Below are 144,179 nucleotides of genomic sequence, written 5' to 3'. Positions count from 1 at the left end.
AAAAATTAACTAATGAAAAAATATTTGGATAATATTAAGGGAATAAAAAAACTTGTGCTGAGCATCGGACAAAAAATTCCTGGGGTGTGAAGTGCATTAGACCAGGAAGACTCTGAATAGGCCAAATGCTGCATGTTCACATGCTTGGATCCCAAACAAACAGGCTTTGCATGGGGAAGCTGGGGGGCTGGGGAGGCAGCAGAGTGTCAGAGCTGCCCTCCTACCACGCATGACATGTCTGGAGGCAGTCCGTGTGCAGCAGCATGCAGGGGTGACACCATGCAGGGCTGAGCTTTTCAGCAGAAAGAATGGCACCTAAGCGTCCTGAAGGTGCTGGGCCCTTGATATGCCTATTGGGCAGGATTGTCAAGAGAGCCTGAGATGGATTTGTAGCAAGCAAGCTCCTGAACTGGAAGCTGCAGTGCTTTGCCGAGGTGCAGGGTGCATCGCCCGACCTGGCTGCATGTGTGGGGTCTCACTGCTGCCTGCCTGCCTGCTGACACCAGGGAGAGAAGGCAGCCCCACAAAGCAATCCGTGACCCCTTGTGAGTGATTGATGTGAAGAGCGGTACGGCAAAGCGGTGCACACGGCCAGGAACAATCCTGAGTGGCAGGAGTGTGGGCAAGATGGTTTCTCATAATTGCCCTATTCGCCTTCCAGCGCCTTCAGCCTGTTGTGAGAGGTTTCACTGACTGATCACCATCACTCAAAGGAAACCCATTTCCTCAGAACTCTGGTCCCACTTGCATTGAAAAAAATCTCAGACCTGTTTTTCCGCACAAAATGCAAGAGTAAATATCACCCACTAGGAGCGACTCTCTGCCATTAGAAACGTCCTTGTTTTGTTCCTACCACCAAAGACACCGTGTTTTGCCTAGCTAAAGGTCACAAAAGCAGAAATTTGAATGCTTCTCTCAGCAACCCCAGAGATTTCATACAAAGCCAGTAGCCCGCCCAAAACACATATACATACAGATAAGTATTTACACGCGTGTGTACATAATGAAGGGGAAAATGCTTCCCTGAGCAAAGTGACCTCGTTGTGTGGTGCCGCTGTTTAGGAAAGGGGCTGTTAATGAAGTCAGCAGAAGTGAAGCAATGTTTGTTAAGGCGGTGAAAACACTCTTCCCTCTTCTTTTTCAGCTGAACTGAAGCCCTCACATGCGATCCACACTCTTGCAGTGTTTAGGTGTAAATAACACTCGGTGTGTACAAAGTTCCCCCTTTCATATTCATTACTGTCATAGCTTTGAAAGGAAAAAAGCAGAGGTCATTTATTAGAGGTTACTTTTCATGCAAAACACCCTGTGGTTGCTGTCATTCAGAACTACTTAGTCTACGCCCTCAGTCATCTATTAGCAGGGCTTCAGGTCATAACCTTTAGTGGCATTTGGAATTCCAGAACCTCTGATTAGTGCAGGATTTACATATCCTTCAGTAAAAAATGCTCTGCTATAGAAATGCATGAAGTGTTGTAAATTTGTTTGGCCTTTTGTCTGGAATACATATGAACTCTGCATTCAAAGTAGGGTGCATTAAACTATATTTGTTTGGCTCCTCTATTAGCATGGCATCAGTTAACCCATTACAGACGAACTGCCCTTTCAAAATGGACTCAAAATTAAGCACAAAGAGGAGGTGGTCACTGGCAAAATTAAAAGATTCAGGTTACATGAGCAACCATAGCACTTCTTCAGGCCTGTTATCTTTTTCTTGGAGAAGTAACCATGTCAGTACCAAGTTTGATTTAATGGTCTCTGCTGGGATTCGTATAATGAAATTTTACAGGAAGGTGGGAGAATACTACTGAGTTGTTGCCTCAAATGTTGGTAGTAAGGTGTAACCAATCATGAACATTTTGGGTTTCAGTAGCACCGAATCATCATTCATTTGCAGGATCAATGCAGCTTTTTTTTTTTCTTTTTTCCTGGAATTTGGAAATAAAGCCAAATTACACTGATCTAATAGAAACATCATTAACAAGCATTAGCATGACTAACTGGTTGATTTAGTTCAGCAGCAAGGATTTGTCAAACAATGCTAAGTTGGTTTCCCAGATATTCAAGTACTTGAGGTGTTATTCTGTATTTTCATGTATTTCAAGGAAAACATTTTTAAAGGGGAATAACATTCATGGTGCATGATGAGAATCAGTCATTTGTGCATCTGAGAGTACCCTAACTGGACTAAGTTCTCTAACTCATACACAATGAGATCCACTGATGTTCTTTCTCTTTTTTATTATTATTAATTTATTAATATATTATTTTATTAATTATTATGATTCCCTTAGCTGGATGTGAATCCTAATAGAAGTCTGCTGCAATGGAGGGGGCTCCTCTATATCATGACAAAGCTTCACCAAGCCTTTGAGTTGAATTAAATGACACCCAGAAGGCCTGGGTCTTCCTGGTGAGATGGTTAATTTTGATAACAGCAAGTGCTAATACACAGCATCCACAATACCTGACAGAAGTCTTTCCAAACATAACATTTAGACTTTTAGTAAAAGTAAGGACTTTTAGTGTCCCCTCTAGCTGAAACTTGAGATACTTTTGCCTTAAATTTTCAAAAAAATATGTATTTAGGATCTACCTCTTACACAGGATGAGTACACGACCATGTTTGTAGGCTTGGTGGACAACTTTGGAAATCAGTTTATTTTAACATAAAATCCAGTTAAGAGGTGACATGCTGAACTAAGCAGCAGAAGGTGAAAGAAGACAAGAAACCAAAAGACAGGCAATCTCAACACATAACAAGGCAGAGGTTAAAGGGTAGAAGCATTACTTTTCACCTAGAATCAGTCTCAAAGTCCTGTGTTCAAACAGCAATCTCAGCCACCTTCCTGCAAAATTCAGCATTGTTTCCAGATAACTCAGTTTTTCATTACTTTAGGTGCAAGTTGAACTCCTTGATGTCCTGAAAATATCAATGAGAGACAGAATCTGGAATGGTGCTCTCTGCATGGACTGAGCTTTGGCAGACTGATCTGTAGTCAACAAAGAGGACTTCAGCTCCACAGGAGATGATGTCATAACATACTGCCAGTTGTTCAGTTCTGTAGGTACTCTGGTCTTCTGGCAACAAGTTGATAACGCCTGAACTGGTTTTCTGAGTATAAAACTTGACTTTTGATGTCAAGGTTGCACGTTGTTTCATGTGAAAGCTGCAGTCCTGGAGAAGAAACATCAAATATTTAAATATCTCTCCTGGTTTTAATTATACGCAATTGTAAAGGGCAGAAAGACTACCCACTTGAGTGACTGGCAGCAGTGACTTGGAATCTGCTCACCTTCCAGCAGAGCTGATCACATCTCTCCTTTAAATTGGCATTGATGGGAAAAGACTGGTGAAATGTGTCTGAGGTGACAGTGAACTTGAGTTTTTCGCCTCAATAAAGTATTTCAAGGCACCAGAGATGAGCTGAGGGCACAGATGGAGACATACTTCAGTAAGAAACCTTTACTTTTTACAGAATCACAGTCGCAGAATGGTCGAGATTGAAAAGGCTGTCTGGGTCCATCTGGTCCTACCCCTGCTCCAGCACCCAGAGCAGGGTGTCCAGGCGCATGGCCAAGTGTCTCTGGGAGATCTCTGAGGAGGAGACCCACAGCTTCTCTTTGTCTCTGTCTTTCTTACCAGAGGAGCAATACCTTTTCATTCATAACAGATTTTAGGATTTTAGGATTAAGGAAAAAGCCCTTAATAGCTATGTTGGAAATGTTGTTTTCCTACAACATATGTCTAACACTGGTGTCTTCGTTGTTGTTCTTTCCTAAATTCTTAGGACACTCAGCTGATGGAAGCACATCTGCCCCATCTTATTTACTTTTTTAAGTTCAGCTGAACAGCAGAACCTAAGGAAAAGCAGATACCAATTTTTTTCATTCAGCAGAGTCAGGAAAAAGTATGGTAAAACCAACAAACACATGCACTCAGGATCAACGATGAAAACATTTCCTATGGGAAACAGAGTTGGAGAATGGTCAAGTACAGGGCATCACCAGACTGAAAACAGCATCAGGGGTCTAGCCAAACCTCGTATTCACCTTTTGAAATCTCAACATGCTTCAGGTTCTCCAACAATGTAGTCAGAATTCATAGGAGGCAGGACACTGCCGGATGAACATGGTATCTGGTGCGTCTTACACAGGAAGAGCTTCAAACACACAATCTCTGCACTCTAATCCAGATTTGGCATTGCCCCACCACACATGAATTCCCCAGAGTAAACAGCACGTCAAAAATGCATCAGTATATGTTAAGTCTGTTCTGCAGGGACACAGATGAGATCTGGTTTTCTGTGCTTTCATGGGATTTTGGGGGGAAAAAAAAGATCAACCACCAATGAAAAGAGAAGCTTCATGCTTGGGGCAGTGCTCATCACCCACAGAATAAGAGCCCCAGGGGACATATCAAGGGTAGGGAAGGATTAATAATGGGAAACAATGAATAGAGAATAGAAAGTAAGAAGCAGTAAAAGACATGGAGGCATGGGATTAAAGCAGTAAAACCACATTGAAAGCAAACTCTTTCTCACATGGCTGGTTGAAAAGAACAGATGGCATACAGACACTCCTTGACTTACATAGCTGTTTGTCAACATAAGTTGAAGGCCAGCCTACAGATACCCCCGAGCCTGATGATTTCTTGCTGCCTGTGACATGTGCTTTTATTCAAAGTTCACATGGACAAAGGGAGCAGCACTCCAAAACAGGGATTTTTTTGGAGATATGAAGAAAGAGGACTGGAAAACACTACAAAGTCTGTCCCACAGGGGTTAGTGGTGAAAAAGATGGCTAGCTCCAGCAATTTGTAAGGGAACTTGTTTTCTCGTATTTGTTCAGCAGCAGACCCTCATCCATCAAAGCTTTTGCACTAACTTCATACCACTGGACACTAACATTTCTACAGAGCATCTTCAGTTAATTTGGATCAAAAATATCTTGCTCAAATGAGACTCGAGAAAACCATTTGTTTATGGAAACTTCAGGGATTGCTTTGTCATCAACTTCAGCATGGGAAGACTTAATCCAGTGTTGCACAGTTTGCACAACTTGTATAACAGATGGGAACTTAATGTAGAAATACTGCTATTAGGTAAACACAGTATTTGTGGTCTCTTCCTCAAATAGATCTTCTACCCTTTAACTATTTTCCTCAAAACCTAGTTATATAAAACTACAATTTTCAGGAAAATATTTTATACAATTTTCAAGTTTAATCTGAAAATGATAAATGCAAGCACTAATTGGTTCCTGCTTTCCTACTACTGAACACAGAGTGCAACTATGGAGTTTAGTGCTGAGAAGAGTTGTCACCAGATCCCTACCATGTCCTAGCAGTTGTGATATAGCAGACACACACTGAATTATTTGGATGAGATGGTTTAACTTCTTGTGGAACTTTCAGGTGAATCAAATATTCTAAACTAAATAAATAGAAATGAATAGAATTAAATATAGGTTAAGTCAACTTTCTACCGTAAGTGAAAGTGCTGTGTTTATATGCACTTATATATCCACACACGCCTGCAGATTTTGTTGAATTACTCTGATTGCCTGCCTTACAGCTGCAGCATTTTCACTCTGTTTAAGAATGCTGTGACCTTCCCCTGTATGGGAGACTGAAAGCAAGAGCAGAAGAGGAATCCGTATGTTCTCCCCTGTGCTTTTCCCTCCTCTGCTTCAGTCCTCCCCCTCATCTTGACACTCACTCAGAAACAAAGGTCTGATTTTTTCCTTCTTCACAGGTTAGTCCAGTTTATTACACCACCATTCTTCAAAACTCACCACCCCCATCTACGTTTGCACTACCTATGCTCTACAGCGCCTTCAAATACAACTCTGCTCTGTCTTAAGTGGTTGTGCACTGACCTTATCAACTTCCCTCGGCACGATAATTATAAACAGCACTTTAAACACCAGATTTATTTAAAAATGAAGTGATCAAGTGAGCACAGCGTGACCAGGGCTCAGGAAACATGCTTTTCATGCCTGACTCTCTTGCTGACTGAGTGTTAAGACTTCAGGCAAGTTACTGGGTTTCTCTTCAGTGCTCAGACACGTCTCTCTAAACCTCACAGTCTCAGAGACAAGGACTGTCTTTTATTCCACATTTGTAAAGTGAATGACACAGCAAGGCCTTGTTAGCAGCTGAGATCTGTAGCTATTATGGCAATACCTCAAGCACTGTTAAAATTCTATAATCAGATATTGTATTGCAAATATATTTAGCACCGCGTCGTCAATTAACATAACAGGTCCCTGCCACGTAATCAAGGTTAGATTTCACTTAAAACAGTAACACTACAGAAAGCATTCAACTATGGAAGCTGGAGCAGAGGTGGAGTTCATCTTCCGTGATAGTTTGCAGGCTTACCAAACCTTTTAGGGGTCTAAACAATTCACGTGTGCTAACTCTTGTACTTGTGTGAAGCTATTGAGTTCATCTCTGACATATGGTAGCCAAAATTTGTAAAAAACTACCATGTGACATAAAGTAAAAAATCCCTGATGAGCTTTCTCTGTCACAAGAGTCTTCAGCCCTCTGAACTTTCATAGTAAAACATCCGTGAGAAGCACAATATTGACATTTTTAGTCATTGTCTCATTTTCCAGCTGTTGGTAATGGACATGCTGTTCTTTAGCTTATAACGATAAAGCTGAAGCCACACTCTCCATGTTTATAGGTCTCTGCTCTTTCCAAGTGGTGACATGCATGCTAAAGTACGGCTTTTTTTTTCCTACAGCTGGAAAAAAATACACCAATAAGACAGTTGGGTGAAACTTATTTTATTTTAAAGAGGTGAGAAGGATTATTACAAAAATCCCCATAAACATAATGGTGCCTTTTAATGATTTTTAAATACTGAAGAAGTACTTGATTCATAAGGAAAAGCAAAAAGCCTGTTCTATACTGGGTTTGGTCTTTCTGTATCTGAGTGAAAATTCCTATAGACTCTTTTAGCTGTAGATATGGTCTTAGCAGGGAGGAAGCCCAGCAAATCCAGCCAGAACAATCTGTTTACGTACTGTGTATGAGCAAATCAGTGCTGTGGGGACTGAGATTGCCTGGTAAAGACTAAGGAAAAGCCTCTTGTCAAACATTTTGCCATAAATGACCATCTGAAGGTTTTTCCAGAAGGACAATCCTCTATCAACAGCAAGCAAAGACAGCAAGTGTCATTTCCAAACTAGGAGACATTATGGTCCTATCTTGATGGACTCCAGCAAAACATGATTGATAGGATGCCTTGCTGGGCATGTTACAGGGTCACACACATGACTGTTTGAAATTATACCAGTAATTAATCGTCTGTTGGAGATGCAAGATCTAGGAAACCTCAAAAGATGCTGTTTCTGCTGTGCCCCTCTCTGCCCCAGGCTTCATGCTAAATGCTCCTTGGCTGGAAGCTCTGAAAGATGTTACCCACCACCTCCTTTTTTACATAATGGCAATGCACATACTCACCATATTTTGCAAACATGCAGAGTCTGGGTTGTGTTTACGCCTCCACATTTCACATGTATTCTCAAAAGCAAATGGAAAGCAAACTGAGAAAAAAATTCAATCCTTATTCAAAAGAAAGCAGTGACAGTGCCCAGGAATTGCTCCTTTTAGTTCACCCGTTACACCCGTCACAATCTGGGTGACTGGAAGGTGAGGAGGGGAGAAGAGGGAGCAACATATGTTTCAAAAGCTCCCGGCCAAGCAGCCTGGAAGATGTTTCACATTTAGGAGGGCAAACATTCATGTGTGAAAACAGTAGTCACTTAACTCCTACATTCATAGAAAATTTGAGAAGACAGTAAAGACTGAGGCCTTTCTGTTTGTTCCTATTGAAACCCCCTGTTTTGGCAACCAAACCAATTCCTTTTTACCTTGCCCCTCTGTCTACTCTCACCACCAATTTAATCTGGAAACTAGTTTAGATGTTTTTCTTAGGTCTGTAAGTCTAATTCTTTGTAGTTGGGTAAGGTTTGGGGTTGGGTTTTTTTTTATTTGAAAATGCCTAGTTATATGTAACATATGGACTTTATAAAGGTGTCTGTATACTAAAGGTAAAATAGAAAAAAAAAAAAGTGAAGTTTATTATTTTATACAGTGAAATGGACAGTCTATATGGCTGATTCTTGAGTTAAATGAGTTTTCCAAGAAAATGTTTAGTCTTTCATTGAACAATTATTTTAAATACTTTGCCACCAAGAAAGTAAGGCAGTGTAAGTTATATGAATCTTTTTTTTTTTTTTTTTTTTTTCCTTCCATGGAAACATTTGCTTGACTGATCCCTTATAGTTCCAGAAACAAATATGAGTGCATTTGCTTAAAATAACAAAACCACACACAATACTTAACTCATTAGGATGATTTAGCAATGGTTCAGTATTTCTTTTGGCTGAGTGCACTGGATAAAATCCCATATATACAGTCTTGTATTTTATACCCCTACATTTTCTTCAGGTTATACAGTAATCTCTGTCAGACATCATGCCCCAACTTGTACAAAAAGATATCTGCTTATGGAGTGTCCCTGTCAAAAGGGCATATGCAAAAGAGATTTTAAAAATTAAACACGTTTAATGCTTTACACTTTATGGGTGCTAGAGCAGGGAATTAACTGAGATAGTAAACCCATATTCTCCACCACTAAGAATATAAACACAATTGTTGAGCAAAGGCTGTATTCACAATGATGAGGCAAAAATTCACCTCATTTCTAGAAAACCTAAATCAAACTGCCCTCTCTCCTCTTCATGTCTTATGCATGTAGAAATAAAACCTCTGAAATTGTAAATTTAATTAAAAGAAACATTGTTAAATATATTATAACAATCTCTATGAGTGCTCCTCTATACAGAACTTTTTACTGGCTTCCCTTTTTATATGCCAGAATAATCATTTATGAGATTTCTCCTTTAATTCATGCCTCTCTGGTAGTGGTACTCATACTATGCATTCCTGCAGTATTGAAGCAGTTGATTTTAGCCTAAGAATCATGTAACAAGTGTTGCTGCACAAACTTTCCCATCTAAAACTCACCTGATGCCATACTGCAACCCCATGCTCTGCTACCTACTGCTTGAGACCACTTAGGTACTACAATGTGACTTTGCCTTGGGAAGGGTGACAAAAAATACTCCTAAAGAGGGACATGTATTTATGGGTCCCATTCCTCCATCTTTCCCCAGATATGTTTTCTGCTGGTTTTGTTAGAACTGAAGGGGACCTTCTAACTTTTCTGGTCACATTTTATTATCCTTTGATTTTTAGCCGTTGTTCTTCATCTTTCTCTGCCTTTTCTTTGTTTCTTTGTTTGGTTTGGTGGATTTTTGTTTTCTTGTGTTTATTTTTTTTTTTCTTTCTATTTCCATACACGAAATTAAAAAAAAAAAAAAAAAGTCCAGAAATGAGCAATATATTGAAAATCAATTTATTCTTTTGTCAAAGTAATTGCTAGCTGAGGGTGATAATTTCTTTGTTCAGAGCAGATACAGGACTATTGTCTTGGCCTTCTAAATTGGTACGCCATACCCCATGCTGCCTGCAAGTATCAGTATGGAGCCATGCACAGTGGATGCTGAATATATTGTGTAAGAGAGGTGTCCCTGTCTAACAAAAACTTTTTTTTTTTTAATGGAAGAGAAATAATGAGACAACCGCACAGCATTTTAGTCCACATTTCTCTATTTCCTTCCCATAAAAGGTCTCAAAGAAATGCAAAGCACCATTGAAGAGTTCAAAGACGTACCTCAGAATGTGACTGCACATTCAAGGCACACTGACATATTCAAGACTGGATAGCTCTATTGCAGAAAAAAGGAGAAGGAGAGAGAAGAAAGAAAAAAGCTCAGCATACAAAATACAATACACAATATCTAGTTCTACTGTGTGAAACTCACTGCATTCATTTTGCTCACTGAGCAAACTGGGTCCCAGAGTATAACACACACAATAAATCCACCCCATTTTTTCCATAGGAGTTGATTTCTAGAGAAGCTAAAAATCATTTGGTGTAAATGATGCAGAGGCTGATGCAGCTGAATTTATAAATTGGGTTGAAAAGTTTGACGTGTTGAATTAGATTATACCATAGAATGCATCACTAAGTAATTGATATGTACATTATGTGCAAGAGAGAGCTCCGCTAACTCAAGTGTAACTTTTTTTTTTTTGCATTATTGTGTAACTCGGCCATCAGTTCATTGTCAGTTGAACAGATTTTCAAAAGGAGATTTAGTCCTTTATTAGCTGAATAAAAATATCATTATGTTATATTCTGGTATTCAAAAAATAAAGTAAGGAATAAAGGTTTTAAAAAATAGAAAATAATAGAAAAATGTGAAAGACCTGTTGGGGGAATCTCCCCATCTTTAGGAAGTTTTCTCTGTGTTTGTTCAAGGAATGCAAAAGTCCTGATGAAAGATGTGCAATATCAGCACCAATTGGAAAGGTGATGGGGAATGGACAAGAATGAGGAACAGACGGCATCCTCAGCTAATAAAAAACAACATAGCATTGAGTTCACAAGGAGGTTCTAGGAGAGAAGAGGAATTTAAAAAATCCTACCAAAAAGACATCTCTGTTTTATAGCTGCTTGGTATGTTTCAAGACTTCTACTGACAATCTGCATTTATTTCTAAGAGATGAGAGCATTTCCCTCTGCAATTACTGGAATATCTGCCTTGATCCACTGCTGATTACAGCACAAGGCCCTAAATCTCTGTAATCTGTCTGAAACGTTATTAAATATTAGATTTCAGTGTGATTTGTTTTCTTATCACTTTACTTGTAACTTTACTGCCATTCACCGCCAAGAGACCTTGAACTGGAGGCTGCTGCTTTAATCTCAATTTGTTATACTAAAATGCAAAATTAAAGAAAAGTGAAGAAAGTTGAATATTACCAAGGAATGTGATTGATCACATTGTGTCATTTCTGAGTTTTAATATTATAAACTGAATTTTATGATACTCTACCCTAATAGTGACGTATTTAACATTTTAAGACTGGATATAATAATTTTATGGGGCAAAATGGGTATTGTTAGAAGATTATACAGTAGTACTTTGTCAAATCCTTGTATATTAAATACCAAAACACTATGATAAAATAACGGTAAGAGACTGACTTCTCAGAGAAGTGAGATAATCCATCCTTATGCCTCATCTCTGCTTAAAGATCTCCTAGAGGTCTCTGGTCAGCAAGAACTGCAGCGTGCAGCTTGTGCCACCATACTGCAGAGCACGGCAGTAATGGACAGTTAGCATTTATGACATCCTGGCTGTTTTAATTTGAAAATGCAAAGTAGGGCCATTTTTATATCCTGACAAATTCTGCTTAGCTTCCAGGCAATTCCAGTTTGATATATACCAAAGGGAACAGGCATGAGCATGCTTTCAAACAGCACAAGAACAGGCAGGAATGGATCCCTTTGTTTTCCTTGAAGTATTTGACCATTTCCCAAAAAAGGCATCCTTTCTTTCATATCAACTTTCTCTACATCCAAGTTCCTCTAACACATTTCTGGCATGCTGCTGATACTAAAGCTTGTTGGTTTGTATCGTATTTTCTTGTGGTGTCCTCCTTCCCTGATCACCTCTACCTTCCTCTGAACCCCACCTTAAACTCTGGAGATCTTGAAATGTAAAAATAATAAAAAAATAAAAACCCTAGACATCCAAATCTGTGTTTGAATGAATGGCCTTGCTGGAGCGCAGTAGGAAATCACATCAGTTGTAACATTGGTATGGGTCTGTCATGGTAGAGGCTGATGGACTTAGGCTGAGAACAAGGAATTTTTCTCTGTTGTCAGGAGTCTGAAACTCAGATGATTTCCAAACGCAAAACAAACACAGATTAATAATAATTAATCAATAGCAATGTCAGATGTTGTATATATGTAACTGCAGTATGCAATATACAATTGGTAGTAACATACTGCCTTATGAGGGATATGGTTGGTAGGCATGGTGGTGGTGGGTTGATGGTTGGACTTGATGGTCTTAGTGGTCTTTTCCAATCTTAATCATTCTATGATTCTATGATCATATGTGCAGGATATGGACTTACCAAGAAAGCAGATAGCTCAGGATTTGCAGCCGTGGAATCTGTAGATCAGGAAACAACATGAGCCATTCTGCTGTGCTATGTCTGTCTGAATCACTGTGAGCTATCATACAAGCAATGTTCCTCCTTAACAGTCTATTCTTAAAGTGCATATTATAAAACGAGGCCTCTGAGACTTGCACATGTCGGCTGTCTCTACTGATTTTAATTCACTAAGTAGCAATGCTGCACAAGGTCAGTTTATGTGGAAAAATCTATATCAGTGGGGGCACACATTGACCCTCCTTTAGACAGAAAATGATAGGATTTCAAATTAGGTTTTCCATATGGATGTGTAAGGTCTCATAACGAGAAAAATGTCTATTGAAAAGAATCGCAACAGATTTTTATAAATACATTGAGTGAAGCAATGAGTAGCAGTGTCACAGATTTTTAATTTAATAGGTTTCTCTGTAAAGACTGGATTCACAAAAATTCAACATGTCAGACAGTGAGGTCTGCTGAAATTTTCAATCTATTCTAATTAAAAAAAAACACCCTAAATAAGAAAATACAATGTTACCTATCTACAATTAATGCTCAAAAAAGGGTTAATTTTAGAGTTGACTGTTCTAGAATGCGTTACAATTCTGCTTGAGAAGCTCTGGAGCAGTGATGTAAATCTCCAAGCATGATAATTTATTGCTTAAATATGTCATCTCATACTGGTGAGATCCAGGGACTGAACTCTTTCCCTAATCCCTCACCACCAAACAGAGGTTGACAAAGTTCTTCCTAGATGGGTGTTTTCCTGGCTCACTCTCAGATTCCCATTGGTGATGAATACCCTACACCTCCACCATCTATCTTCTGTTCCCTGGTTTTTCTGCACTTCTTCATTTTGGTCTGTCAGAGAGATTAATTTTTTACTGTATTGTTTAGTTTAGAGAATCACAGTGCAGGAAAACACTGGAGTAAAATTTTGGGAAACTCAGAGGTGCCTATCTATAGGGAGAGGAATAAAGCTGAGATTAGTTCATCTGTTGTATTCAGTTTAAGCCTACTAAAAAAATGATAGAAAATATGATGGACAAACTTCATACGGAACTGTTGGAGCTCCGAGGAAGCTAAACAGATTCTCTCTCCATCCATGGAGAGTCCTGGGAAGAGAGAGAGTCACAACTGTCTCCCACGTTCTACCGCCAAATAATTCCCGAGACAATAGTGTAAAAAAGAAATCAATTTTTCTGCCCTCCGCCACTATTCAGAGGCTCAGAACAGAATAGAAAAAAATTATTTAAAGATGCCAGTTTTGCTCATGGTGAAAGAAAAAACCCTTAAGAATTCTTTCAAAACAGAAATGAACAGCTATTCCCTGATCAAAATAAAATAAGAAATCAGCATTTATGGAATGAGAAATGAGTCCTATCTGATCATACTGGAGGTATATGTGCACTTTTGTAATACACAATAAGGAAATGACGGTGGTGATTTTTCTCTCCATATTGCTTTTTTTAGGGAAAGGGAAAGGGAAAAGGAAAGGGAAAGGGAAAGGGAAAGGGAAAGAGAAAGGGAAATGAAAAGGGAAAGGGAAAGGGAGAGGGAAAGGGAAAGGAAAAGGGAAAAGGAAAGGGAAAGGGGAGGGGAAAGGGAAGGGGAAGGGGAAGGGGAAAGGAAAGAGAAAAATTAGGTGGAAACATGATAGAGAAAGGAAGCAGTGGGAGCTGCGCTCTCATTAATTCCACCCTGGGATATGTCAGCAAACATAAGGAGATGCAGTGGCAATGGAGAAAATGGTTGTGGCAATCTGGAGCTGCATGTTTCATGCCAGGGTCATCCCAACAGAGATGCACACCCACATGGAGCAGTTCTTGGTGGCAAGGCTAGGATTTGCTTTGCTGATGCTATAGAGCTGCTACACAGAGCAGCAGTGGGGATTTGGGGCCTGGGGAGCACCATTCTGTGTAAGGGCCCTGCAGTGAGAGGAGAGGACTCTGTGCCTGCACATAGCAAGGTGCTGAGCTAAAAATGACTCTTCCTGACACAGAGCACTGCTGGAACTTGGCACATGTCTCTATAAAAATTATAAAAATCAAAATCAAAATCCACCTAATAGATGAGCTAGACTTCTAAAAACAGTCTGATTGTGTTTCAGATGTATTTAAGCAAAAAGCCTGAACAGCCAAGAGCCTGTCCCAAAGCTCTAACATCCCAGAAATCATTTCAGGGAACATTTTTATGCTATGAGACAGCTGTGGCACAATACAGTCATGGTGTTTGGGCTTGTCAAAACAAACAAACGCTGCTAGGTGAAATCTGCTGCACAAAAGAGCAATACAAATTATGGGGTAGAGGCAAAATCGGCCACACCATCAGCATTCAAGACCTGAAGGAAAGAGTGGAAAGTTTCAGGGTCTGAATGCAAGAGTGGGAAAACTAATTGAGCACAAATGAAAGGATCTATTACGGCTGAAAGAATAAGGGTGAGTATACGCAGGACAATCCTCTCATTTATGGTTCAAATATCCAAAGATAGCATGGAGCGCAGCTTTAAATACAATTTACAGCCTTGATTACGAATGACTATGTGCATCAACTTGGAAGGAATGCAAAGACCATGAGCAAGAGAAACAAGCTGCCTTGTCTAAAAGGAAAGAGAAGGCGATAAGTGAAGGCGGAACTCGGCTGGACAGTCAGAAGCAATTGGAATGTTTGGAATTATGAAATAGCGCTTTTAGAAACCTGAAGATGAACTGATTAGTGGCCAAGAAGGCTCACATTTAAAATAACCGAATTGCCCAGTGATAAGATTATAAAGGGAGATTTATGCCAGATAATAGCAGCGAGATCAGAGGAAAGGGAGCATCGTTCTGTCCCTGTGTCTTCCAAAAGCAAGATATAAAAATATGAATGCGGTAAAAATAATAAGTGCTGGAAATGAAGAGCAAGGATGGGATCCTGCTTTTATGGGAAACAGCAGCAGCTTTATTCCCCAGCTTACAGAAGACCCAAAACCACTCTCAAACCACCCCGCTTGTGAATTGCTCTCTACCCAGAAGCTGCCCTATCCTCACTGTTTTGACATTATTTCTTTAATTTTTACATTTATTCATTCAAATAGTTTGAAAATTCTAAAAACCTCACAAAATCTCTGGCATCATTTGGGCTGTGCAGCAAGCATGTCAGCCACAGCCCCATGGATCTGTGCATGCCCAAAAAGCAGTGCAACCTTCAGATTGCACGAGATGTGTCTTCTCATGCTTTCTTTCCCACATCCACTTCAGGCTCCCAGGGGCATTACGTACCACTATGGCTAGCAATAGTCAGAAAAAAAAAAAAAAAACCATCAGCTTGCCACAAGTCACAAGTTCTCAATTCTCCCAGAGCCTGCCTGAAACCAGAAACTTATTGAAAGCAACTGATGGGAGTAATAGCTCGGTTACAGGGTGGGTTATGCACAAGCAGGAGCAAGCAGTTGGCTGAATGTATGATCAGCAGACATCAGTGGCTGAGCATTCAGCCCTGGTACTCACTAAGGGATAAGGGTAAGAATGCACAAATCTCTAGACAGCCCTAAACGTGGCTCACTCAACTGTGCCTCCATGACTGTTGGGCTGAATTATCAGCAGTGCTCCACATGCTCATGGGTAAACCCCAAATTTAAGAAGCCTCCACTCCTAGTGCACCACGGAGCATCCCCTCAACTAAACAACATTAAGGAACTGTGCATGTGTCACTGCAACATCACAATCAGCTCCTGCTGGAGCTGTCAGAATTGGTTTCTGAAATTCACAGGCATTGAGAATGATGGAATGGCAGCACCTACTTCTCCCACAACCAAGAGCCACATTCTTCATGACTGTGGGAGTCTATATGTCTGTGCAACAAGGAGGAAGAAAAGGAGAGGCATCTTGATGGCTAATTCAAGTCTGTGGGGACTGCAACTGTGAGCCCCAAAAGTAACCACATAAAGGACAAAACCAACATCTCGTCTGTTTTCCTCATCATAACCACTCATTGTGGAGCTCAATAGTGCAGGGGTGAGTGTGTGCATTTTTATTTCTTTTGTAAGGGTACTTTTCTTAGGCAAGGCAGTTAACATGAATAGCCAAGCATAGCACCATTTCCCCACAATTACTCATTTTCAAGAACATTGTTTTTAAAAAGAAAAGAGAACCAAAATATATGGCATGAGCTCCCAGTTTCAGACTGGGTGTGGAAGAAAATGATGGCCACACACTGCTATACAATTAAGTCTGTCTTGGAAAGGAATTATAGTGATGTTTTTCTAAGCAATGCCAGGTGGTTTATTCACCAAATAATGAGACACTAAATGGATCTAAAGATTCTTGGCAACTGGTAAATGCTTACCTTGGACTCCCTATTCCTCTTCAAGAAATGGTTTGCTTTTCCCAAGAGTTTTCCTAAGCAGTTCCTCAGCTGTAATCAAAAACAAATAACAGTGGTCTGAAGGCTGGTTAACTTGCACTTGTTTAATGATACAGCTCAGGGAACCACAAATGCACATGAGATGTCTCACTGATTTAATAAACAGCTTCAGCTGTCAGACAACCTTACTTTCAAAGTCCATAATTCCCTTAAAAAACAAACAAACAAACAAACAAAAACAACAAAGCAGCGCCTCTTGTTGTGGTTAGTTTCATGTCTGTCCATAATCCGATTTAAAAAATCGACATTTTTAGCAAGACAACAAAGGTGTACATTTTTAACTATGCTACAGAAGAAGAAAGACAGCCTCAAAAGCAGGAGAGCCTTTAGGAGTAGTGGCTACCGCAAAGACTTGTAGCAGCCAGAGCACAGCATTGAGCACTACAGTGGCCAATTGCTCCCAATTGCTCTGAAGGTGAGCAAGGCATGGAAAGTCTGTACTCAGCAGGCTTATAGCAGGCTTCTCACTCCACATAGACATTGAAACAAATCTGTTCCACAGAGCAAGAGGGACTTGAGTGTCCCACTTCCAATATCTACCCAAACCAAAGTGCCAGCCAAAGACAAAGTTGGGCCAGGAGGTCCATGGACATTCTTGGGGCTGTGCCATGCCCACAGCAAGAGACCCAGCCCAGTGAAATACATATGAATCTCCCCATTAATCACTGGGAAACTCTGTATACCCAGCCTGGCTGTACCCTTGTACACTCTATTGCTCTGCGTTGCTCTGTCTTCAAAAACTGGGAAGAAAGTGCTCTAGCACCAAACAAAACTAGCCCAGAAATGGTGCACCTCATATATATGTATCCATAAAGCAACGTAATGAATAAAACTGGGGTTACCATGGACTGCTGATGTCAGAAGAGTGGGCTTCTCTGTTTTCCTCATTGCTGCAAGTTGGCTCCCATATCAGACCCTCATGGACCAGGACTGAAGCGAAGGTGCAGAGAAGCACAAGCACCTAGTGGGTAACAGCAACTGAACATAATACAGAGGAAAGGCCTTGCAGAAATACACCAATTTGTAAATGTCAGCAGTTGGCAAATCAATTAGCCCATGTTAGAGGGCAAAGCACACAATAAAAGAAAGTAATGGTGTAAAAAAAAAAAAAAAAAAAAAGCTTTGAATCATGTTTTACTTATGATTTCTTTTCCAAATATTTGGTATTTAAAATTAAAAATCTCTGTCCAAGACCTCTCCCAGTCACTTCAAGAGATGGCTAGTCGCAGAGAGCAATTCAAAATATCATTTATGTGAATATAAGTGGATATCTATGTAAAATCCTAATATGTCTACTTAAGAGTAATTTTCTAGAATATTCTACAGAATGCTAAACATGTTGAGCATTGCAGACCTTCTCAAGAAGAGCTAATTGCAATGCCCAAATTAATATTTGAAGAAAATCTTGAAGTAATGACTCTGTTGTCATTTAAATATGTGACTATTGTCTTTATAATGCGCTAAGCATAATAACCATTTATATATGCTCCAAGTGATACATTACCAAGTTGAACCTAGAGTTTCCCCTTCTTTTGTTATGGGTTCATAACCCTGCTGTATTATCTTCCATTACTCTATAGCTTGCTAATGCATAATTCAAGCCTCTGTTATTGACAAAAAGTGGCAGAAAGAAAGAATATTTCAATGACACTTTCCCACATAGATAGCATTGCTTTCACTTCAACTGGCATCATTTCCATACTAAAGCCAAATCCCTTAAAGTATATTAAGTATCATTTTCCTTGCTTCTTTGCAGTTGATTCACTGGGACAACTACACCTGTTTACCTCCAGCCTCTGAGAACACATTATGGCAAGGCTGTTTTTTCTTTTTAAGATGGGTTTCTTGCTAAAAGAACAAAGACGAGGAGCTAATGTATGACATCAGCTGCACGCTAATCTCTTGGTTTAACTAGAGCTTGGCTTCAGAACTGGTGTCACTCTTTCCTCAGATGTGTGTAGGCAGTAGGATCATTTTGTGATCATTCTGCATTCTTGGTAAGAATTCCTTCCCTTCACAAAATAACTATGGAAATAAGCATACTTAGAGTTTCCGTGTATCACTGACCAAAGGCCAAATTTGTCCTGTATTTGTTATGCAATACTTATAAATCCCACTCATGTTAATGCTGTTGCTTCGAATTCCCACAGGCGGGAAGCAGTTTGAACTTTTCCCATGTTGGAGAAGCATGGTGAGAACTCCAAGCACTTTTAATCTTTACCTTGCATCCTTCCAACGGTACAAAGTGGCACAGAATCGTGGATAAGCAGAATAATTAGAAACAATAATTAAATTAACTGTAGAAAGAGGGAAGCATCAAACTGAACAGGTTGAGACTGGCAAGTTCTTGCGCCTCCAGAGACCCTAAGCGCAACGTCCCCCTTGTTGGAGCACCTTTTGGACACACAGAAAGGACACCGTGCCTTTCTTTACAGATTGCTATAGGGCAGTGGGCTTCTGTTCTCCTTTTGGACTGGCCCAGTGGAGAGGTTGCCATCATATCCTCTTTATGCTCTCTACTGTTTGCAGCTGGGCATACCACACGAGGGCATGCGTAGGGTAAGGCTCATCCGCAGATCTCCTACATGGTCACGCATTTGTCTGACCTGTGAAATCCTGCTCTTACATCTAAACTGTGGGGAGCCTGGACTCAAGTCTGAAGCCAGACTGCCTGGAGATCCCACCTGCCCTTGTGACAAGCAATGTCCACAATCCAGACAGCATTATTTGTTAGGTATCCCGGTTGCAGTAAGGGCAGATTGACTGAAACCAAGTATGCCAGGGCTCATCTAAAGGGCAAGCAATGCCTTCAGAGAACTGCACGAGTGGCCCCTGCACCACACTTTGCTTCTCAAAGCTGCAAGTGATTTGCCTTACAGGCAGCTGGAAGGCACTCAAGCACGTAAGCAAGGTGGGCAGAGGGTGAATTTCCCCTCAAGCCCAGCTGAAAGTCACTTCTACATGCTGCTACACAGTGCTTAGCACAGACACCAACCTAAGGACTTTTCTATAACAATGGAAACAGCAATATTACAAAGGAAGTTGTTCCACCAAAATCAGTAAGAAATATGATCTGAGGAGTCCCTCCAAAACACACGGTATTCCCCAGAGTCACATTTACCAAAACACAGTGGCCAAGTCAACATTTAGCCAGGTTTACAGCCACGATGCTTCTTCTCATGCCACCTAAGCACTCACTTCCTTCTTGCAAGTTCAAATTCCTGAAGCGCTGCAGCTCTGGCTACTACCAAAATGATTTCTCTAAACTTATGTGCTTGTCTTCTAAAAGCTCACACAATCATAATAAAGACTCACTTCCTGCAAAATACTCAGAAAATAAAATTCAAGCAGCAAAATTCAAGTGGGTTTAATGGTGTCTCCAGCTGTGCCTCATTTTAAAGACACCATTTATTTAACAGAACCAATGCAAAGAAGAAAGAACTCAGTTACCAAATAATTTAGTGTCATGCTCAGAAAAAAATAGCAGTTTAGGACAGCAATGCTGCTGCTGCTTGAACTATTCCCCTTTTACTTGCCTCAACCTAAAAGCCACGTAATTTCTCACGTCTTGTGCTTGCAGAGGAGAAAAAATAGAAATGATTTAAGTAGCTTTGCAGGGAATTCCTTCGATGTTTCTAACCCTGAACACACTAAAAATTCCAGGAAAATTATAGGAAATGGAGTAGCCCATAAACAGTGTGCTAGGAGGTAAATCATCGACCTCTCCAGCAGCAAGTGAAAAACCTGTGTCATTTCTGATGCTTGCTTGATGCCTCTCCTTCCTGCTACCTCGAACACAGTGCTTTGTCAAACATCATGTACAATGCTGAGCAAATAAACTGATCTATAAAATCATGTAATTTTATATATCTTCGAGAATAACAAACGGTGAATTTGCTGGAATTTCCCTTAGGTCAGATTGGATTTAACCCCAGTGCTGTGGACAGCCTAGCTCAGGAAGTTCCCACAGGCTTCCTGCATGTCTCTCCTGCCTACGAAGGACCTCTGGCTAAATGCTAGAGAGCCTTACACATGCAGAGGATGAAAGCAGCCTTGCCAAGAACCTCTCCAGAAATCACCGTCCAGAATTACTCATCACACATAGGGTCCCCCAGGGATTGCTGGCACAGGTCCCCAGCTCAGGAGCTCGAGGCTGCTGGCTCCTCTCAAGGGATGGTGAGCAACCAGAAACCAAGCACGTAATCAAATTTCCACATAATCCCACCTTCTAATTTGCAAATTTCCACAATTCTTTCACTGCAAAGAGTTCCAGAGCCTGCCAGTAGACTTAGAATTTCAACATACATACATACAATGTGTGTAATACTGTATCTGCAACAGGCTTCCTTCTGACTTGCTTTGGAGTAATATAGTCCAGGTATGCTATCAATTTGTAAAGGAAAAAAGAAAGAGCTAAGAAACAATCATTCCTATCTTGACAGCAGGTTTTTGTGCCTTATCTGGAGCTCAGCCACACAACTGATCTGCCATTTATTGGCAGGGAGTAAGAGAACTCATCAAGACCCTGGCAAGGTTTTCTTGTTGACAGAAACTTTTCCCACCACTACTCTGGAGGTGCCACCTCCTCCATGATGCAAGAAACCTCTTAATGGCTATGCTCTCTGAGGGGAAAGGAGAGGAATGTGTAAAAGTTGGGAAGACAGCAGCCAGCAAACCAAGCATCATCTGCAGCTCTATCAGGACAGACCTCCATAGGTGAGCCAGCTGAAGTGACCTCCCATTGCTGGTCCCTTCTGCAAGGGCAGACCCTGTGTCCCCACAGAACAGGGACTGCTTTCTAAAGCCTCGTGATAAGAGCAGGAAACGGTGAGTTTGTGACCTCCCATCACTAAGGAAGGTCCCTAGCAGAAGCGTTTTTGGAGTACCACCTTAGTACTCTATGGAAAGCCACAAGTCTCAGCAACCACCAGTGGCTTGGTCATTGTCCCAGGTATGGCACAGCATGGCTATGTCCCAGAAAAGTAACCAGGATCCTGGGAGTAAAATGAACCGGAACACCAGTGCCCCTTATCTTTTATATCACACTAGAACAAAGAATACTAAGATGAGTAAGTCATTTTCTCTCTTCTTAGAAAAGTCTCCTAAGACCCCTATGATACTCAGGTTGACGATGATGAAATATGACATAGAGATTTTTACTTACAGAAAGGAAACAGGGTGTGTCACATCTTCTATACTCTTGACAAGTAACTTACCTCTGTAGATAACACTGATGACATAGGAACAAACAAGTCAAGCCATCCAGTATATCCACCAGAACTGGTTTGCAATAGAAAGCAGTTCATAGAGAGTCAAGTGGATGGAGCCATCCCAGTGTCACTTATTTTTTTAACAGCTTAGAGCATTCCTAGCTCTTTCCATCTAACATACTATGAGGCATCTTAAAATATTCTGGGTTAGAATACTATCTGAATGTACCCTCGAGCATCCTCAAAGGATTGCTGCGGTTCAGTATCTGCTTAAAACACTATGCCTTCTTGACTTTTTTTTTTCTCTCCTGCTTGGGGCTAGACAGAGTCTGCTTGTTTCTTGAAAAGAGCAATGTGCTTTTCAAAACCCCTTGGGTATTGGATCCTTCAGTCCAGCCTTGACTACTCATAATTATGGTCCTATCTGCAGCTCATGTCCCTTGCAATGGGCAAGACCTCTTCTAGTTAAGTTTCAGAGTTTCTGCTCCATATCCACAATCTTCTGATCCTTCATGCTGTGGACTCTGCCTTTTTTTGGCAAGCTTTTCACTCAGAAAGTTTTGGTGATTCTCTATGAACCTCTTGTTGGCTGCTACATTCACCTTAGTCCCATCCTCAGATAACACATTCCATCTACTTATGTGAACTTCAGAGGGTCAAAACTTAGCCTCTCTTTTTTTCATATAGCCCTTTAGCAATATCCACCTCGGTATTCAAACCCACACAGCTGGGTCATGTTCATGCTCTTGACTTCTTAACCCAAGCTATAACCAAACTATCTCGCTTTGTGCCTGCTTCCTACTCCCAATATGGTATCTTTTTCCCTATCTTTCAATAGCAGAAATGTCCTTCACATTGACTAGTAACAGGTGATCAGTCGAGATTGATTATAGTACAATACAGAATTTTTTTCCATCCATGCTTTGCCCTTTGTCCAACAACCTTGAGCTAAAGGCAATTCTTTGGCACAACTATTGTTTTTTTTATTTTTTCCCCCTGAAATAGTACGAATGGAGCTCAAAACAGGTTATATATAAATTTAAATACATATATATATATAAGTTTCTCTCTAAGCACCAGGACCATGCAGGCACTTCGCTACCTCTTTTCATAGAACGGCTCAACATGGTACACATACTCTGAAGTGTCAGGCATGATGAATGTCCGTGTGCACTCCAAGACACTGCACCACATGGCACCAGGGGAACACAACATGTTTAGGGGATTATCACAAAATGTGCATGACGTCAAAGATTGGGAATCATTGAAGATCTAACAGTTAATAGCAGATTTTTTTTTTTGCACAAATGGAAGATGCTGTCATCCAAAGGATGATTTTAACTAGTTAGCACATAAGCAGTCTTCTATAGGACAGACAGGGGTGCCAATTTAAACTTAGTCTTTTCACTAAGGACTTTATGTAGTTTCCAAATACAAAACTAAAAGCTGTTTTGGCTAATCTGCTTTCCACTCTGCACTATGTAATGAGTTACTCATAACATATTAACAGAAAGAATTTCAAGAATGCAAACAGAATTGTGACAGTGCTGTGGCTGACTGTCACCATGGAAAATGTTTCTCCAAGTTCAACTTTCAGTCAGTGCAGGACGTTCAGGACACAACACCGTTGAGGCGAAGAGAGGTCTTTCTTTCACCTGCACTTCAGCTATAATGAAACACACAACAACAGAGAGAGGAGCGAGAGAGAGAGATGGCAGATACACTGAGAACCTGCAGTGTAGATAATCAAACCCTTTATTGTCTAAGTTACATTAGACTTGCAACACCATAAAAACCTGTTAAGAAGAAGAAACAGTAGATTGGTAGAGGTAGTAGAAAGTCCCTGTAACAGTCATAAAAGGGCTTTTACAGGAGTGTGTCATGCCAAAGAACTTATCACGTCGTTTAAAGGAGCTGATCAAAGACCACTGACTAAATAAATAAAGAACACAACTCAATTTTAAATACTACGGCCTAGCTAAAATAACAAATCAATATAATATAACGATAAAGAAAAAAGAAGAAATCATGGGAGTCATTTCAGAAAACAGATGGTCTTCAGGGTTGGCTTTCTCCCACCCACTCTTATTTGTGGTTTAATTAAGTGAAAATCTCATTTCTGTGCTATACACAGCATATAATTATTTAAACTGATTTCCCCTACTGTAGTTCTTCATGTAGCTAAATCATGATTGTAAACTTTGCTGATTAGTACCCTGGTAATGGCAATGACAGCACTAGCTTCTCTGTCAGATATTTGGAAGGAAAGCTCCAGAGAAAAAGCTTTTGGCTCTAAATGTTAACTAAGATTTTCTGTATCAGCTTGAAAAAAAAATTAAAATAAAAAAGAAAGAAATTACAAATGTACGCTACACTTTTGTGCCATTTTGGGTACACAAGAGTTTTTAATAACTAAAACACAAACAAATAGGCTAAGCAACTAGCTTCTGTGCATTCCTGAACCATCACCATTATTTCCATTCATGGAAAACATGAGTCAGAAAAGCAACAAAACAAAGAACAAAACCGAAAAAGAAACTAATAATAATAATAAAAACAAATGAGAAAGCTAGTGCAAACCCAAAATGATAATCATTAAGCAACACAGCAAAATATTTCTCTTTTTTCTTTTTTTTTTTTTTTTGGTGTACAATGGAATGTGTCTATGCGACCTCCCTCAGAATAACTTCACAGAACAGTTAATTACAGTCACTTGTAAGCATTTGCACAGACATTCCTAACTACACCAAGACTTACAGAGAATTCTGGTATACATCTGGTGTAATGGTATAAGGAAAAACTAATAAAAAAATACACAACAGAGTTAATTTGCATTGTTGCAAGTGTTGCAATGTAACAAAAACTGTCAAGTAATTTAAAACAAGTAGTAGGAAGTATCCAGAACCAATTACCAACTAGATTTTCTCTTTAAAAAAACAAACCCTCCCCCCCACCCACCAGAACTGTTAGAACAGAAAGATCTTGCTTTAAAGGGTATTTTTTTTGTATTTTTGTTTGCTTTTTTTTTTTAAACAAATCTTTGTGTCAGAAGCTCTACAAAAACAGCACTATTCCATTATTGTATTAAGTAAACTGTTGCTCTCACCTGTAGTAAAGGTTAGCATCATTTCTGTACATGTAAAATTATTGCTTTTTTGAAAAATATATTTAGCATGCTAAGTTCTTTTTAATTTCCTGCCTTTACAAAATGTTACAATTAAAAAAAAAAACAAAAAAAAAAAACAAACCTAGTAAAGCTTTTGCAAAAAATTTTCACAGAACGTTTTCTTTCAAGGCAGCAGTAACTTTTGATAATGCATAAAATTATATGTGCAAAATCTGAAAGTCTCAGAACTATTACCATCACACATAGTGTCACAGCAATAAGGAAAGAAAATATTTATATCTGTGGAATACATTTTAATTGCTTACACTGCATGGTTAACAACCTGTTATGTGCCACAACCCCACCTTGGAAACTTGCAGTTAAAAAGTTACTGTAGAAGAGGTATATAAAGCTTTTTTTTTTTTCTTTTTCCCCCTCGTAACACCACCAGTGATCACTGCGTACAAGACATGACACATCATATGAACATTAACCTGCCACCACAACAGAAGGACCTCATCTTCTCAGAGTGTGGCCGGGCCCAGAGAGGAGCAGAACAGCTTCGGGCTGAGGCACTCCGTGACGCCTTCTCCACTAGCAACATATGGATGGGTGGCGTTAGACAGCTGAGCAGGTCTATTTATTTAATTGTTTGAATCGTGAAGACTTCCTTTGTGATCAGGTTGAAGAAAGTAGCCCTGTTACAAAAAAAGGTCCTGAGAGTAAAACACAGAAGCCTGTTTTTCTTAGTGTTCAACGAGCTTTTCTTTTCCCAAACAGAATAGAAGCTTTTCTGTGGAAGTGTTTCCATTTCCATATTCACATACTATTAATGGTGCGCAGTCAAGAACAAGAGCACTAGAAATGCAAGTGGTCCCCAAACTGTAATGAAACAAACCATTGCAGAGTGACGGTCTTTCTCTTTAGTCCCTTTAATCCTTCATCAAGCATTGCTTTCTCAGCACCGAATGCCACCTTCTTCCCACACCCCCCTTCTTCCTCTCTCTCTCTTTTTTTTAATTTGCTTTTCAGCATGACAGGCAGTGGCAGTTTCATTAATTAATACTTCTCCAGCCCTCGAATCCACTGCTGTTTTTCAAATGTATCAAATAGTCACTGTGAGCATCGGGGAGGTTTTTGTTACAGTGCTTAACTTCTTCATGCTGTCCAAATCACATAAAGTTTAATTTTTCCAGTGTCTCAAACTTCTCTTGATTAATATAGATGCCTTGTGCTGCCACGGCGCTTGCCAACTCCACTGTTTATTATAAAGGAAATAAGGAACCATGGGACTGATTAGTACGTCAATTTATATATATCTCGTGTAGCATCTTCATTTATTTCCCAACGACGAGCGGCGCGGCGGCACCCCCTGCTAGCAGAGCGCGGTGCCGCTCTCAACGCCGCGCAGCGCTGCCGGCCAAGGCGATGATCCGTGCTCTGCAGGGACGCCAGGATGCCGGCGGGGCGGGGGCTGCGGGGGGCTCCCGGGTTGAGTCTCTAGGTGCCCTTGTGGACAGGCAGCGTGTGGGCAACGTCGGCGCCAGTGTGGTCTCTGCCCTGTAGGAAGGAAAGAGGGAAAAGCTCATTCTCGCTTCCTCGCCTTCCCTATTGCACCTGCATCAAGCGTCCGGAGAGCCCTTCTGGTGCTCGTTCCTCTGACTAGCGTCACGCATTTGTCAGCCCTTATAAGGTCTTGGACAGACTAGAAGAACAAGGAATGGAGCCGCTCAGAAACGTTAAGAACATGGAGGGATGCTCCTCCAAAGAGAGCCAAGAGGGGTTCATACCCCTATGAGAGCTTCACGGAGGCTGAAGTTGGAGGTCACAGAGGCAGCTCAAAGAAGAACAACTGAATTATTGTGCGGGTCTGTCAAAAGCTAAGAAGGCTCTTTCCTTCCCCTTGTCATCCTCCTTTCAGTTTTTGAGCCAATTTTCATGAATAATTACCACGTGGAAAAAATAGAAGGGATATTCTGAAAATCAAGTGAAATTAAAGATAACATCATGAATAAGTGGGAGCCTGCAGCTCCTGAGAAAGGCTTTAAAATGACATTTAGAACATCACTGTCGGAACAATGCAGTTTACAATCTTGATCCTAAAACAACATGGCAAGATTAATCTTACATAAATGCGCTATCCTTAAGCTAAAGTCTTGATGAAGCGAAACAGACCATTTTAAATTAATGCAACATAAAATACGGCACCCATGTAAAATCCAAGTGTGTTTCAAGCTGTGCCTATGGCAGCCCTAGAAATAGCTGAAGAAAGCCCAGCTCTGGTTGACATAATGTATTAAGTGCATCTCTTTTGTTAATAGATTTAGAAAATTCCTAATTAAACCTGGCCTGAGATTCATGACATTTACCAGTCAAAGTTTGGTTTAAGTCGGAAAGATTTGCAACAAAATTAAAGAAAAAAAAAGCCGCTGTACAGACCGCAGTATATTTGAAATGTAGGAAACAGTAACTGAATGAGAGATGTGATAAAACTTCCTTAGTTGGATGCTGAATTTCCTGCAGTAAACTAAGAAAGATGCTTTACATTTTTGCACGGCTACATCATGCCTGAGAGACAGAGCCACAATTCCGAGTGGAGGCATTCATCATTAAAACCTCTTGCACAGAACCAGACCCACGGACATGGGGGAGCATGGCAGGCTTCCTCCCAGCTGTAAGAGGGGGAGGAAGGGGGAACGGGCACCATATCCAGGTTTCCCTGGGCAAGAGCTGACGAAGAGGGTGATAGGGGCTGCTGCTCTGGGACAGCCATCCTGTGGGCAGCACACACCCACAGAGCATCAAGGATATGTGAAAGGGAAGATTTATCACTTTTCCACCTGGCAGGGATGCACAGAGGGTCAGGGATGTTTCCCCATTGTCTTTCTTTGCATTGGAGAAGTCCTCCTCCTCGATGGGGAGGAAGGCTTTCCTGCAGCAGCACAAGCAAGAGGGAGAGCTGAAGGCTTCAGAGCTCAGCTGAAAAACCGTGCCAGCAAAAGGGAGCTCCTGGAGAATACCAGCAAAAGGAGGGCAAAGAAAGCCTTCCAGAAATCACCTCTCCATAGCGGAGGAGGCTGAAGGCTGGCAGAGGTGAAGACAATGGCCCTGGGCAGGAGCCTACCTTGGGGCACTGTTGTGCTCTCCATTCCACCAGGAAAAGGTACCTGAGCTTTCTGAGGGCAAAAGTGGCTCCCTCCTTCGCATCCATACCCACTCCTGGAAAAACAGGGATGTCCCTCAGTTTCAACCATTCAAAGTGGGACCGAGAACTGATTTTCCAGCAGATTGAAAGCTATCTCTAAGCCTTTGGGTTTGCGATTGTTAGCAAGGCAGTCAAGTTCTGAATCAAGTTTTGAGCTTTTCTGTAAAGGAAATCTTCAGCTTCCATGACAAAAGCTGTTTCTGTACTGAGTTTTAGAGCATTACACCAGTTAACTAGAAAAGGAAAAAATTAGTCTGTGTGCATTTTAATGTGTTGGAGATAGATGATCGCATGACATAGAAATAAATTACAATAATCATTTTGGACTGTGGGCACCTTTTCAGTTTGTTGGCAAGGAGAAAAGACTTACAGCAGCTAATCTTGTCTACTGCATTCCTAACCTGGCGGGTTCTTGGAGCATGCATATTACTCAGATTCCAGTACAGCAGCCTCCATGATTCCTTGATTGTTTGCATTATAATCTCCATATGTATGAACGAGACAAATTAGGTTGCCATTTATTTGTTCATTATCTATTATTTTGATTAATGGAATTCTTGTTCTCAGAATAACTATTTAAAAATAACATTTGCAATAATGAAGACTGAACTATTAATCATGATCTTTAGAAGAAATTCAGCAAGGAACTGGGGCAAGACATTTCGTATGAACAAATGTCATAAATAGGACTTCTAACATACAGTGCTAAAACTTCAAATGAAAAAAAAAAAAACAACAAACACAACGCTAACAGTTTAAAAACTTTTAAAAATATATATTTTATTTTATTTTGCTCCTCCCCCTCTCCCTCCAGTTGGTTAAGGACAAGCAGGGCTGTGCTATAGTTGGCCTACAAGCCCGTTAGAGGTAACAAAGGTCCCCAAGTTTCTTTGCAACACGTATATTGTTTTCTTGCCGATGGTTTCTTCCAATCTGTCACTCAAATTCTAGCTTTTCACATCATTATCTTATGTGGGTATTGAGCACTACAAACAATTTTTTTTAAATAGTCATAGTGGAAAAAGTTAAAGCTCACGGGCTCCCTAATGAAGGTGTTGTGCTCCTGTCACAGAGGCTCTGCTGTATCGCCAGTTCTTTCCCAGAAAAGGAGTGCCTTCTGGCATGTGGAAAGCTTCAGCCACAGATATCCATGACACCAACCGTTAACTTTCTTTCCTGGCCTGTAGCTTTTCCTTGATCTTCTGTGAGTAAAAGAATGCTTTTCTGGAGAGGGCAGAGGTTAGAATTTTGGGGGTTCTGCTTGCTTCATTTGAGCAAAAAGCAAATCGGCAGAGAGAGATCCAGCGTCTTTGGCTCCAGCACTGTAAATATGCTTCACACACATGTATATTCTCAATCAGAGAGAATGCTGCTAACCAGCAAGCTATGCCTTTTGAAATTACTTGTCTTTTAAAAAAAATTAGATCATATTGTTTAACACAGCAGTGATAAACTATATTGCTAAAGTAGGACATGTTTTTATATGTTTTTAAAAATGATTAAGATAAACATGAGGCATATGCATTAAAAACTGCCACCGCTGATGTTAGCATTTTGCAAAAGCAGACTATGGAACCGATCCTTGTGCTACTGAATGCACTTGGGAGCTGGGCTTCTGGCTGCAGTGCTGCAGCATCACGCTGTTCCTCTGCAATAATCCCATGCTTTAGGAGAGCTTTCCTTCAAGAACTGCAGTGGTTTTGAGATTCGTGCTGTAACAGGAGCCCTTCCGAAAGGGAACCAGCTTTTGTCATGCTATGTATAAGCAACTGGAGTAGGTTTTCTCAGAATTCATGCTTTCTAAATCAGGTCTTTTGATGCTGCATAGTGTATTACAAATTAAGATACATATTCATAGTGGATAAGTAAGCTTAATTATGGATATATTGGGATATTTAGCATTTATAAAAATATTCAGAATATTCAGTATGTTTAATATGGCAGCATTTCAAGAGAATCTGCAAGACTTTGCACAGATTGTATTGACTTGGGGTATAAAATAACCATTTTTTGTCCTTTAGAAAAAGAAGACTAGGAAGTATTCTGGAGTTCAAGAGAAATTCATTTGGTGAAAATTTTTGTTAAGCATTTGAGTAGAAGAGAACACAGAAATTAATGTTACGAGACACAAACAAAATGTAGGAAATAAGGTATATATTTCACTGGTGCTAATGCCAAAACCATGAGATGTAAACTAATGCTGACATTACCAACATTAGGTGTGCATGGCCCTCTTTACACACCCCTATTGGTGGCCTACTTTTCAGTGCTGCCGAACACCTACATCTCCTCTGGGTGGTTCGTTACCCTAAAGTAGGCTTCCTATTCAAACACCTAAATATAGACCTAACTGCCTCACCTTTGAAAAAGCTGTAGACTCTATTTTTAACACGTGGAATTAAAATTATTTCATGAGAAAACTGCTATATAATGCAGCACTGTTGTAACCTACTGTGTTGGGGAATTTTAAAAGCCCTATGTAACTTTCTTTTATAAGGGAAACCTTTAGAGATGATCTTCTCTGACTACTGAAGGGAATGGGGGAACTGTGAAATACTAATATTAATATTTTTACTCTTTAGCTGACTACTCAAGGGAAGATATTTCACCTGTGAGGAGGAAACATTATGTAAAGTGAATCATTTCCACTTAACATTAAAAAAAAAGATTCATTCTAAAGCTACTGAATGTGCTAACTATTGTTTCTTGCTTGAAGCATGTGCGTGGCACTCCTGTAACTCGAACTGACTTTACACTGTAAACTCTCAAGAATAGATCTGTCCCCAATTAAGAAATGAAATGAAGACACGGAGTGACAATTTTTAAAGTGGGAAATTGTAATGTTACCAGAGTGCTGCAGGCATTGTTCCTGGTGCAAACTACTTCCCGTGCTTCTAAAGGTCCCTGCAGCTATGGGTAGAGACAAATGTATTCCCTTGCTGAAGCCCAGGGACTGTGCAGGTGGAGGCTTCTGGGGGAGTGCAAAGCCTGCTTGCAATGAGAACAAGGAAAACAGCAGACAACCGAATAATCCTAACTGACACCGACACTGACAAACTGAGACAAAGGCTGATACTGAAGAGCAAACAAGACAAAAGAAAGGAAATTATCTCACAGAAAAGTGATCATACTGCTGCTTCTGTGGAAGAAATACCGATGGGGAAGAAACAAAGTGGTTCACGAGCCCAACCTCTACCCGGTATTCCAGTGCGTCGAAAGATGCTGTAATTTAATCAAATGTTTTGAAAAGAGATTGATGTGGACTGAGTCTGGAACAGCAAACTACATTTGCTGTGGAAGAAGTCAGTCAATAAATTCTGGTGTAACAAGTTACTAAGACAGGGTCATGAGTAAATTTGTTGTTCCTAAATAAGTACAACACAATTTTTAAGAAGAGTCCAATTTAGCTTCCACATCTCTTTTTGGTAGATATGGCCATTAAGTTTTTGGAAATATATTTCCAACTGTGATCTTACATAGTCTTTTAAAGCAAGATGTGCAAAAACTATAACACTGATTTCAGAAATTGATTTCAACTCTATAAGAGATAATCAATCAGCATGAAAAGATAGAAGAGTATTTTCAAGATGTTTAGGTTTACTAAATCTACATCACTAAACTGATGAGAACCAAAGAATGGCTAGTTTGCAGAACTGCAGTGTTCTGCCCCAGCATATTCTTCTACTAAGAGGAATGTCCTAGCACAGTTTGATGCATCATAAAAACAGCATTTTCATCTAATTCTCAACTAGAACAGAACTTAGCTGCTACTATCCCATAAAACCTAAATGAGCACTGCTCAGAACAACAAGTACTTGAAAACTTCATGAGGAGAGCTGCTGGCCACTCGTAAGACAGGCCAGACATTCCAGTAGCAGAGGCTGAGTTCCCAGAGTAGCCTCCAGGGCAGAAAGAAGGAAACAGAACAGAGAAGACATGAAGGATTTCCACAAAGGGTGCAGCACATGACCTAAGCAACGTGGTGGTGCCTGTTGAGGATGTTTATTGAATAGATAATAGATTAAAACAGCTCCTCATCTTCATGAAGGTAGGAATAGTATTGAGCTCCATTCTCTAAGCATTGCCATAATTATCTGTAATTGCTTACTAAGAGATAAGAGGAAAGTTATACAAAATTGTTTGTAGTTAAATAATATTAAAAACATAGACGGAGTAAGTGATGTTGAAGGCAGTTCCATATGAAAGAAAACTGCCCATGAGAAGGTACGCCCTGAGACCCACCTGTCAAGCTTGAAGATGGAGTGGGAAGGTTCACATTATGACAGTGATATCCAAAGATACGGGATATACAAAATAAATTCAGTTTAGTGGTTTTCTAAGTAATAGATCCCTTATGCATAATTCAGAGTGCTGAGAAGTGTTTGTTCAGACAGGAAATATATTCTGAAAACAGGAAAGCAACACCACCTCAAAAAGTCTACATAAAGTGGGAGATAAGCCTTTGAGAGACTAGATATTGGCTGTTACAGTAGAAGCGCTAATTGCATTGTTGCAGCAGAAAGCATGTTAGTTGTAAAAGCAAATTATTCCTAGAAATTCTTTAAATACCATCTCACTATTTTATATCAGAGTGCATTACAGAGCTAGCTATCCCACCCACTCTCCAGTAAGCCAGTAACATGTTTATTTAAACACTAACTACTTGATCTACAATTAACTGACTCTCTATATAACAGACATTGACAAAACACTTAAAAAATTTAAGAGCTAAATATCAAGCAACACCATTATTATTTATACATGCTATAAAACAGTCAGTGCTTTACTGATGAGTATCACCATGCAACTTTTTCCCAGCTACCACATTAAAAACCAAACATCCAATTAATTGTAAAACATACTTGTTTTGGGGCATCTGTGGAGGTGGTGTGAACTTCAGTACCTCGGAGTCCATTAGACTCAAACACCACTGTGGGAACAAGGGGGGTTGTTAACAGATGAACATTCAAGCTTCGTTAGTGTGTGTACATTATTTGAGACCATTACAGATTAACCACGTTCAAAAAAAGACACCAGCTACTAGCCTGTGGCCGGAAAATACCAATTTACCGTAACACTTACTGTAAGAGAGTGTGCTAATGGCAGCCTAGGGCCACTGCCCTTTTTAATTCAGACTTCAGCACTGAAGAAAGCAATCACTGACAACATTAATTATCGGTGTATGTGTAAAGGGACCCTCTTCTTGCATTACTTACCATTTGGCCTCTGTCATTTTGCATCAGACTGGCTTATGTATGCATCATTCACACTTCTCAGAGAGAACCCGCTAGTCTCACTGTCTCGTGCGATGCTCAGGAGGCAACAATCCGGCTGGCTCTGGCCTCCCCCAGCTCAGCAGCAGGCTGTGCCAGGTTAAAAACCCGCTGCTGAGGCTGCAGATTTTGGGACTGACCCGTCTGAGGGAAATCTCATTTCCCACAAAAATGGTCCTGTCAACAGCAATGATGAGGCAAAACAAAGCCTTATGTTCTGCTGAAAGGAGTACTTTGATTTCAATTTGTGCTGGTGGCAACAGAATTCATTAGCATATTCATTTCTCAGTACCCTACTCTCTAATTAAAATAAAACATTTGCAAACAGACTTATCTTAAATGCATTGCAATTTTATGGAGTTCGGGTGGGGATCAGGTAAGCAATATCCAGAGAACAAGAGCAATAGTCGTAAAAATAAAAACCTGTATACTAGATTTAGGTATTGGAATTACTGAGGTTAACATAGTATGGGAAACGTAATTCTTGGCATTTTGTCAGATGAATCTGAAAGAAGGCAAGCGAGAAAGGGAGAAAGCAAGAGCAAGTGTGAAAATGTACCTGTGTGGGACCTCTGATGAGTTCTGAGGTGACTGGGTTGGTTAAAGCATTTTCCACATTCCCTGCAGACGCAGTCTCCTTGGAGTGTTTGTGTCCTAAGCATCCCTGTAGTTGATAGGGAGGAGGGAAGGGAGGGAGACAGGGAGGGGGCGGGGGGAGAGGAGAGAGGAAAGTTGAGAAGAAAACATTATGCCAGAAGAAAACATCATTAGTATGTCTAATGTGTCATTATGTGAGACTACCTTCAGGCCCTGGATGACAACTGTCAGCCTTCATCTAGGCACCGGCTGACAGGCCAGGCACACACAGGACTGCAAGAATGCATAAATTACATTGAATTAAAAAATGCTCCCCATGATGTGCCCGCACCAGGACTGGCATGTCAGGTGTGCGCTTTTCAGAGCAGCTGGATCCACTTTTCAGCTATCACCCAGCTTTGTCAAGCAGTACATCAGGCAAATCAAAGTGACTCCAGCGTGGCGGAGACAAGTCACATGGATAATAGGAAGTGAGTAGGACCAGAGCCCGACTGTCCCCCCGGGCAGCAATACCTCAGAGACAAATGCAGAGTGAGTGGAGCCATCACAAACTGATCAAACCTTTAGCCCCTGCCTACCTGCCTGCCGGTGCTGCTTTGACCCCGGAGCTCCGAGGCACAGACGAAAGACATCTGTGAATGAAAGTGTCATTCCGGACATTTTGAGCTAGTCGGGCACAGCAGCCTTCCTCCGGCCCTCGGTAAACATGTTTTCTAGGCCATTAGCATTTGTGGAAAACTGCTCAAACCTCTCCTTTTTCTCCAAAGGTCAGTTTACAGTATCTGACTTAAAGGGCTGGTCTTTGTCTTTTTGCTGCTGATCAAAAAAGACACATTTGACTTTTATTGGGCTTTTTAAAAAAAAAAAAAAATGGCTGAACATCATCTTTTCTATTTTGGTAAAGCGCCCTCCTCAGAAGGGAAGGGTTGATGTTCTCATTTGCCACTGGAATACTTTGGCTTTTAAAGACATTCTCAGGGGGTTGTCAGCAGAAATGAAGTTTGAGCTTTTCCTTTGTTTTGCTTTGCGTTTTTTTTTTCCCCCTCCTGTTAAGGCATTTTAAAAGAGTAAAACTGTGAACAGAAACAGTGCCGGTGAAGAAAAAAAACAAATACTGAAATCAACTGCAAGATGTCAGAGGGGCCATCCAAAATACAGACTGCTGTACCTCAAAGTGAATGCAAAAGGAGAATGCAAAAGCTCACTGTGCTTGTAAAACACCAAGCACCCTATGATGGCTTTTACAGTAACATAGATTATGAAGAAACTGTCCTAGCTAAGGAAAGAAACAAAACAAAACAAAACTGACCAAACCAAACAAAAAGTCCTATGGCTGTTTTCTACTTCTATAACAGCACCTCCTGTAGATGGCAGTACAGTCTCTATAATGTAACTGAACAGATACATCTCCAAAAAATTCCTGGCAGACAAAAATCAGCTCGTGACTGAGATACAAATCCAGACTTGTCACACAAGCAACACAGCTCTCTGAAGCCCAGGAGACTTGGGTTTCTCAGGTGGCTTTCTGAGACCTCTGTGAATCACAGATTCATTTGAATTGGAAGGGACCATTAACGATCATCTAGCCCAACTCCCCTGCAATGAAGGGACACGTACAGCTATATCAGGGTGCTCAGAGCCCCCTCCAGCCTGACCTTGACTGCCTCCAGGGATGGAGTTTCCACCATCTCTCTGGGCAACCTGTTCTAGTGAAAGACAAATATGCTCTTCTCCAACTTTTTATATTACCACACACTCTGAAGCAGAAAATGTTTTTTTCTGCTATCAAGTAACAGCAAAATCTGTCCTGTCTTCTTGTTTCCACCACCACAGTAACCCAGTTGCATTCAGAAACAGTGAGGCTCATTTCCTCCTCCATCCACACACACAACATGTGCACTCTGGTGAACACAGCTTCCCACCCAGGAACCAGGGCAGATGAGGCATTAGTAACAGGCTCTGAAGTAGCCCAAATGTTGTCAGCAGTATTCATGGAAGCACACTTCCATCTCATGTTTTCAGGAGGGAAGGCTTAGAATTGCTGTTGTAAGCCAAAGTGCCTAAATGCAGAGGTGAATGGATTAGCCCTTTTTTCAAACTACTCCCTGGCAGTTACTTAATGGCAGTTATCTTAAAACACAGGTGGAAAAAAGGGAGATAGCACCGAGGTTGCCATTGTTGTATAACCTAAGGACACCATAAGGTTTTTGATACTCCAGAGCTTTGTGCTCTGGGCATCACTGCTGCAAGTGATGGTCCCATGACTCACCACTCGGGACACACTCCCTAAAAGTGAACAAAGGATGCTGGATGGCTGCTGGTGGATGAGGGTGACCATGTGAATGGGAGCTCCTGTGAAAACACCTTTCAAAGCTGCCTTCAGATGAGCCCCAAGAAAAGAGCACACCTGCTGCCATAACCCCTCCTTTCCAAGGACCATAAATGACATAAATACTGCAAACAAAATAAATAACTGCTGTTTATGTGTAACAATAAGATTTTCTCTATGAGTGTTCAGGAAGTTTGGGCAGCACAAAACAAACCTATTCCAAGCACAGAAGCTTTGCGATTGCAGCTGCATCACTACAGAAAACACAATTTTCCAAGGACGTGTTGGAATAAACACAAATGTAAAAGGAAGGGTCCCAGAAATAAACCAAGGCTCCACAGAGGAAGTTAAACCCCGCACAACCACACAATAAAATATTCCAGTATGTTCCAAGATGAGGACATACTAATGCACAACACCCAAGTAAAGTCTATCAAGAACATTCAAAGAGGAAAAAACATGTGACAAACAGTGTATCTAAGTAGGATTTTTCACTGTCCCTTATGTTACAATTCACACTGCCATATGAAGATTTAATTGCATGCTGAATACTGACAGAAACTCAAAGCCTAGGACTATGTGTTAGTTCACGACAGAAACTCAAAGCCTAGGACTATTTGTTTAGCCTCCACTATTTGCAACTGAGAGGCTCTTGTTCTTTTTGTCTGCAACAGCTTTTTACAAGGACTGCTCTGAAATAAATGCCTCCTATTTTATTATGTTGGCTTACAACATCAGAAGTGGATGTTGGTGGTATGGCAGTAGAGGTTGAACCTTTCCACCAATATCCTGTTATATGTTGTTACAAGATGTCACATGGCAGCAGAGGGGCAGTCTGACAAAAGGACATCTGACATGGAAGTGAAGATGGAGCAAAGGTGTGACACTGAATTCCTTGACAAAGATAAAAATGCTAACCACTGACATTCAGTGATGTTTGCTGAACATTTTATAAAGACCAAACAGTGGATATGAGCACAGTGAGGCAGACGGTGGTGCATTTCAGCAGTGGTGACAGCAACAGTGGGTCACCTCTGCTGGTGCAGATGTTTAAAGTGCAGCGTGCAGCCTCTTGTTCATCGCTGGTGAAAATGCATAACTAATGGTGGCAACCATGTTGAAAAACAGTGTTTCATAGCTGAGAAAACTTGACTGCTGTAAAACACTTGAAATGAAAGAAGAAATTTCAAAGCAGAGATAGGCACTAAATTACTTCCAGCTAAAGTGTTCTTGGAAATCAGTGCCCAGCTAAAACATAAAATAAATGTAATAAAATCCCTCTCTTCGAAAGCAGGTAGACGGAGACCTCCTTGGAAACCTTGCCCTTATTTTTACTTTGCTCCAGTGTTCCTCATGGGTTTTCTGGTGCCTGCATTCACTCAAGTCAGTTTCAGTTCATGTCTTTTATTGTTTCTCCCCACCTTTCTTAACATGGCTGGGAGCTCTGTGGATCAATAAGATTTCTCTGAGCAGGTTGACAGGATGTAGTCTTAGATAACATCAGCAAGCTGACCCACACTAAGGTACCTCAAGGTGCTGGTGGAACAATTAACTGGTACGCAGAGCAGGAAGAAACTTCAGACAACATTCCCAGCCACTGTGGTGCTGAAAGGGGACTCAGCTAAGATTTGTACATGAATACTGGCCCTGCATTTGTAGAAACTGATAAAATCCTTCTCCTCTTTTCCTTAACAAAAACCATGACCTTGATGCTCCTTACAGTAATTACACAGCCTCTAAGCACCGGCTAAATGATTTACTCAGTGGTGATAACAGTCAACCCTTATGCAACATTACTTTTTATCTGATCGAGTAAAACCAACAGAGTGGCTTAAAGGTGCAGCTCATTCACTATTTGGCCTCCCTGTCTTCTCCAAAAGGCTTGCACAAAGACCTGACCGAACATTATAGGTCTTTCCCTGCCTCATGGCTGCCAGAGCAGTCAACGTGCATACAATTTCTGGGAACTAGGCCACAGCTGGCCCTAGACTACCAGCTTTTCAATGTCCTATATTTCAGCCCTCATTGTAAAATGGGCTCATAAGCTCATACTCCTTTGTCAAAAACAGAGAGCATCACGTCATGCAAAGATACTAGGCACTACCAGTTGTAGGAATAAAGGTGTGAAACAAGTGCTTTTTGTATGTGTAAGTCAGTTCTTGCACAGCTTCTGGTAAGAGAAGAAATGTTTAAGAAATCTGGACAGCTTACAAATGGCAAAAGCTGGGACTCTAGTCCACTCTCCAATCCCATATGCCCATCTCAATAGTAATAAATGACTGTGACTTTAAGTTTCCAGTGAGGCAAACTAATTTTGGCAGATAGTCAGAAGTGTATGGTTTCAAATGCAAATGCACAGGTTTCTTTTTTAATATATATGTATATATATTTGTTTTGTTTTGTTTTGTTTTTACATGGCAGTTGACTGGCAAGGGACAGAAGGAGAGCTGTGGTACTTACTTTTTTATTCCCTGAACTTTAAACTGATTATTTGAACAGCAGTCTTTCCTGCTTATGTGAATTAGCAGCTAACGTATTCAGCTCCACCTCTTTTTAATTATAAACATACAAACAGATCAAAAGAATCATCTGAAAAATACCATAGCCGTCTTTGATACGGACAAGGAAGATCTTAACACTTTTGTCAAGAAAGACAAAGGACACTGACAAGTGATTATCTCTTTCTGTTGTTGGAAGACAAAATTGAACAAAATCTCCAAAATAACATCACAGATAAGCCCCAGAGGATGTTTATTTTGCCCGAAGCAAAAAGATTATGATGTTTGCCAGCCCCAGCATATCGCTAGAATCATAGTGTGACAGCACATCTGTGTAACTCTAGCCTGCTTGAAGCAAGGGGACAAAGGAACGGTAACACTCCAGGTGGAACCAAATACATTTAACCTGCGACAGAAATGTCACACAGTGCACAAGGGGAGATGCTACAATGTTAGAGATCAGTAAACAAATCTATTCAAGCCTATCCAGAAACGATAGAACACTGAATTTATAATCCCAACAGCTAAAAGGAGAGGAGGAAACTGCTAAACAACATGTCGTGGCTCAGACTGAAGAAGGAGCAAGTAAGCCATGTCCCCAGCTCTGGAAGGGCTTTGAAATCTTACCTGCGTGATCCAAGACTGGGCTGTTGGCACCGCAGGTTTGGTACAACGAAGCAAGGTCCTTTGGAATGTATGTTTTAAAGATATTTAAAATGTCCAAACGTTTCTCATGCCCATCTGATCCCAGATCCTGTTTGTTGGAGTGTAAAACTGAGGAGACTCCTGCTGCACCAGGCTGGGGCTGCATCAGTGGACTTGCACGTGTCACGGCTGTGCAGTTTGCCAATGTCCTCATCTCATTCCCAGCCTTTATGTGAGACTCCCTCTGAGGCACCGATGGCTCTTCATGTTTAGTGTACTGCTCACTTTTGCAAAGGGGATGATACTGCAGCGGTGGGTTGTATTTGGCCTTCACGGAATCAGATGCACAGTGCTTACCTGAAGGGAGAAAACCAGAACTTCCCTGGGGAACCACGTACTTTTCCACTTGTTTACTGTTGCTAGGCTGCATGCTAGGCCTGGATATGACTGTCTGAGCAGGCGTTATGCTTCCACTATAGGTTCCTATTTGCATAAGTTTGGAATTTGCTTCATATTTATTTTTCAGCGGAGGCTGTTGTGCTGCTGTGCTATATTGCTCCTGTGAATGGTTTACTTTGGGCTGTCTGTACCCATCCAGACCTGATAAGCAGGGACCACACTGGCCAAATGCATGAGTGTCCTTTGATTGATGCATACTCCCAGACTTAGCAGTCATCCCAACAGGAAGAGAACTGTTTTTGGAGCCTGGTAATGCACTTGGCACTTGAGTACGTGTAAATCTGGCAACGGGCAAAGGCTGGCATTCCTTACCACCAAGAACAGGAGGGGGACCAGTACGCCCACTCCTTGCCAGAAAAACCAGGTTGTTTTTAATACTCTTGAATCCATTCTGTTGAACCCAAGGGGGTACCATTGAGTTACAGCTGATTTTGTGCAAAATTCTTTTGTGCATCCACAGGACCTCAGGGTAGTAGGTCTTGTGACTGCAGAAAGGACATGGGTAGATAATTAAAGCAGCCTGCAAGGATATATTCAAATTTTTATTGCATGAATTATCCCTCGTTGATTTTTCACTCAAATCAAGTGGAGCTGCCTCTTCAGCTTCAGCACCTTTTTCTATCAGAGGATGCTCCCTGTGTAAGTCTAGCAAATTTTCTCTGGAGTGATTAGCTTGCATTTCAAGTGATGTTTTCAAGTCCATGACCATGTTTGAAGATGTCTGGCCCACACCTGAAACAAAGCCAGCAAAGTGACTGGAGCAAGGAAGCGCTTGGCTGTGGTGAAATGCTGGCATCTTTGTATCTGCAGAACCTTTCAGATCCTGGTATTTCGAAAAGGGCTCCTTGATGACACTCTCCACTGCGGACACCAACGCTGGAATCTCTGGTTTAGATTCACTGGCTTCATTTTCTCTGGCGTTGTGGCTTCCCAGCTTCGTAGTTTCCTCCAACTGAGATGTTACCATGGAGGTTTCCTCTTCAGAAAAACTGCAGTGGTATGGCTTTTCATCTGAATGGAACAAACAAAAAACATAATTGTCACTTAATGGAAAAAGGAGTACAACAGACAAAGCAAAAATAAAAAATAAAGTAAGGTAGAAGGATAAAAGAACAACTTTGGAATTAGTATTATAATGACATATTACAAACTAAATGTACTGCATAAGCAAGAAAACTGTGAAATAAGACACAACTGTTTGATTCCCTTTTAACAATCACTGTGAAGTCTGGACAAACTCTCTAATGCTGGACATTTTGAAGAAAAAAACAATTCAATAATATCCCCACATTAAAATTTTGTGACTCTAAGAAAGATAAACAAATATGCAGCCATTTAATTCTTTAACAAAAGCAAAGATAATGGAGCCAGATAAGACTGACCTAGTTAAAGGTCTGTCAGCATTTCCATTACAAGCCCCTATTTTCAAAGGGTTTATAACTCAGCAATAAAAATTGGCTCCACACTGAAACCAAGAATATAAGCAGATAGAGAGTACAGAATAAATTGCTCACTTAAGAGAGACTTTAGCAGTAGCCCAATATAAAAGATGAGTCATGGAGAACGTAAACTTTGGGTTTTCTGACCGTTAGTTTAAAGCAGACACATTTTTATTTTAACATATGTTTATGTTTTGAGTCAAACTTCAGGTAAATTTTATGACAGCTCAATCTACTGAGAGATAAAGAATTCATTCACTGTCAGCCACTTTTACAGAATTACAGAATTCAAGCCAGACTTTCAATTCTTCTCAGTTTCTCCTTTGCTTCTCAGTTCTCCAGAGCAAATTTATCTAACACATGTCCTGGAAAGGGAACATACTGGGCAGTAATTAAAGCAGTTTAGAGGGAAGCAGAAGAATAGGATGTTTGCTACCTCCACCCTAACCTCCCCTAACACAATGCTTATCTCTCACAGCTGCTGATAAAGTCGTTGAATCCCTCACAAATCAATTCCAGAGAGATTTTCATCACAGCAGTAATGCTTACTTCACTGAATCCATTTAACATGTAACTGAATTGAATCATCTGACAAACTTTCAGTTTCAATTAACATGCAGTTAATGAGCCTCTGCCAGGCAAGTGTAAAGAGACTATGTTCCATCTAAAATGCCAGCAGTTCAAAGAGGAGTGGTGAGAATGGGAAAGGAGCGAATTGCTCTGTAGCTGCATATCCTCTCCCATCAACTCGTAAATGCGCTTCAGAAAACCAAGTGCTGTTCCTTAGCAGGATGCAGTGCCACTGGCATTCTTCTAAATGGCACAATGGAAGAAGTATGTCTCCTGGAGTTGGAGTTTCACTTCAAATAAAGTCTACTTAACCTCATCTTCAATTCAAGGAGAAGAAAAAAAAAAAAAACACCTAAAAATCACAGAATGGCCTGGGTTGGAAAGGGACCTCAAGGATCATCAAGCTCCAACTCCCCTTCCACAGGCAGTGCCACCAACCTCCACACTTAATTCTAGACCAGGCTGCCCAGGGCCCCATCCAACCTGGCCTTGAACACCTCCAGGGATGGGGTATCCACAAGCTCTCTGGGCAGCCTGTTTCAGCACCTCACCACTCTCACAGTAAAGAGCTAAGTAATTAAGTTAAAAATAAGCCATAAGATTTCCAGTCCTGCAGGGCTGAGTGCTCACTCTGCCAAGATCATTTTCCTTTCAAACTCTCCAAGGGGATAAACTCAGGAAAAAAAACCATAACCCCCCAAACTTGTTTTTCCTGGGTTGCAGGGGGCAGGGCTTTGGGAAAACACACGCCTGGCACTACTGGCAAGTTTACAGTTTGAAACAAAGACGCTGCATGCAGCAGTGAAATCTGACACTGCACATCTGCGTTACTTTCAAAGCACATCTGTCAAAGCCCAAAATATTTGTGCTCCTAAATAAGATTTTAAGGCTTCCCTTTACGATCACAAGGAGTGGGTCCTTTGATCAGCGCAGTAAATAATGAAGGAAAGCAAAACCAAATCATTCAATCGCAGAAGCATTCAGCGGGGGCTGAACCAGCCTCCAGGCTAAGCTCAGCCCAGCGCAGAGATATGGGGAGGTGCGGAGCACCCCAAATCTGCTGCCAGGGCTGAGGGGCCTCAGTGATTCCTCCATCCTCACAGCTGTTATCCCATCATTTTGGTCAACTTGGCTGCGATGAAGGAGCATGGCCACAGAGGCCAGCAGCTGTGGGGTGCTCCTCGGTGCCTCCTGACTTTGTCCAAATCCACACACTGTGCTGTTTCAGCCAAACTGACTGAGACGGCCTGATGCTGAGGTATAGCAAGGTCTAAGTCTGTGCTTAAGGAGAGGGGAGGATACAGATGGACAGATCACAGATCTATGCGCCCTAACAGTTGTGTAGAAAGCGTGGGAGCCTTTCTGGCACTCCCAGGTTAGTGCAGCTAACAAGAAAAAGGGATTTTCCAGGTGGGAAATGTAGCACAGAATATGGAAATGCACAGTGGTGGTGATGAGGTAAATCTGGGCATTCCCACAGTGCTGACTTCAGACAGTGCCAGTGCAACACACGAAAATCATAGAATCACAGAATGGTCTGGGTTGAAAAGGACCACAATGATCATCTAGTTTCAACCCCCCTGCCATGTGTAGAGTCACTAACCACTAGACCAAGCTGCCCAGAGCCATATAACACAGCTTCTAGCACCTTACAGTAGCATCTTGGTACATTCAGTTCTTCTGGCGGCTCACAGGAACAGTACTAAACATTATCAGAAATAATTTTAAAGATCAGATGAGGAGCTTCAATAGCAGTATTTGTATTAATTGCTTAAGCAATTAATGACAATTTTAGCTTCTAGCAATAAAATGACAGAAAAACATGAAATTCTAAAATCAGCACTAAACAAACACACTACTACCTCTCTCCCCCAGGATGTGCACACATACAGCCTCAGTCTCTATGGATGCCCTCCTGCCTGCCCTAGGGACCCGACACCCAGAGCAGGGCCAGGGCTGCCCCATCCCCATGGAGTGTTGGGAAGCACGAGCTGGGTGCAGCAGGCAGCAAGAGCTGGGGGAAGAGGGGATGCAGGCAGAAGGAAGGGGAAACAGCACATTGCCCAGTAATAGCATCACAACCTTTTTAGAAAAATAGATGAAATTTATTTATGTCCGCTCCCAGTCGCTTGCCCCAGCTGAAAAGGGGTACTAACAATCCTTTTAAATCACTGGTATAAAATATTGCTCTAACCAGTGCAGTGCAGGCAGTACTGTCACCAGAAACTTTTGAGATTTTATTATGGCCAGGTCAAAGCAAAAAGTCATGAATGGGATGCCTTTTGCACAATCTCCAGGGACTATAACTCATGTTCCCCATTGAAAGACTTCTTGGCTAAGCACTCTCTCACTTTCTTCCCTTCAGCTTCTGTCATCTTCTTATTTTTGTCTTAATTCCTTTGCTTATTACCCAAAACAGCAGTTTATTTCTAGTGCTTGAGAGTGACAAAGGTCCTTTTAGCACAGCCTTAAAGCATTACAGGTTTTGTGCGCTGCAGTCAGCCAGCCAACACTTGCAGCAGAGGAATTTTGCCAAGTGCTTAGGAAGGAGGTGGCTGCTGATGCCATCTCATGCCTTCAGTTTGAACATAGCTTCAGGTATTGGTGCTCTTAAATTAGATGTTAAAGCTTCTCTTTAGGATTTTTTGACGTAGCTTAAGATAAAGCAGACCGCAGCAGGACAAAGTAGAATTGCTTAAAATGCTATATGGGAAGCACAGGTCCAGAAATACAAGAACATCTGGGGATTCAACCACTTCTTCAGAAACTTATATCTGACTTCTACTCCTTAGTTACCTATCTTACACAGGCAGACAAAAGAGAATCCAATTCCTCCCCACACAACCCCCTTCTCTCTTCTTCCTTCTCACAAGCACAGACTCCACTTATTTCTTCCCAGCTCTGACCTCCTCAGAACCAGAATTCAGAACGGGCTGCACAGCTGTTTTAATTCATGATGCTTCCTATACAGTAAACCAGGCTACAAGCCTGAGGACAATGAAAGCGTGATTTCTATTCAGAATCTATTCAGAATAGCAGAACCATCTAGAAATTGGCCCCTTTTCTGGCTAGCACTGTAACACAAAGAGTTGAGGGAAAGGAGCAGATGTGATGTGTTTGATTTTCAGTAAACATTTGATAGTGATTTGCACTTTGATAGGAATGCTACGTCTTGATTTGGAAACTGAAAATAAAGTCTGATAAAAGCAAAGGATAACATTGGAAAAAGGTGCAATATTGCAAAGATCTGTATAAGGTCCTATTTCACTTGATGTTTTCCTTAATGATCCAGAAGAGACTCTAGACAGCATGCTGATTGAAGTTTCCAGGAAATACCACATTTGGAGGAACTGCAGAAATAATGGGGACAAGGAAGTAACGCACAGGGACTTGGAGAGAATAGAAATGCAGTCTGAAAATAATCAAATGAGATTCATTCTGAAAAAAAGCAGGCTAAGACAAGTGAAGGGAAGCGATCCAAAAACCCCATGCAGTGGGAGGGCGAAATCTGGGATGGAGCAATGCTGAAAATAACAGATGTTACAGGAGACAAGTTAAATGGGAGTGTACTAGGTGAGGTTCTTCAGCATAACTTTCACAAACAAAAGCATGCTATAAAACTAAAACTACTCCTCTAAAAAGGACACTTAGACGATGGCAGTGCCAGCTGCGTTGTTATATGAGCATTAAACATAATATATACACCTCAATCATGGGCAGTACAGAATAGCCTGCATCAGCACAGTCCATGGCAATGGCAAGAGGCAAAAGCAGGTATGCAGTACAAAATTGTGGCATTTTACCCCAAGAAAGAAAGGCCCATCAAAAACACACCACACTCTCAGAATAACTGTGCAGACCTGCAAATATGAACAAGTTTGGAGGAGTTTCAAAGAACTGTGACAGAAAAGCAACCAAATACGAAATAAAGATTAAGAGTAAAATGTCCCTAACCTCGCTGGTGGAAGACAGCAAGGTGACAGGCCAGCGCCTGCAGGCTCTTGAGGAGCACCAGGTTCCCAAAGAGAATTATGTCATCCTGAGCACTGGAGTGTATCACAACAATAAGATATAATTGCAAACAGGAAAGCTTCCAATGATTAAAAAAATAACCTCCCAGTTGTGTGTATTTGTAGAGTAAATATCAAGGGAAGAGTTGGAACACCACCCGGAATGTAAAACTTAGATGAAACACTGCTTATGTAGGATAAAAATCAATCATTTTCATGGGGAGACAGAAAGCATGACTTAGTTCTTCCCTTTGCTCTACTCACATAGAAAACCAAATCCCCTCCTAAGCTAATATCCACACAGTAGGGCTGCGTTGTGCACACACACCAAAAACTGCCTTTTTATACAACATCCCTACAGGGTTAGCCAAGAGAGGGACTCCTGGGGAATTCACCAGTGAGCCCTTATCCTGTTTAGCAGTGTGCTGATCCCCTGGGCACAGCTCACGCTGTTCAAAGAGACCCACTGTCTGTCCTGTTGAGTATTATTTGCTTCCCAGTGGCAATGGCCAGTCCCAAGGTTCTTATCCCCTACACCACCCATTTTCGGCCCCAGCTGCATTACATAGGAGAACTCCAACACGGAACTAAAGTGGATGTGAGGTGAGAGACAACTCCAGTGCACACTCTTAGGTTTCCTTACAGCGCAAGGCTGCTTGCTGCAGTGAGATATCAGGAAGAAAAAGTTATCTTGTTTTGCTACAGCCAGTGTCTCATCTGAAAAGCTCACCTTGCTCTATATGTTGTTGGATATTTTTAGATGCAGCTGCAACAGCTTCTCAATAATTCACAAAAACAGATGAACATGATTAGACTGGAATAGTCAATACTGCGTGACAGGGCATGCTAGCAGATAAGAGGGTAATACTGAAGGATAAAAAGCACACGACCAACTAATAACCCTGCTTCCTCTTGAACTAATTTTAGAACGAGGGTGTTTTTGGCTGAAGTTTGAGGTTTTTAACAGTGCAAACCAAATACACCTCTTGAGATTGAGATGCCGCCCAACACAGGGGGTTCATCAGTCTCCTAATTCTCCCCACCCCACAATGACTTCACTGCAGCTATGTCGGAGGGAAAGCCAGAGGTCAGCTGTGCATAGAAACAAGTCCAAGATGCTCCAAGACATCCTGTTTTTTTCCCAGTCATCTGGTCACGAACAAGAAGTTTCTGTTTAATATCACACCACTTTTCCTTATTGTTATCAGCAGCTTTTTTTTTTTTTTCTTGACTACATATTGAGGACTTACCTATTCCCTTCTAAGCTATGAACTGTGCATTTGTAACAGCACTATAGTCATCCCTAGCAAATGACTCCAGAGGCAATGGGAATGCTTGACTTCTCTTGATACCAACGCACCATTTTTAACATACTGATCAGACTAGCTGCCCTTTGGTTTAGCTTTGTTCATGATCTCCATTCTCCTTTTATAAACCTTAGAGCTCCTAAAATGATTCTCAATTACTTTTTTTAATCTCATGTCTTTCAATTTCAAGACAAAGATACGTGATGGTCATTGTTAAACTTCTACCAAACAGGGAGTGGATGTGGAAGACAAAAAAGCATCATCTCTCAAGAACAGGAAAGAACTGCAGATTTGTATCACTGTTTTTTGGGAGTGGGCCTAGGGAAGGGAAATTATTATCTGAGCAAGGCAAATTTTAATGATTTCAGGAACCTTACAGCAGCAAAATTTCACTTATTTCCATTCTTTTTTCTCAAACAGAACTATTATGGTTGCTATGATGATTAAATGACTAATGCTTGGATCCCTACACATCAATGTTTATTACAGCAGTATTATTCTTTAGCTATTTTTCTTGCACATTTATTTCAGGCTTCCCTCTTCCTTTCTGTTCCTGAAACAACAATTTACAGGCTTATACCAAAGGCCCTTTTTAAAAAATTTTATCAATTTTACACTCTGCAACTTTTAACTTCACGCACAAGTTACTCCTTGCTGTTGAACATCTACATTCTCATGCTGCCCAAGCTCTTCAGAAATCACATTCCCAGCATGCAAACAGCCAACCGTCCCATCATATTGCTCACTTCTTCACAGAAGAACTGCGGATGGTCCATGAGATGAATGAGAAAAACGACAGCCCAGTCCATTGCTCCCAACACAGATTCTCCATCTGACTAATCCCTCCTGCATTGTCTGGGAGGACACCTGCTGCTTGTGGAAACAAAACCCACTGAGCTCTTACAATCTGGGGAGCAGAAAACATGAATAGGCAACCATCAGTCTAATTCAATAAAGTTTGCTCAGTGCTGGACTGCACATGTTGTGCGTTGTTGGCTTTCTTTTTTTTTTAATTATTTCAGATTATTATTATCAGAGCCACTGACTACATTAGTTTTGCACTTTGGAAAGAATGTGAAAGGTCACTGAGTTGATCAGAAAAAAAATACCAAAATTTTAGTTGATTAAATTTGAAACTTAACCTTTAAATGTGAGTGAAATCTGAGTCTGAGAACAGTTACGGTAAAGCACACAAAGGACCTCTTCTACAAGGTATTCCCTAGCTCAGTAAAATTACAAATTCCTTTGCACAGCAGAAATGCTTTAGAGTTATGTCACACTTCAAGGATCACTTTTTTTTTTTTTTTTTTTTTTAAAGGGGCCTGAAACCACCCTCCACCCACACAGCTCCAGCTGCAAATGCCTGCAGGTTTACTGGAATTTCAAGCACTATCTGAGAATATGTACTAACAAAGTAACAGAGGAATTAAGAGGGGGAGGGCATCACGTCCAAAGTCTGGCCTAACCTTGTGCTGATAAAAAAAAACAGCATGAAAGTTCACAGGGAACTTTTTCTTTCTAGCTACCTGTATTTTTCCTCAAAGAATATTTGGCTTTGTTGTCTAGGGTACCGATGCTACAAACCTTTCAAAGGCCAACTGATTGCAGAAGCAGCTCCATGTGCAAATGAGTCCACTCTTTGCATTTCTTTCTATCACCCTCAGCTTCAAGGGTGCTGGCAAGCTCATGCTGATGCCTAAATTCAAGCTCTCTTCTGGGACCTGTCTTCCAGGTATCAGCCTGAACAGATTCAACACAGACTTTTTTTTTTTTAATCTCAGAGTGAGGGAGAGAAGCATCTGCAGTAGAACAAAGTACAAGTGCACATGTGGGCAAACGGCTGCTGCTGGCAGCGTGCCACTGACAAACACCACATTTTCAGTGTTTATAGCGTCACTGAACACCTCCTCGCTGTGATTTTGGTAAGTCATTAGATACGAATATGAATTTTGGACAATGGCAGAGCTAGTGCTCACTCACCAACCCTTTGGTCTCAGCATTCGTCACAAGGAATGCCACATCTTGCTTGCATCCCCAGCAGAGAACTGAAACAGCTTTCAGTGACCATCCTCAGCCATCACCAGTATCAGGGGCACGGCGGGGAAGCTGGCACCATGCTGCTGGTGACACCAGCAAGCCCCTAAGCAGGGGACCAGCCTGCCCAGTCATGTCTCACAGCCACATACAAGAGCATCAGGCACACACTGCCTCTGTCAGGCAAAGGAAAGTGAACTGTCCACATTACACAAAGCTTTTGCACCTCTGTCACCACGTCACAAAATGGCTTAGGTTGGAAGGGACCTCAAAGATTATCTAGTTCATCAGGCAACCAGTGACAGCACCATGTGGGTTTGAAAAGTACAGGTATCTTCACAGTTCTTTCACCTTCTGGATGGTGAGAGAATGGCAAGCACTTATCTACAAATTCAGGAGAATAGAGAGAAAGAGAGATGACTACCCACACAGGATCGGTGCAAAATGCTTGTAGACATGGCTTGCCAAAATGAAAACTGTAGAATTTGGCATTGCCTTAATATTGCTGATCATAAAGTATTTAAAGAAAATTATGGGATATAAAACCCTTGGAATGCTTTGCAAAATTAGGAAGTAATTAGGCCAGATGATACCAATTTGACTGTAACACAGTTTTGTCATAATTCCAGACTTAACAGCAATGCTGCATTAACTAGCCCAAAACTTCAGTGCAGTACTTCCAGTGCACTGCTAGGCATTTCACTGTGTGTGGCCCTGCTTGTTAACTGCAGCACAGGTAGAAGGGGGGAAAAGGAAAGACTATTAACTCAGCAGGACACATAATTAAATTTGAGAGGGTTAGATTTGGGTAGTGCTTTTTCATTGTTATTACTTAAGGCACAGAAAGAGAAATACTAATGGTTTTGATGCAACAAAACTACTAGAAGAGGAGGTGGAAAATGGTGACTCAAATTTATTATTATATTTTCTTTTTTAAGCAAGTGGCAGCCTGCCTTGCCTGGACAGCCACTCCAAACACAGAACGATGCAGCTGTAAATCTTCCTGGAGATTTTCCCTTTCGTTCCTACAGTCAGACATGCCACAACGTCTGCTCCACAGTGTCTTCTTGACCACCACCTGTTCTTTTTACTTCAAGTGTAGTAAGGAAAAAGGCTTTCCAGGCCAGGACTGTGGGCCGGCAGCTACAACACACAGCTTAACATTCCTCAGCCAATATTTCATTTCTCCTATCATTTGTTGAGCGCGGGCAGCTTTTTGCCATGTATCGTAAAACCTGTTACTAGAGCTGCTCAGTCTAAAAACAGAGGGTACAGCTGTGCTGCAGGCCAGCCTTCTGCCAAAATACCTGCAGCCAATGAACACAATGTGATAACAGAGGAAGCACGGCTACGGAAATACAAAGCTCTGCATGATCTGACTTACCTTGTTTCTCCTACCAAAGGCCATACCATCAAGGCTGGTTCCTATGTTCAAAGCCCTAAAGTCAGTCAAAGATCTCTACTCTGCACATCAGCCTTGTCAAAGGCAGTGGCATATCACTGAAAGGGGAACTTAGATTATAATTGTGAAAGTATTACAGGTATTCAAAACTGCTCTAGTTGTATAGTATTCGGGTAGAAAATCTTTTTTTTTTTTTCTTTTTCTTTTTTTCAGACTATCAGAGGGAAAAGGATTTTGGAAAGAAAATGGAAGAAAATAGGGCTGGGATAATAAGGAAGTCCAAAACCCGAGATGCTGGCTGGACAGACTGACATTGGTGGAAACAAGGGAGTCAGTGAGGGGTAAGACTGCAGGATCTCAGCTACCCCAATTACATGGGATGCAAGCACCAAGCTGCCATGAAGCCCAGACCTGGTGTGCAGCAGCTCTCGTGGACCTGGTATGTGACATCTCTGTGCCACGGGAAGAAGGATGCGGCAGGACAGATGAGCATGGGTTGAAGTTTCCTGAGGCTGGGTGGCAGGAAGGCTCCAAACTACTGATGGACCAAAAGTTGATTTTAATAGCTCTGCTCTGGCTAGACAGAAGGTGAACTGTAAGGGAACAAGGGTTATCGCAGAGGATGGGGCCGCAGCCAGAAGGGCATAGAAAGCCATGCTGTTGAGGCCACCACTGATGTGCTGACTGCAGCGACGGCAATGGCCTTCATTGGGCCTGGCTTCAAATGACCAAATGTGTTGTATGTGTGCTGCAAAACCTGAAGATTTGAGAGAAAAGCCTCAAGAAAAGGCTGAAAGCCCTGCTTGCCAGTCCCTCTGCTGAGCCTCTAGCATGCCAATGGTGGCATTTGCTCCAGGTGACCTTGTACGGCAATGATATTTACAGGTTAGTTAATTGCTAGGTAAGTAACATTTCCTTTCCCTTTCCCTCCAGCATCCTCCCTTGCTCTTTTGTGTAAAAACAGAGGAAATGGTCACAATAACTATGGGATGCATTTCCAACAAAGTAGATTGCCTTTCAGACCAGGCTTGAAACAACTCTGTGACAGCCTGGTGGAAATCACTAAAGACATCAGTCATTTACTGGCAACTTCCAGAGTACCCCTAAAGAGCTAACAGACAAAGAATCCTGCAACCCACAGCCAGGAACAAGATAACAGAAAAGGCAGTTGTTTGTGGTTGTTTTGAGCTCTTAGAGGGATTGCAGAGTTTTAATTTTTTTTTTTTCTGGTGCTTTTTCTTTTATACTGAGAGGTAAATTTTAGAGCTCATGAGAGCACTGAAGTTCTTACCTAACTTAAATTCTTGCTTTTAAAAGCTTTTGTAAATGAGCAATAAAGCATAATTTTTAAGAAGAAATTTAAAAGATGTCAGAAATTTGAGCATTTATTCACATCCACCATGCAGGCTTTCCTTTTTAAAAAAGAGGAAGCTGTCTGGGAAGGAAGTCAGATGAGAATCATCCCATGGTGCATAATGTAGATCAGAAAAGTCAGAAGACGGGGATGTCTCAAAGATGTATTGAAAAAAAAAAAAAAGGAGAACTGGCTGTAAATGTGTTTTATTGAATCTTTCAAATAATAGAAACATTGTTATGCTAAAGGAAGAAGGGGAAAGAAATCAAACCATTAGAAAAAAAAAAGAAGCAATAACAGCGAATCATATTTAAAATAATTTTCATAGACAATGAACTAGTAATTCTGCACCTGTGAGTCATGATTACTTATAAGACACACTCATTTTAATAAAAGATCATGTTAAAACGCGGAAACTCTAACAACTGAAATTAACTATTGCACATAGCACAGGAAGCTTCCCAACTTTTCCAATTAGTACCGTGGCTTCAGCTTTGCATGCAGAAGCAAAAGAAATGCTGAAAAACACTGCCACAGGCTGGCTTAATTTGGAATTTCTCCTTTTCAAAAAGGATTAGGACACACATGCACACAACCAGAAGGGCAGGAAAGCACTTCAGATTTCTGTCCTTTTCCTAGTCCTTCTTGTTATATACATTGCAAAAGAGCAGGAAAGGATGTTTAAAAGCAACTTGTAATCTCGGTTTGATAGAAAAGAGCATCTATATTCACATTTACAGCAGGCTGCAACCACCATTTTGGGTGAGAGACCTCATTAACCTCATCTCTGCCTTTTGCTTCCATATTGAGAGCAAGCCCACGGAAAGCTACATAAAAAATCCCTGTGCCTGCCAGAAGATTATCAAGAGGCTTTAAAATTCAGATGATCAGCAACTGAAATGAGGCGTCCTTAAACAGAAAGACACCTGCCATCTCAGTTCAAAACTCTTATCCTTAGTCTTCAGAAACTAGTGGGATGTAGGAACATCCCACTGAGAACAAGGAAAAAGCTGTGACACTTCTTAGGCAAGGACTGGGGTCTGGCATATTCTTGCAGTAACAGTACTGACATCACTCCTCCCAGGAGCTTCAGTGTTAATTATTCCCCAGCGTTCAGCTCTTGCAGGGAACTGATATTTGGAACCTCAGGGAGACCATCTGCTCTCCCAGCAACACACAGCGGCTCTGCTCACAGAACTCCAGTAGGGTTTCACAGCATGCTGGGGGAGGGATGGGGGCAATGGAGGTCACCAAACCACCTCCCAGTCCCACTGCCCGAGGGTGCATCAGCTGTGGGCTCTGTTGCCACACACAGAGAGAAAAAAAAGAGGGTGAAGTTATCAAAAAAAGAACTCTTCAGATTACCTGCATCACTTACCTGCTTTAACAGAAGGATCCATATCCTTCTGTTAAAACATGATGGACACGGGTTAGTGGTGATGAGGGTGATGGTTGGACTAGATGGTCATTTCCACTCTTAATGATTCTATGGCTCTATGAACAAACCAGGCACTCCCCACTTCAACCACATTGCTCCTTGGAACTGCCTTGAGTCAACAGAGTAAAAACCTGAAGAGGATTGGATTTAACAAATGTGGCACAGACAATACATTAATCTGAATGTATATGTTTTTTTCTCTTTAGCCATAAGGAAAAAACAGCTTCTACAGTGCACTGAAGTAGCCATGAGAGGTGACACAGTTAATGGAGTCACCAACCTGCAGCAATTAAGACACACGCAGTGAAGTCACTACAGTGCTGGTGAACCGCACTGTGGTGAAGTTAAAATGCTGTGCTAAGAATTTACTGCTCTTTGCAATACTTCACTTCTTAGAATCATCCTACAGTAGTTCCTGCATCCCAAAGAGCACAGTTAAAGAAACCTTTTATATTCAAACAACAGAAAAAAGAAAGATTCAGAGTTTTCTTTGCTATTAAAGGGGCTGATACTTCTGCTTGCGAGAATCGCCTCCTGTGCATAAACCTCAGCAGCAAGCAGGCACCAGGCAGCTGCCGACGCGCAAGGCAGGAGGCGGCAGCGGCGGCCATGGCTGCCCCCGCTCTACCGCCAGGTGGCGCTGCCGCCCAGCGGATGAGTCCCGCCGCCTCAGCGCGGCCAGACCCGAGGACGGAAAATAGGAAAAAATCCTTCTCATAAAGAGCGGTGCTGCAGTGGCACGGGCTGCCACCAGGGAGACGGTGGGGTCACCGTCCATGGAGGTGTTCAGGAGCCGCGTGGATGTGGCACTGAAGGACGTGGTCAGTGGGCATGGTGGGGGTGGGCTGGCGGCTGGACTGGATGGCCTTAGTGGCCTTTTCCAGCCCCAGTGATTCTATGGTTCTGTGTCTCCATACTCCAGCCAAGCCGAAGAAACTTCCTGTGCACGCCTGCAGGATGGAGGCATTCTAACAGTTCTACAAGGATGAGCAACTCACCCTGGGTGAACAAGTTTGCAACCACAAGCACGAAGAAAATAAAGGCCTTCTTGTGGTTGCAGCCGTGCGTGGTACAGTGATAAGAGGTGTAATTGGAGACAGGGTTAAAACAGTGACAGAAAGTACAGAAACCTGATGATCTGTCCTATGTACGATGCTACATAATGCTCTCCTGAAATAAATAGTCCCCAACAGGCTAAAATAGGTTACTTAATAGGAAATACCATGTTCACAGATGGTAGAAAAGCATCCATACTAGGGACAAAAGAAGAACACCCTCAGACACAGAGGTTTTGACTTTTGTTCAGTGCTCCTGGTATGCAGAAAGATCTCAGTCAAAACAGGCTGCAGTTTGTGCAGTCAGCAGTAGAATGAGGTAATGCCAATCTGTGTCTTTCTTTTCATAGTCATTCTTAATGTACAGTAATCAGCCCGCATGCATCTCTCTGCGTGGAAGTATCGCTTAAACTTTTCAAGCAGACACTCAGGGAAATACAAAAGCATGGGAGGAGAAAATATACAGACCTCACAACTTTTGCCTGCAGAGTGCTAACTGACAGAGCATTCCTACAGATTGAGAAAGTGCTTTAACAGGCTTATAATCAACTAGCAGGAAAGTAAAGCAGTGAGTAGTAGTGTGTACAAGAAGACATCTATACGAAGATGATAGCCAGCATCTGCAACTAAGTCAGTTTTGAACTATTCTGGAGTGAGAATGGAGACTATTCTGGAGAAAGGCAAGCTAAGGTGTTGCAGTGACACATTATTGAATTGAAAATATTAGCAGAGGGCACATGGGAAAACAAGCAAACAAAAACACCTTCAGCTTTTGCCAAATTTAACACTGAAAAAACAATGCTTCTGTGTTTGGAATTCAACTTCAAGCCTAAAACACAGACCAGGAATAGGACAAATGGAGCCATTTCTTAATTCTCAGGAAAAACAAATAAATAAATAATTTAAAAAAAAAAAAAAATCAAGGACTTAAGCAAACAGACTCTAATTCAAAGGTCTAGGTTTGTTAATGCATTTAAGAATTTGGGATTTTCATATGTTTTTACTTTTATTGTTGTAGCATTAAAGTATACATAAAATACTTTAATTAATGGGATATTGGTTTCAGACACAAAGTGTATTTCTTTTTTCTTTTTTCTTTTTTTTTTCTTTTTTTTAAACTTGGAAATGATCATAGAATCATATGTTCAGGGTCGCCAACCAGCAGACCAGGCAGCCCAGAGCCACATCCAGCCTGGCCTTGAATGCCTCCAGGGATGGGGCATCCACAACCTCCTTGGGTAACCTGTTGAGGTATGCCACCACCCTCTATGTGAAAAACTTCGTCCTCATATCTAACATAAACCTCCTCTGTCTTAGTTTAAAACCATTCCCAAGTGCACTTGGTGTTTGACTGGCATCTAATTTCCATTTCAGGGCTCTTCCCTAATGCTACAGTTTTCCTCCTCAGTCTTCAGGAACTGAGAGCAACAGCAGCAAAGCTAAAACAAGTGCTTTAAGGATATTTTATGAAAACACAAGAACAGAAGGTACTTTCAGGCTAAGTTCTAAAAATAAAACAATAATAATTAAAACATTAAAAATTAAAAATAAATGCCTTAAGATTTAGGTTTCACTTATATAATAATTATTTCAGAATAAAGGTTTCCAAAAAAAAAAAAAAGAAGTATAAATGAGCTTATCAGGGACTTTCCAAGGCCGTCTTAATTTTTTTATTTTTGTTCATAAAATACTGAAAGACTGGCTTTCCCAGCTCTGTCTACAGTTCCCCCTGTCTCCTCCTTTTAAGAGCCTTTAAAGTTTCCTTTTGTTCAAAATTAAGAAATTCCATATGGTGATGTACCTCTTTCCACTTTGTTTGGCATTTGCAAGCAGGTTTCCCATGAGAAAAGAATCCTTAGCACAACTTCTGTGTACTGCTTCTAATCCTTTTCTCCTTTTCCTTCCCTGTTTGAATCTTCCTATCTATCTTTTCCTATTATCCATCCAGCAGAAAAGCTTGTTACGGCTTGTTTTGCCTTAGTGAAAACCATAAAGGTGACTTTCAGGGCTCTTTCTCCTACGTGCTTCCACCATTTTGAGAATATATCCTTTTTGTTACACACCGATAATTTCTGCAAATTTGCTGTGCTCCATTCTCTGTTCCGCAAGAAAAAAAAAAAAAAGTATCACTGAGGATGGACAGTTTTGCAGTTAAAGGCATCCTAAGACATTCCAAGTTACAATTTTCAGTTGTACCACACGCTTTAGTGCCATGACTAACCACGAAAAGGTTTCTCAATCACTCTGAGATTGAAGTCATCTATCCTCTAGAACAGGAGTACTATTACTCAGAAGTACGAGCGTGTCTTAGCTCTAGCTAAGTTACATTTGTCCTCTGACTAAGCTCTCCGTGTAAAAGTCTCTACCATAGATTTCAGTTGTGGTTCCTTGCCTTGTTCCTACCTTGGTCAGGACAAGAATCTTAAATTGGTCCACTGCCCATTTTTGAAGATGGAATGCAGTGAGAACAGCCATACACGCAGCAAATCCAGTCTTCATTTACTACAACCAGGCATTCAGATCAATCTGGTTATTTCTTCTTCTCATGCAAGTTAACTACTTGCATTGAAGCTCTAGATAAATACATACAATGAAATAACCCCTGTCACTATAAAAAAAATGCCATATATTTGCAATAAACAAACAGCTCTTTGCTGTTGCCTTTCTCTTTCTCTCAGCAACACCTTTCATTTTTTTTTTTCCTCAGCTTCTTTATACATTCCATGGTTTATATTTGTGCTTACATGAAGTAGAAAAGCTTCCCTTAGGCAACAGTTCCTGCTTAAAAAATTCAGCCCCCTTCTAACTAAATGTAAAATTCAGATTTAAATTGAAATACGAGAAATTTTATACAACTGAATTTTACTGGCACTTGCACTGTGCTAGGTATTTTCTTGCTACTTAAGAGTTGAACTTCAAAGAGAAGTAAAGTTTTACCCTGGAAATCTCAGCAGGAACAATTTAAAGCATTTAATATTCCTAAGTATTTTCAAGTACTTTCAACATCACTCATTTCTTTATGCCTACCTTTTTTCAGTTTGAAATTGATGCCCTACTATATTGGTTGCAAGCTTAAGCTGTAGTGTTAAGAATATATAACATTTTTTTAATAGAAACAGTTTCTATGTAAAGTAATTATCCAGGTTACTATCTGAGTCATCTTGTTACTAGGCTGGAAAAAAAAAAGAAAAAAAAAAAAAAGCCATACTTTGTGTAACAACATTACTAAATCATAAGAAATTATTTTCTATGGAAAGTAGTGATTTAAACACTGTAAGATCAAACTGCTACAAATAATATTTCAAAATACACGTATTTGACGCTTAGACTGATTTTCAGTGGCTTCCATGAAATTGCTCATTTCAAAAATTAAAGAGAAATCTCATGTATCAGCATAAATTCAGTTAAAGTTGCTTCAAAATTATAGGCTGACAGGTTTAATAATGCAAGAGGGGTTGTGAAGAGTGTCTCTGTTCGTCTGCCAGTCTCCCCAAGCCTTGCTGATTTTGTTTTCTGCAGTCTCTCTCTCTCTTTAACTCAGGAAGTTTTCCATTCCCCCAAACCCAGACCCATGCTACCAACAGCTCATTAGTGCCTTTTGTGGAGGTTGGGTGCACCAACCTGCCTCTTCACCATGCTCCTTCCTGCATCTAAGAGGATCTAAGAAATCCCTTATTTGGTGTGGTCTGCCCTCTAAGACATGAAGGCTGGGGGGTGATAATGGGTCAATACAGTCTAAAGATAGATCAGCCTGCCCTAACAACTTAATAGCTCGTTACAGGGAGCTGAAGCACTTAATAAGACAAAGAACAAGAACCCAACTCCTGTGTTGCTCCCAATTGCTGGGAGTGGCACTCTCTAGCTTGGCCAAAAAAAAAAAAAAAAAAAAAAAAGATAATTTGTGGTTATTATCTTACTATTCAGTTCTAAGCCAGTCTCAGAACTGATGACAATATCTGCATAGCCTAGCTGCAAAACTCATGTTTAGCAGTTGATGCTTGTCACAGATGGAAAGGATAGATCACTTTTGCCTACTCAGCTGCTGAGCTGATACCTGAACAGACTCACCAGCAGTTTTCTGGAAATGGATGCCAGCTCCACCACATCTCCTCCTCATTGGTTTAAAAGGAAAACAGAAAAGCTGTTGGATTGGCAGCTCTTCCCCTTTCCCTTGCTGAACTCCAGCAGTGGATCACCTGCTTGGCAGACAGTCTTCACCCAGCCTTAACCTATGTACCTATCAAGCACTGCCAAAGAAGAGCCCTGACTACAGCCTTAGGATACATGGTTTGGAAGAATGCAAAAGCTCGACCTGCTTAATTAGTTAATTCCTCAGAAGGAGTTCATTCCGGGGAACATCTGCTCTACCAGGGAACTTGAAGTACTGTTAGAGGAGACAAAATGGTGCCAAATCCACAGTATCCATAGGATTGACATTTTAAAATAAAATTTGCAATACAGTTACAAAGAAGGCCTTTGTCATAAAACCACCTCGCTACAACCCATTGAACTTAAGACTCTGGGAGAAGGCACACCTCTCCTGCCACGGGCTGCTAAATTGGAACCCTTGATACACCTCATTTTCAGATTTGTAAATGTATTTTGCAGGAAAAAAAAAAAAAAAAGTCATAAAGGACAGGCTTTTTTTGATTGCTTTTTTCTTAGGAAAATTACTTCTCGACCTAGTGCGGGGCCTGTATTCCGACCCCTTTCCATATTAAAAAATACAACACTTTGGACCTGGTAAGTAGTAACTGAAATTGCTGTGATTCTTCCCCTGTGAGCAAAGTAAGTCAGGAAGAGAAATGTATGAGCCACTGCCCCAAGTGCACCGATGGTACTTTGAGGCACATCAGGCTGCTGAGCAGAGAAGCATCCCTGAAGCACCGCACTATACCTTGGATTAGAAGTTATAATTCAGAAATCTCCCAGTGACCCCATTATCAGCATAACATAGAGAAAGCAGACTTGAACTCGGTGTATGATGGCAATGACTATTCAGGGAGCTTTAATCAGGAGGAATTTAACTGAACAAACAGCCATGGCTCCCAGAGAAGGGCTGAACACTTTCAAAAACTGAAAGTAGTTGACCGTATGCTTTAGAACAATAAGATAAAATTATTACACTAAAACCCTTTAATTAATGCATGCAACAGAAGCTGTGATTCTTAAAGCCTAATCTCCCTGTCATTTCAGTTTTTAAGAAATAGTACGAAGCACCCATCTGCTCAAGCTGCCACAGGAGGCCCAAAGTTCTGTTCTCACACCAGTTTTGTGCCGGATGTCTCAGTAAATGTACTGCTTATTTACATCAGCCAAAATGGAGGAGAAAGCTGCTGATCCCTTAAGTTTGTCCTCCTGCAAAAATGGCTAAAATGCATTTTGCTGTTACACACACCACTTTTACCCCTAAGAGCTGGGGTGCACTCCCCCCTCCCTCCCCAGAAGAAAACCCGCAGGGCATTTTGAAAACCCTGGCAGATGTTTAATTACAGAGGCACTTGCAGGCATTATTTTGATAAGGTCAAACACAGAATGACTGTAGCTGACGACCAAATGGTTTAAGTGTCTGCTGTACTAGCAAAGCAAAAACTTTGCTAATCCACATTTTGCTAATTCAAACACCTAATAATTCACATACAAGCAAAAAACTGCTTGTAGCGCAACACTTCTGAATAAGCATTTAATAGCAGGAATCTGTAATGCCATTTCATGTTACTAGGGGCATATTATGAAATACACCAAACAGCAGTCAGCACTGTGTTATGAAATATCAAACCAGACTCTTAGTCTCAACATCTAAGAACAAAGTACCTTTTGTAATGCAGTTTTCTTTTTCCCTGTGCTTATTAATTCATGAAGTTCATTCATTTAAATAGGCCCTTTAGTCACTGATGTAAATGAACAGGGTTCTACAGTACATCCGTGGGTTTGTGGCTGGAACAGAATAGAGATGGCACCGCCTTCTCCACTGTTATTTCCAGTTATTTCTTCACATTTCTCATCAATTCACTGCAAGTCCTCACACCAGGTCCCTATTAAAAAAAAACTGTTTTATTCAGAAGGCTAGAAAATCCTATTTTGACTTACTAAAAATAAAAGAAAATAAAAAACAAACAAAGCATGCAAACAAACAAAATATAGACACACCTGGACCAGTGACTAAAATTTCTTGGATTTGACTTTGAATGGGACAAGACCTGCCCTTCTTTGCTGAGTCAGATGCAACAGCAATTAGCCTTTGTACATCATCCACCTTCACAGCTGAGAGCGAAACACAGGCACTTCTCAGTGTTTCTGCATTGTGTACCAAGCATGCACTAACATGAAATATTTTACTAACAGATTTAATCACATTTGAAGCACATTGTTCTGACAGCACCTGGGTCTCCGTCATCACTCTCCTAACTATCAATGATTCTGGTTAATTTTACAATCGCAAGAGGTGCAAAGCTCCATCTGGTCAGTCTACATATTACTGCAGAGCTGGAATCATACTGATCAACAAAGTACGTTAGCCAGGAAGGCTCTGTTAAGGTGGAACAGTGGAGCCGGGCTTGAATTTACCCCGAAGATTCATCACAACTACAGCAGTGCAGAACACGAGCACTAAGGCTCACTGTGCTATGGGGCTCCCTGGGCAGGGAAAGCAGCCGGAGCAGGACTCAGGTGTGTCAGCTGAACTGCTTGGCAGCACGGTGAGCTTAGCCTCCTGCACGTCTGCAGTGCGCACAGCAAAACCCTGCTGCATATTTTTCCTTGGAATGAATGCAGAAGCTGGGGGAAGAGATTTCCTGGTTTAATGCCTATGACTAAAGCAACCTTGTAAGTTCATGAGGCAGGGTTTCCAAATGCTTTTTGTTCCCTGCTTGTTCAAATGCCGAGCACAACAGCACCCTCGCCCACGACAGAGCAGCAGCATAGCTGTTACTACCACACGAGCCATCACCATCCCCGTCACCCAACCCTCACAGAGAAGCCCTGCCTCTTGGGCTGGCTGGGAATCAGATGGGGAGACCAGCCACGGCTTCAGTGTGCAGGGCCTCAAGCCAAGAGTCCCAAGGCCACGTCTGTGCCAAGAGGCAAAAATCAGACACCCACAGGACTGTCGGTAGGGATGCAGCTATCCTGTCAAGTCTATCACTTGCGTCATTACAGCCAAAACCTTCTTTTGCATAAGACCAAGTTAAAATGCTACTTGACTGACAGCCGTCTCTGTATTAAGGGGTCCTTTACACTAGACCTACACTGGCCATGGAGCGACATCCCTATAAAACCTAACAGAGATGATGCTGCTGATAGAGCCTGCCATTCAGGCTGCCACTAAGTCTCCTGTGAGAGCTGTTTCCTGCTCATCTTGCTGTGGGCTACTTTGGGCTGTTGCCATAGGCTGGGACCTTACCCCACCCACTTCTGTCTCCCAGTACAGGCTCCAGTGTTGATTTCTCCCAAGTCTGTCTGAATTTTACTCATCTTCTAAACATGCCCTTTGCACGAACCCCTGGTAAACAGCATAATCAAATGCAGAAATAAGTCTCCCTATATTTGTACCTACAGCAAGTTCTCAAACAAACTAGCAAACATCCAAGTTACTATGCTTGTAAGTGCCATAAGCAAAACAAATGCAAAACTGAGCATTTTCTAACTTTGGACTTCAGAACACTTCTCCATGAGGATGCTAAGGATAGAGATTTAAATGCTCTTTAAAAGCACACAGGTAGGAAGCAAAGCACCCCAACCCTCCATTTTTTTCAGTGCATTCTTTGCATTTATCTGACACACAAACAGAAACAAGCCATGAGCAAAAGGAAGGCACCCTTCTTTTCTCTGCTTTTGTTGAACCCAGCTCCCCATAGCTAACTCACTATTAGCCACAGCACAGAATTCCCCGACCACGTTTTACTTCATTCAACTAATATTACTCTAAATATGTAAAACAAGAAGGCTGTCATGACCTTGCTGTAGTCACTGATGAAACAACAGCTGGAGTCTTTAAAAACTCAGTGGTTCCATGGCATAAGCAATGAAAACTAGGTTATAAAACTCAGCAAAAGGAATTAATAAAAATGACCAAGGGTCACCTGTAGCCTGTCAATCACTGTATCGTTTATAGTTTATACGACAGTAAAAAGGTCCGAATGTTGTCAGAGATGTACATTGGCTACTCTGAGATCTAACATGAATAATTGATGGAGGTTATCCATTTGAGTCCCAGCCTATTATTCAAAACTCTAAACCTGCCGTTCACCAACAGCAAAGAGCACTTTGGATGAAGGATGGAGGGGTACTACAGGGAACCATTTTCAACAATGCAAGCAGTGATGAGGTAATGAAGATTATCTGAAAACAAAAGCTGAATTTTTCTAGAGCTGAGGCACTACTATTTGTGATACAGTGAAGCGGCATTTCATGTCTATCTATTTTGCACAGTTTACTTTAAATGAAAAAATATAGCAGCAAAAATTGAACTTGAGGCTTCAGACCTAAGTCTCTCAAAAGCTTGGTTTCCTGAGTTAAAGTCTGAAAAGTGCATTCGTCTCATATATCCTTCCATGTTTTTGCATTGAGCAACCAATACATGTCTTTTAGAAAAAGGGACTTTGACCCACCATAAAAGAAAAAAGAGCTTAATATCCAATCTGATCCTCCCCTGACATGGCATGGAGGTGTGCTGGAAAAGACTAGGATTGAGAGTTAGGAAAAAGTTCTGCATCAGATGATGATGGGCATGGAACAAGCTGTCCAGAGCAGCGGGCACAGAACTGATCTTCCAGAGTCCAAGGAGCATTTGGACACCGCTATCAGACATAGGGCTTGAATTTTGGGTGGTGCTGTGTGGAGCCAAGAGTTGGACTCAAGCATCCTTGTGGGTCCATTCCAAATTGGGATATTCTATCATCACCATTACAGGGCAATGCTTTGGTGATACTTTTAACATAAGTAATAAAGAGCTGTATTTCTGAACTATACTGGATGCCTGAAGTAGTTAAATGTGTAAAAATGACCTATACTTTATTAATCCTGACACAGCTGTTATCCAAGTACCTTACTCCACTGATGGCATTAATTCCAACACAGGCAAACAGCAGCACACCTTTGAAATGAAGAGTAATGTAAAAGCACCGAACATGAATCTGTTAACCACTAACACAACCATTAGTTTGCATGACAGGATGATCAACAGCTCACCATGACTGAACTCAAGAATCACCATCTTGAATTTTAAGTACATACTGCAGGGTCCAAAACAGATCATAATTTCATCTCAGATTTAAGAAGGTCAAGCTCACTGAGCCTTCTTTGTATGCTTCATAATGTCAGAATAATCCCGTGCTACAATGACAGCCTGAGACGATGAATGGCTAAGAACAGCACCTCTGTTTACTTCTTACAGCAGGAGCTGATCAGCAGTGTTCAAACAAGCCACAGTGTAGTTCATCCTTTGACAAGCAACACCTGAAACAACTTCCTTATCTTCATAACTCCCAGAACACAGCAGAAATGTACTTTTTCCCATTAAATATGAAAGGCAGGTAGTAAAAAGATTATTTTGCAAATTCAGGGACATCAGAGCCTGCTTTTAATTCCCTTTGCTGAAACAGAAGGCCCTGTCTAGACACCAGCCTTAAGGCTTTCTCTTTGCATATATGGAAGGGTAGACTACATTGGAAGTGTAAGGATTGTCAAAAAACCTGTTTGGGCTTTAGCAAGTTAGTATTAAACATTGTGTAGACAGCAAAATTCCTAGGTTAATGTCTAGTAGAAGCAGAAAAAAAATGCTAGTCCTTTTGAAACTCAGATTTTCCACACCAAAAGCCATCTTCTCTCCAATTCAGCCTGTTAGGAAGCCAGGCCTGAAGAATTCTGTGCTCAGATCTTCACTTTTTCCTAACAGGAGACATTTTGGCTGTGTTTTGGAGGCTGCATACTTTGGTCTTTTGGACTTCCAAAATCTATAACGCTGGTTTCAAACCTGATTTCTTACAATCACACACTCATCGTTTCCATCAACAACACAGTGTCTTTTTTTTTTTTTTGACCAGAAACTAAGTAACATCCTGCTTTAACAAAAGAGCAGCACTTCTCTTATGCTTCATGTAAACAGCAAAGCTCAATCCTGCTTCCAGTGATCATCAACAGCTTCCACATGTACACTCAGCGGTTACTTTCAATGGGACAAATCCTCACTTATTCCACTCCTGAGGCTTATGGATACAAACAGCAAGGAAAGAGGGTGACAAGGGCTTGAAACATCATTTTGATGAGCCAACAGTTAAAGAGACCAAGAGGTTTTCACCAAAAAAATGTACCATTGAATTGGCTAAGTGCTTCGTGTGGTGGAAGAGTGGCAACTGGGAAGACAGAGAGAGAATGAGATTTGATTGCACACAAATAATTTATCACTAACATAACTGTGTGGCTTCCACATAATTCCTCGGCTAGATATAAGGTCAAAAGACCAGTACAATATTTGATATGGATAGGAAAATACAAACAGCAACGTTTAGTAAATCAATTATGAAGATTACATCTCAGCAAAACATTAGATCTAAAGCCCAAATGAACTTCATCATGTAAGAAAAAAAAACTAATTGCACTTTAAAGAAAGCCTAGTAAAATTACTGCACAATCAGAAGGCAGTCATTTATTAATACATAAAGATTGTATGCTGCTGTTCTCTTTAGTTAAGATTAGAACTGAAATATGAGCCTTATATGGAAAGAAGCTTTGATGACAGTCATTTATTTGGGAAAGCTTTTCCAGCCTTTTTGTTTCACACAAATGATTTGAATGTTTAAAGCATTTAAATAATTCCGTATCTAAGTATTAATACAGAGATGCTGTCTTTTCCATCTTTTATGTTTTTATTAAACTGTTAGTAAAAATGCAGCTGCTGATTTATAAGCAATTCAAAATTAATATATATACAAGCAGGCAGCCATTTTCACAATCTGGCAAGTAACACGTTTCCATAAATAACAAAGAATACAGGGTCATGATATCAGCTGTTGAGAAATTTACTAAGTCACCATGCCACTAATTTTGCTGTAACCATTTGCTGGATTGTTTTACTTATGGTTTGAAACTGAATTTAGAAATGCTTTCACTAAGATACTGCTGAATTTTATACATTACGTTCCCAATTTAACAGCTTTCTCTCTGCTGCTTTCTCTCTAGAATTCCACACGTCTTTGTCCACACTGAGCACAGTGGATGATAACAGAGCACAGGCTTGGTGGGCAAAGGTTTGTGAACATCCAAGTCTGCTCTTCACATATTCATCTGTACAAACTGCAGCAACACAGGGTTATTTGTCCACATACATGGTCAGATGCACTATTACCCATCTCTTCAGGCACACAGTATTAGTTAATTGCTCAGTACATCAGCTTTAGATAATTAGACACAGCTGTATGTTTGAAAATAGTAACACACAGTGGGAAATCCTGCTGGAAGATTTTTGTCATAAACACTTTTGTGGTTCTCAGATATACCATTATCTATTCCTTACGTCTCTATTTTGATCACTGTTTAAAGTTCTTGGTCTTAACTTTTCTTCTGGGAGCTGTGCCAAGTATTCCACTTAAAAACAATTTTGTGGCATTGTCACTCAGCTTCTTTCTAACAGAAAAAAAATAGAGACAATTCCTTGAAAATGTAAGCTGTTTCCTTAAAAGAATCAAGGAAAAAGAAAAATAATATTTTTAACTGACAGAGGTAATGGACAATGAGGGGTTATTACATTTTGCTTTTAAGTAGCATGCAGAGTAATGCAATTCAATCTTCATTTTCTCCAGGAACAGCTCCCCTTCCCCACCCCCAAAGCTGTCAGGAAGCTCCAAGCTTTCTTCTTTTTTTTTTAAATAAAACCATCTCAGATCTGCTCAATTCATCTTCTTTCACAAACATAAAAGTTACAAGCCATATTAGCTTAGAATTGATTTTGACAATCTGATTCTTTAACGATTCAGGTGACTGAAAAAGAAAGAATGACTTGGTTTATTGTGTTGCATTGGAGGAGGATGCTTAAAAATAAAGGAGGGAAAATTATATTGGTGATTCTGAAAGCACGAAGATTAAATGGTCACAAAGGCATACACAGAATTAATCAGAGCAAAATAAAAATAAACACATCGATCAAATCTGAAGGCATACCTGGCATCACAGAGCAAGAGCACATCATTAGTTTCAGCAGCATAATGAAGTGATTTCTCTCTTGTTGGTTTCTGGAGTGCAGACATAGAAGATCACACTGCGTTCACACACACGTAACTCCAGAAAGCAGAGCAGAGAACCACCATTTCATTCTGATTCATGAGCTAAGATGCTTTTCCTCATTTTTTCCTAACTGCTGCTAACTGTATTTCTGCTCTCCTGTCCAAGTGAACTCCAAGCTACTGGGGGATTTCCCAAGTGGGATTACCTGTGTTTCTTCAGTTCCTACTAGCCGCTTACAGTGGCACCTGTGACAATTTAGTTGAGCTGGCTGACAACAACCAGCAACCAAACGTGAGGAAATAGCAGACAGACTAAGCTGTCCCAGAAGACAAAATGTAACTTTGGGGTGGGGTTTCTTCTTCTGTCTGAAATTCGTAAGAAATTCTAATTCCTAGGGAAAAAAAAAAAAAGAACAGAAAACTGAACTATACTAAAATCTTCTGCCTTTTGTTCTAAGAGTTTTTCTTGTTGTTCCTCTCAGCTTTTGCTGAGGTATAGTCACGGTGCATAATATAATTAACCTCGATTAAGGAAATAGCGGGAAAATGTTTCCCCTTCTATTCCTAGGAAAAGCACTGTGGGGGTAAAGGGTGGGGAAATCAAAACAGGAGAGCACCACAGCTTAAAGTATAGAGAAGCACCATTAAGCCTTCATACAACATCTGTATGACATTTGCACATGCACTCACTTCCAGTGAGGAGACAGAATTCAAAGCTAATGGAGAACATCCCAAGTCTCCCAGTGCAGGAAGAATCCCGTAGCCTTCCCAGCTGTGTTTTCAGGATTGTGAAATGGGAGGCTGGCAAAGCAGCCTATTTTCTATTAAATTGCTTTCACTGCTATTTTTGGCCAGGTGGTGTTACAAAGTTCTTAAACAGATCTATCGTACTGCTGCATGTTCTACGAGAGACCAGAGTACATTGAGACTACTGTAAAACAATAGCTACAGAACAAGCCTCGTCATCTTCTGCTTGTTGTACACAGTAATTTGTTCTAAGGTCAATGCTGTGATTTGCAACAAAGGACGATAGCTTAAGGGTAAAGAATGAACAGCAGTTGTTAATGGAAGTTCTGTTGCTATACAAATGCCCCAGAAATGAATGAAATAAAATAATTCTGTACTAGCAAAACTGATTATGGACACGGTGTTCAACCTTAGCTCTCCACAAACTGTCCATTTCACCGAGAAAACGCAGCAAATGCTTTCAAGTATCTGAAACAAGAAAATAACACTGATGATGCATTATGATTTTGAAGCAGATTTGACAAACGCAGCACTTGCCATCAGCGCTAATTTATTTGTGTTAAGATATAAGGAAGGAAAGGTACCTGGATTTACAGTGTTACTTGTAAAATGTCCATTACTAAGAGTAAGGCAGTTTTGTTCAAAACCCCATGTGGGACTGCTCGACTGAATCTAAACATCTGGGGCAAGTTATGTATCTGGCTTTCATGCCTTTGGAATGATATGCTACATTTAAGCCAAGAGGTTCAGACACACCACTTTTAACAGCCATGTTTCAAAAGTCCATGACTTTATCATTTTGAATCTTCCCACTCAATAACACTTTCAATTTAAAAAGTTTATCTCCTTTTCTGCACTCCAAGTAAAAACAGGCATAGACATTGCAGATGTCATCTTCCGAAGTGTTTCCCCAAATCCAGCGAGTACCACATGATACTGAAGCTCTCAGATGGAAAGGTACAAAGGAAGAGTCACCCTGACGAATCACAGTGTAAAATGCTAAGATACAGAGCGTATCAAAATGTGTTCTCTCGTTTACACAATTCTCCCTCTTTCAGTTTCCCTCAGGACCTCAGAAAGACTTCTATTTGATTTTCTTTCACCTGTTCTGCCTCCTTACGCTGCCCTGAGCTCCGAGATTGTTCCCGCAGGGCTTTGGCAGCTGCTCTGCTAAATCTCCTGTGCTGACAAACCCCCACCCAGCGCAGACAGGATTATGCTCAGCTACAGCCTCTCCTTCCCCGGTACTCCGCTTTCTCTGTGTGTGCTCTGCACTCATTCATTTCCTCCCTTCAAACAACACTCGTTTTTTCCCTGCCAACTGTGTCTTCACAGCCTAATTCCTCACAGCATGCCAACCTTTCCAGCACGTGCTGACCCAGGACTGGGCTGTCCTTCTGGCTTTCAATCAGCAAGCTAAAGCCCAGGGCTGGGCTGTCCTTGTGGCTCTTCTATCAGCAAGCTAATGCCGTGACACCACTTACGCAAACATAAAACGCTTACCTCCAGCTTACTTCCTTACGCCATTAATTCACCCGTTTTCAAGGCTCTATTTAAGGCTCACATTCGCTACAATTCCTACACAAACCACCTATGGTTAGTAGCTGACAAGAGCAGCTGAAATGGTTCAAGTGGGATTTTTGGAAGTAAATGCTCAGCTGTGTCCTTGATCCCTCTCCAGCAGGCTCAGCCAGGGGATTCCCTCAAGGTCTCCTCCATTCCTCAGCTATACTACATTGTCTAGCCTAAACCCAGAGCAAACCCTGAAACAAACTCCTCTACTGCTTCTTTTGAGAAACCCCAAAGCACCCTTACTTCTTTACAGTAAGGGTGACGCAGCACTGCAACAGGCTGCCCAGAGAGACAGTGGATTCTCCTTTTGTGGAGATAATCAAGACCCATCTGGACACCTACCTGTGCAACCTTTTATAAGGAGCCTGCTTTAGCAGTGGTGTTGGACTCAATGGTGTCTTGAAGTTCTTTCCAACTTCTGCAATTCTGTGGTTTCTTGTATTATCATCAAAGCAAGCTGGATCGAGTCATGGCCTCCGAATAAAGGAAAATGTCCCCAGCCAGGTCCCACCTCCCCCGTCACAACACGAGCAGCACTCTGCCCATAAAGCTGCATCCTGGAGCCAACATGCACAGGCAGCTCTGCAGAGGTAAGGAGAGAGACTGCACATCTGTCTTACTCATGTTTCAAACTGCCAACAAAAGAAATGCATGTTGGCTATCACAATGGTTGAGTAAAATATTTAAACTTACTGAATATATCCTAAAAAAAGATTAATTCTTGCTCTAGTATAAATGACAAAGAAAGGTCAGTCCAGAAGAAAATTTTACTACCACATATAGCTCTCATTATGCATTAATAACGTCTAATTTCCTAGTGTTCATATGAGGGACTTGCATGCTGACAACACCAGAGATCTAAAAAAATAAAACAAAACAAAACAAACAACAAAAAAAAACCAACAAAACCACGAATCTAATAGCTCTATTTGCAAAATAAAGTGATTATGTTTGAATTATATCTAATATGTCATGCCTTTTATTTTTATTAATTTTATTAATGAAAACAAAAACCAACACTGCACATTTCCCACACAAACAACTGTGCTGGGGCATCCTTGTCAAACATATTTAGCATTACAATAGCAAGTAAGTGATTCTCATGTGCACCAATTTGCTGTCCCAGAGCAATCCAAGTAAATAATTACTTTTTCCTGTTAGAATTTTACTCTCTATTCTGTTTTTGGCAACTTTTCCTAAGGCTTCTCTAGGCTTCAGAAATACTTAAGGTTAAGATGTTTGTGAGAGATTGGTGTGCGTGTGGATATAGCAAGTGTAAGGACAAGAAACTTCTGCAAAGTATTAGAAGAGGTTTAGGATTAATGTGTTCCATGTGCAGTGTAAGCTGCATTTCCTGAATGCTCTTTTAAGGAAAGAGAAAGGCCTCTTTACTTCATTACCTAGTAAAAAAAAGTTTCACTACCTACTGAATAAATGCTTAATTGCAGAAAACTGAGCAATCCTGTGGTTCACTGATGCTCTACATCAGCAAAGCACACAAAGGGCAAAGTCCAAATGCAGCGCTTGCTCCACTACCTTGGGATACAGCAGGGATAGGAAGAGATGAAACCTTTGCATCCCTCTATGACCCTGACTCTTACAACACCTTGCACTCAGTCTTTCACCATCGTGACACTTGCTCACAATCACTATTATTAAAACATGCAGAAAATGTTTCATTGAGAGCAAAAGTGCTGTTTAGACCTGAGGTTGATTTTTCTGAAAGAATCCATGTATTTCCCTTGTGGCTGTGTTTTCTTCCCCCCAAAATTTAGTTTTTTGCTGACAGCAGCTTGCCTCAAATGCTATTTAAGCAGTAAGACATCACAAGACATATGCTATTCTGAGATAACACACCTCTGAAGTACCGTTAGGTGTAGCTGATGCCTTCAACTGCCTGATGAATTTGTTATCTCAAAGAAACACAAGGTTTGGGAGGGTCTTGTATTACAGGCTAAATCCAAATTTAGTCTTAAAATTTGGAAAAAAAAAAAAAAAAAAAAAGAAGAAGAAAGAAGAAGAAGAAAAAAAAAAAAAAGTGTTTTTCTATCTCTTTAGAAGGAAATAGATTTCACTTAGAGTAACTACCCCTAATTTAAGGTTGCCAAAACAAAACCAAGATTACAGTTGTGATATGACAACAAAATCATTTTAACGGCTGTTTATTCTTCTGTTACTTAAAGTAACAGAGAAAATGAAGTTGAAATGAAGTTGAAATGAAGATATTTGAAGTTTGAGATGGCCAATCTGGAAAACAAAGTTCTAAAAGAATGTAAGACTGTGTTTAAAAAACACATCCTGTAAAAAATACTGACCCTGACAAAGAAGAGTATCTACACCCATACTCAAGTTACAATAACCATTTATTGAGAAAGTACGTGTCCTTCTCACATTAACACTCCCTTGGTAGAGAATCTGCACTTTAAATGAAGGAAGTGTTGGATTTTCATTATTAGCATCACTAAAACCTTACTGAATCTATTAACAGAATATCCACAAAAGGCAGTTTTTTGAGATTTGCTCCTCACAGTCTCTTATCTGCTCGGACTAAAGTCTGAATGCTCCAGTAGATTTCAGGATATGTGATTTACACTGGCATTGATTACTGAAATGAAACGTTTCTCTGTTTTTCCTTTAACCTCGAGCCAGCAGGTGCCAAGTGGTTCAACAAAGCTCCAACCCGACTTTGCAGAAGCTGAACCAAGCCAGCAGCTACCACTTCAGCTAGATCAGCACCGAGGTATTCAGCAATTTGCCAGTTCAAACCCTTGCTGTCTAAAAGCAAGAAAAGCTGAGGAGGGACTTTTTAATAAGGGCATGGAGTGACAGGATGAGGAGAAATGGCTTTAAATTGGAAGAGGATAGATTTAGACTTGATATCTGGAAGAAATTCTTTACTATGAGGGTGGTGAGACACTGGAACAGGTCGCCCAGTGAGGTTGTGGATGCCCGCAACATGAAGGCGTTCAAAACCAGGCTGAATGGGGCTCTGAGCAACCTGGTCTAGAGGGAGGTATCCCTGCCTATTGCAGGGGGTTGGAACTAGGTGATCTTAACGGTCCATTCCATGATTCTTTGAAAAATAAATTCTCCATGCAAACAAATTCGCTAGACTTTTACAATCCCATTCCAATAATGCCTGGATGCTGGTCACAAAGCATGGAACAGCAGCAGTCACAGACCAAGCACAAAAAGAATCTGAAAGTGTCAAAGACTAGTTCTAGGGCATTGAAAATAACCACACAATGAAAAATAGAATTTTTTTTCTCCAGTTTCCATAAAATTTACTATATGTGTTGTTAGTGACTCTCAAAAAAATCCATGTCTACTGATGATAAATCTTGAAAGCAATCAAGAGCAAACTGAGAATAATGGAAAAAAAGGTTATTGACGCTCTCCCTGTAAAGGGTTCCCTTGACTGCAGCTAAGTTGCTCTTGACTTTTAGAGGTTCGACTGATGCCACAGTCAGGCCCACTCAAGCTAAAGCTGAATGACTCAATGAGACTACTGGTGTAGGAAATAAGTAAATAAATACAAGAATAAAGTGAAGTCAGGTATAATAATAATATATATATTATTATTATATGGATATAATAAAATCCATATTTGCAAAACACAGCTGCAGAAAACAAGTTAACTATGCATACACCAAGCTAAACTCTGTGTTACTTTTATATCCTGGGCAGCTCTGGATCCCACTAGGTTTCAGCTGAGGCCCATCCCATCCACAGATACGCACCGAGAGCATCCACTGCCAAACCCAGCCCTTAACAAAGAAAACTTGACTCTCAGTTTAAGATGGATCAAAACTGTGAACCATAATTTTAAGGGCAGCAAAAAAGATCAGACATCAAAGACACCCACACTTATCCCCTGTTAGCAGCCATTTACAGATCAGCAGAATCCCATCTCAACACAACCATGGTGCTACAGAAATATTTGGAAATCAGATTAAAGCCACTAGCATTGCACAATTTGCACTGCTTAAATCTTGTTTTACTACTTGGGGGGATGGGGTCCTTGTTCGCTAATCAGAAACTGTTAGAAAATAAAAGCATTACACAACGTGATTTTATGCCTATAAATGTCACGGGGTGTTATTTCACGTGCTATATATTAATGTAACAGAAACATCAGTAAATTGCTACAGTGGCTTTTAAAAAGGACGCAAGGTAAGGTAGGCATAAAGAAGTGATGTTTTTGAGGAAGCTGTTAATGTTACTGAAAGCTGAATTCAAAAGTAGGTGTCTTATATGCAGAAGTTTAAAAAACTTGCTGAAAAAGAGCTAAAAGCCAACTGCAAAAACTGGACCTGCTGTGCAAATATATGAAACATAAGGGGATATATTTTTTTGAACGCACAAACTAAATCCAGCATTGCCAATAGTTTTCCACATCCCTGAAAAAAAGTATATATATTTTTTACATGCTTGTTGTGTTGGTAAACATGAAATGGACACTGGTGTTTTAGAAAGGATTAGCTAGACACAAACAGTCCTTAAAGAACCTAGTGTGACAGCAATTTCAAAAGCTACTGAAGAAGTATGAAGATGTAATCTCACTTTGGGCATCTTACACAAGTTTCAGGGCAAAGTTTATCTTGCTATCACGTCCCTTTAAGAAACCACACTCATCTCCTTGCTTCCTGACAGATAAAATAAAGGCTGAGGAAACCTATCTCTCTCTCAGTATCTCCGTACAAGTTTTCTTCCCAGCTGAGCCATGCCTCCATTGTTCATATCACATATCTACAGCTACAATAAACTGTCTAAACAATACACTGGTCTAACTGTGTCACTTGTTATTGCATACATCAACCAGACAGAAGAAAGTAACAGTTAAGACTAAAATACAGTGCAAGTATCTTGGATGTAAAAAATTCTGCAGCACTTACACCAGGGGACTCCCACTGAACCATTTGCACAGAATAAAATGAGTGCAACAGTTGCATTAGTAAATTCAAAATGTTGTTGAAGTTCACTCTCCATCAACAACAAACAACTTCTGCCATAACTGCCATTCCTGGCAGAAGTCATGCACTTACTGAAGTATTTCCATCTCAGCCAGCGCTTGCTGCCTTAGTTCTGACTTGAGCTGACTGTGCATTATCTGCTCCACATCACCCTGCCCCACTGCAGGAGCAGCTGGAGCTCCTGTTCAGCTCTCATGCTGGCCACCCACACTACATCAGACTGAGTAAGACAGGACCTAGTAACAAGGAGCTTGGTAATCAGGAACACAGTGGAAATTATCCAAGATGCCTACAGGGCAATCATTAAATGTTCCTTAGTTAGTATGATGTCAGGGTAATATATAGCATTAAAGGGTACAGACTGCATTATCCCACAGTTACTGCCCTGTTCCAATCAATCATTTTTGTAAGAGCTTCTCGGAGCACAGCCTCCAGGAGCCTAAAATAAAGGGCTAAACAACTTCACATTTACGAGGTACATGCGCCAAAGAAGGTTTTTAACCACACATCAGGAAGTCCTGTGTCTCTCTTCTCCTTCTCCTCGATACACACTTCAACAATTCTGACTGCCTGCAATCTTCTTGTCATCTATTTCCTTGAGATGATCAGCTTTATTTCTATTTCATTCTGTTCCCTCAGTTCTTCCCATTCATATTGTCCCATCATTAAGAAGATAAATAAAAAAAAGCTATTGCAGATGACAGCACCACAGGAAGATACTCACACTGGAGATTTTCACTGCAGTCCTGAAGATTGTACTAAGGGCCAAAGGGGAGGGAAGAGGCAATGGAGTACTGCTGTGCAGATGCACACAGGTCTGTACTGATAAAAAATGTTTAAACCCGCAGTGCTTTGCAAAGAAATTTGAGCTCATAAGACAACACTATCCCCCATGCAGCTTTCCCACATGTACCAGAATGGGGCTATGTGCATTACTGCAAGGTAGAAAAGTTTCTGAACTGTATTATTAGACATGGCACAACTATGTAGCTGATTTAGCCCTGATCCACTCGATTTGTTTTGAGGAACAATTTGAACTTTGCAAAGTCCAAACTACGCCTAGCAGATCTCACTTCTGCAAGCACAGGGTCCTCGTCTCTCTGTTTCCCCAGTGACTTGAATCGTCACTCTGCTATACTTCAAAGTCTCAGCATTAACAATAAAAACAATTAGTTAGAGTTGTAAAGTTGAGGTTGTTTTGTATTCCAACAACCACTCCTGGGCAACACCAAAATTAACTGCTAAGTGAAGAGCATAATCCCAGCAAAATATTATTTTCACTGTAGGGTTCTAACAGGAGCCACTGACGCTGTTCTGCCTTGAATCTACTCCATTACAAAGAAATCTGAGGCAGTAGTTACCAGCTGTCCAGCATAGAAATATTCCCCAATTTTTAATGCATTTCTTCTGGTAAATAAATAATGCTAAATAACTTCAGCACACTTAGGATTGTACATGTAGAACAAGAATTTCATTTGGTGTAAGACGTCATAATGGCATTGTCTTCAGCGGCAGTTATAGAATCACTGAGGTTGGAAAAGCCCCCTAAGATCACCCAGTCCAACCATCAACCCATCCCCACCATGCCCACTGACCACATCCCTCAGTGCCACATCCACATGGCTCTTGAACACTCCCAGAGACGGTGACCCCACCACCTCTCTGGGCAGCCTGTGTCACTGCCTCACTGCTCTGTTGGAGAAGAAATTTTTCCTAATACCCAATCTGAAGCTGATGCAACTTAAACCCAGTGCCTCTTGTCCTACCATTAGTTATCTGGGAATAGAGGCCAACTACAGAAAGCAATTTGCATTAAATGGGAGTCTGGCATGAGAAGTTCTTAAAGTACAGTTATTTGATTAAGCTACATAGCAAAAAATCTATAAATAGCGGAGAGGATTTCCCTTGTATACCCTTGTATATAGATAAACATATTTTCATATAAGCAAAAAAAGGAAGTTCTGGCATTAGATCTTGGCAGCTATACTGCATGCATTCAGTTTTTCCAACAGTATATATTCACGAGAGCTAGCTTTCTTTATTCTTCGTTCTTAGTCTGGAGTTACAACATATTTTTATTTTTCTGTTGTCACTTGCAATGCCGCTTGACATATACGTAGTGCTCTTCTTCCCCAAACAACAGACCCACCATTCCACTGGAAAATGAAAGCAACTCTGGAAGATGTTTACCTTTTATTTATTCATTTTAAATCAAAACCCCTATGAGATTAGGCACTTTTTGTACCAGCTCTTGGATCTGTAAGAACTTATATCTGAACAAAACAAAATCCAAATCTATGCTTTACAAATCTCTGCCAGTCTAACAAATGTCATTATCTTTCTATTCTAGCATTGCAATTTACATACAGGATTTTCTTATAATGTGTCTGGGATAAATGCAATCTGTTACATCTTTGTGTTTGTATAATCTGTAACAATTCATAGGTAGCTCTCCTCCCTTTCAGTTCACCAACAAAGACACTAAGACACTGAATCCATTGGATTTCTAAGAGTTTTTAAACAAATGCAAACAAGTCCATGCACTTTTTTTTTTTCTTTTCTTTTTTTTATAAATTAAAACCTAGGAAGGTCGTGCAACTTACAACTTAGTGAGTCCATAACATCAAGCCAGTAGATGTACCAGGAGGTGCAAACACAAAAAGCTTCTGCACCTCTGCCTCCTGTTTGCGTGACTATACCTGACCTCTTGCTTGTTAACATATAAAACCTACTAGCATCACCCACCTCAGGCCAGGATGCTGTAAGCCCTTTGGTTTCTGTGCAAGATGCCCAAAACCTTAGCTCTGCCTTGGAGGGTTCAAAATCCAGTGCTGTCCTACCTCTTGTCTTGCCCTTCCATTGAGCTCATCTTCTCACCAAACCACTGGTACTTCCTAATGCAAAAAAACACAGCCACACACAGCTGGGGTTTTTTTTTTTTTTTTTTGGTTTTTTGGTTTGTTTTGTTTTTTGTTTTTGTTTTTGGTTTGGTTTGGTTTGTTTTTTGTTTGTTTGTTTGTTTTTTTAATTCTGTGCTTTCCAGCCATTTGTGTCCATCTTATCTTCTCAGACTAGGAGCTCCTTACGCCTCGCACTGTATTTGTACAGGGCCTCACACAGTAGTTTTCCTCTGCAATCAGTCCCTTTCTGCATTAGCCAGCATAACAAAACCAGCATGTATTAAGTAAGAATGAATCAGTTTCTCCTTAAAGCATTTTGAAAATTTGGAGGAGTCCAACATAGGAAAAAAAAAAAAAAAAAGGAAAAGAAAAGAAAACAGAGGGAAGAGGCAGAAAAGAAACAAAACAAAATGGAGACTATTCCCACTGAAAGCAACATCACCTCTAAGATGCATTCTCTCCTTTCCCTTGCTTCCCTCCTTGATAATGTCAGGCTAGAACAAGAAGCATTCTCTTCTTTATTCCTACATAACAATCCTGGGTTTGGTGTTTGATTCTTCCCCCTTCTAGGTTTATTTTAGTATTTTGCATTCAAACACCATATTTGGCAGAAAGGAAAAGAAGCAACATTATGACATTATCCCTTTCTCCAAGATATAGACTGGGATATCAAAGACCTGCTGTTTTAGTACATGCTTGCTGAGCACCAAGTAGTATTTAAATTGTTTTCACTTCTTTTCTTCATCTTTCCACCTGTCAGAAGCAGTCATATCTTTAAAATCGTACTTCCTCCTTTATTTCAGGCCTGGAACAGTCCCTAGTGCCTACTATAACAAAATGCAACACTCCAATTCTAAATATACCATGACAACATGAGTGCCTGTGTTAAGCCTTAAAAATACTGACCACTGAATGCACACATATGTACATGCACAAGACTGAACTGTTTCTTTTGCACATTAAATACTACGTTTAAGGAAAGAAGCTGTTAGACTGAAGAAAAAAAAAAGTATTTTTCCTTCCACTTTTATCGCTGTACAACTTCCCTCTACATGCTTAGTCATATCCCTGGAGTTCTTTTAATTAAAAAGTTAAAATCATAGAATCTGCCTTCAAATTGGTGAAGTGCTAAGCAACAACTTGCCAGTAGCTGAAACAGTGTCAAATTCAACTGAATGGAAATTCAGGTACAGTTTGCTAGTGACATGAATGCCAAATAAAAACAAAGACCCATTTGGAGCAGGGAGAGCTCAAAAATATTCTAAGTCTGCTCTTAACAGACAGACCATGCTCTGGGGCGCCTTCTCCCAGGTGGCTGTCATACAAAGCACATGTATATCATGCATATGACAAGTTTGTATGATGGGTATCACATGGTACTCTGCCCATGAAATATAAGCGAATTGTTTCATTTTTTGCCCTCCTTCCAATAAGATGGAAATCAGTTTGTAACCTGCCAGCTTCCCCCTGGCAGCTGATAAGCAGGGTCTGCATGCATCACTCTCATGCCTGAGAAATCATTATGTTACTCTACGTACACAGCAGAGACAAATTACTGATGTGTTAAGAGCAAAGAAGTGGCTACCCTGGAGGCTCTCAACCCCATTTCACATGCAAAGTGCATTCCTTGCTTTCCTCCCAATAAGCTCTGTCACTTTTCCCCAGCTCCAGTCACCCTCAGCCCCAGCATCTGTTGGCCCTAAGTGAGCATGGAGGTGCATACCCAGCTCCCTTGCTGCAAGATACTGGGCAAGCCACTTACTACCTATCCTGTGTGTCAGCAGGACCACTCAGATTAGTACATTAAACGTACAGAGGTGCCTTCAGCTGAATTAGGACTAGAATTTTCAATAGCTGGTAGTACCAAGACCCTCTTCTGACCCTCTCTGTTACAAGACAAGAGGGTCTTGTAACAGGGTTAGTATGTCAAATGGCGGGCAAAATAGATATGAAAGTAAACTTATCTTATTTAAAATAACCTTGTGATTAATGCAAGGTTTTCTTGACCGCAACCTGAGTAAAAATACTACCACAGCAGGCACATCAGGAAGAGGAACCGAGAACACAGAGCATGGTTTACCCGCCTCTGCTGGGGGTGGCTGCTGTCTGGGGCACTGGAGCTTTGCTCTCAACAGAAAAGGTTAACCAGCAAGAATGGCTACAACAAACCACAGCAGAGGACAGCAAAATGCAGCACTTTTAGGACAAAACACATTTGAAGGCCACACTGGACCATCTGATTTTAACAGGATGTACACGAGTGTGGAATTTGGCCTGCATTCTTAAGACTTTACGCATATGGTGGTAGAGGAGGAAAAGAAAGCCTCTCCAGTTAAAACTGTAATTTGCAGAAGAGTAAAACCAATCCTACAGCTTGCAGGACAGAAGGACCACAGTCCCATAGCAAACAATGTAAGTGCAGCCTCAGCAAAACTGATACCAGAAAGGGAAAAGTGAGAAACTTCAGTCCTGAAATGTGATGTGCTATGGGAAAAATAAATAAATAAATAAATAAATCCTTCCTTTTTAATGAAAAAGTCTTTGTCACTTGTAAACTTGTAAAAAATAAAATGCAGCAGCCATCATCACAGACAATCAATGCTAATGCATCCCTTTTCTAAGATGTATCTTTATTTAGGACTATCAGTTTTCTTCTTCTTTAGTATTCAGCAAAATAGATAAGAACCAATTTCACACCCAAAGGAATGAGTTTCCTGGTGTTGGTTAGAGACAGTGGTTAATCCAGTCACCTTAATTCCTGTGAGAGAATCTGCTTGCAACTCAAACTCTCACGTTTCACTCACGAGACAAGGGCTGAGCTTCAACTGAGGTAAGAACTGGGACAGGGAAAGAGATGAGACAGCTCCTCTTGTTAAAAATAAAGTGCTGAACAGAGAGAGCACAGAAGAACAGCCTTACTGTTTGAACATCATGTGAAAAGTGTTCCAGTGTTTTCAGCCTGTCTCCAGAGAGATGGTTTTCCATCACAGCAGTTTCCATAAGGGCACTGTACATTACACAGGTAAAATATGGCAGCCCCACTTAACTCCAGACAAAGCTGCAGCTTTAGAACTACGTTTTGTATCAATTGTATAGAGGTGCTTCAAGCAGCAGCTGATGGGTTTTCACGCAAAACAAGTACAGTCCCATAAACAACTTTTTTAAAGGATCCCAATCCAAGAAACTATAGATGGGAAAACCAAGTTCTGTGTTTTTTAACTGTGCAAGTAGTAACAGTGACAATATTTGAGTTAACTTGTCACTAGGACTTCTTGGAGTTGTGAAATGGACAATAAAGCATTAAAAAGGGCAGGGGTTCTAAGTTTAATTTAAATTTCTGTTCTTCTGTGCACTCAATTTGTCCACAGGGAACTTGACCCAAGTTGTAGTGAAATCAAGTTGAGGACCCTTCTTGTAATTATTAAAGACAAATGGATGGGTTTCATACACCCTCCTGATCAACAGTTTCAGTCCTTTGTTTCCTCTTCCCCCTGAACTTTGACAGCCATATTGTCAAACAGTGGTGGCCTCAAAATTAGCTGCCCTTAAAACCCCCCAATATTTTATGAAAGAAGCTTAATGACACAATATCCCAGACTGCCTTACGACTATACTAAAAATACGCAGTTATTAATACACAGTACTGGCAAGTGTTGTTTTGGGGTCATTGTGGGGTTTGCAGCCACTGGAGAAAGCAGTACATTATATCCACCTTCCCCTACAATGGTGTAGATTATACTTCAGAGATGGTCTTGAAAATGAGTTTTTAATTTACAGATAACATCGTTCTTCAGAGAGAGAAAAAAAAAAAAAAGGAACAAAAAGAGGAGGAGTATGTTAATATTTGCCAAAAAAAAAAAAAAAAGAAAAAAATCCGCATAAGGCCAGTAAGGAAAGAATGGTTAATCTCATGTTTCTAAAAGGGCATTATAAAACAAATAACGGTAAACAACAAAAATCAGAAGGAAAAAAACTATACAAAAGTGGTTAATAGTGTTCTTTTAAATATTTACATTGCTGTTATTTGGAGCATAATTTGTTCCATTTAGTAGTGTTGGGCTCAAAGGACCGCTTTAACCCGGAGAGATTAATTATAGCCCTTAGAGTTATAAACACAAGTTTGAGAAGCAAAGCAGAAAGGAGAGGAGAGAAACACCTTTCATGCTGGCTATTAATGAGTTCACATGCTTAGGAGCAACACCACACAAGCTGCACCCTTCCTGAAGGAGCTTGCTGAAGGTAGGACTGGGGCTGGATATCCATAAACTGGGGAAAAATAGCCCCGAGACATCACAGAATGGAAAAAGACCTCTCAGTCATCTAGTTCAACTGTCCATCTACCATCAATATTGCCCACTAAACCATGTCCCTAAGTACCCCATCTACACGTTCTCCGTGCTGGGAGGGCAGCTCGACATAACAGCAGAGGTAACGCTGCAGGGCACTGAGATAGTTCTTGGGTATATCCCCCACTGAAATACAAATTTGCCTGCACCTTCTGAAGACATCCTCTGACCTCACATCTATCGCAACAGCAGCAACGAAAATGGCACACAGAGCAATGCATGTTGGGCACAGGGCTCCATCCTGCCCACACACTTTGCTCATTGCGTGGCCCAGCCAGCAGCCATCTTACCTAGCGAGGGGTCGGCCGCTCCCTCCTCCGAGCTCTCCTCGGCCCCTTCTTCCCCCAGGCCAGAGGTGGCTGAGTCCTCCAGAGCAGACACGGAGTCAGGTGTGCTGGGCCCACTGACGGAACCCAAGTCCCCTTCTTCACTGCTGGAGCCATAGCGGTCGGGCTGGGCGGCCGTCCCACCTTCGCGGCAGCTCCTCCGTTCCTTGCGGTGCACCCGCGAGTGCAGCACCATTTGGTGGTAGGTGCGGAAGATCTTGCCGCACTCGAAGCACTCGGTGGACTTGTTCTGGGTGGCCCGCCTGCCCTGTCGTGAGGAGGGACGGTAGTCCACATCACCCTGGGCGGGCGGGCAGCTCTCCCCTGGCAGGACGCTGCTGGCCTTCTCCAGGCGCCCGCTGGGACAGCTCTTCTTCTTGGGGTTGCTGGAGGAGCTGGGCGAATCCTGCTCCCGCTTGCGCTTCTCCTGGTTGACGAGGATGTACTCCCTCTTATCTTTGTCATAAGTCACATCCGCGTCCGCCAGGGCCTCGTCCCACCCCAAATACTTCACATACTCAGAGGGCTCTGCTACTTTTCCTTTGGTGGCCAGCTGCCAAGCTTGGTAGCTACTGACTGGATCCAGCTCAGCTACTCTTTTGCCAGGCTGTCCTCTTGTAACTCTATCCATCCCTACAGATGGCCTTAGACTGAGACACTGCAAGAAAAACTGCTTTGTTACTGAGGGGCTCAGGCTCCCATCGATTAAGCCCTCGGCTTTATCCCCAGTGCTGCCCCGCTGAGCCTGGTAGTGCACAGCATTATGCGCCTTTAGGCTTTCCATATTTGTAAATAGATTTCCACACTTGGCGCAGACTTCATACAGGGACAGGCCAGTCACAATCGTCTCCTCCTGTATCACATCATTGATAGTGGCTATGAGCTCCAGCTCGTTTTTCAGTTTGTTTTTGCTCCCAGATCTCGGGCCGTGTGACTTCATGTGGTTTTTGAGAAACCAGGGCTCTTTGAATCTTCTGCCACAAATGTGGCAGCCGTGATCAAATGAGCCCCTGTGCTTTTTCATGTGAGCTTTCAGGAACCAGGTTTGACTGAAGGCCTGGCCGCAGACTTCACAAGGAAACTCACCAGCACTCAGCTCACTCTTGCAGTTCTCAGCGTAGGCCTCCCCATTTGGGACCTGAGCAGTAACATGGTCCTTCTCCACATGGCTTAACAATGACTCCTCCCTCAGGGTCATGAAGCTACACAGCCTGCACTTGAATGGTTTGTGGATCTGGTGCAGGTGCTGCTCCAAGTCCTTCTTCCTTTCAAATTTGCTTTTGCAGAAGGTGCACGGGTAAGCAGAGAGTTTGCCATCCTCTTCAGCAGGCATCGCCTCTGTGACGTCCTTTTTGCTGCTTCTCAACAAGATCTTGCTGCTATCTAACTGAGCGCTACCATTCAAGATCTTGTTGCAGGCAGACGTGCTTTTGGTGGGGCTGGTGCAGCCGCCCAGGCCCTCCGACACTCCCATCTCACCCAGCTGAGCCTCTCCCATCTCTACCTCATGTCCCTGACTTAAAGTGCCTGTCCTGTGGCTACGGATGTGGATTTTCAGGTTGCCCTTTTGGGAAGCTCTGTGATCGCAGTAAGGGCATTTGTAGGGCTTCTCACCTGTGTGCTTCCTCATGTGCTGCGATAAGGAGCTCTGAAAAGGGAAACTTTTACCACAGATGCAGCAGCTGTGGCACATGGTCTTGTCAGCATCCATGTCATTTTTGCTCAGCTTGCCTGGGCTGGAGGATCTCCGTAACGCCATTTCTGCCTCTCTGCTACGATCCATCTGTATTACTGCAACAGTGGGTGAGTGGGGCAGGAGGATTAAAGCATGTCTGGCAGCAGAGGAGGGTTGAACTGCGTTCTCAATCATACGGTTCTGCAGAGATGTTTTATTGCTTCATTCTTGGAGTAACATTTCTCCTTGCAGTTGCTCAAAGCGCCGATTTATTTCTGCGTGCTCTGTAAGTGGATGGCGGAGATCACCTGGAACAAGAAGAAAAGCACATAAACTTACAAAAATCATGTAAGCAGATTCTAAAATGTATTTCAACCCATTAATATTTTGACTTCAACAGATTCTGACACTTGTGCCACACTCATAAGCACACTATGCTACGATTTATTGCACTAAGAAGCAGCTTCTCTGATATTCTAGACTTCAATGGCAAGCATTCAAAGCACAATTAATAAAATCCAAAAAGAAGAAACTATGAAAAAAGAACTAAATTTCCATAAACTTACATCACATTGTCTTTATAGAAATGCCAACTTTAAAAATATTTTTTGTTTTAAAACCAAGCAGAAGTGGCTAAAAAAATGCACTTTACATGAGGAAAACATTTCTTGAGGGGGTTATTACACTTTAAATCTGTGACTATACCATCATGAGTAATTTCATGTAAAATACTTACTTGCCAAAGATAAAAGGCTTTCCTAGAGACTTTAGCAAATATCATATTCCTGCTGGCAACTGCATTACTTTGCATCTCAGACAGTTCTGCTGTGCTTGATGTGGCATGCAAGGAGCAGGCGCAGAAACTGAGCACATTCAGTACTTTGATTAAAGAGAAAATGAGAACGCAGAGCCTGACAAAGCATTCCAGGTAACCAATAGTCATTTCCTGATGGGCAATACGGAAGAAAACTCCAAACATAATATTTAGTTTCAATCTGACAAAGTGAACTGATAACATGCTTAGGTATCAACTCATCTTAAAAGTGGGTGATATATGTCAGCAAGACATACAGGAAACCACAAGAGCAACCACCTCAATGACAAAGAGCCTTAACCATAAACAAACAAACAAAGGAAGAAGCAACTTCGATTAACAAAACAGATTAATAACAGTCAAAAAGCTTTTGTGTTCTACCACAGTTAAATACGATGGTCATTATCTGCCTCAGCAATGCAATATGCAATGCACCAGCATCCCTCCCCTTTTCATATAGCAACAAATCAATGGTTAGATTTTAATAGATCGCTTCTTTTTCACTTACAACTGTAAAACAAAAATCTTCTCCCTTTCCTATCCTCATTAAGAGCTACAGACACCACATGACTAGATCAAAGGATACGACGGTCTGTAATGAACAGCACCAAGCTATTATTGAGTTAAGAAAACATCAGCATCTTAAAATGTAACTAGCAAAAACAAAACTATGTACTCATGCATCCATCATTTGAGATCTATGACTCAAAAAATAAAGAGCTACAGATCTAAAGTCACAAAGGTTTCTCATTGTATTCACCTTTGAACCTCTTCAGTACATAAACGAGTAAATACAGTCTAATCACATCACCAGCACAAGCTTAACAAAAAGCAAGGTAAAGCTGATGCAACGCTCATCTCAGTTACACAGTATAGAATAACTTCATTATGTCTAAGTTAATTTAGTCCTCTTATTTGCTACAAAACCATTCATTTCTGGGTTTGATTTTCTACATCTTGTATCTGTACAGCACGTTACAAGCTATCAACAGCATCTATTCAAACCACTTTTTTTCATAGAGAGCTGATAGTAATATCTAAAACAGATGTATCACAAATGCAATTTCATTTCTTGAACAAAGCATTTTTATATTACAACTAGTTTGGAAGTAACATATTAGCCTGGGGGTGGGAGGTGGAAATCATATCAGATCACAAATTCAGAAGTCCATATAAGCAGGAAGAGTGCAAACAATAGCATCTGAATTAATCTCTGAAATTTGTCATTTAAGACCAAGCGAAGGGGCAGCCTGACAGCAAACTGAGTATATAAAGGATGGCAGCCACTGGAAGTTTTTGCTGTATCAGGTGGTACAAACATGCAAAATCGCAAATAAAAACATGGTTTCCACTGCATACTGAGGGATGAAACAACACAGAGTAATATTTTCATTTATGTGACTCATAACACAAGACTGCCAAGTAGCAACCCAGATTGTCTCATAACCAAAGACTTGACCTAAAACTCATTAAACATAAGAAGAAACAGCAAGGTAATACTTTTTGCCTTTCACACTACAGTATACTTGAATAGGCTGCAGCTGCTTCTGAAATGTTCTGTGGAGGGTGGAGGGGGGGGTGGAACAACTAGTAAGCCTTGGGGACAGACTGTCCTGGGTATTTTAGAGGCCTTCTACATTCCACATTTTCTGCACTTTACACCAGCAAGAACACTGCTTCATAGTAAGATTTTAGACAAGCAATCTTTTTTTTTTTTTTTTTTTTTTTTTTTTAAATGTAGGTCTCATTCTAATTCAACTTTCTATACCGTTTCTTGTCTGAAAATTCAAATTCAAAAGTCAAACTTAGTCAGACAAGAATGCTGCAAGCCGCAGTTAAAGCACGTATAAATCCAAAGCTTCAGAGTTCCTTTGTTTACTCGGCCACAGCTTTCCTATGCTTAGCCATGACATATTTCATTTCAATTATTCATAGCATTTTCATTAATGAAGCTTAGTTACGAAAATGAGGATATGAAGAAAGCATTACTTGTAAGACAAATACAGTCACTCAGAGGAGATGCCCCAAGCCCTATATTCAATTAGGCCTGAGGGGGAAAAATAAGCTAGAGTTTAAAGACTGCCAAATGATTTTATTAATTTAAAATAATTAATGGAAGTATATCATCTTCATCAAAATATTGCGAGACAATTGGTTCTGCTTTATTACTTAGCTTGGCCTGCGCACTGCAATTTATAGCGTAAGTTGAAATGAGCGTTCCTGGTTTTGCGCTGTTTCAATTAGTAGTCATTTAAAACCTGCAGCATTTCAGGTCTGATCTCCCACCGACAGAAATTCCAAGGGGAGGATGGGCATCCACCAAATCTGAGTCTTTACGCGGTACGCGGAGGTCGGCTTTAGGCTGTAGTAAACGGACCGGCAAAGACATACAGGAGCAGCTTTCAACTCCCACTTCGCATCCTCTAAGTGCCTCTTACACGTAATTCTCTTTGAGGGGCTCTTTGCAGAACAACAAAGCTAGTGTTCATTAGAAAGGAGAGAAGCAGCAAATGCAAAATAAAAACGACAACTTTGAAAAATGCTTCCATTCACGAGACCAAACGTACAAAACAAGGAAAGTAACACTAAGAATTCTACCAATTTACAATTAGTAACTTCCACATTAATTATCAGACAATAATTTCAATGTCAAACATGGCACAAGAGGTGGAAGATGTTGAGTAGAAAACCAAATCATACTGTTTACTCCTTTGCAGCAAGTAAAAATTTGTCACAGCGGTGTGTATTTTTTTCTGGCTGACTGCAACAATAAAAATATTTTGACCTAATTACGAATTTGAAAGTATTCTGAAATAATACTCTTTAAATGCACATGGTATCTGGCCAGCTACTCCACGGTATCAAGTCTAAGTAATTCAGGTAGTAACCAGTACCCTTTCATCTCTTTGGTCCAAATTCAGGCTCCACAATTGTCACACACCGTTCAGAGCAGATTGCATCCAGCCTGTAGATTCCTCGCAGGCTGCCAAAGCAGGAGGAGTCCTGCTAGCAGAGGCTGAAGCTGGAGTTAAAAGTAAATCGACTCTATTTCAAACATTTTGGCACCAAAACATCTAATAGGCTCTAATATTAAAACTGAGCTTGGAAAGGTTTTTCGGCTTGAGAGAGAATGCATTTGGCCAAAGCCAACCTGCTGTCACCAAGGAGCTTGGAGCTTCAGCATCAGCCACAGCTTTGATAGAACAGGGGGAACGGTTTGACAGGACAAAGGGAAATAGTTTTAAACTAAAAGAGAGGGATTTTGATTAGCTATCAGGGGAAGCTTTTTACAGAGAGGGCGGTGAGGTGCTGTCACAGCTGCCCAGAGAAGCTGTGCGTGCTCCCTGGAGGCTCCCAATGCCAGGTTGGATGGGACCCTGGGCAGCCTAATCTAGCAGTATGAACCTTGCCTGTGGCAGGGGGTTGGAACTAGCTGATCTGTAAGGTTCCTTCCAACCCAAGACATCCTATGATTCCCCAGCAGAGCTTCGGGCCCTGCCAGCACCACAGCAGACACACATGGCTCTGTTGCCCTCATAGCTCCATTGTCCTCACAGCTAAAATGAGTTGTGAAGTGAGGCACGGGTAAAAGGGCAAGGAACAATGCTTTAAATAAAACAGGAGCACTCTGCAATACCTGATACTCTACTTTTTATGCCACCTGCATCTTCTGAAAGAAGACGAGACACGCTTAGTCCCTGCAGTTGGCCACACAGCCCTCTCAAGGCCTTTTTGTGTCACCTGGAAAACACTGAAGGAAAGAAATACATAGAAAATAAACAAGGTGAGAAATTGGAAAAAAAAATAGAATGTGAAGAGAGGTACCTCATTGAAAAATTGCAAATTCATTTCTGTCAAGTACTTAGATACAAATATTTTTAGCAGTGTAGACAGAGTAAAAAAGAGAAGAAAATTATCCCTGTTCCAACATACAGAAAACTGTAAATCCTTTGTTTTCCTGCAACAGATGAGAATATTCTTCAACAGGTAATAAACAAGAAGATACATTTTAGGAAGCCTCTGCAATCTTTTCCCAAAGCAACATGTGTATTTTAAAATCAAATGCTTTCAGTTTGGGTGTCAGAATTTCAAGTCCCATCTGAAAGATAAATACACTGTAGAAATACTGCTCTTCTCATCTGCAAGAGGTTTGAATACACACTGCAATCACTCCATTGTGCTTCTCTGCCAAAAGCAACAGTGATTTAAAAAAAAAAAAAAAAAAAACAACACTGTGAGTTGTGATCTTAGGAAAAAAAGTCACTGAAATTCTTTTACATGATGCAGTGATAGGATATTGCAATCAAACATCTATAGGTGAATGGAAGGAAGTTGTATCTTTCGAAGAAGGGCAGACTGGAGAACTGATCTCTCTAGGCTTGTGAAGACTCAGACTGCCCCAAAGTCATATTCTACTGCACCCCAGAAGACCAAGTGTATCTTTAAATAGTAAAGCCCACCCTTGAATTTACAGGAAATCCTCACATCCTCTGACCTAGGGACTAAACTTGCCAGTAGGTAAAGGCAGCATAGCTCTGAATTGATTTTCTGAAAGTAATCCAAACTAATCCAGTGAAAAGCTATCAGTGAATCCAGAGCCAGTTATGGAAGATGACTGTCTAATTTTCAAATGTATTCAATTATTACGAATGAATCTTAACAACAAGCCTGTTTGAAAAGTTTGTTTAAGCCTGCCAAAATTGACACGATGACAGGAAAGGAAAAAGAAAAAACTCCCGGAAAAACACGGAATTTCTACTAGTCTAAGTTTATTCCAGCTACATTTTATAAAACCCAATCCCTAAGTAGCATTTTGCAATACTTGTTGTTTAATCATTTTAAACCAGCCATCCCCTGCAGCTGAGGAAGCTGCTCCCATCTGGGAAGTTTGCCTTTCAAACACTGAAACATTATTTTGAGCTCCACTGACTACATCGGAAGGTTTTGTGTCTTCCTCCCCCCATGAGCTAATGGCATCCTGCTGCAGGCTCCAGCCCAGCAGCCAAGGCTGCAAAAGCAGAGACAGGTCTTTCCGAAGCGATGTTGCACCCTTCATGGGGGGTGGGGGAGGAAAAAGACGCTCGAATAAAGATCAAAATCATTGCCATTGAAAAAGCTCGAGGTAGGCATCTGCAGCGAGGTGAGCTCTCTCAAAACCAAGCCAGCAGGACAATAGGGACAGCGCAACCCAGTTTTTGGTGGTTCCTAAAGCAGCAGTGCAGGATCGTGGAGGGGGGGAGTTTGCCTTGTGCTGCTCCTGGGTTTGTCGAGAAACACGGAGCTGTCACCCACTCAGTACATATTTTGTGTTTTAGTGCACTGTGCGTGTTTGTCTTCTGGAGACAAAGCAGTGCGCTCTATTGCTTACACTGTAGTATTATAAGCAATGAATTAAAATATATCATTAACATCCAGGACAAGCTTTATCTTGCTCGCAAAACAAAGAGACCATTCTTTGAACAAATTGAGGGGGAAAATCCTATAATGACAATGAAGAGTTCCTCTCCCTAAAAACGGCGCTGTACAAGATTAACAATTACGGGCTTATATCCTACAGACCGGGGTTACGAATAGCTGCATGAAGTGATGCATTCACTATTGGGAAAGTAAGTACCATTGATGACAAGGCCTTGGGGCTTCTGCTGTTCTCAGACCAATCAATAATCCATTATGAACAAACTACATTTCCACTCTAATATGAAGAAATGAATAAAAGGGAACCAGTATCACTAATACTTCCACGGAATGAAAACAACAATGCAGAAATCACAAAATGCCACCATCACAAGACTTAATCTAGTGGCGATACGTAACACTGACACAACCACCCACAATAACCCTTTATTTTAAAGCAGTTGTGAGCGACCACTACATTATAGTCCAAAATAAAAAGCTTATTTTAAAGGCAAGATTCTTTCAAGACTACTTATTCTGGCTGCGGGACAAAACAAAAAAACAACATTAATCTTACAAGGCAAGAAGAAAACGAACCAACTTCGTTCAAATGCCTACCAGTTTGCTTCAAACTATTTTCTAATGCAACGTAAATAAGAACTTCTAATTAGAACTAACTTGTTATGCTTGACCAGTCACATTTGGACAGACCTCATAGCACCAGCTGTGTTGCCATCCAGACAAGAAGCCCTGGAATTATTGTTCTCCCATTGTCATGTTCACATTCAACAATACAATGAAGAGTGGATCCATTTAAATAGCAAAACCGTAGCCAACTTCAGCATCCTCAAATTCCTACTTAGATCGCTCAACACTGCACCACAAGGTAGAAGTGAAAAGCTCTAACGAAAAAATGATAAAGGTATTAAAAGAAAGAAAAACAAAGAAAAACAAGTTTTTCATTTCTGATGGGGGTAACAGTAAATTAGATCCAAAGGAAACACTGAGACCAATATTGTTAATACATAAAGCAGTCCACGTCCTTCTTCTGAAATATAAAGACTAGTAGTTAAAGTTGACCTTGCAGGGTGGGGGGTTGGAGGGAATGAATACACAATGTGATTATTGATCAGCCCTAGAAAAGCCAAGAACTGAACTAGTGCAGATGTGATTTTTTTTTTCCTAGGGTCATTAATGATATATGTTGGGAAGTCAAAAGCTCTTACTTTGACATGCTGTACATTACTAATTCTGAGTATGAGCCTCATTTTAAGTTAAAAAAAAAAAGAAAAAAGAAAAAACCCACAATGAACAACTCGGTTTTACTTCAATTTAACAATAATGTTCTCTTCTTTGGCCACACCTACACAAATGAGTTAATTTTGTGTCTTGAAAATATTCAAGTGCTAAGAATTAAAAACTGAGGAAACATTCACCATGCCAGCCATACCACAATAAACACAAGTCACTTCCAAATACAAGCAGAGTCACCTCAATACTGCACATTACCTCCTTATTCAAATCGATGGCATTGATGCTGCCCATTCATGCACGTCCATGGAGATGCACACATGTATGTGCAGCACAGTATTTTCCCAGCATCCAACAGGGCTTTTATATTTAATGATCTTGTTAGGGTTTCCACTGCAAACCAATTTGCAGGGAGTTGCAACATGGCTATTTTAAATCTGCAGCATGGGGGCTGACTGCAAACTGGTTGGGCAGGGCATTTTCCTGCCAGTGTGCTTCACGATGTTCTGCTCAGTTTTTAATCTTAAAGTGGAGGAGGGAGGGGGAGAACTACCTGCTTTTATTTTCAGCATCGTGAGAAGAAAATGTTTACTTTTCATGTATTTATATTTTCTTCAAAAGAATGGGAATTGGATCATCAGCTGGCATAAAATGCTAGTGCATCTCACACATACATCTCCTTTCTCCCTCTTACATCTGCCCCATCAATTCAAGCTCCATACAAACCACATCCCCAGCTGCTGTGAGTGCACACAGTGCCGTGAGATTAATTTATCTCAAATGGGAAGCCATACCATTAGCTAAAATTGGAATGCCTTTGTGCCGTGTGCATCAAGTCTTGAACGCAAGAACAACATGCGTGTGACTAAAAATAAACATTTTGGATGGTGGATTCCCTACCAAGCAAAAGTTACATTAAGAGCACTGTCCAAAGCGCCCAGATTCCTACTGTCACAACAGATAATTACCTCAAGGAGAGACCAACATCAGTGCTGTCGTACATGCATACTGCATTGGAATGGCTTATGCAGAGCAGACCCTGAATGCAATAAGCTGTGTGTTTAATACAGAGCAAATTTACTAGCTACAGCTAGGTGTTCAGTGGGTCAATGGGAGGTAACGATTATTTCTATGGTACATTGCTATGAAATAAGCGGTGTGGAGAATTAAGAAATTCAAGGTAATAAATTGTTTTTTCTTATACCTAATATATCCTGCTGCTCAAATTGCTACAGTAAAATCATTACCTTATAAATATAAGCGTTGCCAAGCGTTAACCTGTTAACAGATCCAGAATTGCAGCACTGTTGTTTGACTAACTACTAAAGCCTTAGTGTAATAAAAAAGATCTCTGAACGAACACCAGCAAGTTATTTGCTCACTTTTTCCCCCAGATTATAAAAGAATTGTAAAACGCTGGAACAAGGTTTTGGGCTGACTTCCTTATCACCTTTCAAAGTCCCACTTTCAAGAGAGCTACAAAAATACCCAACAACAACAAAACACATGCACAAAAAATAAGAGTGAAAGAGGAAGGGAGGGGAGTGCAGGGGAAAGAGAGGAACTGTGCCCTGAAATACAAGGAGGGATCGTTATATGTAGTAAGCCATAAAAGCCTTCTGTTAAACATTACTTTCCGAGGTAGCAGGGTTTAGCACTGAAAAGCAACACCAAGCTCACAAAGCACACAACACCGAAAATTCATTCTCGGTTGTTAGGTTACTTTTTTTGTAGGCAGTATTTTCCTGTAAGCTCCTGCAAAGCACTAAACAGAATGGACTAACTCTATTTTGGGAAGCTTTCTTAACCATTTAAGAACTTAAGCAGGTAATTAAGACATTCAGTTACAGCTTTTCCATTCTCTGCAACATTTCTGAATGTCAAGCACACACACTATGCCAGTTCCAACACACACACATCAGAGATCCCAGACCAGCAAACCCGAGATCCTTTACATTACTGAAACTGCAGGCAGCTTTGGCTCAGTAACACCAATCACAACACAGACGAGAACAGCACAGAAGGCAAATGTGCAGATATCCAGCACCTTGAAAATCTTTTCACTTTCTCTTCACTAATGTCCACAGTGCCCCTGAAGATCACTTAATGCACAATTTGTGATGATGAGCTTACCTTGTACTTGGTAATAAGCCAGAAGACTGCTAGTAGTTTAAAGGAGGGCTTGCAAGTTTCAAAGTTCACCAGCAGTTTTAAAGACCAGAAGATGTTAGATGTTGATTCATCCCTCTATAAATTTATTTTAGAGCTTTCTGCAGCTCTTAGCATTAAAAGCTAACTTCCATTACGCATTTGATAAACCCAGCTGTGAAATACATGGTGGCTTACACTAACCTGTCACTGTCAGCACAGAAAAGGACACAGGTACAGCCAGCATTAACAAAAGCCATGTTACCATAAAGTATGAGTTACCCTACACCAGGATATTTTTCCCATCTTTTTACTATTATATTTCTAAGACACAAAGGGAAGAAACTTGATATACCTGTATCTCAAATGAATATAAAGCACAAAATGACTTTCTGGATTTCAAAACTCATTAGAGTCATAGAATGGCTTGGGTTAGAAGGGACCTCGAGGATCATCAAGCTCCAACCCCCCTGCCATGGGCTGGGCCACCAACCTCCACATGTAATACTAGACCAGTCTGCCCAGGGCTCCATCCAACCTGGTTTTGAACACTTCAGGGACGGCACATCCACAACTTCTCTGGGCAGCCTGTTCCAGCACCTCACCACTCTCTCTGTGAAGAACTTACCCTGATATTCAACCTAAATCTTCCCTCCCTCAACTTAAACTCATTTCTCTTTGTCCTGCCATTATCTACCCTTTCAAAGAGTTGGCTCCTCTCCTGTTTATAGGTTCCCTTTAGCTACTGGCAGGCTATAATGAGGTCACCTCGCAGCCCTCTTTTCTCCAGGCTGAATACGCCCAGCTCCCTCAGCCTGTCTTCATACGGGAGGTACTCCAGCCCCCTAATCATCTTTGTGGCTCTCCTCTGGACCCTCTCCAACAGCTCTCTGTCTTTCTTGTACTGGAAGCCCCAGCCCTTGATGCAGTACTCCAGATGGGATCTCACAAGGGCAGAACAGAGAGAGACAGTCACCTTCCTGTCCCTGCTGGCCACCCATCTTCTGATGGAGCCCAGGATACCATTTGCTTTCTGAGCTGCAAGAGCACACTGCTGGCTCATGTTAAGTTTTTCATCCATCAGGACCCCCAGGTCCTCTGCAGGGCTACTCTCAGGGATTGCTCCTCCCAGTCTGTAACTCCTAGCTAAGAAAGGAAAAATTGAACCCCAAACCAAATATTTCAGCTGTCAGTCAGATAGGCTTATTTTGATATGAAGTGTTGGGCTATTTCTGTGTAACATCACTGCAATGTATCACACAAAGAGACAAACAACTTCTACATACTGCTTACAAATATGATTCCTAGGCACATTTTCACAAATCCTGTTAACTTTGCTCTCATTAGTGCACAACATAAAGCATGCTTGAGAATTTGGCAGGTTGGGATGTAGTGAACATCACAAGATAAACCCTGATAACTGCTCAGGGAAACTCTACTTTCCTTATATAAATAGATACAGACACTCCCTCTCCTTATCATTTAATCAAATACTTTGAAATAAAAGGCTTTAAACAGTTGGGCCAGCCTCTCATACAGAGCGAGTATAATTTTCTCCAAAATCCACAGACACACACCCAGGTGTAGTACACAATAACACAGCATCACAGAATTATCTAGGTTGGAAAAGACCTCTAAGACCAGCTAGTCCAGACACCAGCCCACCCCCACCATACCCACTGACCACATCCCTCAGTGCCACATCTACAAGTTCCTTGAACACCTGTATGGATGGTGATCCCATCCCCTCCCTAGGCAGCCTGTGCCACAAAAGAGAAGGGCCCAGAAGGACATCCATCCCCAAAACCAACTCTAAGCTCACTGCTGGCCTTCTCAGGCATCATAAGATCAGAAAGAAGGAAAGGACCAAAACCCACCCCCAATTTAGGAAGCCCCATACAGCCTCAACCCACAAATGCTAAGTAACTATTACGGAGATGGAAAACAGATAAAGCCCTGGAAGCACAGCAAGCAAACAAGCCTGCAGGGAAGCAAGGCCTGGCTGCACAGGCTGCTGGTTTGGTTTGTTTATTTTTCCACACACTACAACTTCCAAGACAGATCTATCAACGGGTAAAACAAATACGAACCACACACACCTTGAGACACATGGAAAACATAAATCTGTTTGCATCACTAGGTGTTACAGAGTTAGCCTTTATCCCTCCAAAGCACCGTGGCTGTAACACGGCCACCCTCCTCTCATGCACACTCTCTGTGACAAGGAAGAAATCAGCCTGATGTTATCACCACATACACACTTCACTTCAGCTTCCGTCGCAGCATATGCCCACAGCATCTCACTTGCACAGCCCGTATGGCGCTGACCTTCATTGGCAGCTCCTCCCTGCCTTTGTCACCGCCATGCCTCCCAGCCTCGGCTGCCCACGCAGGCCGCTGCCCGGCCGGGCTGTCACATCCCTTCTGGATCACCTGCATGCAGCTTCACCCTCCTCACCTCTTTCCCAAGATATGCCCATCCCGCTGACAGAGTTTAAAGGCCACTTTTCCCCACCTCTTCCTCTCTGTCAGCTCACCCTTCAGCCTTTGCTTTCTCAACTCTCCTCAATGCCTCTGCTCCTTCCAGAAGCGCCTTCTTCTCCTTCTCCCTCTCTTGCAAACCTGTTTGGGCCCCTTTTGACTCATCCTTACATTTGGGCTCTCCTTTGCTCAGCTTTGGCCCTGGCTCATTGGCTCCCCATTCACAAGGTCATTTCAGCACAAGCTTACCAAATGTGGCCCCCGGGCACACAGCCTCCTTCCTTTCCCCCTTTCACAAACCTCTCTCTGTATGCGCTGCCCCTCAGCACATGCCCCATCAGCTACTTCAGATCCATATTTAAAAACTCATTGGGCATCCCCAGTCACCAGCTCACAGCTCACTCTCTTCAGGCCTAGTGAAGTGGGACTGCTCCCAACAGCATCCTGCTCTCCCAAAAACCAAAGGATGCCAAAACCCAAGTCAAACGCTTTGTATGTTAGGTTCAACTGCCATTCTTCTCCACTAGGGACCTCCGTGGTTCCATCCTCTTTTATTCTGTGTGGACAATAATTCACACTCCCTAATGTATCTTGTATATCCATTTCCCATGTATGACCTTGTATTTCAATACTGCATTTAGAACCAGTTTTTCTTTTTTGTTGTTTTTGTTATTTATCCTTAAAAAAAAAAATCCATAAATGGTTCAAAATTATTAAAAAAAAATGAAATCCATCACTGTGTTATTATTTACTCAAATGCATAACACATATAATACTTATTACATATGTTCTAAGTGGCGTATGCGTTCCTCAAGCCAGCGGCTTGAGATCTTTTATACACTTTTATACAGTGCCAAATGTTCTGACTTCAAATAACTTCTAAGAGCAAATTATCACTATAAAGTGAAGCTTCACCTTTCAAAGAGTCATAGTCCCTCTTTCATCAATAAGCAAAATTAAAAAAAATATATATATATATTTTCCTCTGACCCCCAAAACTAAACCAATACCCTCTGTTGCCCGCCCAGACCTCACCTCTTATTGGGCCTCCATTTAACGCCAGTACTGAACAAACAAACAAAGCATAAATGAAGTGTCACTGGGCTCAGCTCTTCTCTCTGTGCTTGCATAGTCACCCTGACCAAACTTCTTGGCTCTCCTCAGGCACCTCAGCTAATGTATAGAGGCCAGTGAGAAACAACAAACACCTGAAAAATATTACTGCTCAGCTCTCTCTGGGAGCTCAAACCTCTCACGTCATTTCTCTTCTGAAACACAGGTATTCACTCATTTACAGGGTAACAATTAGAAGCAAGAAGCATCACAGCAAATGCATTTGAAGTGCCACGTACCACCAAATGAAGCAGCATTCTCCCCACTTCTTCAATTCACAGGTAATTGGAAAAAATGTGGGCTCTCCAGGATACCAAATTAAGGTCTAAGGTACCTAGAAATGAGTCTCCTATCAGCAAGGTATTCTTACAGCTGTTATCCTCTGTACCCCATTAAAAAAGGAGTGTCCAGCAGGGAGAGGGAGGCGATTGTCCCCCTTTTTAGCTCTTGTAAGGCCCCATCTGTAGTGGTGTGTCCAGGCCTGGGTTCCCTAGTACAGGAAGGAGCTCTTGGAGAGGGTCCAGAGGAGGGTCACTAAGATGATCAGAGGGCTGGAGCACCTCTCCTATGAGAAAAGGTTGAGGGAACTGGGATTATTTAGCTTGGAGAAAGCTTCGGGGAGACCTCATTGTGGCCTTCCAATACTTGAAGGAAGCATATAAACAGGAAGGGGAATGGCTGTTTACAAGGGCGGATAGTGATAGGACAAGGAGGAATGGTTTTAAACTGAGACGGGGGAAGTTTAGGTTAGATATTAGGAGGAAGTTTTTCCACACAGAGAGTGGTGACACACTGGAATAGGTTGCCCAAGGAGGCTGTGGATGCCCCATCCCTGGAGGCATTCAAGGCCAGGCTGGATGTGGCTCTGGGCAGCCTGATCGCATGGTTGGCGACCATGCACATAGCAGGGGGGTTGAAACTAGATGATCATTGTGGTCCTTTTCAACCCAGGCCTTTCTATGATTCTGGGACTGACCTACAAGCTTTCCAAACCAACTCTACTCCAGCAGGTACCCGCTGCTTGATATCACACATTTTACTATTCTGCTACTTCAAGTGCTTCCTTGCTTCTTAGGGCAACACTTAGACAAGTAGATTTTCCACCCAAGAAGCACGATATAACTGTGACTCTTTAACTCTGAGAGTAGAATTTGAGCCACACTGATAAGTCCTTAAACCTGTTACACAACAAATAAGCATGGATTACTGCATGACTGACTAATTATGGGATGTTTGGGGATATTATTCCTAACACACAAACGTAGTTTGCCTCAGCCACATAGGTGAAGACCAGCCTTGTATTTTCTGCTACGTATCTTTTTATCACTTTCACTTTCCTGCACATCACCCATTTATTACTCAGCTATTCCTTCTCAATATACTCACACCCCTTAGAGAGTGCTAAATAATCATGATGTAACAGCACAGTATTATATTTCCTCTGTATATAAATGACTGCTTGCACTACAGTTACTTGGCACTTCTTACTACAGAACAAACCATTTATAACTATATAATATCCTTAGCATTCTACGGCTGCTTCATTTTGAGTGCTGAATACACAGCACAAACAAAAAGGGAGCAATCCACAATGAAATGAAGAGGGTCGTATTTCAGTAAGGATACCAACCAAAACTAATAGAAGATGCCTGACTAAAACCACTTCTTTAGGCAGGTGCAATCTAGTTTTGGCAAGTTTACAATAGTCAGCTACAATGTTTGCCAATACTTCAGAGGATTTTGGATTTTAGCAGGTTTAGATAAGCACACCCGTATTTACTTCCTTAGGTAATGGGTACTTTGATCAAAGTCACTGCTTTTAATCTGAAGAGAAGATTTCCTTGCAAGAAAAACTTGCTGTGTAAAGAAGTCACAGTCTCATAACTCAACTAATGCTAAAAAACCTCACACATTTTTAATGAAAAAACATTACTACTGAGTACTGTACCTCTGACCATACACACTAATATGAAATATTTTCCAATCATAAGAAACCCTTTTTCATTAAAAAAAATTTATCAGGCTCATAATCAAGTAGGATAACTCCTTATGACATCACAACTTTACCGCTAAATATCATTCATCATTCCATTACACTTCTTCACTGATAGGTTTCTGTGTATCTCCTGAACTTACCACACGTGATTAATTCAATTAACAAATAAAATCAAGAAGGTGTAACTTGAAAGCACTGTCCAAAAAAAAAAAAAACAAACAAACAAGTACATTTAAAACTTGCACATAGGGCACAATAAAAAATCATGATTATAGTACTGCCAACTCAAAGCACTACATCTCATGGGTCAAGCACTCAGTATCATAAGATAGCCAAAGACTTTGGAGAGGTTTTTAAACATAACATAGCTGTGGATTCTTTATTTGCCTTTTGAGCTTTTACAATACACTAAGTTGATTCTCAAGCTTCTTCCAACAACCACGAAGCACAGGAATTTACTTTCTGTTTTTGGATGCAAACATCCAGGCTACAGAAAGACAAGCTTTAGGAAAAGATGCTTATCTTCTCCACTGACAAAATCAAAATACACAACTGAACTGTACAGATGTGGTATCCCTTCCTCCCTCCAATCCACTGTTAAAACACTCCTCAGAAAACTATGGCAGCTTACCTACCAACACCTAATGCCAGGTGATAGAATAATCTTTCTACATACTCATTCAGTGGAGGTCAGATGTACAAACCATAAGCAGACACCACTTCATGGGACTCATGTGCTATTAAAAAAAAAAAACAAAACTATTCTTTTTTGGGGGTAGGAGGAAAAAAGTACTTGACTGAAAGTACTTGACTGAGGCATTGAGCTTTTGAGACTTAAGTTCATAAATATTTTTCCTCAACACTTTCGACTGGATTTAACAAAATTACGATTATTCAAGCGTAGTGTTCAAAGCATCTTAATTTGTAAGTATAACCAAGAAAAAAAAAAAATTAAGGTACATAAAGGCAGACACATGGTGCCACATTCTCCTTGGCCCCAGCTACTTCTCCTGCTGGACGTGTCCTTTGACACATAAGCCAGGTGCCTTATGGTGCAAACGTAACACAAACACAGCAAAACTGAATGGTACTAATAATACCTTTATCTCTTCTCAGAATCTGTCCAGTAAACTGCAACTCAGAATTTATGTAGAAGAGATAGCGACAATATCAGAAGACAGGACTTTTCTCAGGGAATGGACAAACCCCACGGAGTCGGTGGGTTTGTCACTGGGTTGCTTTGACTCAAATTACTAGGTATCCTGTAAAAGAGAAGGTCCAAAGGCCAACTTGCTGAGTTGCACCACTGATGTTAGATGCTACTCCGAGCCTTTATCTTCTGTTTCACCATATTACTCCTTCAGCAGCTGCTAGCAACAACCAAGTTACTGCACATCTAACCCCAAATACATTGCAGTTTCTCAGCTGCAGTCATCTTCATCAAACAATCCTAAGGAGGGCCTCACACAGGAGCACATTCAAGCAGCGGCCCTGGAGCAGCATGGTACTCCTTGCACAAGGGTAGTCTTCTCCAGTGACCCCTTTCTGGCAGCATTATATAGCTCTTTTATTCCACAAAGATCTCTCATCTCGGGCCCAGCAGAGGGATCACCAGCTCACAGGAGATTCAGGCACACTCAAAGCCGGTTTTGTTGCAAACCATGAGTAAAACTCTAATCTGAGTCAGTGGGGTGTCAATCCAGACTTACTGCACTGACTTCAGCAGTCACCACACACTTAAGTGTGCACAAGAAGGATGACATCAGCCTTTTGTTTTTAAGGCTGCCATCTTATCTTCCTCATGCACCAGTACAGAGCAGAATTTCTTTTCAAACTCAGACTGAGCTCACTGTGTGTATACCAGCTGGAAAACAAGGCATGTAACATTGTAAAAAAGCACTCTATTTACTTATTGCTTCACTACCAACTGACTGGCTCAAATGATGCTGAAAGGCAAATGGACAACCTCAGACAAGAAAAGTCCATCCAAGGCTAAGAAACCAAAAAGATGCAGACACGACCTCTAGTTTAGGAAGTGACTGAGCTGAAAATTGGTCAAAAGTGAGAGACTACCCAGGAGGGCTGGTCACCAAAGGCTCATCCCGTTTCTCATGGTTTTTCCCCCAGCATGTAACACCAAGCACTGTCAAAGGAAGAATCCTAGAGAACACGACCTTTAATTCTGAGTCAGTTCAGGCCCTCTGAAGTTCTCATGACTACTAATACCAAATATTAAGCCATCTGCTGCTGCACAGGAAAAAGCTGTAGTCCTCCCTTTGCTCAGCTCTTACAGCCCGTCCATCTTCAGTTTAAGGGTGGGGAAGTTGCTTTTATGTGACCGCAGAATTTCAGGCCAGGCCTTATCTCTAATAGTGAGTTGCAAAATAGCAAGTACTAGAGTATACTGAGCATCTCTGGTGGGAACACACCCTACCCAAGGTGAGGCTGACTCCATCCTCTCTTTTTTACAAACACACAAGTGGTCAACAGTCTAAAGAAAAGCTGACACCACCACTTCCAAGCTAGCAAGACAAAAGGCACTGGTTCCCTAGAACATAAAAATAACTGCTCTAAAAAGCACATCTCCTCCCACTGCAACCTGGTGCATGTCTTTGTCCCAGCTTCCCATCACACAGCAGCACCGACAGCTCCATTGCTGCAAGCTAGACACACTGCACTACATGAGAGACAAATAGTTGTGCCTTAGTCAGATGGACCCCAGTGACAAAACCAAGCCAAGTGTCTCCTAGCTGAAGGGGAAGAACAGAAACCCAGGGACAAAAAACTATACAGAATTATCGCAGGGATTTTCCTCACTTTAAGCAAAGTAATTCAAAAGGATGTTGTAAATTTTAAAGGGCTTCAGTAGTTAATACCATTCAATTTCTGTAGTGAACAGTATACTGCTAGGAAGAAACAGGACACCATTAGTGTATTTACAAACAGCCTCCAGAGCTTTTGCTGCAAGATAACAGTTTCTCTCTGTCTGATACAGTGAAACTCATCTGCAGAGTTTTTGTGGCTAACAAGCATTTGATTTCACTTACCGGCAACAATTCAGCCATCATATTAGAAATATGATCAAACGAAATTTTAATTATTTTCTAAGAGTCACTTGGTAGCTGTTAATGAAGGCAAACTGCTAGGGAAACCCTGCCAAAAGAAAGTAATAACCAGATGTGTATCAATGCCATGAGGTCTAATTTAACTGAGTAACAACTTTAAATCGTTAAAAAAAGTTGGACCCATCTATTGTCTACATTCATTGGAACACTTATTTTAAAGCTTATTTTAAAGTTCATCCTCACCACGAATCTATGTATACATGCAGACTCAAAAAAAAGTAGTTTAGAAACCATGAAATATATGGAAATTTCTGAATAAGAGAAACAGTAATGCTATTAAGGGCTTCCACATTTAAATCCCAAATTGTATTCAGCAGCTTCTATTAACCTCTCTTTACAGCTTTTCCAGAGTTTATAACGCTTCTTGCCACCTAAAGTACAACAAACTGCAGAGATGTCATAAAGTTAGACGTGCACTTTAATTACCGTAAGTTAATAATGTTTGTCATCTCTATTAGCATTGTAAATGAAAACAACATATGCAAATTTGGGGATTTGCTTGCAATAGCTTATACACTTTTCTGCCACACCTATGTGCTCACAGCTCGTTATGGCAGTGAGTTATGCCGATACTGAGCTGTTGCTAGGTTATGTGATACTACGTTATAACTCCCCCGGATTGCAAAAACATCCATTTATATTCCAGCTTAGTTTTAACTGCACAGCGGGTGACTTCAAGAAAAGACTCATTTCTTATTGGTATTATTAGATTAATGGCTTTCACAAACCCAAAGTGAACTATGTTTCTGTATGCATTAAATAATCGGAAAGCGCAAGTGAAAGAACAGTTTGTATCATCTTACATTTCCTTATAAGGCCTTTGCAACCCCAAAATATTTAAACTACTGCCACAGACCTTTGTGACATAAACATACTGAAATCCAAGGCATAAAACCACATCTTCAGCACAGTGCAGAAATACAGAAATTAAAAGCTACTTCATTTGTAAATGTTCCCTTATTAGAAGAATGTTTATTGCTTCACTGGTTCATATTCCCATGTCTCCAGTCCATTGTTCAAATCAGTGAAACAACATCTACGTGTTTCATAATTAAGTTATCTCCACGTTATTGTTATTGTTCTCCACTGGCAAAAGCCCTAAAGGAAGAAATGCAGCTGTTCAGGCATTGAAGGCACTCCTCATTTAAAGTACCTCACAAAACATGGAAGAACAAAGACGGAAGCCAAAAGTTGGTCTCATTCACTCAGCACAATAAAAGCTTTCCAGAGAGATTCTCCACAATGATCAAATACAAACACACACACAGAAACAGAGTGGAGGTCTTCACCCAACAATTCTAGCACCCAGGGCAGATTTCCTGAGAGTATTATAATTACTTTTTACTGGATTGTTTAGCCGAAGAATACAGCCAATAGCTGATAAGAAACTGTGCACAAAGTTTTAATTATTCTGCTAGAGTCTAAGCATCAAGTTTGTTCTAACATTTTTTCAGCTGGCCAAGAAAAGCAAACAAGTGTCAAGGTCAGAAAGAAATAGTTCGTTCTTACTTCATCTGAATTCCAGTCCTGGGCAACAAAAAACTGCAATTTAAACAGGAAACTGGCTTGATAGCACTGAATCCAGCTTTTCCATGAGCAGAGATGCAAAATACAACAAATCTGCCTGCTGCTGCTGGATTCACCAATAAGGGGGGGGAGAAAAACACACACCAAAATTTCAGCCCTGCAGTAAATCTGGTAGCTGTTAATGAAGGCAAACACTCAGAAGGGAACTGCTGAGTTGCTGGTTGAATACAGCTTACTCTTCAATGAAGTACAGTAGATGTAAATTGCAGAGCAAAGAGAGCAAAGTAGTTGTTTTTGCAATACTATAATATTTGTTTGTAACGCAACCTGAGTCTCGTGAGCAAAACACTTCTAAGAATGAAAGTATCCAAATGTCAGCACTGCCAGGTTGCCCAATTCATTGCCATGTAATCTAGTGGAGTTTCAGAGAAATTGAAAGCACTATGTTGCTTTATTTGGCTGAACTAGAACTTCACGGCCATTGGGAGAAAGAAAAAAAAAAAGCCATTTTATGACATACAATGTTCATATTTGGTGCTAAGATAACAGAGCGTGCACCATCACAAGGACACTTCCTCAAAATCTGAACTATTACAGCAGTAATTCACAGGAAATAAACACTTTCTAAAAACAGTGTCATCGCTCAACATCAGAACAGCCAGGGAAGATGAGACCGATGCCTCTAACTTTAGAGGACAGAAAGTAACTCAGAAGCATTCTTGTTTGAAAAGTTGTCTCTCTAACTTACTGTTCTTTGTAGCTCTCTTACGCCATAAGGCATATGACATAACCTCTTAATTACTTAGTCTGTAATGCGCTGCTCTGATAGTATCTAGGTACAGTGAGTTCTCCAGATCAAATGTCCTTGGGAGGTCAGCTCATTCCTGCACCCAGCCACATGAAGACACCTCTCTCCTCCATGCAGTTTGTGAGCCAACCTCGTCTTTTTAGATAAGCATCGCTCAAGCTCCACAGACTATTATGCAAGTTAACCATAGAAGACCAGTAAAATAGAATGCGACCACAGCTTGAGCTTTTCCAGTAATGAAAGCTTGCTTTTCTTTTCCCATTTGACATAAAAGAGATATTGCCAGGCTTATAATCCAGCACATTTCATACACTTACACAGATACCCAACAGTTACACAGAGAGAAGCATAATCTGAAATTTTCAAAGCACTCAAAGAGAATCAAGCACCTAATTCTGGAAGTTCCCTTGGAAACTTGAGCTGTGTTTTTACATGCCTTCTCATTTGCATTTTTTTTTTTTTTTTTTTTTTAATCTAAGGAATAGTCAGATAATTTAGCACAATGTACCAAAGAATGCATACCCAGGAAAACACATACATATATTTTTTTCTTTCCTTCTCAGTACATGATTATATATATATACATATATATATATACACACACACACACACACACACACAACACACATACACACACACGTACTATATATTGTATGTGTTATATTTATATTGTATACATTATATTTATGTTATATATATATTATATATATACACACACACACAGTAAAGGGCTGTCAGAGCAAGTTTTTGAAGAAGTATTATTTGTCCATCTTTTAGTGCATAAGAGTTGGGTACATTTTCAATTGCTACTTTGAAAATACCTCATTTTGTCTGCAGAGCAAGGCAAAAAGTGTCTGAAATCATTAAACTTCCAGGTATTGCCTGGAACATCTATTTAAAAGGACACATACTGAATCCTGTTTAAAATTTAATAGCAATGAAGCATTTTATACTGTCTGAGGAAATCTAGGATGTTCCGAGTTGTGTGGTTTGTCCATACTGTATGGCAGTACAACAGAATCTATTTAAAACTATTTTATGAATATGCTTTTCTAAAAGATGCTGTCAAAACATTTCTACATGTTCTGTTGTACACTGCCTGAATACAAATACCTGATGCACACGCATCATAATGTCCTGAAGTGGCCTGCATTAGCAAAAAAGGCCTCATCCCTCTCCTCATTCCATATAAAACCATTACCTGCTCAGAATGGTCAAGTCAGCATTTCATAATTACAGCTCTAAATTAAGGCTTTTGTGTTGTTATTCCCCAGGAAAACTTGCGCCTACATTTTACAATGAGAGGGGAAAAAAAAAAATACCAGAATACATCTTAGCAAGGTTTTATGAATGAATCCATTGTACCAACGACCAAGCATACACAAAGCCAAAACCCTCTCTACTTTACTTTTTTCTCCCCCACTCCTCCCCCCCTTCTGCAGAAACAGAATTCGACCTGAAATGATTTTCTCTCCCGAAAGAGAATGCAGAGAGTGGGTTGTGCTGTAAATACTGGCTTTTCAGAAATTTTCAAGAAGTTATTAAGAACCAAACAAAAAGAAACCTAAGTCGTTAACTGAAACTTTACACAAGCCCCAATTCTGCAAACACTTACGCAACGGAGTAATTTCACACACATAAATAATCTGATTAAGTCCAGTGGGAGCACTCGTATTTTCAAAGCTACTCATACATATTAAGTGTGAGTAGAATCATGTCGCAGTAGATTTAACAAAACCTGAAATCTCTGATTTCAATGTGAGACGTCAAGATTTTTTTCCATACGGCAGTATTTAAAACACTTGATCAAATTCTACTCATCCACTGCAAGCAAAAAACACCGTATTTAAAAATTATTTAACATTAAAGATGAAGTTTTCACAATGATCCACAAATATTTTTCAAACAGTTAATTGGCTCTGGAGATATTAACTAGGTTACTAATTTAGGCGAACACTTTTCAAGTCTCAGGTATCTCTACAAACCATCAAGTTTAAGTGCTTAACAAGGAGAGCCTGCCTTTCAAAGTGCTTATTACTGCAATTCCCGTTGACTGCAATGGGATTTCTAAGTACTCAGCTCTTCTGAGTAAGGGAATACTTAATACCAGGACACAGGACTGCCAATTTAGACATCTATAATTAGGTCACCCAGACTTTACAGTTTTTGTCTGAATAAGTAATTTGAGCATTGTTCTAGCGATGGTAAACCATCACACACTTAAAACTAGGAATTACGACGCAGTAAAACAAAAAGCACGCTCCCTTTCAAAGAATTGCCAACGGAAGACTGGAGCTTTGATCTTCTTTTTAAACAACCACTCACAGTGGATACAGTGGCAGGAATAATCTTAACCCTCCGAAATATATTCAACAAACACTATAGGATGCCTGTGCTTTCTCAACGAGCATTAAATGGAGGATGACCTCACCTGAGAAGTCCTTTAATCCTTCCTGCGTTACTTCGTTGTGTAAGCACACAGCAAAAAGCTCTCCATCACACCCCTCCCTGCATCTGCGGATGGCACTCTCTGCCTTTCGGATGCAATAAGCTGTAGCTCATTTTTCCAATGCACAATCAATACTATTAAGCAGGAATGTGTTATTTTTTCCTTTGTATGAGTGCTTGTAACCATTATTGAATCATTTCTCATCTGCTATCTTGCATAATGTCGGTGTTCGTTCTTTCAAGTCTTCCCTTTGTTTTTGCTGCATCTCCACTTTCAGAACCTGCTTTCAGACTTATTTGGGAGGTGTTTAGTCACAGCAGGGCTGTAAAATCATGTCTTTGGGATGTTCACTCAGTGCTGCGTTAAAGAAACAAACAGAGCCACGTTAAATATATAAAAAACAACACTTCCCAATACTTTTGGTTTTTCTTCCCCTTCATTTCAGGGTATCAGCAAGCCAACTCCCAAATGAAATTGATGCTGGAAAGCTGTCAGAAAGCGATTTACATCTCACAGGTTGCGAAGTGCTGAGAATGTTTATGCTTTAATTTAAAAGAATTACCTGTAACCAACACTTCAGCCCTTTCAACCATTTCTTTCCTCACGTAGCACACCCCCAGCTGAAAGACCAATACTGGTTTGATAGTCACCAAACATGAACGGTCCATTTGTAGTATTGATCAGCAGCTCTCTCCTTGTGCAATAGTTTAAGTAACAATCCCTTGGCAGCGCCAATGCCGCGCTGACAGAACGAGAAACCGGCTGGCATTCGTGCAGCAGCATCCTGTCACCAGTTACTATGTCCATCAAAAGCTGACAGGTTGGCAGATCCCTGCCATAATATCGTAATGACTTCAATTCATTCTCCGCAGCACCTAAAGGCTGCCATATCTGCTGCTATCTGAGCCTCTCTTCTTCAAGAGGAAGACTGCATCTTTTACATTCTTGACAGCTCCGTGCATTTCCTGGAAGCTTCCTACCAGGCATAACAAGAACACCAAGGAACACAAAGCTGTTACCACTTCCCTTGTGATCTACACAAATAACTACCTGCTGATGGAGAAAAGCAGTGGCAGCTGAGGACGTGTGGGCCTGATGAGAACACACGCGTGTCACTGCGTAAAGTCAGCAAACAAGAGTCTCAGGTGTTTCCTCACAGATATTCAGATGTTGCAACAGGGGCAATCATTCTGTCATTCAACAGCTGAAATGAGTTTTGGTATCAGAACCTCAAAAGGTCTGCAATCTCACTGCACTACTGCTTCTAAGAGGACAGCTGAGTAAGTCCCCCTTTATTTCCTCTTCCTTTGCCACCTCCCAACTCGCTGAGGTTCCCTCCACTTGCCAAGAAAAGTATTTAAAATGTTTTACATGACCATGAATAGTACTACTTGAGTCTTTTTTCTTTCAAACAGAATGAGTGGAACAAAACAAAACAACAACAACAAAAAAAGCCCGACAAAACAGAGGAGAAAAAAAAAAAAAAAAATCAAACATTCTTTTCCTGAAAGAGAACAGAGACTCAGAATTGAGAAATCAAACATGGGTTTCTGTATGTAATATCACTTTTCCACAGGAAACGTTTTCTTCTTGTAAAGCACAGCAGCTAAACGAACACTTCTGGTTAAGTGTAGGTAGAAAAACCCACCCACCTGAGAGTGAAAATGGGGGGTGAGGAGAAAGTCTTTCTACCAGAAGACTTAAAAGCCCTCCTCAACTCAAACAAAATAATCTCAGTGCATCCAGGTGAGTATCGTTTCCATGTCATACCCCTGCCCTCTTCTGCTTTCCAGGATATACAGCAAAAAGGTCCCCACATCTCTACCTCTGCCTTCCACTGAGAGCTGCAGTGACAAAACAAGGCAATACATGGGATTTGGACATGTAAAAATGGGTACAAAATCATTACAGCATGAGGCACACAAGCCACAGGCACAATTTAAGGACAACCTGAACCAAAATATAGTGATTTTGAGTCACCTCAAATGTCTTCCAAGTTATTGGGTCAAAATAAACCAAACAAGGCTTTCATTTCCATTTGCAGAGCTATAATGATTACATCCTATACACAGTGCTAAAAACAATTTGGTCTTATATTCAGAGTAGAATAATCAAATAAATAAAAACTTCTCAGCAACGTAATAGCTTTCAAAAATGAAGCAATAAGAAACAATCCTAAGGAAAAGATAAACTATTTAGCGTGCACCACTCCAAGTGATTGTTATATAAATACAGAATAATTACCTTTCAATCCCCTGCTTTAAGAGAGAGATCTCGTTAATCTGAAGAAGTAGGCAAACTCTTTGTTCTGCTGTAATACCTCTCCAAATTATTAAATCAGTATGGTAATGAACTAGGTCATGCACACAGATGCCCTGCTACACTACGGGATGCCTCACCCATCACTGCCACCAAGCACACTGTTAGCAACCACAGGAAGAGCAACAAGCACGGGACAATCCCAAACTGACTGCACCCCAGTAATTGCACCACCTTGGCCTTATCACATCTGAGCAGACTTCCAAGTTGCTACATCTCAGCCAAATCCTTTCCTCCTCCCTCTTTCAAAATTGCATAGGACATCTAGTGTGTTAATAAAAGTTCTCAGTAGTTCCTGTCTTCATAGAATCATAGATTTGTTTGAGTTGGAAGAGACTTCTAAAGGTCATCTAGTCCAACTCCCCTGCAATGAGCAGGGACACCTACAGCTACCTCAGGTTGAGCAACCTGATCTTGAGTGGGATGGGGCATCCACCACCTCTCTGGGCAATCCGTTCCAGTGCTTCACTGCCCTTCTCATATAAAAATAAAAATTAAAAAAAAATCTTATATCCAATCTAAATCTCCCCTCTTTGAGTTTGAAACCATCTCCCCTTGTCCTATCACAACAAGCCTGCTAAAGAGTCTGTCCCCTTCCTTCTTTCAGCCCCCTTTAGATACTGAAGGCTGCTCTCAGGACCACCAGAACCTTCTCATCTCCAGCCCAGCTCTCTCAGCCTGTCCTTGTAGGAGAGGTGTTCCATCCCTTGGACCATTTTTGTGGCCCTTCTATGTGCATGCTCCAACAGGTCCATGTCTCTCCCGTATTGAGGACTCCACATCTGGATGCTGTACTCCAGATAAGGTCTCACCAGAGCAGAGTAGGAAGACACCCTCAATCTGCTGACACTTCTTTTGATACAGCCCAAGATATGATTGGCTTTCTGGGCTTTGAGGGCACATTGCTGGCTCATATTCAGCTTGCTATCCACCAGTACCCCCAAGTCCTTTCAGCAGGGCTGTGCTTCATCCTTACATCACCCAGCTTGTGCTGACACTGGGGATTGCTACAACCCAGGTGCAAGACCTCATACTTGGCTTCATGAGGTTTCCCTGGGCTCACTGCTAGAGCCCGTCTAGGTCTCTTGGCACCCCATCCCTCGGGTGTGTCACATGCACCACAGCTGAATATCATCCACAACGTTGATGATAGTGCACTTGATCTCAGTGTCTTCACAGGTATTGGTGTCAAGCCCAGAAAATAAACAATGGACATGGATTAAGAAAAGCAAACAAACAAAAACCTCATCCTGTTGATTCAGTCATTTCATAGCAACCCTCTTCAGAAAGAAGGAATTGAACGAGCTGAGGGACCAACCCAAGCCCAGGACCTCTGTAGAGATCATCAGTCAGCAACCACAATAAGCTGTCATTTCTGCATCCAGGCGCATCATGGTAGTAAAAACCAAACAAACAGTGCACATTTCTACTTTTGGCTGGGTAAGAGGTTGTATCTTTTATTCTCTGAAAATGTCCTTGGAGTTTGAACTTTTCTTTCAATTCCAGAAGTTTTCTTCTTCTTTCACATAACGTGCTCAGTTTTGGGCACCTCAATACAGAAAGGACACTGAGGTGCTGGAGCAGGTCCAAAGAAGGGCAACAAGGTTTATGAAGGGCTTGGAGAATATGCCCTATGAGGAGCCACTGAAGGAACTGGGGCTGCTTAGTCTGAGGGAAATAAGGCTGACGGCAGACCTTTTGCTCTCTTCAAATACCCGAAAGGTGATTGCAGTGAGAGTGGGGTTGGTATCTTCTCACTGCTGACAGGTGACAGGATGAGGGGAAATAGCCTCAAGTTGCACCAGGGGAGGTTTAGTTTGGATATCAGGAAAAATTTCTTTACAGAAAGGGTAGTTAAGCACTGGAAGAGGCTCTCAAAGGAGGTGGTTGAGTCATCATCCCTGAGTATGTTTAAAAACCGTTTGGATGTCAGGGACATGATTTAGTAGAAGATTGTTAAATTTAGGGTAGTATGGTTAGGTTGTGGTTAGACTAGATGATTTTGAAGGCCTTTTCCAACCTTAGAGCAATTCTATGATTCCATGACTCGGGAATATTCCCAGTTCATACGTGTCTCCAGATACTGCAAAAGTGATCTACTGAATACAACAGCCTTGCTTATGAGCTTAGTATGTCTACCCTCCCAGAGAGACCACATAGCTGTGTAAAACACCTCATCAACGAAAAAACGGTGCAGTTTGGGTAAAATGAGTATACCTGACACTGCAGCAAACACTCCCTTGAAAATGTTAAATCACCATTTTGGATTAACCTAAACCCTTTGAAGTTGCTAATATGCTTTCCTTCCTTCACCTGGAACTCTCTAAACCAAATGTGTCACACTAAAACAAACAGCTTCTCCTAGGTAAACTCAATACTGATATACCATTTTCTAACATTTAGGCTGTTTTCAAGAAGATTTGGTGCCTTTTTTTTTTTTTTTTTTTGAGCAGCAAGTAATTCCCCCTGATTCCTTTGTCTTGGAATCTCCCAACTGCACACCAGAGAAGAGTTATCTGCAGTGACACCTGCAGTGTCTCTCTCTAAAAGCATATGTAAGAATGCACTGTCAAAACACGCTTCCCAAAGTGGTGCCAGAGAGGAATTTTGGGCCAAAAGACATCCATATAGGGACTGCAGCAGGATAGCTTGGGGACAGGAGCCAGCATGGCCCAGCAGAGAGGTGCTTCCCTGTTGCCACACAGGGCACATGGAGCAATGGAAGAGGTACACAGGTACGTTATCATGCCTTTGCACTGGGCAGCTGCTAAAGTCTCTGAGAACAATTGCCATGCTGTCACTTGGGCTGCCTGTAACTCTTTTAACTGAGAATAAATTACATCTGGCTTGGGGAAGAGTACCAAGCATCTTGGAATAGCACAGCCAGAGGTAAGCCATGAGAACTCAAGGCACTTTCTTGGTCTGAAAGCTATATATGAATGCTTAGTATATCCCAGTGTTCAGCACGGTACTCAGGACACTGTGGACTTGTGACATTTTCAGGAAGACTCTGAATCCATAAACTAAGGGATGAGTTACACAGATGTGTAAACATAGCAGCTCTGTGCAGTAACCAGGCAAAACTGTTCTCCTGCCATGTAAGGTGAATTACCTGGGTTTCCATCCCTGTCTGAACATTCAAAGAGAGGCAGACTTCCTCCTCTTAAATAAACAAAGCAACTATTTGAGCTCTGAAATTAGGCAACAGTGCATCGTTAATTACCTCTGAAATGAAATCCCTGACCGTACAGACTGACCCACGCAGGCTGACCCACACGAGCCAATCTCTGCCGTCAGTTCAGTAGGTTTCCACGCAGCCACCAGAATGTGCTGGCACAGCTCTGCTTGCCAGCCCAAGGACAGGCTTTGTACTCAAGGCAAGGATGTTTATTTTAAACAAGAAGTTACACCCACTTTAATATTGGCAGAGCGGCAACCTCATACAAAATCTTCAAAACCTATTTAAATTTTGAACCCACTCTGATACCAGTTTAAAAATATCAAATCAATAACATCCTTTAGCTAAATAGCTACATTTGCTCCTGGTTAAGCTCTGCCGACACTGGAAATGAACCAGAGATTAATTTGGTTCAACGAATTTGGCTTTTAACCTAGACAATAAAATTTACTGTAATAAAAGCTGAAATCCTCACTGGCAATGTAAGGATGCCTTAGGGGCACGCTGGTTCTTGCCAGCACCACGTATCCACCTTTACAGCTTTAAAACAAATCTTGCCACTTTTTCTTCCACGTGTATAGGCACACACTATGCTCATGTTACACACAATGAACTCTGATGTGCAAGGGTTAATAATACAGAATAATACAGTGCATACGAGTATATAACCCCAGAAGCATAGAGGACTATGAACAACCTATTTCTGAAAAAAATATAAGAGGGAGAGGATTAAATTAAAAAAAAAAAAAAAAAAAAAAAAAAAAAAAAAAAAGCAAGATTGGGAAAAGAAAATGTTTTGCTCTTTACCAAGGTAAGAAATGCAGAAATACTGAGAATACTGAACAACTGCAGGACTCTTAAGTCACTGCTAAACTGCATTCTTGCCTATGGCATTAACTGTATCATACACTGCTATTCTAGCAAGCAAGCTTATTTTTTTAGCAATACTTAGCTAGGCATCTTTTGCCTACTAAAGAAACTAAACTAAAGAAAACAGAACCTCTGTATTGACCTAAGGATGCCATAACAATATTGCCTTAATTTTCCCATTGCTTAGCAAGCCACTTACCCCTCTTCTCTAAACAGTGGACCTTAATTGGAACAAAAACACTCACAGCACTCGGACATGCGTGTCCTGTATATGCAGAGGAGGAACTTAGCCAGATCTGCTCCCCTGAAATCCTCTCCTCAGTGGGCAGTGACAGCAAGCCATCATGGAGAACATGGTCTACCAGGATGAATGGGAGGCAGGGGACAAAAACGCACCGCAACGCGCTGTCACAAAGATGAAGTGCTATACATGATGCTTCGCTACCGAGGAGGCATTTTTACCTACAGGCTACAGGCACTGTGCTTGCCTGGTTTTAAATAGGTTGCCAATATCAGGAACAGAAGCGAAAACAACAATTTCACATTTTTCAAGCCAGGGCCTGGTAATACCAGCACTTGGCTCTGTCTCCAAGAAATGCTGCACTCAGGATGGCTGAGTAATAACACTAGTCGTTGGGGCCAGACTGGTAACCAGTGCTGACGTGGTGAATTTTTACTCATGAGAAAGCGCCTGTGAAGTCAGCAAGACTCCTCAGATGAGTGGTAAATGCTCATCGATGTGAGGAGAAGTTATTCCATGATGGCTTTATGTTGTAACAGTGCACGTGTGTCTCTGCATGCACACACACACAGGAGTGAAGGAGACTAAAAGCCACGGCGTGATCACGAACCTACACAACCATTCGGGTTATAGCAAAAAGCAGTCAGAAGATGAGATCAATGAGCCAACTGCATGACCCAGAGGAGCTGGCATAGGCTATGGGAGGACAGCACTTGACTCAGGGAGTACAGTGCTTGATGTACAGCGTAGGGACACGGGAGATACTCCATCAGCATCTCCCTCCATTACCTGATCTTCCTTCCATCCTGCTACACTTTCTATGTTACACTGCATATTTAGCACACTGAATACCAAGCTCTGCTCTCACGTACACTGATTAAGTTTAAATTAATGTGGCTGAAATCAGGAGAGAAACCTAATAAAAATCAAAGTATCAGTCCCTGGGGTCAAAATGACACAAGCTCCTAACACGATGGAATTTGTATCATTTTCTAATCATTGCGTTGAAAAAATTACAAAGCCATTGACATGTTCATGGGATACAGCACCACTTTACTCCCAGCTGCAATGCTCAGAAGACACATAAATGTGAGCTTTGTGTCTGTGCACATACACTATGCCATAGAGCTCTTACTAATAAGCAGCATCACCAAAACCAGAATGATGTCAGGGCTGTTTGGAAAAGCAGACCATCTTCATACTGGGGGAAAACTGCACAAACAACACCTTAAACAGGAAAACATCCATGCCATATATCACGCAAAATTTACTGCTTCCTGGCTGCTCCCATCTACTGTGACTATTCATAGAACCATAGAATCATTAAGGTTGGAAAAGACCACTAAGATCATCTAGTTCAATTGTCAACCCAACCCTACCATGTTCACTGACCACATCCCTCAGTGCAACATACACACATTTCCTGAACACCTTCAGGGACGGTGACTCCACCACCTCCCTGAGCAGCCTGTGCCACTGCCTCACCACTCTTGCTGAAATTTTTCCTGTTATCCAACCTGAACTTCCCCTGGCTACTCACCCTCCACACAAAATATGAAGGGGGCCAGTACACAGATTAGTCACCCCCAGTTTTCCAGGTTAACTCATGGGACAATCCCGGTGTGCATATCTGGGTACCCACAGAGAAGGAGCCCCATGGCACTGTTCTCCTGAAGGACTGCATGGAGCCCACAATCACGCACAGACACCAGCTGCGTTTGGAGGAGAGCAGAAATCCAGAGCGTTTCCAGAGCACAGACACACAGGCAGCAGCATTTCTACCACAAAGAATGCTGGCAAATTACTGCTGTGTATGGTGGACAGATATTCAAATGCCAGCTGAGGATCAAACGCTGAAGTCTGCTTCTCCCTTCTCTAGTGAAATGCACAGTAAATTCAATTCTAATAACTTAGCATTGTGAAGAGGGCTATGATAATTAACTGACATTTATGAGCATTTAACTTGACAGCAGATATGCTTTGAGGAATTTTAATGACCCATTAATGGATCCATACAACCACATGTACACACAAGATACAATCGAGTCCAGGGACTGATTCCTGCTATGTGTTTGTACACATCCCAGGAAAAACAAAAATAGATCATCATTGCTGCTGGGTGCCACTGTATGACAATGGTTATAATTACGCTGCCCTGATAAATCATCGTCTTTTGTAAGCCTAAACCACTCAGTTTGTGTCAGATGAAAACAAATGCCTGGCACGTTCCCACACACCTTTACCCGATCGTCATGCTGTGGTTTGATTTATAGGATGGTTTAGCAGAAGGAGATAGCACAACTAGAGAAGCTTGGAAGAAGGAACTGCTGCGTGTCTTCATTTTAACCCCTCTAACGTGCCTGGTACATTAGGTTATTACTCTTCTCCACAAGAGCAGAAAAGTTATACCCAGCGCATTCTTTGTAAAAGTAATCAGCGTTGAGGTCATAGCGGTAAAGGCCATATCTAGAAAATGCACTTTCATCAAATTCATGAGCGTACACAGAAAGGACGGGCTGTGAACAACAGACTTCCCCAGTTTGTACTACTGTTTTTTTAACGGCTGGTTTTGCTGACACACGGTCTTTCCCAAACCTAGCTACTTCTAACAAACTCTGTCCCTTCTCAGGAATTTCTTTGTTTCCTTTCTCAAGGCAGTTTGCTGCCGAGCTGAGCTGTGATCAGGCCCCAGTGCCATCAGCATTCTGCCCACCGCTGCCAGCATCCTGTGTTCCCAGCACAGCTCCATTCTCCTCCCGGCCCCCTTGTAACACTCGGATCGCTCCCACCTTCATCCCCAATGCAAACCTGCTCCTCTTCATACTCCTCCTCCAACAACCCCACAGGCTCCGCATGCCACATCCATCCACTCAGCCCAAGGCTCCCCACACTCGGGCTCCTGGTGTTGACACCAGCTTGGAGGCCCGCAGCAGTCAGGAACTGGGGACCACAGTGCAAGGCAGGTCTGGGGACAGAGCAGTGGGAGAAGGGTCTGGATCCTCCCAAGTCTCGTGTCCTTTAAAATAATCACACAAAAGAAAAATCCAGCCACTCTTGCACATGCAGACACGTGCTTGGCCAGCTTCCTCCTCCTCTGCTTACGATCTCCTCTCCTCACTCCCCCCCCCCAGCAGCACTCGCGCTGTAACTTTTCCCAGGACCCCTAGTGACACAGGGGACCGCCCCACGTGAGGCTGTGCGCAGACACTAGACAGCTCTTGCACGGCTCTCAGCATTCCCTGCCTGATGACACAAGGAATAAAGACACCCACCTACAAAAACCAAGTGTTCCTAGGGATGGGGAAACTGGTTCTTCGTCCTTCCTGTCTTCCTGAGCACCCACGGATCATCCCGAAAGACCCTTTTCCCCCTCATATTTCTGTACAGCCTGGTTGCATCCCCCTTTCCCTTAGAACTGTGTTTAGCTCCACTGCCTGATTTTCTGTATTTTCCTCTCCTCAAGCATTTACAGCAGCTGCTGCCCAGCCCAGCTCCTCAGTGCCTCTGCGAGCACAGAGCTGATGCCAGCTGCAGAACAGCCCAGAGATGTGCGCAAGTCACCCAACTAAGCCTGCACAGCTCGGCTATCCCATGCACAAGGTGTGACCTCACGGTGGAGTTACACAAAAAGTAACTTGGGGCATCTGTTCCTCAGCTGAGTTCTCAGAGCAGCTGTTCTGCTCCACAAGAAAGCTCTGAGTTATGCCAGATAAAACCCACCAGACTAACAGCACAGGAGTAAAGCAAGGCTGACTGTAAAGAGTGCTTCTATTGCTCCTCTACAGAATTACATCTCATATTTTTTTCCACATTCATATACTCCTATACCCCGATATATATAATATTTTTAACAGAAAATTAGAACTGAATAACTTTGCTTTGAAAATTACAATGGCAAACTGGGATTTCAGCTCCTCAAACACCACTCTGTTCTCCAAAGAGCAAAGCACACTCAACAATGCATACTAAGATGGCTTTTTAACAACAACAATCTGTCTTATGTCTAACATCTCCTCTGCTGTCAGACTTGCAATTCTGATTATCTTGTCCTTCTTTCTTAAATGTCGAAGGCAGTGTGTCCTCCATGGGGACAGCAAAAGGCACGGACTCTCTGAGCAATAGTCTCTCCCATGTATTTGGGGAACTACCAGCTTGGATGGCAATGCTCCCAATCCTATTGAGTTAGGACTCAAAGCAAACTCCAGACAAACTTCTTAGCATTACGCTGGAGTGCTCATCCTTCGCCATGCCCACTCTGCTTTCTCTCCAGTTTCCTGGGAGCAAGAAAGCCACACGCAGACCTAGAGGAACCATGTTAAGAGAATAACCATCTGCCTTCATCCCCAGATGCAAGCCTTGACCTTGGGACACCAGTCTTAGAGACTGCAAGAGGCCAAGACAAGCTTTTGCAAGGGGAGAAAAGCAGGTAGGCATTAGGAAGGTTAAGAAATCCCTAACATCTCAAGGACACTATTTCTTCCCTTTTCCTCAGTCTGCCAGACCTGCCCCTATGGACTCCTTTTTATGTAGTACCTTCCATTCCTCTTTCAAATCACTTCTGCATTTCTCACACTTCCTGCTCTCTCCAAGATAGCAAGAATTATAAGTCTCCCTGCTAGCCTTCTCCAGCACCCCAGATCTAGCTGTAAAGTTACGGGAGTTTTCTGCATCTGCCATTTGACTGCATTTCTCTTGGCAAGTATTGGAAAACCAACAAACATCACTAGGTTATCTCAAGGAGCACAGCAGGACATGGCAGCAAAGGGAGTATGAAAGCCACAGCACCTCCTGAGCTAGAAAGCAGTGAAAATATTAAGATCTAAAGGACTCCAACACAGCTCTCAGCCTTGATGGAGGTTCTGAGGGGATGCTCTGGTTTGCAGATCTATGCCTAGCTCACAAATGGATTTGTGACCTGCAAAATACAGGTGGAAGTTAGAAGATTTTGTTACACAGAGGTGCAACTGAAGGCAGTTAGTTTGGAGGTTCGAATAGGACAGGCAAGTCACCAATCTACAGCACACCGCAGCTCCTGTGCCATCAGCAGCCTCTGTGCAACCCCAGCGGACTGAGGCAGACAGGGCCCATCAGGTCCCAGCCCAGCTCCAGCAGGACCACCCAGAGCAGGGGGCACAGGAGCGTGGCTAGGCAGCATCTAAGTAATAAAAGCGAGAAAAAGAAAGAGCAGAGGTCACTGCAAGGTGTCCACAGCTTAACTATCACACGATCACGCCACTCCCTTCTATATCACGTACATTCTCATGACTTTAAAAATGCACTAAGTTCTTCATGGAAGCAGCAACAGATATAATGGCAAACAATTCAGCATTCAAAATCCAGCACTCACTGGCCTGCATGAATGTCACTGACTGCCTCACTGCCTTAGCTCCATTTTTCAGACCTTTAACAAACTTGCTCACCCTTTTACACTCTTCAGGCCCCTCAAAAACTACATTTCAGAACTAGAATTGGTGGGAGGCAGTCTGGAAGACACTTGAGCCCCAGATGCCCAACCTTCAAGCATGTGAAACTCTGAAAGAAAACACTGGCAACCCAGCCCTCCTCACTGCTTGATTTTGTGAAAGAAATACATGGCAACCTATAATCCCTAATCAACCTAGAAAATAAATGACTGATAAACCAATCTGCTTGTAACCTCATTAACAGATTCTAGCTTCAGTATCAACAGGGTAATTTGCTGACTATTTTTAATCCCAACTGCTAAACCATTAATCCCACAATTTCCACACAGGGTGTTTTCCCTCCTCTAAATTTACCCCAGGTTACCACCAAGTTTGCAACTCGTGAAAAAGTAGATAAATAAGTAACACCAGCAAATATACACCTCCTGGCACTGGGGAACTGAGAGACTCCGATTACCTGCTTTATCCCCTTAAAGTCATTACTTTCTAATTGGAAGGAGTCATTCAGCAGCAAAGCCGTGTGCCTGGCGTGTCATCCGACACTTCTATGTACAGCTCACAGTACCAACTCCCAATGCACTTGCCACAATAAGAACTGAATTATTTCCTCCTATCGTTGACAGTCATTTCTCTCTCTAGTAAAATCAGCTCAAATTTAACAGGATGGGGGATAACAACATAAATTGTATTGTTTCCTCAAACTGGCATTAAAAGATTCTCTAACTATCATTATTAATGTCAACATAAATTATGCATTGAACATCTTAACGTTCATTACAGAGGTAAAATCCAGCTGGGGGGAAAATATGAAAAAGACAAACAGAGTAAGTGCAATTAAAGTACGTATTCATAAATCCCTTGCAGCGTTGCTCAGCATTGATGAAACACTTCTCTAAAATGGTCTTAAAATAAGTATTCACAGAGTTGTTAGAAACAGTATCACGAAAGTTTTGCAGTAATCAACTCAAGGTAGTGCTTAATGCTCCTTTCAACTTCCATGAATTACAGACTCAACCATTTCTAACTGCTGTAAGTCAGCATTCAAACACCACACAAATTGGAAGCTTAGCAGTCTTGGGGTACCTCTGCAGATGCTTCATACAAACAAGTGAACAATCTTGGGGAAACATTTCTGTGTTCTGAGGTTAAAATAAATGATTTTAGGAGGTAGGTGACAAGCAACAGATGTCTCACCAAGGCATACCAGTGACTTTGAGAGTTCTCATGAGTGCTCAGTTAACTGCATGTCTTGGGACTTCAAAGAGACTCCCACCTCCTGAAGACTCCAAGATAGCTCTACCTATGGCTGCACAGAGAAAGCAGGCTTGAGTACACAGCCGCTAGGGGCTCCAAACCCAAAGGGAAGATCTCATTCCCATAATGGCAAGGTTTAAGCCAACCCTTCAGCTGCCTGATTCATGGCTTTATCATACTTGTGGCTGCCAATCCCAGCAAGGATGCCTCAAAGCCAAGTGAAGCCAGACGGCATCTATTAAAACAGGCAACTCAGCAACCTCTGTGCGAAGATTGGAGGGCGGGGGGGGGGGGAAGGGGAAGGACAAAAAAAAAAAAAGTCTTCCCAAGCACATCCTCAGCTATTGAAGGACAGCTCCAGTTTTGGTCAGCAAAGGCAGTAACACCTCACCCACAGTTCTTTACAGCACATCCCGTTACAGGGTATTGTTCGCAACCCTTCCCGCAAATCATTTCAACATTCAGAGCTCAACTGTTTCTTAAGGAAATTATTTCAGGAGGAAAAGAAATTGCTTACTCACGAACCTGGTATTATTATAACAATGAGCTATAACAGCGCAAGACAGTTACATTGCACAACTTGAAATGCATCACTTATTGTCCTAGATCTCAGAAAAAGAACAGTCTGAATACTGAAACAAGTCAGAGCATAAATGTGACTCGGTGTCAGCTCACACAATATGGGTTAAACGCTACCACATGGGCAATGAACACACACTGCCCTTTCAAAAACAAAGAACATGGATAATTTCTTTCCCAAATCTATTGTTACCAAACGAACGTGCTTATTTTAAAACCAGACTACGATCGTGACTAAAGCACGTGTGAGCACCTCTGTTTCCACCCGTCTCCCTCTATTTCCTGAAAACGAATGCCACTTCACCGCTCACAATCTCCTTAAAAAAGCCAAGAAAAAATTACTACGAAGGCAGCTTTATCACTGCAACAAGGCAACACGAGCATTTCCGTGCCGTATAAAAATAGCAGCAAGGCACTCGCTGCTCTTCCTTTCTTTTACCTGCCTGAAAAGAAAAGCATGTGTGTGTTTGGAATACATTAAAACTCCCTGATCTGATTATCAGCAAACACTCCAAACCCTCCATAATGTACTGTAACATACGCTTTCTTTAGACTCCAGAGCAAAAGGAAAAAAAAAAAAAAAAAAAGCCAAAGCAACCACATATGAAATAGCACAAATGCTGCTGGTTTAAAATTGTCTGCCTATTTTTTTTTTTATCATCATAATATAAACTGATCATGTCAGGATGCTAAAAATAGCCACAAATTGTAATTACACGTGCTTTGTAGTTCCTATTTTACTTTGGAAAGAAGATTAGAAGCCAGATCATTTTAAGAACTGTCCTTAAAGATTTGGGGAGCCACAAAATTCACCCTGCTTTGCAATTTGGAGTAGGCTGCTGGAACACATCTCTGCAACACGGCGGCATAGAGAGACCAGCTCCCAACAGCGAGATGGAAATGGAGAAGGGCAGACAAAGAAAAAAGTAATTTCTTAGAGATTCTGAGAGTGCCCTGATTACTGATGTAATACCATAAGCTTTAATTAGGAGCTAAGTGCTGTGTGCTAAATTCATCCTCACACACAGCCCTGCAAAGGCAGAGGAGCTCTACAGAAGGTGCCTATGGTGGCTGGGCAACAGCCTGCCCTATGGCTTCCGCCACTGCCTACAGCAGAGTGGGGATTTGTACAGCTCAGCTACACAGTATCCTGCTGATACAAACAGAACTCTTTTCGATAAGCAATGGTTTCAATGAATGGTTAGCAAAAGGGGTTTTTAAACAGTTCTCAGAACGTAAGCAACTGAGAAACCCCAGCAGAAGCTGTGTGCCTCCATCAGGCTTATGGCGCTCAGAGCAGCCATCTTCATCAACAAACCCGAACACCTGCCCTCAGCACCACACAAACAGCCACGTTCCCTACTCAAAATGTTAGTGCACAAGCCAGGAGCAGCAAACAAGCAGCACCCAAATGCTATCGCTGTAAAATACCTGCTAAACTCACGGGGCAATACACAGTTGGGCAGCAAGCTGAGAGCCACAGGCTAATTCTATCTCAGGACTTACACTTAATTCCCTGAGTCTGTTTGCATAAGAAGTGTTGCTGTAATGCAGTTTCTGGAATGCAAGGAGAAACTGCAAACATGAAATGTCTAACTACACTGATGAGGTTCTACAGATAACCAAGACGTAAACAACATCAAAAAATGAATAATCAATGTTGAATAACCACTGCATCAAAAATAACAAAGCTCAACAGCTTCAAATAGCAAAGCAGGTTCAGCAGATCAAGAGACAGAACATTCGCTGACTAACAGTTGGGTAATGAAAGTAAACACTGGCAATGAAGTCATCATTCTAATGAAAGCTAAGGCAATGTAACTACCTGGACCATACGCCAGCAGCGTGCTTTAATGCAGGTTCCTACCATAATATTTACTAGAATCACTTCTGCTGGAAGAGGAAAGGAAGTCGCACTTGCTTTTCACATGTGAGTTGCAAACGAGAGAGGTGCTCCTCATTATGTCCTCCCAACTCTCAAGCACTGTGCTGGCGGTGCCCACAGTTACACCGGGGAACCAAACAGCAGAATTCTGCCTTCAGTGACCAAGTCACAACAGCTTTACCCTTACTCTGAGATGTATAAACATTTGTGGCGTGTAAGATGCCTGCTTTCAAATAGAACTGTTGCTCCAAAGTTCAACTATTTCTATTGCAGATATCTCACAAAATAACGGGGGTTTTTTTGCAATGCAGTGATTAGTTGTCTGGGTGACATTTACAGCTAGAAAGAATAATAATAATTTAAAAAGAACTCTGAAGCATTTCAGGCTCTGTCACTGAAACACAGAAACTGTAATTCCACTCTGAGAGCCCTCACACAGCTCCCAGCAGTCACAGGGAGGGGCGAGCATGCTCACTGGGGACAGCAACCAGCCCATTCGTGAGAAGGCTGTGCATGCCCCTACCCAATGGAGGAACACCGCACAGTGAGGAAAAACAGCTGTCCCTTCCCTCAGCTTTCTGTGCAGACACCCAGTGCCCATTCAGGCTGGAAAGGCGTCTATCTACAAAGCCATCCGCGTGTCTCACACCTTTAAGCAGGCTCATCTTCCCTGTGAAATTAGCAAGCTCAGACAAGTTACTTCCTGCAAAACGCAATCACTTTGAGTTTCAGCTTTCTATTTTGATGACTTTAAGAAATAACACGGTCCAACCCAGCTTTCCAGTTTGAGTACTCTTTGCAGACTCTGTCGCTGATCTCACAAAGGCTCACCCATTTGCTTATTCTGCATACAGCGTGTATGTATTCCCAAAGAAGCGCTTGACGGAGCATGAATTTCAGTACTTACAGAACTGAGGGTTTCCAAAGCTGTTAAGATTTCAATGGGTTTGGGCCATGCTAAAAAGAGATCCCACCCCTTCCACCCCCTTCATTCGATGGGATCTCAATGTACCTCACCAGGCGGCATCGCAGATAACCACTGCTCACTGTAGAAGTCAGCAGCACACAAAGACCTTACAAAATAATCCAACTGCCCACAGGGCAATGTGCACAGCACTTTCTGACTACCTCGCCCACCTGGCTACTGTCTCGCAGGCTGTCCCCTGTGGTATCACTATGCAAGCACCCACATCAAGCTGCATTTTGAAGCAGAGCAGTCCACGAGGCAGAGGTTCAAGAAGATGGTATAACCCTCTTCACCTCTCCAATGAGGCCTTTAGCACCGATAACTGAAATTATTAAACCCTGGTGACAGCGTGATACTGTGACCAACTGTGAAAACACGGGATGCATCTCATTTTTAAAGAGAGCCATTAGTCACTGCCACAGGAAAACTTTAATCCACAGAAGTTAAATGTCACCACTGTTGCTCCATCCCGGCCAGCGACACTGCTCCTGAGGTCACCAGAAATAACAATAGGCAGTTTTCATGTTAGTGATGCAAACTGTTTTCCTTTCTGTGACGTAGAGCAACAGCCGCCCATACTTACGGAAGGACTGTGAGCAGCCCTTGGTGCAGATTGGTTTCAGAGAATCACAGAATGGTTGAGTTGGAAGGGCACTTGAAAGGTTACCTAGCCTGACTCCCCTACAATGAAGAGGGACACCTACACACCTACACCTTCATCAGGTTGCTCAGAGCTCTGTCCAGCCTGACCTTGAGTGTCTCCAGGGATGGGGCATCCATCAGCTCACTAAAGCACTGGAAAAATGCTAAAGTTTTGGTGACATCCAGCAATTGAGAAGGTCAGGTAGGAGCCCAGTTAGCAGACACCACTCCTCTCTTCAGGTGTGTTATGAATAATCTTCTGTTACATCACTCCTTCCTTTAAAACAACATTATTCTCACTGATGTTTAACACTGCCTCCCCCCACCACCACTATATTATCCCTACATATTCAACTAATAGCACAGGAGAGCAATGCTGCCTTATCCACAGCGGCTTTATGACTTATCACCAATGGGGCATTTTTTCAACATCAGTGGGTGCTAAAGGTTTCCCAGTGATGCCAAATGCAAATCATCAATGCAATCTGAGAGCGTTCCACACCAGGCGGCGGTGAAGGCGAGCACAGCGACAGTCACATCGAGCAGCCCACCCACTACTGCTGTGTGGGGCTCAGCCCCTGCATCAGTGCAACCCTCCCCATCCCTGCCCCTGCAATGTCCGTCCCCCCCCCCCCCCCCCCCACGTGCAGTGCCATGCTCCCAGCCCACATGCAGTAACAGCCCTCAGCACAGGGCAACAGAGACACACCGAACAAAACAAAACTCCCTTCTATCAACTGTCCCACACTTACATGGGGAGGGGGGCACAAATCCGACAGCACAGCTTGAAAAACATGCTCCTCAAAAGCAACCCACGTTTTGCCATTCAGCTTCGGCACAAATTTATGCTTTTTTTTTTTTTTTTTTTTTTTTTTTAAGTGGTGGGGGAAGCAACCAAATACCGGTTGCCACGTCGAGTTAATGACAAACCCCCTCGCTGTTAACTCGTTCAGCGCAGGCAGTGTGACATCGTGACATACAGCCGGCGGCAAGGCAGCGAGGGGAACCCTCGATGTGCTGCTGTCCGCACATCTCTCTCTTCCAGTCCTCCACCATCCGACACCGGCTCGCACCTCACCGCGGCTTCCCCCCCGCCCCGAGGAGCAGCGGGGCCGGGCGGGGCCGGGGGCGGGCGCCATGCGCTAGGGCCGCCCCGGTGGGGCGGGGTCGGATGCGGGCGGGGCCGAGCGGTGCTGCTCCCCCCCCCAACCCTTAGACCCAGACCCCGATTTCCCCCCTCCCCGGCCGGGCCGCCCCCGAGCCCCTCCCCGTAGAGGAAACTTCGCCGCTCGCCCCCAGAGTTCGCTGCCCGCCGGGAGCCGGGCCCGGGGCGAGCGGGGGGCGGGACGAGGAGGCGGGGGAGGAGGAGGAAGACGAAGAGGAGGAGGAGGAGCAGAGAGTCCCCAAAAAGGGACTGTGACCTTACGCCCATCCCGGCGCTCCCCCAATTCCGGATTTTTGGCACAGGTCGAGGCGGAGCGGAGCTCGGCCGCTTCTCTTTGCGGGGCTCCTCGGCCCTAATTTCGTTATGGAATCGTGAGGGAGGCGAGCGCGTTTCCTTAAGAAAGGACTGACCTATTTTTGGCTGGAGATAAACGATCGTGTTAACAGATGTTAATCTTGTAATCTGTTTTTCCTGTAAGCACTTCGCATCGCCGCGTTTCAAACATTAAACAATAATAATAATAATAATAATAATAAGTAAACCTTTCCCAAGCGACGTCATGATTATTAATAAAAATAAAAAAATAAAAATGAAAAATCTCGCGCTGGTTTCAAAGCCATTAAATCTTTCCCACTCTATAAATGCCGATTTGTTCTGCCCCAGCTCCCACGGGCTTTTATTTGCATTACAAATTCCACAGGTTACACCGGTCGCCTTTTCAGGACGCGTAAACCCCACAGCGCGGCGGTCCGGGGGGAGGGGGCCGCGCATCTGGATCGAATCAGGCGGACGCGGGGCACAGCCCGCACCGCGCATCCCTGCCGCCCCCAGCGCCCGGGGCCGCTCCCGCACCACTCGGCGTTGTCGTTCATCGCGGAGCTCTCCGTTTTGCCAACCCGACCGACGCCGGCTGTCATTCCGCACAGCTCTCCGCACACGTAGTGCCCGCGCGGTGCACCCCCCCCCCTTACCCTCCCCAACCGCCCCTCCCTGCTCGCTGAGCACAAAGTTTCCCCCATGCAAACTTTCCTCCAACTCGCCCGAGCTCTTCGCTGCCGTCGCCACGCTAATTAGATAGCGGGGGGAGGGCGGGGGGAGGGCAGATTTAGAGCACAAAATGTCTGGAGCCGCATTATTTCTTTTTTTTTTCCTTCTCCCCTGCCGCCCCCCCTTTTTTTAAACATATCCATGCACGCACCGAACCGCCCCCCACCCTTATCGGCGCCGTCCTCGGTGCCCCCTGCTGCGAGAAATTGGTCCCTCTGCCCTCCCCCCCCTCTCCCTCCGAGCAGGAGCACCCGGGTCCCCGCAGCGCCCCGCAACGCGGGCACCAAACCCGTGGACCCCCCTCCCGCAGCCCCGAACGCTGCACTTGAAACTCGGGCGATCCGCTCTTTGTCTCTTCCCGCACCCACGTCGCACCCACCCTCCGCACAAAGCCTCCCGCAGAACACCCCCAGTCCCCATCCCCATCCCCAACGGCGCAAAGTTACCGTTCGGGGGGAGGCCGCTCCGCTGACCGCTAAGTTTGTCCCGGCGGCTCCCCCGCACCGCAGCCCCGCTCCTCACGGCGCCGAGCTGCACATGAGCCGCCGAGCGGCTCCACGGGGGCGGCCCCGCCGCGCCCCGCGCCCGCGCACCGCCCCCGCGCCGCGCCCGCGCCGCGCCCCGCCCGCGCCGCCGCCTCGCGTCCCCCCGCGGCCGCAGTGGTGCGGGCGGAGCGCGGCGCGGCGCAGCGCGGAGCACCGGCGGCTGTCGGCGACGGGGGGCGGCCGTAGGGGCGGGGGGGGAACGGCCCCGGTTCCCACGTCCCCGCATCCGGCGAGGTGCGAGCCGGGCTGGCCCAGATGCATTTCTAATAGCAACTTTATTATTATTATTATTATTATTATTATTATTATTATTATTATTATTATTATTATTATCGTGCGCGAATCCCGCTGGTAAAATATGTGGGGATCTATTGAAAATGCGCAGAAACAACAACATTAAAGTCCTCCGTCGAGATCAAAGAGGGGTAGTGCTCAACGGCCGCGCTGGGGAAGTTGAAAGACCTCCGAACAAATCAATCTGCCACATGGCTTTAAAAAAAAAAAAAAAGAAAAGAAAACAACAAACCCCCCGCACGGAGCCCATCGCTGCTGCGTGCGAGAAGTTCCACCCTCACTGCCCCGCGTGGCTCCACCGCTCCGATGCGTGCCACGGGCGAGAGGAGTGCGTTCCGCCTGCGGCTGGCAGCCCTCCTTTAACCCGCTCCTAGGCACCGAGGGTGGGAACCTTGGGGTTTTCCTCATTTTTCTCCCATTTTCTCCCCTATTTTTTCTTTTTTTTTTTCCTTCTTTTTTTCCCCTTTTTTCTTTTTTTCTCCTTTTTTTTCCTCTCCCTTTTTTCTTTCTTTCCTTTTTTTTTCCCCTTTTTTTTTTTTTCCTTTTTCCGTTTTTCTTCCTCCGTTTTGTTTTTCTTTTTTTTTTTTTTTCTTTTCTCCCTTTCTTTGTCTCGCAACGCGCGATGACGTCGCAAGGGCACGGAGCGCTCGGCAGGAGCTCGGGGTGCCCCCGGCCCCGCACCCCCGGCCCCGTCCCGCGGAGCGCTCGGGCACCGCTCGCCAAGGAGCAGCGCAAGGGCGGAGGGGCGCGGGGGGGTCGGGCTGGCTGCCAGCAGCCTTGGGATAAAGGAAAGGGGCGGGAGCGAGCGAGGGGGAAAGTTGGTAATGAAGGATACACGAATCATAAAATGTAAGCTATGTGTGATTAATGATCTGCACTAATTTGAATAGCAGGCGTGTTAAAGGTCAGTGACAATTGTTGCTGCTTTCAGCATGAATGCCCGAGTGGGATGGATTCGGGACAGGCAAATTTCGTTCTAAGGTCAGAGAAGAAATGCCGGGACGTGCGGGCAGAGAGGGCATGCTTGGAAAAATGCACTGTGCATTAACGCCCCGATGGTGTCCGGAACGTCTGCCTTCTGATCTCTAAACAGCAGCGTGTCAATGCTCAATTTGCTCAGGGACATGATTTAGCCGAGGGTTGTTAGAGTTAGGGTAGAATGGTCAGGTTGCGGTTGGACTTGATGATCTTGAAGGTCTTTTCCAATCTGAGCAATTCCATGATTCTGTGATTCTATCTCCCTTATACACTTTGTAAGCGCCACCACGCTCTGTGCTGGGTTAATGTGGACACACACGGGTGTGCCAATGAGGTGCTCCTTGCTCTGGTGGGATGTGGGCTGGTTCCCCAGGTTCCCCAGTCACAATTTGTGTGGTAGTTCAGCATTTCTTGACACAAAGAATAAAAATCCCATTCTAAAAAGCATTCCTGGGCAGTATTTAGAACACCAGCATTAAGTTAATAATTTCCATATGGTGAACATTGACAAATTCGAGCAACGAAAGGTGCGTGAGACTTCCAAACTACATAAAAACGCAATTTTTGTAACTTTCCCCTTTACTCGGTGTATATTCTCTGTATAGATTCTCCTCCTCAGGCAGTAAATTGTGAGCACGCTCAGCGCTGTGCATGCCGTGTTGCTCAGTGAAGTCCCTGCAAAGCTTTGCATTTTCCATTCTGCTCCCATAGGCCCGGCATCACGCCCCTTTTTCTCACAGAAGTGAGGTGCTGAGGCTGTGAGGTGAAGCCCAACAGTGGGGATATTCCACTTTAATGGCAAGGCAATTAAAAATGTAAGAGATGCAAAAACCTTCAAACAGTTCAGCGGTAAATTCATGTCATGAAAGTTGTCAGTGGAGTTCCTCTGTCCATGTAATTTTAAACAGGAGATTTTCTCACATTTCCAAGCCTGGAACAGGATAGGGATTCATATCACAGAATCACAGAATGGCCAGGGTTGAAAGGGACCTCAAGGATCACGAATCTCCAACCCCCCTGCCACAGGCATGGCCACCAACCTCCACATGTAATACTAGACCAGGCTGCCCAGAGCCCCATCCAACCTGGCCTTGAACACCTCCAGGGATGGGGCATCCACAACTTCTCTGGGCAGCCTGTTCCAGCACCTCACCACTCTCTCTGTAAAGAACTTCCCCCTGATATCCAACCTAAATCTTCCCTCCTTCAACTTAAAACCATTTCCCCTTGATGCTGTTATCTACTCTTTCAAAGAGAGGTAAGAAAATATCCCTAAAAGATACACAAAATGTTGCAAAAAAACATTTCTTTGCATCCTCAGGGTCATCTGAAATTTCAGGTGGTAGATTCCGAATTTCCAACCCATTCCTAATGCACCCACACCTTGGGTGATGAATCTCTTTGCAGACACTGTTTACCCACTTTATCTTTGCCAGAAATCTTCCAGGAGATGTCCTCCTGTTTGAAATTCCTTAAATTACAGTATTTTGTAGGAAAATGTCAACGATATTAATGGCTCAATCCGTGTTTTGCTATTTATAGAGTCGTATGTATAATAATTCTGGCTAATGAAATACGTGGAGCAGGAAAGCATTTATTTACTTTTGCTATAGTCCAATAAATTATTTGTTCAGCGTTTGGGACTCAGCTTGCTCAAGTTAAGGAAAATGGCATTTTGATGAAAATCTGTGCAATGACTTGTCTGCATAACTTAGCCTGAGGAGTGAGCGGTGGAAGCTGAGATAAGAAAGGTTCCTGGGAAACACTGTGATAGAAGAGCAGAGGAAAAAAGGCCGTCTCTCTAAAAGCAAAGTAGAAAGCATGTATAAATACTTCAAGGCAGGCAAACAAGCCAAGTTTAGATTACATTTTATATGTGTGTGCGTGTGTCACATGCACAGTTACTTCCAGTGAAGTGTAACTGGAGGAGTCAGCTCCAGCCTCAGCTTCATCTTTTGCTGTGTGCTTGCTCAGAGTTGCATGTATCTACACCATGCTAATCCAGGGTGGCTTGGGGCTCTTGAGGCTCTTTGAAGGATTCTGTTCCTCCCTCTCAGGACTCAGACCAGCACTGCCCTTGCTGTCACCCTTCACATTTGCCTCTCAGCTGTCACAGAAGCATAGAATGATGAAGGTTGGAAAAGAACACTAAGATCATCTAGAGTTCTTCGGTTCCACCAATAAAGCAATATATGTATTTTCTAATCTAAACCAGAGGTTTTGCTTTCAAAGTGTGCTTGGTCAAAACCAAAACAAAACAAAATAAAAATACTCCACGAGCTTTGAAAACAAATAATTTTGCACTAGCTTTCTATGTTCCAAAGGAGTCTTTTTTTCTTAGTGTATTTGGAAATGCAAAGAGCACGTGTAGAATTTACAGACTAGAAAGCTTGGGTGGCTCATGCACATCTGAATATCAATGCACAGAACTATTGCCAGTGATGATTCCTAATGAGAAAGTTACATTTCTGACTCCGGTTAGAATGGGCTCTCCTACCACCCATGTGCTTTCAGCGTTTATGTGGGTGGTACGAATTTCCTCTGAAACAAAATGGTTTCAATCAATAATATGCATATACTCTTTGATAAAATGCATTGGTTTCTCACGTACACTCCAGAAATTTGTCTCTCTGCTTTAACTGTGCCCTGGTGTGAGGCTGGTCCTGCAGGAATGCACTGTGATCCAGCAAAGGTTTGCATGCTGATGTGCTCTGGGTCTGCGTGCCATAAAGGCAAGCTCCTGTGCCCCGCTGGTTTAGTCACGCATTAACTCAGCAAACAGACTGAAAAACAGTTTTCCATTGGAAGAGCTGCACATATTTCTGGATCTGAAGGTCTACTGGCACATCAGCACAAGAAGAGACTTGGGCATTGCTGATGACAAACGGCATGGGGTGTGAGGACATGGTCACATCCTCTTTACCTTTTACTCATCATACAAATTGACCCATTGCTATTCATGGAATTATTTTAATGATAAAAGATGACCTAGGTTTGTCCCCGTCATCTTATTTACGGCGTATGACAAACTTTTCCTTATGGCAGAAACAATCTGGAGAACCTTCTTGAAGAATCAACATCTCAAACTCTGATGTCTTTCATATTTGCTCCTATCATCAGTGCAATTGCTAGGAAATAGACTGATTCTGATTTCTGTGCTTTGATCCTCTCAAAACCACATTTCCTTACATCAAGTTATTCAGCACTGCTGTTACAATGACACTGAGGAGGAGAGCAGAAGAAGGTAGTGCTGCAGAGTGTGTGCAGCCCCGGTGAATGCAGTTATTTTGGGTTCCTGCTGAACGCTGGATATAGTACCAGCTTTTCCAGCCCTGGCAGTCAGATTTTCTCACCCATATGTAATTCTATAAACTACATCACGGCTTCACAGCAGGTAGGGAACCCACAAACCTGTTCCTAATTTCAAGTTAACTGAAAGAATCTCGGCAGCAGCTGCTTTCAAAATAGCTGATACAGAATTCCACAGATGTGGCCCATAATAGGGTCAGAAAGAAAAAGAACTAGGCCACAGCGTTAAATTAATTTCAAGGAAGACAAATTCAACAAGGATGCCACTTTCACAGATATTTTTAAGAGATCTTTGGGAGCACATATTTTGGTAGCCTGGGTTTTTTCACACTGTCTACTAACTGTAGTGCCCCATTTTCTGGCAGGCGGAACCAGGCTGTTAGCGTGCTGCACTCCTCCCAGCCCAGGAATGGGCTGTTTTGGAGCTTGTGTCCCCTCCCCCAGATCCTCTTATGTTCCTCCAAGCATAACTGATAGTACTAGCGTGCCTCTGCGCTTCTCTGACGGGACCAGACAAAGGGACACAGCAGCTAAACACGGCCTTTGGGACACCGAACCACTTAATAGACCCAAAGAAACTGGCAGCTAGCTATGAAACAAAGCGTTATCGGATGGGATTTCACAAACATGACTTAAAGAAACAACAAAAAAAAAGTTTTCCAACCATTCAGTAATGGAAATGCTTCGAACAATTTGTAGAACAGCATGGCAAATTCGTTGATGCACTGTCTCTGCTGGGTAAAACATCCCTCAATAGTAAAAGTGGAACAAACTCGTCGCTTGTTCTCGCTGACAAATTTTCTCTTGACATTCTGTGCAGTGCTCAAAGTGTTTGAATAATCTCGTTTCGTATGGTTTTTCAACTCAGGCATGCAAGGAAAAAGAAACTTCAAAAAGAGAATATTTTACCTGACGCACTCTTTTAAGGCTTCAGTAATTAGAGAACTGCAAAGGTCAAAATAGCCATCAATATCGTGAGCAACAGAGTAGAAGTAACATGTTGAAGAGGAAGTAAGTTGGTTGGCTGTAACTTAATACGCCATAAGCACTAAGATGTGGATCTGCAGTGACAAGCAGCGAAAGAAACGGTAACACATAACCACCATCAGACATTTACTTTGCTGCAATCACACCAAAAGCTGTAAGTAAGACATAGAGCTCCTTTCCAGTTTAAATTCCAGCTTTTTATCTCACTGCACAGAAATTCATCCACACGTATCCATTCACATGCTGGAGAAAAAGTTTGCCAGTGCCCTCCAACATTTCAATGAGCCAGACAAAAACTCCAGGCTCAGAAGCTCCCAAACTGTTTTTCCACGCTCTGGTTCTCCCTCAGATCAGAAACATGTGGTTTTAACCTATTTGTGGTGTACTACTGCCCACCTCTTTTAAACTCAAATCATGAGATACTAAATTAAAGTGAGTAGTTCAGATCTTGTAGATCCGCTGCTCCTTAAACTGTGTGTTGCAGCCATTGCAGCCTGTATTTCTGAAACAGCATAACTTGAAAAGGAGTTACAGTTCTGTGCTTACATCTGAAGATGCAATAGTTTACAGCAGGGTAAATTGCAATAAAGATATACAATTCTGGGGAAAATTATTTTGAGAGTGGGAACTCTTCCAAAACCTTCCCACTATTTCTTTCATTGCTGATAGATCATTTTTCTTGCCTGTACAATTTTATGCCAAATTGGCCACTTTTCTAATTTACCCATAAATCACACGAAACTCACAACTCCTTTTTCCACATTTGGATTCAAAAATCAACTGAGTAAATTTTCTTCCCTGAGAGCAAGAGGCTGAGCAAATACGCCAGATTATTAGCAATAAATAAATAAATAGATAATGATCAGCACAAAATTATCCTCACATTTAACAGAAATTGCAGAAGAGTTTGAACTCTTTTCCCTTTGGTAGAAAGGCAGCAGTGAGCCAAGGAAGCCAGTCCACTGCAGACGTTGAGAGGCATTTGCCTTTTTCCTCTGTTAAACTCCAAAGCTAATAAACCTGGAGCATTTGGTAACAAGCGAGGCACTCATGTCAACAAAGGCCTTACTTAGAGGCTGCTCGGTTTTTAGAAACTTCTGTGGCGAGGATTTGAAGATATTTTAGTAATATGTGGCATACTCGGGATCTGAACGTGCACTTTTGCTTCTCTGTTTCCAACAGCGTAATCCCTTTGCTTTTCCTCGATGTTTTCAAACGCGCGCAGAAAAGGCTGAGTGTTAAACTACAATATACAATTGTCCAGTGAGTACACAAATTCCATCTGAATCAGAGCAAATGTTTTAGTAGATGGCGAGCGCTGTTTGGCTTTCCATGTGATGCCAGTACCCTGCTGAACACCGGTGTGCGGTGAGCACGGCCAGAGCCGGCCAACAAAAGGCTCCCAATGCAGCACGACCCCCCCGCTCCTCTCCCAGCGAGGCGACTGCCGTGGCTTTGCTACCGTAATTGTTTGCAGAAGAACCAAACCTGTTCTGAAGCTGTTCCCTGCGTTTGCTTGGCAATAAGAAGCGCTTTGATCCCAGGTTACTTACCTCCCTTCCAATGGAAATGAACAAGGTATTTGAAAGATATTTCTTCGTTGTTCTTCTGGAGTAGTGCCTTGTCTTTTTTTCCGTCTCTTTACTCTTTCATTTGCTCCTCTGCCACAAGTAGCAATGCCCGTAAAACAGTTACTGCATACACCAGTAACCCTTCGATTCCCTCTGCTGCACAAAAGATTCCCGAGTACTGGTTTTAATGCAGAGGACTCCATTAATATCAATGGTGCAAGCACCCTTTTCACTCCTAGAAGCTTCACATGTATCATAAAAAGATTATGCTTAATAAAGTTCAATGAAGTAGGCAGATCTGCTTTTCACATTGCTAGTATCACTGTGTTCTTGTAACACAAGCTGGACCCCTAGCCATACTTCTGTTACTGCACAGTATATTGCCATGTGATATCTCAGATATTTCCCCCTAAGACATCAGAACATTTCATGTCAAGTCCTTCTAACGTCTGAGGAGTCCATCTGAGGAGCCTATTTACTTCAGTGTGATTTGGTGTAGTAAAAATAATATGCTGCAAAATAAGTGAGGTAACAGCACTGCCAAAAATGTTTGCAGAATGCTGCTGTTTGTATTGTGTAAGCTAATGTTTTATGTCTGCTGAGAAGGATGTATACAAGAGCATACTGGCAACTCCATTTGGTTTGTCTGCATGTCCACTAAAGCTGAAGTTACCTTTTGCTTGTTTATTTTACAGAATTGAAGAGAGATGCGTGCACTATTTGATGCTTAGCTCCTGGAAGGCTCCTTGAGGTAGAATTTAACCAATCCATGCATCTTGCCTTTTGTAGTTCCTAGAAGAGAAGACAGGGATGAAAAGAAGGATGAAGGGGCTGTGGAATGAAGGGAGAACCCACTGGCCATGCTCTCTTGCTTTGTAGCCCCAACCACTGTGATGGCCCCAACTACTGTGACAGCCCTGCTGCGAGGTCCAGCTGAAGTCAGCTAGAAGCTGAGCTTCACCCTTGAGAGTTTTCTGCTCAGAGCCCACAATGCTCTGCTGCAGGACGGGTGTAGTAGATATAATCTTGTTATAAAAAAAAAAATTGCCAGTGAATGGGATATTTGCATGAATGACCTCATTTTTCACTTGCTCCCTAGAACATTTTTTAAAAGGAAGTATTTGTTGGTCTTTAGCCAAGCGTTTTCTCCTTTAATACCAAATGTATTTAGTCCATATAAAGGGTAGGATTCTCTTCAAAGTTCACTTGTGATTTTCAGATCCTGTAAGATTTGCATGCAAGAGACTGAAAGCAACGTTCTTATTTAACCATTTCCTATCATGTTTAAAAAAAATATGTGGTTTTCAAGATTCTTGCAACTCCCAGACACAAAGTGGAAAATCTCAAAAAAGGCATTAGTTCATCTAATGCCATTTAACGGACACACAATCCTGCTGTGCTTCTGCTGCTGTATTAAAAGCAATTGGATGTATATAACCTAAAGTTTCTGCTTATCTGGACTTGCATAAGTGCTTTCAGCAGCTTCCTCAGATGTGTAGCTAAAAGAAATTCTGTGAGTTGCACACTTCAGCTTCAACACTCAGAGATATGAATGCAAGAATGCAGCCATCAAAGCTACTGCAAGGTCCTCCATTCCCTGACCTTTGGGCCCATAAACCCATGAATGAATTACATTCATCCACACACTAGCCCATTTTTTTACTGCTAATGCAAACCATGGTTAGAACTCTGACTATTCCTCCTAGCTGAGTTTCACATGCAGTAGTAGATGCTCAGTCTTTACCAAGTGTTTGCAAGACTTTTCTTTTTTCAGTCTGCACAGCTCAGATCCAGCACAGGGACAAGGCCAACTGAATCTGCTGAAAAGCAGATGTACAAGAAAACAGGTAAGATCACACAGGAGAGCAGATCTGGTTGCTATGGGCTGGCCACAATAGGCAACTGCATCTGCCCATTGGATGCCGTGCTGGAGGTTCTCCTTTCCCTAGGCATTGTCTGCGTCGTGCCACACTTTCTTTCCTTAGTTTCTACTGCAGGGGTGGAGAGCTGCTGAGTGCATGCACACTGTGGATTGAGAACATCTCATCTGAACTCAAAACACTCCCAGGTGACCCCACTTGCTAGACTCTATAGTTAAAGATGGTAGAGAAGCACTGACCAGGGTAAGGGAAGAGAGCAAAGACCTAGCAAGGGGCTTCAAGTGAGGGTTCAACTTGACCCCTGCTAGCCAATTGCTGTGCTGATCCTGATGCTGGCTGCAGCCATACTTACTGGGAGTTGATCACTTTCTGAGTAAAACTTGGCAGAATATGCCAGGCTTTCTCTCAGTGCCTCAGCCGTAAAATGAGTCAGGGCTTTTAGGGAGCTACACTCACTACTGGCATTTGTTTCAGGGTATACTCAGAGGATTTTCTTGATTCAGGCAGAGCAAACAGTGGCACGCTTCATGCACTGCACCTGCACTTGAGATAGTGCTTTTGGAATTTTTACCTGTCATGGTGCATAGCAAGGTTTATATCCATGCAGCAATCTCAACCAAAACATTTTTGCACCTGCTTTGAGTTGGCTGTGCAGTCAGAGGGAGGCAGCCACACAGCTGAAGGACAAGAAACATTCTTTCAGTGGAACAAAAGATCCTAAAGTCATACCAGAGAAAAACAGGGCCTACTGGTGGTCCAGCGTGAGTTAGTTTGGTTTCTATTACCACTTCAACTTGAGAAAGTGCAAACCGAGAAGTGCTCACTGAGGTACAGAGCTCTAAGATAAGAATAGCCCCATCGATACAAACTGAATAGGAGACAAAAAGATTTAATAAATGGTATAATAGGGTTTTACTCAGTGAAAAGATAAATTTTGCTCCTTTTCAGATTATGAACAGGCTGCCCAGAGAGGTGCTGGAGTCACCATCCCTGGGAATGTCAAAGAAAAGGTGAATGTTGTGCTGGGCATCTAGAGGGATCGCAGGCATGGGTTGATGATTGAACTAGATGAACTTAGTGGTCTTTCCAGCCTTAATGATCCTATGGATGGAATAAACAGTAAAGAAAAAAATACATATTCCTTGCTGCTGATCGATACAATTGAATTTTGTTGTTAAAAACAAAGAAAAGAAAAAAGAGTAACATCCAGAGACACTTGTGTGCCAAGTTTCACCCTGATGCTATCTGATACAGGTGAGATATTAAACCCTGCAGACCAAGTTTGCAATAGAAAGAGGAACAAGCAGCTAGCGGTGCTGGGTGAGCAGCTGCTGCTAGTGGGGCGAGCCGCACATTTTCCGCAATACTGTGGGATGGCAGAAAGGAGTGGACTTGCCTACTGGCTGGCTGAGAAACCTGCAGCGTGCTCAGCCAGTGTTGCACAGAGTGACCCTGTGTTTGCCAATTAGTTCTGCACGTCGCTTCATCAGGAATTAGAGCGCTAAATCAACTCAAATGTTTTTAATATCGGGAGTGTTTTGCCGAGTTTCTTCATCATCTTTGTAATTTAAATATCCTGTTGTGTAAGAATAAAGACAGGAAGTGAGCTATACAAAACCTTACAATAACAGTATTAGGTTTCAGATAAGCTGATGGGCTCAGCGTCGTTTGGTATTTTTTTTTTTCTGGGGGTAATGTAAGTTTCGCAAATGCTCAGAGAGATTATGTTTGCTCTTAGGAAAACATCTAAAATTTTTGCAAATTAGGCTTCGCTCATTATGCACTAAAAAACACCCTCCCGTTAACAATACTCGGCCCACAATGCCAGGCTTTAATTATTTAGCGTCATGCTTTATTTGTGCTCCTGCCGTGAAACCAAACCCTCTCCAGCAGGCAGACCCGGGTGCTGGGTAGGTGCCTACCTACACACTCTCCCATTGTTTTCACTCCCTCTTGGCGCTGGTTTTATGCAAATCCAGCCCTTTGTGCACATGCAGCCAGCACAGATATTCTTGCACTTGGGGCACACCACAGCTTTCCCGCGGGCACAGTTGCTGGGTTGTGTCATCTCCTCCCACACGATTGAATCTCTGTAAAAGAGATAACAAAGTTTGTGAGTTATAAACACAAGCCTTGTTTTATATACCTGAACCTAAAGAAGAATGATGTATTAATGGGAATATTTAGAATTTCCCAAAGGAATTTCCCAAAGGAATCAAATAATTTTTGCTAGCCAGATCAACATGGAACCTTTCCAATCATAAGCAATCCCCATATAAAATATCCAGCAGTGCATCATTCAACAAATGTAGGATATGATTTCTGAATCTATTCTTCTCTAATAAGATTATTATCCCACCCGCCCCATTCCTACTGAAGCTGGTGTGCTCACACAGCTGATCCCCAGTTACACATACTATCAATGTGCGATCATCTTCAGCATGGCAAAACTTTTGATGTTCAAGTGTATATTTACACAAGCACCTTAGCACCTACATGGCACATGCAGATGCATTATCACAATCACAGTGTGTAAAGAGATTTTCGCATTTCTGTATATACCAAAAGGCAACATTGCCTGACACTCTGCCTTTACAAGCCTCTCATTGCAAACAGCCACATTCGATCAGAGTTTAGCCATTCTGCTGCAATTTGCATGGAGAGTGTCTGAATCAAACTAAAATTTTAGTTAAAATTTCAACCAAATGCATTTAGCTGTTGCTGAGGTTAACAAAAACCAGGTTATTCTGCCCATCTTTACACAGTTGGGAACTTGGAATTGTTTTAGCATTGCCACCATTTGAAGCCAGAGCCTGAAAAACCCGAAGAGGCTCCCTATGCGAGGGCTTTGCCTTTTGCTATTCTTGTTATACATTTGGCTGTATACAACCCTGTGAAAAATCACAGTTTGCACATGCTCCATCACTACTTGTTCAATTTTAGTCGCTAAATTCTGAGAAAATTCTGCTGTAGCTGAGGATGCTCAGGTTTCACACAGCTGGTAGCACCGACTGAACCACATATGCTGCGTCCTCAGTTACAGTGTCCTCACTGTTGCATGCTAGAATATATTATTCTAGTATAGATTACAGGGACAAAGCCAAAATTTCACTAAAGTGAGATCTCACAGCAGTAAGGCTGGGGTGAGCTCCAACAGCAACTGCTGAGAAGGAGGTACATCAGTGCATGAAGCATTCAGATATTACAGAACTGGCCAGCATGGGAAATTTCACAAAGAATTTAGTTATTCTTTTTTGAGAGACACGTCTGACTAGTGGACAGCAAATAAAGCAGGGGATAAAAAACTGAAATCTAAAGATAACAAAATACGGAATTGCTGATAATTCCTGAAACTTAAATGATTCTTTGTCTTAAAATTAGTACGTGCCTGTGCAAGTAAAGGCAGTACCATAAAGCATGCATTACAGGGGTGAGCAGACATCCTCAGCAGCGACACTTTCTGTAGTATTTTGTCTACAGAAGTTAAGAGCACAGTAACGAACTTGGTTGCTTTAATGCATGCTATGAGTTTATACATTCACATGGAAAAAAAGTGGAAACACACATTGCCTATGGACAGTTTGCCTCCAGACCAGAATAATCAAATATTGATGGACCATGCAGTGGTTAATAGTTAATTGCATTTGACAGTATTAAAAAAAAGAGTCAGGAATAACTAATCCAAAGTTATCAGAGACAATCATTTACTAGATGTTACGGTCGGCCCCTGGTGTGGAGTTTTCAGCTATCCCACATGGAATATTACAATCTGGGATAATTGGTGAAGTGCCAAGCAGGGCTTTATGGAATTTCCACTTATGTCTCAGCTAGCTCTGAGCAGAACAGCGAAGGAGGATCTTCTACAACGTATTCCTCTTTTCCCTCACTTCTTCCAGCTGTAGGAAGAGATGAGTTCCACTCTCAGCTATGGAAATGAGCCATGATTTCAGTTTTACGAGGTCTTATTTCAGTAGCCTGCTTTGAATAATAAACGATTAACTCTCAGAGCACACACAAAAGCGCATAATTTTTAAAGCACATCCTGTTTCAAGGACTTCAGGATATAAACCATTTAAGAGAAAGGAATTATAGAAACAAATGGAGGATAACAGCTACAAAATTGTTCCTGATACAGTGAGGTTGTCAGCACTTGTCACTATGCATGTTGGGCCTGATTCCCTGACTTCATTTGAGACCTCTCTGGGAAAACCAGAAGTAACATAATGGAGAAACGTTACTCCTCTAAGGTTTATTTTTGAGGACTACTGTAATACTTCAAAGCTTCACAGGAATGGCACAGAGTTTACATTATTTCCTCTTGGCGTGCTGAAAGGTGCAGTGTGGTGCTGCTTGTACAGCCTTGTTTCTCGATAGCCCATTTAAGCAGGCTTTAGTGTTAACTTAAACTTCTTAGCAAGCTTAAGTACAGCATCACATTTTATTTGGTTTTGCAAATGTCTGGAACTTTTCATGTGGAATTAGCAGAGCTCAGTCTTAAAGCCTAATGAACTCAGATAAAACTCAGCAGGGACGTCCTGCTAGGAACTAATTTTTTGTGTGCAAAGACAGCTCTTTGGCCTCCTTTTTTTGCATTGCGTTTGTTGACTTGTCTCAGAGGCTGGTAACTATCAGCTCTTTTATTGATCTGTACTGGAGTCACTTGAAAACATAATTCTGAAAGCAGCATTTCAGTGCCTCTCCTTGCTTGATCTCTTTGCGTGGTGAACTGTGGCACAATTTTCCAAGCACTAGGCTGAAAATCAATGCATTTTTTATGGATAATAATACAGATATGTTTTAAGTCTTTACATCTGACTAGCTGTATCTGAGATAACTCTCTATATGTTACACGTTCTGCTTTACTAACACCTATCCTAGAATTCACATCCTTCCACTCTAATTTAGCTACAAATTGATTTTTAAAGTATCACATTTATTAGCCTTTGGAGTTTGATGTGCAAACTATTCTGACATCTATTCATAGACTCTTATAAAGGGACCCACTCCAGTTTATCCCTTGAACTGTCAGGCTCTCTGGGAAATAATGGCTCCTGACAGTTGTAGAGTTAAAATATAGGATTAATGATCAGCTTTTAACGTGCAAATGGGGTATTCAGCTTTCCTTTTACTCATCTTGTTTAATGCAAATTCACTATTGGAACAGGTAGCTGGAGTTTCTCCTCTAACTAAACATAGATTAATCTATCAGGGTAAATTCCTGAATCAAAATAGAAATTCAGATACACACCACAGAGTAAATACTGGGTTGCCTTATGACCAAGTATTTTTTTTTTTGCCTTGCCAAGCTCACATTTTATTTTTAAGGTTTCAAAACCTCTCTTTCACACAAAAATAAATATAGCGATGCATTGCATCAAGCAGTTTAACCAGCAGGAACGAGTCTGCCCTTCTCTATTAAATACAACTGTAAAAAGCTCTGATTTAATTGTTTACAATAGGTCTACACATTCTGCTACCTACACTTAGTAAAAAGCAAAAAAGTACAGAAGTGAAGTAAAAAAGGATGGAGCAGTTCATATGTTTTCATTAGGAAACTAATAACGTGTTTGAGACACTATGTCTTAAGAATTGTATGGTAATTTTCTATTGTGGCCTTCTACTAAAAAGCTACCTACGTATACAAAATTACACTATTTGTTTTGAAAATTTTATATACTAATTGGAAAATACACTTTAAAGTAGGATATAATAGGAAGCATTTGTCCATTATGCTCTGCAGTGACAGGCAGTGCTTATATCAAAAGAGTGGAGCATGGGAAGGAGACATTGGATTAGAGTGAGATTTAGTGAACCTTGCACCTTTCTTAGAGTATCTGAAAGAAAAACGATTTGCTGAGAGTTAAATGCAAGTCAATATAAAAATAAAACAAACACTGAGTCGTTCTGAAAATTCTTTTTTTTAAGCCAGTCACACACCTGTCCATATATCCCTCATAAGAAATGCCTTTCCCTAGCACATGAAACAGAAAGGTGCTCCTCAAAACACGAGGCTTAATCTCTGCAGTACTTGAGTGCTTTAGACTGACAATAAAGCAGAATGATGCCTGTTATCTGCACTGATTCCTTTAAAGGAGAGCACAGCCGGCTCTTGGGAGTGCACTGAGGACTAAGAAGAGCAAGAGCGTGCAGCATATCACATACATGTGGCTTCATGTGTCCTGTTACTAATGCTTATATCTTTGTCTACATGCTTTAACACAAAATCAAGAAAGAATACACTTACAATGTATGGGAAAACTGGTTCAAACAAGAGGTTTCTAAAAGCTCTCCGCTGCATACTATTACTTTCTAAAAAAGCAAAGCAATATATCATTAATAATTCTTAAGAATCATAATCTACATTTAAATTAACCTTGCAAACATTGTTTATAACATGTTTTGCTATTCTATGTCTCATTTTCCACAAGCCTTCTAGCTCGTATTCACATCTGCGCAAAGTCAAAACAGCAGCGTAAAATAGGAATGGTTCAGCCAAGAATCAGTGGTTGCAGACATGCTAATTAATATATATTTCATAGCCATTGCAAGCAGAGGGTCTCTAAATTGGCTAAACTGTGGTCTGACACTCCATAGGCCACAGGCTGCTCAAGCTGCACTCTGCAATCTCTGGCCCTGACAGCGGCTTGCTCTGCTGTGTCCCTCCCACTAGACTGTTTTCGAGTGTAGTAGGATGGAAAGGAGGTCTGATCCCCTCCTAGAGGAAGCCAGGAATGATAAAACAGACAAGGAAATATAAGAATAAATCATTGCTTTCCCAGAGGTTCAGTTCTCTCTCCCAGTTTGGTTGGGCAAACAATGCCAAAGACATCACAAACTTTGTCAAGGCAATTGGGAGAGGAGGCTGCTGGTGGCAATGCTATGAAGTTACTGAGCAAATCACTCCAGAAGAAATGGGAATATTGCAAATTGAGGGAGCTGCATTCCACGAGGCAGCAAGGAAGCTATGGCTCCTGCTCTAGCCCTTTGCCAGCACACTGTTCCAGTTTCCTAGGACAGAATGGTAGTGCCATTTTTTTCCAGCATAAACTATTGCCTGTGCTGCAGTATACACACAGTAAGGCCGCTTGTCCTCAGACCTGGAGCTTTCAGCATTCTAGGGTTTATGGTTTGGGCTGGCTGCTGAAGGTCTTCAGCTTGCAAAACAGTTGTTGTGCTTGGTGAAATTTAAACCCACACGTTTTAAATTATTTGTCAGTTTCTTTGTGTTTTGAGAGAGTTTTCTCTGGAGATACATTTTTAGGCAGAGAGAATTTTTCTTATATTTTCTGTAGAACCTTAGAGCATACTTAACTGAAAATTTTAATGAGAATTTAGACCTTCCATTTATCTAGTTTCCTCAGTAAAAAATTTAAGTTATTTGTGGTTGATCCGATTTCTCTGCTATAGCCAGTAAACTTTAATATTTCTTTTCTGATTTGCTTGCTCAGAATTTACAGAGGCTGCTGAAAGCACAGCTCACAACCAGGCAAAAAAGTTCTCACTTACTCGAGAGGCAGAGCTTAACAGAGCTTAGGATTCAACTAAGGAAGGGGAATATCACTGAAAAGTAGGAAGTGCGCTTGATGCCAGAGAGGCAATTTGGGTGTTGGGGGAGGCAAGAAAGGTGGAGCTGCAGGCAGCTCTGGAGGCTCCTCCGTTTGAAGCAACCTAAAAATGCAAGCTCATCCCAGCTATTCTCAACACATCAGTGCACTGAAATTTAATTTAATTTAATTAAAAAAAAAAAAAAAAGAATGAATTGGAGTGTGCTTGGTGTTTTGGTGAGCCTGGCTTTCGTAACTAATGTTTGCAGAAAAAAGGGGTGGGACTGTGGCAGGAGGATCCATTCACGGGTTTGAAGGCCGACCTATCTCCCCTCTTTCCCCAGAAGCTAGCTTTTTATCAGCTAGTAGCCTAAAATGAAGTCAGGATTGGAAACACACAGAAAAATTGACTCTGAACCCCCACGGTTGAGAGTGGGACCCCTGGCTCAGCCCGGGCAACTCCTGCTACCCCACACGGAGTGGTTGCACCTGCATGGCTGAAGTGAGGCCTACTAGGCCACGGTTTTGTCCTGCAACCCTTAATTTGCCCTCCTGTTTGATTTTCTTCCTGTTCTTTGTATCACTGTTCTTTTGCTTAGGTTTTTTGTTTTATTCGCCTGTTTGATTTTGCTTTGTATTGTTTGTATTTTCTGACCTTGTCTAACTTCCCTATGGCTATACAAAATCTTTTGGACACTTTCGCTTTGGGCCAGAAACCCTGACAAGTTCAGCAAAGGCTGACATTTAATAGATTCACCTAAATTCTTTACAATTTGAGTTTAAAGTGTCTCAGGCCCCAGTTGCAGCCCAGCCAAGATCACAGGAAAGCAAATGTGTGTAAGAGTGGGCTGTTTCTGTTTGCCTGCCAGTTTGTGTGCTCTTTGGACATAAATACGGACTCAGACTCAGTCCCAGCCAGTGCTGTCTTCTGATGGTACAAACCCTGAATGGGGACCCCTAGGGTGGAAAATCAGATTGTAGATGAATTTACCACAACCAAAAGCCTCCTTAAGCAATAGCACAGAGAAAAACAAATCTAATAAAGTGAGATGGGACAGCTGACAGGACAATTGGATGCTTTGGTTGCAGAGAAGTGCTGCAGTTCTGTGGAGCAGAATGGATGGGCTTTCATTTGCACATTTGCTAAAAAAGAAAACACCTATAAAACCAATAACCTGCAGGGAGACTGGAAAACAAATAAACAAA

The 144,179-nt window shown here is 41.9% G+C and overlaps 1 protein-coding gene across 2 annotated transcripts; it reads right to left on the bottom strand.

The window, feature by feature from the left end:
* Window positions 1-23,443: 23,443 nt before the first annotated feature.
* ZNF516 (zinc finger protein 516) lies at window positions 23,444-126,452 on the bottom strand. 2 transcript variants are annotated; one of them, XM_085220670.1, is made up of 6 exons: window positions 126,312-126,452; window positions 81,479-83,497; window positions 39,347-40,834; window positions 33,855-33,959; window positions 32,885-32,952; window positions 23,444-26,377 (listed from the first exon to the last, which is right to left on the bottom strand). In XM_085220670.1, exons 2-6 carry the CDS (start codon window positions 83,382-83,384, stop codon window positions 26,318-26,320), a joined length of 3,627 nt encoding a protein of 1,208 aa, XP_085076796.1. In that variant the 5' UTR covers window positions 83,385-83,497; window positions 126,312-126,452; the 3' UTR covers window positions 23,444-26,317. The 2 variants fall into 2 exon arrangements, with proteins under 2 accessions (XP_085076796.1, XP_085076797.1); XM_085220671.1 differs by lacking the exon at window positions 126,312-126,452 and adding an exon at window positions 124,406-124,870.
* Between the last annotated feature and the right edge of the window lie 17,727 nt (window positions 126,453-144,179).

Source organism: Meleagris gallopavo, chromosome 3, assembly GCF_905368555.1.
Source record: "Meleagris gallopavo chromosome 3, MGAL_WU_HG_1.1, whole genome shotgun sequence".
NCBI classification, from domain to species: domain Eukaryota; kingdom Metazoa; phylum Chordata; class Aves; order Galliformes; family Phasianidae; genus Meleagris; species Meleagris gallopavo.
The sequence above is the reverse complement of the archived record's forward strand: the minus strand, read 5'-3'. Positions and strand labels throughout refer to the sequence as shown.

Coding starts and splice junctions, on each gene's coding strand:
- ZNF516 (XM_085220670.1), bottom strand. CDS start 83,384: ATGATTGAGAACGCAGTTCAACCCTCCTCTGCTGCCAGACATGCTTTA. Junction 40,835..81,478: donor AGCGGCCGACCCCTCGCTAG/GTAAGATGGCTG, acceptor TGTTCCATTCAG/ATGAAAAGCCATACCACTGC. Junction 33,960..39,346: donor CCCAGTCTTGGATCACGCAG/GTAAGATTTCAA, acceptor TATCAACTACAG/GGATGCTTAGGACACAAACA.